General features: G+C 37.6%; 1 protein-coding gene and 1 long non-coding RNA gene across 13 annotated transcripts; one reads left to right on the forward strand and one right to left on the reverse strand.

Annotated features, from left to right (window-relative positions):
- Positions 1-2,270: 2,270 nt before the first annotated feature.
- On the reverse strand, positions 2,271-11,786 carry LOC129426086 (uncharacterized). Its single transcript, XR_008638295.2, has 3 exons — positions 11,651-11,786; positions 2,827-2,996; positions 2,271-2,612 (listed from the first exon to the last, which is right to left on the reverse strand). It is a non-coding gene; the product is annotated as an uncharacterized lncRNA (long non-coding RNA).
- Positions 11,787-11,816: 30 nt separating this feature from the next.
- eya1 (EYA transcriptional coactivator and phosphatase 1) lies at positions 11,817-112,625 on the forward strand. Of its 12 annotated transcripts, XM_055182237.2 has the most exons (20): positions 11,817-11,952; positions 12,724-12,836; positions 20,886-21,038; positions 73,989-74,116; positions 74,647-74,712; positions 76,056-76,133; positions 78,352-78,418; positions 78,779-78,924; positions 81,511-81,648; positions 88,090-88,172; positions 88,565-88,751; positions 89,003-89,145; positions 90,213-90,296; positions 96,753-96,842; positions 106,042-106,100; positions 106,197-106,357; positions 106,523-106,637; positions 106,834-106,955; positions 107,575-107,675; positions 110,637-112,625. In XM_055182237.2, the coding sequence occupies exons 4-20, from the start codon at positions 73,993-73,995 to the stop codon at positions 110,715-110,717; spliced, it is 1,845 nt and encodes a 614-aa protein (XP_055038212.1). In that variant the 5' UTR covers positions 11,817-11,952; positions 12,724-12,836; positions 20,886-21,038; positions 73,989-73,992; the 3' UTR covers positions 110,718-112,625. The 12 variants fall into 12 exon arrangements, with proteins under 12 accessions (XP_055038212.1, XP_073719738.1, XP_055038211.1 ...); XM_073863637.1 differs by lacking the exons at positions 11,817-11,952; positions 12,724-12,836; positions 20,886-21,038 and adding an exon at positions 56,716-56,924; XM_055182236.2 differs by lacking the exons at positions 11,817-11,952; positions 12,724-12,836; positions 20,886-21,038 and adding an exon at positions 66,845-67,136.
- Positions 112,626-113,090: the final 465 nt, after the last annotated feature.

The raw sequence follows: 113,090 nt of genomic DNA on the forward strand, positions 1-113,090 counted from the left end.
CAAACAAACAAAATGGGGAAATTATATTCATTATATATTTACTTTTTCTACTTAATTTAACCACTGAAATATGGATATTTCTCTTCAAAAATACAACATTTTTAGCAAAAAGCTTAAAAAAATTGCGTTTTTGTAAAGGAATTTATGTTAGAGATCAGACTCAGAATCACTATCAAACATAAAGGCAGTTAAAATAAATCATTAAATCTTTTTAACTTCAGTTTTTGATAAATTCGGTTTGGCGCCATCTGTTGGATAAAAGCGGTATTACACTTTCACTTTGAAATTCGTCCAGAAAGGCATATTTATTAATTAAATATGAACTCATAAATGACGAGATAACTCGTCGTCAATGGCGGTGACTGAGTTAAAAACTTTTTATATAAATTCATGCTGAGTGACGCGAAAAAGACATTCGTGCTTATGGCACGAAAAAAGTAAAAAATCGTGTTCTGAACATGAATAAATTAATCAAATATTTCGTGACTATAACGCAATTTGCCGTGAGATAGGGTAGCAAATAGATGCTACACTCGGCAGTACGGATACATAACTGCTAATTTCGGTTTAAAAACAATGCATATGTGTGTAATCTTTTAGCGCTGACTTTAACAGGTGTGAGCATCACAGAAATAGAGCTGAAGCAGCCATGCTGCAATAGTTTCAGCACCGAGTGTATGCGGCATCCTTACATAATATCTATGACTCAAACGGTGACTTCTTTTTCGAGGGTGCACGATGCGAAGCTCGTCACCTCATGTATGTAGCCCGTCATGTGTGTGGCTCGTCATTTCAAAATATGTTTTCGGTGCGTCATGTAACCTTATGTGCATCACATGGGACGTCAAAATACGAGCTTGCTGTAGACGCGTCTAAAGGGGTTATGATAAAAGAGACGCTCGCGTTTGCCGAATACTCGCTTCATGTGTAATCAGAGTTTAGTTTTAAATTAGTGTCTTGCGGGATTTTGTAAACTGCGAACACGTATTTTGAGATCGCACCCCTCGGAAGAGAAGTCACCGTCATCCAGGCATTCAACCGCATTGTAAAAAATATTAGTTGATTTTGCTTTAAAAAAACGTTGCATTAAAAAAAGGTAAGCATTTTACATACTGTTAAGGATCCTCTCATACGTAAGGTTGTTTTGACGTATGTTGTTGCATATGTTTACCAGAGGATAATTAGAACAGTATGGAAATTGCTTACTTAATTGTTTAACGCAACAGGTTTCCTCAATTTTTTTAAGTAAAGTCAACTAATCATTTTTAGATGGAAAGTTAAAGGCGGAGTCCATGATGTTAGAAAGCCAATGTTGATATTTGAAATCACCTAGACAAACACGCCCCTACCCCAATAGAATCTGGACCTTCTGTTGATAGACCCGCCCCACACATACGCAACCCGGCATTTGATTTGATTTGATTGGCTATAAGTGTGTTTTGGTAGTCGGCCCGTCTCCTTTTCCAAAGCGTTTTTCAAACATCGTGGACTCCGCCTTTAATTGTTATTGCCGATGTTAATTTATGGTTTGTTAAGTTGGAAACCAAGGATTTTAATCGTGCCAATGGTGTTGAATGATGAATTTGCACATGGTTTGTCTTAAAGTAGCTATATTAACAACACGACATAGAAATATAAACAACAACAAAAACCTGATTTTCGCCACAGGGGACTTAAATGGGGCATGCAAACCAAACGCGAGTTCAACGATTTGCGCGAGTAGATTACATACAAAGTCAATGCCAAGACGAGATCAGAAGCGTTCTTGCGCGGGGCGATGCGAATGACGTCATATGGGCGCCGCGTTTGCCACTAAAACACGTGCTATTTGCCTCAAACGTGTCTTTGCCCAGGTTAAAAATATTTAACTCGAGCGAAAAATTTGCCTGACAAGAAGTTAAATCCCGCAAGTAATCTAGAGCGAGTAACGCGATGCCCCGCGTTTGGTGTGTATAGCATAAGAGTGTACCATTACCAAATTTTCCAGTAATCTATTTATTTGCATGTATCATTCACTTTTCATTGATTAATGTTTGTGAACAATTTGATCGTTTAATTTTTTAATTATTTGATTGTTTTGATTTAATTTAATTTTATTTGGTTTTTCTTTTGGGAGATGTATTTGACACCAAAGTAGAAAAACAATGTCACTCATTACTTTATTGGTGAAATTTAATGTAAACTATATCAAATAAAAAAGAAAGTTCATACATTTACCTTAATTTTTATTCAAAATGTTATTAAGTACGTAAAGTACCATCAGCTAAACTCAAAACAGCATTTTATAAGAGAGAAATTTGTTTGATTAAAAAAATAGTAAGAGTAAATAGACAAACCTACAGTGCCACAAAACAAGATAAGCATGATTAGTGTTTCAAAATCCTAAACACTATTTGTGTTAAGAGAAGCAATGTGACCAGAGGAATTTGCTAACCACAACATTATATTGTCCCTGCAGGGCTCTTCCATACCTTTATCTAATAGATGGGGCCACTGGAATATATTGTCATATGTAGATTACATTGGGCTATTATTCACAGTGGAGCCCATCTGTGAGTCAGCCATGAATCATTGGTGACAACCAAAGTCATCTATCTTCATCAGTAAAACACCTGGAATAGGACAAATCAATCAAATACACATCTTTTGTGTGAGAGGGGAAGGTGTATATTAGCTGTGTGTTTTAATCTGTGTCCGTTCAAATGGTGAGTGTGGGTGTGTATGTGTGATACTGAGAGTGTGTTTTAACAGTAGCTGTGGTGTTGTTTGCATGGCGTAATGCGTGTAACCGCGGTGTCAAGGGCAGGATGGACAGAGGCCCCTGACCTCCTCTCTGGCTTGGGACCTCAGGGGCTCTTAGGGGTCCTCAAGGGCCAACAGATCAAAGCTAAGGCTGGGGATGAGTGAGTAGAGATGAGGGCTGACTGTTTGCACAGCAACTGGTGCAGAAAGAGGCAAACAACAAGGTCCAAGGCTTCCTCAGAACCTGCTCCGTGCTAATCCAGAGAAAACCAGCAAGGCCATGCATGACAAAGAGAGAGAGATTGCTTTAAGCCACAAGAACAGATTTTTCTTTAGCAGCTACTTCGTTGACAGGGTTTTCTGACACGAGGGCTTATGTATTAGCAGTTGATCACTATAGCTTTAATTCTTTGGATAATGTAATCTTTTTCTGGGTTTAGGTCTTTCTTGTTAATCTGTTTTGAAGCAATGAAGCATAGTAAAAACAACACTGTAAAAATGATGCTGTAATTATGCAGCTGGTTGCCAGTAACATACTTTAGATAAAGACTGAAAATTATTCATGTTTCATGTTTAACTTTGGTCAAACTTTTGCCAGTAAATAACATAAATGTAAAATCTACAATAAGTTACTGGCAGCTAGTTGCCAGTAATACCTAGTAATACTATAATTTCTACAGAATTTTTTTTACAGTGAATGCCATATAAATAAATGGTTAACACTTTACAATAAGGTTGTGTTGGTTAACATAATGCAAACATGAACTAACAATAAACAATACTTCTACAGCATTTATCAATATTAGTTTATTTTAATTTCAGCATTTACTAACACATTATTAAAATAAAAAGTTGTAACTGTTAACATTAGTTAATGCAACATGAAGTTACAAACTACTAAAAAAAATCAATAACTCACTTTCAACAAAAAAAGAAAGTTACCGCCTTTTGCCTTTGAAGGGAATTACTGTAACTTGAACTATTGTACTGGCGTTAACAAACATTAATGTTAATAAACTTTAATGTTCATTGATTGTTCATGTTAGCTAATGTATTAACTAATGTCAACAAATACAACCTTATTAGGGGCCAAGCCCAAAGGGCTGTGGCACCTATTGTTTCTGTTAATATTATTATTATTCTCGTCTCATGGAAGTCTATGGCAGCCCTATGAACATAAGTAGGATAATGATGAAATTTGTAGAGGTGGTCCTAAATAGTCATGTGACCAAAATATAGCGCCACCAGCAGTTCAAAAATTCAATATTCATAACTGGAGATTATTTTGATCTATGAAAATTCTACTTAGTACACGTGATTGCTCTTGTCATGCTTTTTGCTTTTAATACCTTACAGTAAGACTCCACCCATTACAGTAGCGGCCATTTTGAAATGTACAGCATTCCATTTTTCGCTAATTTTGCCACTCGGTTGCCACTTACAAATTTTGCCACTCGTATATTTTGCCATTCCCTTGCCACTTGTATATTTTGCTACTCACATATTAGGCCACTCACAAATTTTGCCACTCGCATATTATGCCACTCACAAATTTTGCCACTCGGATATACAAATTTTGCCACAAATTTTGCCATATTTTGCCACTCACAAATTTTGCCACTCACATATTTTGCCAGTCACAAATTTTGCCACTCACATATTTTGCCACTCACATTTCTTGCCATTTCCTCGCCACTTGCATATTTTGCCACCTAATATTTGGCCACTCGCATATTTTGCCACTCACAAATTTTGCCACTCTCATTTTTTGACACTCACAAATTTTGCCACTCGCATATTTTGCCATTCCCTCGCCACTTGCATATTTTGCCACTTGCAAATTTTGCCACTCACAAACTTTGCCACTCACAAACTTTGCCACTCGCATATTTTGCCACTCGCTTATTATGCCACTCGCATATTATGCCACTCACAAATTTTGCTACTTGTTCGCCATTTGCATATTTTGCCACTCACATATTTTGCCACATATGTGGACCATGAACTGGGGGTCCATGACAAATTTGAGGACAGCACCACCATGGGTCATGAGATATGATAAAAGGCTATTTTTGCTCATAACTACTAAAGATCTTGGGGTCTATGGATTCCTTGGCTCATGCCGAATCTGTCTATGTATTATGCCGGGTTTGACCAAACCGCCTGTCTGCCATTTTGAAATGTGTCATAAATTGCTATATGTTTTGAAGTATTGGACATATTGGTGCAAAAATCGGTAGGGAGCTTCAGCATGATGTCCTGAAGGTACCTGGGAAGTCTGAGTACAGTGCCACCGAGGGGTTATAAACTATAACTGTTCTTATAGAACTGCTTATAACTTCTGAATACTTTGTCTGATATTTATTTTCTTTGTGAAATTGTATTCACCTCGTTTGTCATTTTCCAACATTCTGTTCATGAGATCTGTTCATGCGTTACAAATTTTCTCTATTTTATGCCAGGTTCCTGTCATATTATCTTTGGAGCAATTGACACAGAAATGACAGAACAGATTTTTGTGCTATCGAGCAAATTTTTTAGTAATAGCTCTGTAAAGTTGACTCTGCCGGTGATGCTGTCTCTTTGTAATATTAAAACAAATCTGACAATATTTGCATGTGTTGTGAATTACTATACAAAATGTTCTTCTTGACTTTGTCATTAAAGCTATCTGATTTTCAAATACATTGCAACTTTGTTATTCTGCTCTGTCATTTCTGCACCTTCTGTGATTGGCATATGTCAATTCTGAGGCCTCAGGTTTGATTTCTGTATAAGGAGCGTTTTTCTGGGTTTGCTTTTCATCTGGTACAACTTTAGATGACCATGCAGTGTTCTGTAATTTGGAGTTAATTCCTGCAGTTATACCTTTAACAACTCATATAGATATCTGTGTACAAGTGACATGCTGTATTCAAATGGCTAAAGCTTTGAAGGTTTTCTAGTAATTCACTGTGTAGCAAGTGTTTAACTATGGGAATTGTGCAATGTTTCCAAATTTTGCCACTCGGTCACCACTCACAAATTTTGCCACTCACGTATTTTGCCACTCGGTTGCCACTGGCATATTTTGCCACTCGCATACTATGCCACTCACAAATTTTGCCACCCGCATATCTTGCCACTCACTCGCCACTTTTTGCCTTGCCACTTGCATATTTTGCCACTCACAAATTTTGCTACTCGCATATACTAGCATATTTTGCCACTCACAAATTTTGCTACTCGCATATTTTGTCACTAGCATATTTTGCCATTCACTCCCCACTCGCATATTTTGCCACTCGCAAATTTTGCCACTCGCATATTTTGCCACTCACAAATTTAGTTATCTGATTTTCAAATACATTGCAACTCTGTTATTTCTGCTCTGTCATTTCTGCACCTTCTGTGATTGGCACATGTCGATTCTGGGGCCTCAGGTTCGATTCCTGTGTAAGGAGCGTTTTTCTGGGTTTGCTTCCCATCTGGTACAACTTTATATGACTGTGCAGTGTTCTGTAATTGGAAGTTAATTTCTTACACCTTTAACAACTCAAACAGATATCTGTGAACAAGTGACATGCTGCATTCAAATGGCTAAAGCTTTGAAGGTTTTCTAGTAATTCACTGTGTAGCAAGTGTTTAACTATGGGAATTGTGCAATGTTTAAAAAGTTTCAAAATTAAATTCAAATCAGTCAGAAATGGCCATAAGGGGCTTGGCCCGGGAATCGCCGCATGCAGCTATATTTGTAAAGTGTTTGTTACTTGATTAATATTAATAATTTTATTGGCATATGATACCGTTATTCCTTTATAGATCAACTAATACCATGTAGACCTAGAAACACAAAGGTTATGGGTTTAAATCACTGATCTAAATAAATGACTGGATTGCGCCTGACATCACAATTGTGAAGCCACCATAGTGGTATGCCCAAACATTCTAATAAATCAATGGACATGATCAGATTTTAATGATAAAACACTACTTTATCATTCTCCGTTTTTATATCTGAAGTTTCACTGTACATTATTACAACACAAACGTCCTAATCATGTACATAGTTATTTACTGAAAGTTGTACATTTTGCTTTTTAAACAGTAAGTTACTATACATTCATCTTCATTACAGTATCAGATCAGCAGACAGACCGCAGCATATTTATGATTAATGACAAACGTGCTCATTCTGAAATCTAAATAAATAATCATACTTTGTACCGTATGTGCAGGCAATAGTTTGCTGGTTTATGTTATCTAAACTTACAAGTTACCTAAACTTATTTAGAGAAATAACGCTGACCGTGTAGCTGAATGTCAAAAAAAACTTTATTTATACCCGTGTCATTAACAGAGCGCAGCAGACACACTCACCTTAACGGTTTTTTATAAATCCATTTTCCTGCCCGATTAAAGCATAAACATTCCAAATAACATCAGAATTAACAGTTAATTTACGTACACATATCCTAAAAATAATCTTGCATGACTGATACGCTGTAAAGGGGGTAATATTAGATCATGATTTTGAATGGAAGTCAATGACGCCGTCTGCCGGTTGGGTATACCAAGATGGCGGCTCGCACTCTGCGCTGGCTTCACGTCACGCTGTTACGTTAAGCGTTCTATGCGCAATCCAGTCATTTATATAGATCAGTGGTTTAAATCCCACCGAACATACAAACTGATAATATGCCAACAATTGCCAAATGTACACAATGTAAATATACAAGTAAAAATAATTTAAATATAGCACCTTTAGCACCAAGCTAATTTCGCTTTAAGTACATTTCAGCAAACAATACGCAATAACACAATCACACAATGGCCACCGCGGCAGTAATGCCACAGCCATCACTGTCTATATGCTAACCTCCATTCTAAATGAGACTGAAATATACATTATGATTTATGTGATGCAAGATGGGTACAGTTTCTTTGTACATAACAAAAAATAAAACAACAGCAACAAAAGACAGCTCATGTGAGAAGCTACATCCGTGAGAAAATGCAGGCTTGATAAGACAAGACGTTAAAATCATTAAAAATCTGTTCCTATTCAATCAATTTCCTATCACAGCATGGTTCCCATGGACAAAATCTTCCCATGAATGCAGAACAACTGTGTTATACCACAAACACTTTTTCAAATGTATTTTAAAAGATTTATGCTTATAATATATGGGAGCTTAAAACCTTCATTTCATACCTCACAATTTATCAATTCCCCAGACCCACTGACCAGCACACTGCTATACATATCACTGCTTCCTTCAACGGCCTTTATTTCTCTGACGACTGACAAAAAGATCCTATATTCCACCATGATTCATGACAGCTTACTTTCCTCTCTCCACTTTACAAGGTGACAAACCTTTACCAGTATCTCATTGTGGCAGGTATCTCTGTGAGTTGTGTCTCCCTATAGATCTATATGAAGTGTTCATATGCACTCTTCTGAGGTCTCCGCAGTCTCTATGTCTTTTCCACATGTCCGATGTGGGCTTAATTACTTCGCTCAGCTGTGCTTTACGCCTACGACTGTCTGCGTCTGTGTGGGAAAAGAAAGCCTTTGCTCCTGGCTGTGCCGAAACCTTCCGGGCTAACAGCCATGGGGCATAACTCTCCGTTTCGCTATGTAATTGCTGTTTATGAAATTAATATGATTGATTGTAAATCTTAGACGTCTAGTTGCTCCGTTTCACCCACGTACGTATTAAGCGCATGCTATTTGTCATGTGCAGGCCGGAACGCGTGTTGTCGTAATACAATTAAAAAAATAGACGACTCAGGCATGCCTCTTGTCCAAAAAACATTCAGCGTTAACCGAAGATGATTGAAACCTAAAGCAATCACACCAATATATCTGCAACGCCAGGGCCAACCATCGGAAAGTCGCAAAATTGGAAACGCAACACTCTTTGTGCATCTAATATGCCGACAAGGTTGCTGAAGTTTGACAGGCTCTCTCACTCGGGATTGTGGGAGAGAGGTGAGATAAGATCGGTCCATGACCTTTTTCTTCTGATTGGACGCACACACATGTGCCCTTCCTATTGGCACGTTCAGCACTGGGTGGCACTCAAGAGCCAAGCATAACGGGTATTGGGTTGCACACGAACTGACATGGCTCACATGTTTTTGCAATTTCCTCTGCCTTCCGTGAAATTATGCAAATATTTTAGTCCCGTTTCCTTGAGTCTGGAACTGCAATTAAGACTGTCTGTTTCACTTTATGAAGTCACTTGCAGACAGCTTTCACTGGATGTGAGGATTTATGCCAGTAATGTCACAAAGGTGAAACCTATTTCAGACTGGAGGTTCAATAGGTGAGAAACGGCGAGTATCTGCGCTGTGTGATAAACTTCACAGCTCATGTAGAGTTACAAAACAGTTGACCCATATGGATTTCTTGGACTAGTGTCTGAATAAAGCACAATCGCAATGTGATTTTCAGCTGCTGTCAATTCTGATGTCATGATAATTGGAAAATTTTGAGGGCTGAACACAGCTAAAATCCAGACAATAGAATATGCGAGAGAAATAATAGTAAGTCCTTTGGAAAACTGCTTGGCTGCCTGGTACATCAGTTAAAGGGTCTAATCTGCTCCAGAGGTCTTTAAAGTCAATGCAATATGGGTTAAGTTCAGCTCATATACTTGATGGCTATGAAAGAAAGGGCTATTTTCCTTTTCCACTTCTCCGAATGGGCTTCCTTCCTATAAATTTGGTTGGCCCGAAAATGATCACACAAAAAACGTGGTGCTGAGATTCTGTTTTTTTTTTTTTTGACGGGTGTCTGTGGAATTTCTGAGTAAAATCGATGGAGGTCAGAGAATAAATATATGTCTATCAGTTCAAAGGTAGATCCAGAAGTAGCCCTCCATTTCAAATTCATCTTGATCAGACCGGGACCCTTCAGAAAGCAAGCATGTAATTAGATTAGTGAGCGTAACAACTCCATTAATTATTGCACAATATTGATCTAAGCAGTGGTGAAAAGGGGTCAACGGTGAAACATCATTATGAAATTTAACCTGTAACTACCAAACTAGTGGGCAGTGAGAACTGGATGGGTGATACTAAAACAAACATCTAATTTCACTTTGGATTACGATTTTTTTGCATTTATTGGACGTCAACATCATCTAAGCAATTGCACAAAACAAAACAAAAAAAAACTCGAAATAGGTTAAGTCACAGCAATGCACCCCTAATAGACATAAACATTATGGTCAAATGAAACAAAGCATTTTGGCCAGAATAAAGCAGGCTCTTTTGGATTACGATTATCTGTATTTTCTTTGATGTCAACCTCATTTTAACAATTGCACAACACTAAAAAACCTCAAAATAACTTCGACATAGCCATAGACGTATTGGTCAAAGAAAACAAAGCATTCAGACCAAAAGACTAAGCTGGGTTGGAACTACCCCCTAAGCCGAAAGTTCAAAGGGGAGCCACCTATTTCTCTCTCTCCATCTCTTTCTTTTCTCCAGGTGGTCTATAGCCACCTGTGTTTTCTTTGTGTGCTTGTCATCTGTCTTTGAAAGGCTCTGTTACGTTGCCAGAGTGAGGACAAGTCCAGTGTGGTTATGATGATGGACCTTCTGTCCCTCTGTCCTGCCCCTCACAGGGAAACCAGTGTTATAACCATGAGATTGCCATGCAGTCAGCCCCCCACAATCCTTATCAAGAGCCTGGGAAACTATTTTGTGCTGTTAAAGTTCAGCTACTAGTGTTATGCTTAATTTTCTTTAAATGTATGGCTAAAATGGGTACCATCGGTTATAGAATGCTGGTTAATATAAGTCTAATGATGATGCGAATAGGAAATTATATTTTATTTACCTAACTGCTTTTGCCATCCAAAATGATTTAAACACGGCATACATCCTAGAAAACAGAATGAAAATAGAAAGTAACAGTGAACGCTGAAAGTGAGCAGGTGCAATTTGTGCCACCGCTGTAAATGATGTCTTGGAGGCATGTGTCTAAATGCATAATGTGCGTGACTCCACATACACATTCAGACACCAGCAAATGTGTGTATAAGTGTCTGTGCACTGGGAGGTGTCCAAGAGTGTAACCTGACTAAGACTATTGTCTTAGCCCCTGAGAGAGTCATCACTCATACACTCGCGCACTACACTGATGAGCCACTCCTAACCACGGCCATTTTAGGAGCTGGAGGTATGAACATGAAAGAGCTCATAGTGTTGATGAGTTCTTAAAGGTTGCTCAGGGCAATGCAGGTTTGACAAATAGAGATAGCTGAACAGCAGGCTAGCAGGTAATAAACGAGAGAAACAGGTGTAAGTTATAAACATGAAAAACATAAAAATATTTACGTTGAATTTGTAAGTAAATATATTTAAATACTTTTTGTTACGTTTAATATTTTAATATTTAGTTGTAAACCTAATGATTTATTTACTTAATTATTCACATTTCTAAATTATTTTTACTGTTACTAAAAATTAAATATTAAAAGAAACAGGGTAAAAGTAATATCCAAGTAGCCTACCAAAACTTCAGCTGGTTTAAGCATCAACTAACCACCAAAGTAATCTATTCAAGCTGTTAATATTGCTTTTAGTCAGCATAGATATAATTTAAAATGTTTATCATATCACTTAATTGTTTAATTATGTTGCTTGTCTAGCATTAAACATTACAAAGCATCTGCGCATCCAAGCAAAACACAGCGCAGCCTCGAGTCACGTTGTATTCTCTCGCGATATTTTGATGTCATAAGCAGATATATCTGCGCAGCGCCAGTCGAGCAAAGGTACTTTCCCGCCTCTTAACTCTATCGGAACATTGCGCAACAAATAAAGCAGTATATAACTACATTACGACCTCTTCGGTTCGCTTAACATCATAAGCCTCAGCTACCCCCATATCCCCAATGTTATTTACCCCGCATCCGGAGTTAGAGCGCGTTGATAAATGACGAGAGGGCGTCCAGGGACTCCGTCCGTTAAGCACTGGGTCGCGCGATTTATGATGGCGCGCTCGCAGACTTCACCATGATTAATATGGCTCCTCCGTCCACTGCAGCTGATCGGGCGCAGTCTGGTTGTTTGGACAGACAGATAACATCAAAGCGGCCTGCTGCTAGTGTTAAGAAAATACTGCTTCGTGGGTCAGCGCAAATGAATCCACGAGGAGCCCGAAACTGCTTTAATGACTGTCCCGTCTATATATTATCACGTGCGCAGGTCTGTTAATATCATCTGCAAATGTCTTTGTCCTCTGCTCGCGTTGAAATGATTATGATTTCAGTTTAGGTTTATGGATGTGGTGTGAACTCCGGGTGGAGACATATCTGCCTTATTTAAAAAGCTATTTATTGTCTTGTATTGAAATAATAATACTCTTGAGTAGATCATGCTGATGATTCTTTATAGTTCTATTTGCACTAAAATTATTCCTTTAGTTTTTCCTCAGTAAACCTATTGTTTATCAGGTTTATTACAAACCAGTGATTACAGGTCTACTTAGTTTAAATAAGTAATACAGTAGGCCTAACGTCATATAAAATTTATATTTTGCATGAAATGGAAATGATAATTTAAACTTTTTTAAAAGGCTTAATTTCCAGTTGATCCAATGATGAAGGAAGTCAAACAAGGACAGTCATTTACAATTATGCATTTGGCAATGCTTTTATGCAAAGTAAGTTTACAAGGTATGCATTTTGTATCTTCCTGGGATCAAACCCATGACCTTTCGTGCTGCTAGCGCAGTTCCCTCCCAGTTAAGCCACAAGAACTGAAGCCAAAAATCTGTGTATCTCACTCCATTAATAATATTAGATGAGTAGTAAGTTTGTTTATTTAAAAAATGTTAAAAAAGTTATGTATACATATAAATGTATATGAATATCTGTCATATATTCCTTTTTATTTATACTGGCAAGACTGCAGGTGAGCAGGCTTTAAAAAATGTATGCCCACATTCACACCTGTCCTATTGATCACTTGTGACAGGTATGGCCAGAGGTGATAGAACCTGTGATTGATCTCACCATGTTGGTCTGGAGAGCCGCTATAGACTGAGGCCATGCTGTCAATAATGCAGAAGAGAATGCAGCTCCTCTCAGGTAAGAACATTACAGGCCACTGCATTATCCACCATAATCATTATAGACCCTATGAGATTTTTGACAAGAGTAACTGGTTCCGCTCCACCCACATCAGAATTCAGTACTGTCGGGTGGGCTAACAAGGAAACTTAGAACATAGAGCTGGCAAAAAATTGCCTGCGATTCCCATGCGTGTTTTATCAGTAAAGCCGGTTCTGTGATTAGTAGTAAATCGGCATCACCTGCCTTCAGATGGAGCAGCACATACTACACAGAGCCGCACCCCACCAAGAAGCTAGGCAAAATCGCGTTCACAATCAAAGACGATCTTCCACGATTATGAACGCGATTTTGCCTAGCTTTCTGTAAATACGGCTCTGTGCAGTAAATGCAGCTCCATCTGAAAGCAGGTGATAGCGGTTTACTACTAATCACCAAACCGGCTTTGCTGATGAGACGCGCATGAGAATCAGAGAATCGCAGATGATTTTTTTCGCCAGCTCTATTAGAACATGTTTTCTGGTGTCAGTCGGTAGTGTGCGTCTTGTCAGTGTATTTCCTGGGAAAACAGGAAAACTCTGTCCCGTTAGAGAAACTCTATAAATTTATAAATATGAAGAGTCTGGTTCCAAAACGAGATAACTTTAAATTTTTAACAATAATTAAAATTAATTAAAATTTTCTTGTCAAAACATGCTTATTATTATGTTATCATGTTTTTATTGTGCTACTTAGCTGTATTTTTTAGTTATGAAGGCTTAAATCATAACAAACCAACAGCTCAGTTCTTTTCTTCGCTCTGTTTACAAGTTGCTGTCGGCATGTTTACCTTGTCTGTGCGGTTCGTGACTCGTGCCAGGGCTAGCATCGCTAATCATAGCTTACATCAACTTTTACTAGCAGTGATTTTAAATGGATTTCTCCAAATAGCATGACAAAATGTACCTTTCCAGTAGAAACTTCGTGTGGGAAGCCCAACCTGTCCTAGCTCACGCCAGCGGCCAGCGTGTGAAATAGTCCCCCATAAACACTCTGGTCTTGTTTCTTTCTTTATAGTCCTTTCTCTTCTTGTCATACAATTCGTAGACACTTTTTCTCTTGCGACCCTCAGACATTTTGAAAAAAAAAACACAGTGAGAACGCGACCTTCAATGAATGGTTGAAACCGTAGCACAACACACATACACGTGAAAGTGCGCATGTGCAGAAAGCGAACCTAGTGGCGAGCACGTACGATGGTTATACGTCAACATATAATCAGAATGATTGACATCTGGGATGACCAATAAGAGATGTGATCCACCTGGAAAACGAAAATCCTCAAAAGCTTTGATTTAACCCTTTCCTTGCCAGCGTTTTTTTTTACTTGCCCGCCAGCATTTTCATAAAAGTTTAACAAAATGCCTTCCAGAAAATGTTCTTCTATAAATATATAAACATACAATATATAAAATAAAAGAACAGATTCAGAACGATCAAAACATACAATGTTTTCTATAACCTCATTTACAAAGCACTTTGGTCCCAGAAAATACCTGTAAAATTGCCAGACAAGCCTCTGCGTGAACGCAAACACTTCCCGTGAGTGTTCTGGGATCGCTTCCGGAAAGAGGACCTAGTAAGATACCTGGAAAACCCTCTGTGTGATGCCGTAATAGGCGTAATGCTGTAAGGGCCGTGCCGTAGTGGGGACGCACGTCTCATGGCACCATGAAGTTATGGTTCAACTCTTTCAAATTAGGGATTTACATGCAGATCAACATGCACAACGAGAAATGTCAGCAAGCTGGACTGAAGCCGATATCAGGTAAGTTAGCTCGTCACTTACTGCGCTGAAGTGGAGATCATTCAGCAGCATTTAAGAATATGGCGTTATAATAAACAAAAATGCCTGTGCATGATCCCAACAAGATATATCGTTCAGCTCCTCAAAACGGGGGTTTTGCACATTAACAATCACGATGAGAAATGTCTGCAAACTGGATTAAAGCAGAGATCATGGAATTTTCAAATATCCAGTCTGAAGCTAAAATCATTCACCAGCATAGAACGGCGCGTCACATGTTTCAAAAATGCATGCGAGTGGTTTCTGGAGAGAGAAATAATAAATAATAAGCAAAACTTCAGACACTGTAGAGAAGAAAGTCCAGGACTTATCTGCGTGAAGGCACACACAGATTCCGGCAAATCATTGGCAGTGTGAATGAACAAAAAACAAACGATCCCGGAAAAATCCCTGGTGCATTTTCTGTGTATTTTCCGGAATGTCTGTGTGAAAAGGGCTTTAATTAGTTGATGCTTCAGGTTTTTTCAGAAAAGGGGTGGGAGTCTAATGCATGCTTTCACACAAGCTCTGGTATGTCATAGGGCAACACACACTTCCTAAACTTACTGATGGGCGACTTCTCTTTATCCTCTTTCTTCCTCTTCCCACTACTTATAGCCTCTACTTAAGTATGCCAATTTAGCTGAATTCATGAAATCAATGGCTCACTGTTATCTGCCCATTGATGTAGAACTATGGCGGTGACTGCCCTTTCCCATGCTTCCATTCCGGGACCTCTGCTGCCCACAAACAGAGGGAACACCTGTTTCCAGCTTGCCTGGTCCCCCAGCACCTGAAATCTTAGCAATGGCTCAGGCTATTGAGAGGCAGCCTCACGATAAGCCCGCCCCAGAGATGGATGGAGGAAACTCGATAATGAAAGGGGATGCCTAATAGATGAATCTGGTGCAATTTGCCAAAACACGCCCTGCCTTTCTCAGGAAAATTATCCACACTTGCCATAGGAAGGCCATTGTCTTGGGAGAGTTTGTGCTTTATCTGTGTATTCATTATCTGTGTTACAAGAGCATAATGGGACAGTGGCTGCAGAGGAAGGCGTGTGGATGTATGGATGGGGGTGGAGGCATTGATCTAAAATTAAAAGTACTTTTGCTGTCATTGACATGAATCAGTGTTGTTGTACTGGTGGGAAACCCCAGGTTAGTGATTGACAGCCACACTCACCATTAGGTTTTATTATATTTTAAGAAAATTCTTTAAAATATTATTATGTTTCACAGGAACAAGGTCATTTGGGATTAACACCACATAAAAAATAGCAACAATAGAAAATAAAAAAGCTGCAATGGGCTACCACTCAATCATTTGGTGTATTCAGTATATAAATGACATTCTAGGTCTATTTGCTCACATTTACATTTACATTTATGCATATAGCACATGCCTTTTATCCAAATCGACTTACAAATGAGAGGGCATTCTGTCAATGTGCCAACTACCTGTATAAGCATAGCCTACAAAGCTTGTAGATAGGGGCACATACACTATATTCAGACTATTTAAAAATATGGTATACAGTAACTTTATGTGTAGTACACATACTGTTGATTTAGAGTTAGGAGGACCTTGCTGCTTGACAAGAAACCCAAATAGTTGCTCCTTAGAGAACCTTACATCATCTCTGTCTTTTTCTTTATTGGTCATATTTCACTTACCCCCTCCTGAGGGTGAGTAACCTTCCTCATACCGCCTTTGATGTCTACGGGATGTTGAAGCACTATTTGTAATCATCGCTGAGACAACCCCTATATGTTCAGGCTCATACAGGGCTGCAGCGGCAAATTGAAAGTCAGATCTTGAGGGCGACCTTTACGGCATCCATTATTGTAACGTCTAAAGGGGAGGCGTCTTTGATGAAGCGTAAATTGCAGTTTAAAAACATTTTTGTCTTAATGATCACTCCTCTTTCACCCTCAGTAGTGTGTGTTTAGGAAGAAATGGCTGCTGTGGGGCTCATCACTCATAGATAAGTTGTAGTTATTCACAGACATAGTTAAGATTTAAAAGTCTTTCTGCACTGTGTAAACCACTGCTTAGGAGAATGTTGTTGTGGTTAATTTGTTTACCAAATGCTGTAAATGTTCAGTATAAAACAACTGCAACAGACTGATTTGGGAGTAGGGGTGGGCGGAATGACCAAAAATCTATTTCACAGAATGAGTCATTTTATTTCACGGTCAGGGCTCCAGACTAACTTTTTTCATTAGGAGCACAGTGGCCCCCAACTGAAAATTTTAGGGGCGCAACCAAAAAATTTAGGGGCACACACCGTAAATCAACATGCTAACCAAATAATCACATTTCTAGTAATTTCCACTGTACGACTAATAAATACTTTGATGATAGATGCAGAAAGTACAATGTGCTGTTTCAAATTCAGTGTCACATCACAAAAAAAGGTCATATTTACTGGTCGCAAATGTGCGACTGGATATAAAATTCAGTGTCACACTCTCAGATTTTGGTAGCAAAATGCCACCATTTGGTGGCAGTCTGGGTCCCTGACGGTAACGGTATATTTCACGGTATTCATGTTTTTCAGTTTACATTGTTTTTTATTATAAAAATGTACAGAAATTTGCCACTCACTCTAGCTTTTAACTAAATGCCCACCGCAGTTTTAAATTATGAGCAAATTAAAGTTTATAATGTTAAAAGTGAAAATGCCCAGAAGATAACAACAAATTAAGTCTTGATAAGACAGAATCTTGTTTATAATTGAGTTATTAATTTTTATAGATTATTGAAGCTATAGTATGCCTTCATTGTATTTTGTATTTATGCATACATTACATTAAAAATAGGCAATATGTAAAATGAACAGGTATAAATATATGCAAAAACCTACAGGCAGGATAAATACCTGTATATGAGAAATGAAGCTCTAGATATAGATATTATAAATATGACAGATGTTATGATGATCATGAAGTATGTTTTAAGGTCTTGACGCCCTTTACTTTCCATTAGACCTTACATTTTTACTTAACATTTGCGTCTCTTTCTCGTCTTTCCGATCAAATATGTTTGTACTATAAGCAAATGGCGCGTCAAACTTTACGATTATTAGCATTATGTGTGAGAGACCAGCTGCTGCATGAGCACAGAGAGAGAGAAAGACCGAGCGAGAGTCTCGCTGCGAGACTCGCGGTGGATTCACTGGCACTTATTTTAAAAAGTACACAAATAACTCATTCATTTTTTATGAGTGAATTATTTTACATGATTCTCCATCACACTCATTATAACATGTGGGAGGGCAGAGTTAGCCACGCCCACTTATTTGCATTCCCCGGAATAGACGGAATAGAAAAATCTGTTACGTCTGACATTTTATTCCTCGGTAACAGAATATACCCTCATACCGTCCGGCACGTACGTTTCATGAAAATGAAAATATTTTTATTAAAAACATTCAAAACCACGTCTTTCTCTCATTTCGGCCATGTGGCACGCGTGCACGCTCCCGGTGTGAAGCGCGTCTGCGCTATTCTCCGAGATACACTTGACGGCCTTTTGTGCAGCGAATTTTAGTTTATTTTTTTGGATGACTTAGTTAAGGCAATAGGGTTTCCCAGCTTAGACGGGCCGCCCGAACTGCAAAGTGCTGCGGCAAACCCTGCTTATTTTAAACAGCTTAGACAGGCCGCCCGAACTGCAAAGTGCTGCGGCAAACCCTGCTTATTTTAAAGGGTACTGCCCCAGTGACAGCTTTTGTAGAAATTAATTTTACTATAGTATGACAGATACAAAAAGATAAATGTTAAAAAGCTTTTAATGAAATAAAGCAATAGCAGTGTATAAAGCTAAACTTTACTCACGAAGCGCTGAGTGAGAGCCTTTATCGCTGTGTTATTTAGGTGACAGCTTAATGTTATCCTCTAATTTATTCTCCATCTCCTTTAAAACTATTAGTCTCTTTGCTTTTGTGGGGAATTGGGATCCTGAGGGGGGATCTTGTTGAAGACATCCCGTTAAACTGTCTTCACCTTTCCACATGGTCTGTGCTCTGGGGCAAAGACTTTTGTTTCCTCGCTTGTTGGACTGACTTGTGGATGTGCTGCATGTGTCGATGTGTTGAAGGGGAGCTTTAAGGGCACATTCTGAGACGTATTGATCTAGAGAATCAATCAGAAAGAGAGAGAGGCAGAGAGACATTATCTTTTAACACCGCAGACATATAGTCGAGATGGGCACTCATCAGGAGTAAAGCAGCAACGTCAAATACATTAACTTGAGAAGACTGAACAGCTTCCCTCCCATTCTCTATCTCCTTCCCCTTTCCTACCCCTAGTCCCAGGGGCTCAGTTAGGGATGCTATCGCTCTATACAGATCCCTCCATCAAATGTTGCCACCCCATTTATCTTTCACACTCGCACACACTTCTTAGCTCTTCTTTATACCTCTCTAAGAGCACATTAAAGGCACACCACTCCTTGGCAAATACATTGGAAATGCTGGGCAGCTACTTTTATTCTGATGAACAGCATGGTAATGCTAGACCACACTCAGTATAACCTAGCCTTGAATAGCCTGAAAACTTAGGGTGGTCTAAACAGATCTTTAAAGAAGGGATCTTACTGGTTTCCAAATTCGGGGGTTGGCTCACACAATCTACACTCATTAGAATTCAGCAGATGTTGCTTAATTTCCCACCAAAATTGGTATGCTGGACATTTATAACTTTATAACCCCACTGGGCTTTATGCACTTGTTTGTTATTTCGGCTAATTTGATCAAACTGAGTAGCAAGTACTTTAAGCTCTGTTTAATGCATTTAACCATATTAAAATCAAATTGGCAATGCTGCAGATTTCCCCCCAAAATCTGTGCAAAAAATAAAGGTTTTTGAAAAGAACAGCACCTGCGTGTCCAACAAATGCCACCGGTCCAATTTAAATCTGAACGCAACCCACTGTTCACAAGCAGACTATGATGCACAAGTGTCTCGAGACAGCTTGAGTGGATAACCATATGCTGTCACAGAAGACCAGCAGAGCCTTGTATTGAGTGCTGAGCTGGGACTTGTGTGGGAGTCGGGGAGTGGGTGGAAGGGGAGAGATGAGGGACGGCTGGGGTGTGGGAGGGCTTGTCGAGGTTTTTCTGGAAGGTTACAAATCAAGGATTTCTGAACCCTGCTTTCTTCTCGGATTCAGACGTTTGTGTGTGTGTGTGTGAGATGAGACTGTGTTAACCGGTCTGGCCGGCTCTTTATAGGAGTGCTAGTTAAATCAATGGCATATGTTGAGGGTGACTGCCTCGCAGGGCTGTCAGAATCTATGCTGCGCCTTCTTCAACTGGCACCGGTCCATCCAGCCACACTCCATCCACAACCACAACCAGCGATGGGGTAAACAAACTCGCCCCCGCAAATGTCAGAGATGTCGAGGGATAAAAAGATGTGGGCTGCTCGCTGATCATAAGAGATTATGATTTAGGCAGACGAGGACATATAGTGGATTTTAATTGTTTCTTGTATGCTGTCGAACTTTGAAATAGTTTGTAGTAATTATAAAACCCTTGTGATTTGTCTACATGTGTGTGTAATGGAGGATCGCAGTTGTTGCAACCACAAAACAAGGCAGTAAATTCCACATGGCATTGCTACACGAGAATGGGGTTTTCATTTATTCATTATACAATTTTAAGACTTTGATTATGAAACTGTCAGTCTAAGCATTAACATTTTAGGCGCCAATGAACAATACGAGATTCTGAGACATCCCATCTGAAATGCAATGTAATCCATTTTTCACTGTAGATGAAGCACTTACTGTAATTATGATGATTTGTACTTTTGGTTTGCCAATTTATGTCCCAATGGATTGATTGTCGTTTTGGGAGATAGCCGTATGAATCTAAACTTGTTTATGGAAAGACAGATTACATTTTTTCATTTTTCTTCAATTTATGATTAGATCTCACTGAAATGCAGCCCTTGATTTTTTTGCTTCTTACGACTATGATTTCTTTAATAGCATAAAAGTTGATTTTCGTGTGCGCTCCATATTTGGAACCGGGAGTCTTAATGGTGTTCAATTAGTTCCACAAGGCCCTCTCCGATGGATAGGCCTTCAGTGTGATTACATTGAACGGAGGGTATTTCCTGTGTTTAAACCACATATGGATTTAGTAAGGCATTGGCTGTGAGGCTACTGTTTCTCTTCACTACATCTTAATTTCGGGTTTAAAAATGATTCTGCTTTTTCTCTTTTACCAGGTCTGCTTTCCAAATGCCGAGGGGGATTTCAGATGCCATGGTTCAGCCAATGCAAATTTTCTTTGAAAGACAAGTGTGACTAAATATATTTTATTTCCCATGGTTCCTTACTGTATGGGTTTTAGGCCACGCCTGCTGACCCATGGCTTAAAGGTAAGCGATTATTTGTATGTTCAGTTTCATATTCTGCTTTGAAAAAATGTATGTGACAAATGAAAATGATCTGTTTGAAATCACCCTCGTGCACCCAGAAGCGTCACAATCAAGTTTGTTCCACAGTGTGTGCTGGTGTTGGGTTTTATGACTGGACTTATTTCATCTCCATTAAGCCAAGTACAGTGTCTATCCCATGAGTCTGTAGTCTAGGAACAGCCCGCCATGATATTGGCTGGATCCACATCTAGCTTATAGGGGTGGCACGGTTCACAAAACCCTCGGTTCGGTTCGTATCACGGTTTTATGGCCTTGGTTCAGTACGGTTCTTGTTGGTATTTTTTCTTTTGATTTTTTAACACTCCAGAAATGTATTATCTTATTAATGTATTAATTAGCCATATTTTAGGATACAGTATTAAAAAGTTATATCATGTAATCATACACAAACTGAATTCCATCTCTGAGGAAAGCCAGGCGAGATTTTGATACAGCAAGAGAGAAGACATTGATAATTTCAACATGCTTATCATTTATTTGGCAAAAAATAGACTGTGTATTGCCATCTACATGAACTTATGTGCCTTTTTAACACACAAAGATAACTTGCATTTATCAAACTGCCAACTTCAGTGTAGCTCTTAGATTTATCACTGAGAGTCTGCTTAAATACTGCAGAGAGTATATGTAGACGAGAGAGAAACGTAACGTTTACAATTGTAATATTTAAATCCGTCTCTCTTGTCCACTTTTGACCACGTCCTGATTACTTTGAGGGGCAATTTATGAAACAAGATCGCGCAATCTTTACATGCTAGCAAAATGAAACTACGCGGAAATCAGCCACTTTAGTTTTATCAAGAAAGGCTAAAAATAGCGCTGTTCACCGTGTGTTTGCGGCAGAAGGCAGAAGTCAGAAAAGACAATTGTGTTCAGTACCTCAGATTAGATAAATGGGCGGAGAAGGCTGTCGCGTGTGGCTGTTCGAACACATTCAGCCCATAGACTACAGTTCTATCTATTGTTTTATTTCCGCTGTCATCATAGGTAACATGAAATAAAAAATGTTTCCACACACCAAACTTATAAGACGCTGACGCATCCTCCAACTCCGGGCAGACTTCCTTCCCACTTGCCATTTCTACACGTAACATGACCTGCAGCATTCACTCTCCACACCAGTCACCTCTTCTTTTGCCCGATTCGCTAAAGGGAAACACGCTATCTGAGGTTACATACAGGGCACGAGGCTACATACATTGTGCAAAGAAATTTGTAAGCATGACGTGTGTGGTAACACTTCGGCCACAATTCACCTGTAGGTTTTGTGATTCTAGGTGTATCATATTTACATTGCTTTTCCTAAGTTGTACACACATGATGCAAATGGCCTGGCAGAGTAAAATGAGAGCTCATGGGTGTGTGGTGGTGCCAATTTGGTAGCATATATATCCATAAATTCATTGGGAAGTTAAAATGATTTGCACGCTCTGTTTCCTTGTTTTAAATGCACGCTGATATTACACAATATGAATTTCATTGTTGATATGATCAAAATATTACTGAGCTTTCAATATTTGATAATTATAGTTGGAGGTGCAATGTGGGACATTTAGAAGAATTTCTTGACAGAAATGGTATATATTATACATAACTATGTTAACAGTGGTGTATAAAGACCTTACATAATGAACTGTATTGTTTTTATTACCTTATACTGGGCTTTTTTTATCTACATAAACATAAACATGCCCTAAACAAGCCCTAAACATACTGTTTTACAGAGCACGTTTTGTCCCGTCTCAGACGACGACATGTTTGTCCTGTGGCAGCTATTGTAGCTTCTCTATGCGTTTCGAAATTACTGAGCTGTTGGATAAAATTTGCAATCTCACCACTAGATGCCGCAAAAAAAAAACACACTGAACCTTTAAATATTAGGTATGCTCCGATCGATCGTCCGCAGATTGGTATCGGTATATCATCACATTAAACGACTCGATCTGTAGGCTACTCGCCAAATTTGCAGATCTTATGAACCAATCTTTCTATTTACGTTTTTGATCATAGGGTTCATGAATGCGGCCCCAATTTGAGACCTGCAAATTTCGGATTTCTCTCAGTTTTTACAGAGATATGTGCATTTTCTATCAGGGCGCCCCGGTACTAACAGCCGCAAAGCGTCTTCACATCCTGATCAAACGGCATATACAACACTTATCTATCGTGGACAATTGCATCTTCATGCCGAAAGTTAATTATTTGCATGTGTTTAAAAGTTTTGATAGTTTAAACTTTCATTTAACTTGCAGCTGCTCTTTGTGTTTTGTTTTTATTTGATTCTCTATTAAAACAAAAATATTGTCGTTGTCCGATGAAAACCACGTATGTCCATTTTGCCGATTTCGGGATTTTTTCGACGGATTGAATATATACAGTATGCTTCTCATATCTAAATGGCCAATGAAAAGTTGTGAAATCATGTCATCTGATTTTCACGTATATACATTTTGTGTCAAAGCTGTCAATCACGCTGTGTATCTCCCGCCCGGTGGAAGCATCTCGCCGGTCTCGTGAAGTTTCATCGAAGCTCAGCACTGGATAGCCAAATAAACATAGCCTGGTGAGACAATGACTTTCCTTCATCGAGGTAAACATTTCCACCCTGACGCCAGACGTACGTCTAGGAGTGACAAAATTACGGTAAGACTGTGCAAACAAATGATCTGTCTAGCATTACCATGTCAGTGTATTAATTCATTGTCCCTTCATAGTTTGGAAGAGACATTTAATAAATGTATAATTAATCTTAAAAAAACTAAGCGTATTTAATAAACGAAGACGTAGGATATTTAATAAACTGAGCGTATTCATCTGTCAATATGAAACGCGACTTGGCCATTCTAATTAATGATCGGAAGAACGCGTATCGCCCACCGTTACTGTAAAATATGCACGTATGTCCATTTAAACCTAATTTAGGTCAAATGTGGATTATATCACACTGGCAAGAATATGGTTACATGTAAAGATGCCGTACCAAGTATGAAAACGCTACATTCAACTGCTTTTGAAATACAGTGTTTTTTTCACTTCCTGAAAAGTAACCGTTTTGGACATACGTGAGTTTCATTGGGCAGCGACAATATACTATTACCAAATTTCTGCAAATAATATTACAAAGGCAACATCTGTGGTATAACTTTATCTAGAAAAAGATTAACAGTTACAGTCATCAAAGAGATTGCATATCAGCTTGAAGAATTAGTATCGGGCATTGGTATCGGCCGATCATGACGACAAGAAATTGATACTTGGTATCGGCTGGAAAAATCCTGATCGGAGCTCCCTATTAAACATTTAGGGCTCTATTTTAACGATCTAAGCGCATTGTCTAAAGCGCACAGCGCAACGTCTAAATGGGCGTGTCCGAATCCACTTTTGCTAATTTAACGACGGGAAAAATTGTTTTTGCGCCGAGCGCATGGTCGAAAAGGGTAGGTCCTTTTGTAATGGGAGTATTTTGGGCGTAACGTGCAGTAAATCAATGAGAGTCACAGCTCTCATTCCCTTTAAAAGCAAGTTGCGCTGGCGCTATGTCTAATCCCTATTTAGATGACGGACTTTGTAAACTGAAAAACTAAGCGGAGGTAGAAGATCCCCAGTTTAAGATTAATGTTAAATAATTGTGTTGTTTTTCCCTTATATTGAAATAGTTATTTTATTATTAAAACCTTTAAAACCCGTTTTCTTTTAGTCATGGAAGTAAAAAGCAGGCTTGTAATTGCTTTAAATGTATGGCTATCCAATATCATCAAAACATAATTTACAAGTATGTAAGATAAGGTTTGTACTCTAAAAATACTTTATTTGTAACAAACAGGAGATAAAGAAATTACAAACGGCTCTCCTCACATTTCAGCACTTTGGACAGCGGTTTTTTTAGCAAAGAGTTTTTTTAAGCATTACTTACAAATGTTTCTCATCTCGCCATATCCACAGGTACATCATATACAATAAATCCGTGAGGTAGCATTAAAAAAAACACATTTAAAAACAGACGCATTTGTTTAAAGCAAAGCATTTATTTATTTATCAGGCTGCAGGTAAAGCAGCTCTTTGCGCCTTCTAACGTCTCATAATCAGTCCTCATTTATAAATATGTCCAAGAGACTCAATAATAATAATAAATAATAAATGTAATAATTTAATAATAAATTCAATCCTTTAATCTTTCATATTTAAAAGCATTTTTGTGCTGCTGCGCATTTATGTACTTTGTGATAAGCAAACCCGCGTTGTCCTCCCGTTTATAGGCGCATATTACTAATGCGCTCTTTAAATAACATAAAACACCTTGCGCCATTGTCTTTAGACTTTAGACCAGGTTTTTGTTGGTCAATGGCGTAGTCTATTTTAGTTGCCTCAAAATAGCAATGCGCCAACAATGCGCCTGAACACACCTCGTTTTTCAGACCAGAACGCCCATGGGCGCAAAGGGGGCGCAAATGCATTTGCTATTTAAACAACGCGGCGCTAAACGTGAAAATTAGGGTGGAAACTAGCGAAAGACACTTGCGTCGCGCATTGCGCTGCATTGCGCCGGGTGTAAGATAGAGCCCATAGTAACATCATTTCTTTTTTTTATGGATCACCCAGTGACAACCAACCACTTCCTTTAACTTTTATTTTAAATTATTAAAACATATTATTTACATACATTTTTATAATATAGTACTCAATATATAGTATATCCTCTATAGGATCAGCTATGTCTGGCTCTCTTTCAAGGGCTTTTCCCATAGAGTTTTTCAACCCCTTGGGAGTCCGCTGAGATTTGCTTAACTTAAAATTACATTATGTTATACGTTGCAATATTACACCGCTCACTAGTACGAATTAATTTTAGCTACTGTACTTTCAACTTTGTTGTCCTATAATTTCTCTGTTTTCTCAAATTTTTATTAATGTAAAGCTGCTTTGGAACAATTAAACAATTGTGAAAAGTGCTATATAAATAAAATTGAATTGAACAATTGGATTAATGAGCTATATTACTTGGAGGAGGAATTCTTTTACTTATCTATTAATAGTTAAATAATAATTAATTATGATTAAAATAAAATCTCTTTACCTTTTTGCTTGAAAGTGTAGAGAAATCTGTTATAGTCTTTGTTAGATTAATATTATGTTCTCGCTACGTCAGTGTGGTTTGAACATCACAGTTTCTGTGTGGTGTCACCTGTGTTATCAAAAACAGACTGTGTTTGCTGAGGGTTGAGTTTGTGAATATTAGCAGTCAACGCCTGGCTGATTTTTTTTTATCACTTTATTGTGATAAACAGTAACAAAGGTAAGGGTCAAACATAGTTCACTGCTGACTAGACAAAACTTTGTGTAGTAGAGCTGAAGATTATGTTGTTTTCTGTTGTGTAATCATAATTTTGTATCTTTTGTATTGTGTTATTGCTTTAGACATAGGACATGTACATGTAATACCAAACATGTAAACACTGTTAACAATTTCTGTAGAAATTACAGTATTACTGACAGCTGTTTGTCGATTTAAATGTATGTTAAATGCAACAGTTTGTTCAAAATTAAATGAACATTAAACATTAACATTAACATACAGTCTTTATCTTTATAGAAAAAAACTAAAATAGCACCCTCATGCAAAGCATTCTGGGAACCAAAATCTGAAGGAAAAAAAGGATTTCTGGTACCCAGAATGCTTTGCATGAGGCTTTTATTTTATAGTTTTTTCTGTAAAGATATAGACTTGTTAAAGTTCATTTAACTTTGAACAAACTGTTGACAGTAAATAACATTTACATTAAGTTACTGGCAAACAGCTGCATAACTACAGCAAATTTTTTTAACAGTGGAGTTTATTATTTTAAAAAATGTAAATGCAAGTGATGTCAAAGTGAAAACACATTTTACTGTTTTTAGGATTTTTTCAAAGGAGGGGTTTACAAAAATAAAGGAGGGATTTCTCCTCCCAGATTTAAAGTCATTAACATTTTTAATTTTTGTGCGTTTTTATTTTATTTACTGCAGAGTTGATGTTCGGTTAGGGTTGCAGTTAATTATTCCCCAGTATATGAACTATAAATGAGGTCTGAATTAAAGCAAGTTTTGTCTGTGCTTTTCTCCTACCTGTGAAAGTGTTTTCTTTGGCTCCCAACCCTTACACCACATCTCAAAACCCAAACTAACAGAGTATTTGGATAGGCAAAGCAGCTTATTAACATTCTCAGTGACCTCAACCGTCCAAATCTTCAGTGGTACCTTTTTTGAGCGAATACCTAACACAGAAATAACATGCTCAGGAAATGTGCAACATCTAAAATTGAAGGTACCACAATGCAGTAATACACGATTTTTGATTTTCAGATATTTATTTATTTTTTGTTGTCTCTATTTTTGGCCTCGCTTCAGTTGCAAAGAGAGATAACTTTGACACTAAATATCACCTGCATACCATAACAAGACAAATTGGCTTGTTTTTCTGTCTTTCTCTGCCAATAACTCGCATCCCATCTTGTTAAAGCATAACCACAAGGTGTGCGAGCCTTCATACGCTTGTTTTACATTGCCAAGTATCCTTGTACAATAAATGTGCATGTTTAATGAAACGAAAAGACGGAAACTGAAGATGAAATGACAAGGAGCAATGAAATGACAACCTAATTACTAAAGAAGTTTATTTTCTCCTTTTTGTGCATGGAAAAAAACATATACTCCTTGCCAGGTGCGTGTTACTTTATACGTACCGAAATACGATAGGATACTACAGTAATTCAAAACATGCTTTGAAAGCGATATACAGCACACAAAATTATAACTGTGTTGTCTATGGTTATGGTAATTGCTCTATTTAGCCACAATAACGCAGGACTCTGTGGTGCAGATGCAAACAAAGTCACAAAAAACAGATGTTGCCTCAGATCCCAAAATGAAAACTGCATGTTAGAAAGAAAGGTATATCCAGTACTGGGCCCGCCTGTTGAAAAAATAAAATAAACAGCTATAACGTTGTTACAGTTTTACAATTTGGTATAAATCAAAAGTTATAGACATGCTGAGACTAGAAGTGTTCAGCCCGTCGAGTCGTTATTTAAATAGCGGTCAGAGCATTTGGACCTCCTCTGATATTCGTACTTCCTGCTGGTCTCCTTCCATAGAAGTGACCTGATACAGCTGCAGGAAACTGCCGGTAAGAGGCCTGTCAGAACAACAAGGGCGATGGTACAGGCACGAAATTCTCTCTGCCTCTCTTTTTGGCTTTGACGCGCCTGTATATCAACACACCGCAGTAGCATATAGGAGTGTTGTGGACTCTGAGGTCCATAAGCGATTTAAACGCAGCAGATCAGTCATCTAACACTAAGAGGATGGTCTGCAACTGGATCCCTGAACATCCCCGGGAACATGAAAACATGCCCGGTGATCACATCAATAACAAAGTTATTGATCACAGGGTTCAGACTAATCAAATCGAGCCCTGGTTTGTTTGAAGTTAAATAAGGGCTGCAGCGCAGTTGATCTGTTCCGCTTTTGGACTTTCGCGCTGGCTGTCCACTCAAACGTACATTGAGGGAAAGTGTTATTTGTATTGTTAGATTTACATTAAGCCCATTTTAATTGCATCAGCTGCTAAACAGATCTCGCAATAATGGCCCTAACCGAGAAAATTGCGATCATCTGTGGAAGGGCCTGCAGTATAATGGACAAACCCAATTAATCTAATCTTGTTGTGTTCCATTATGGCTGCACTTTATCATTTCAACAGATGGAGCATGAAGAAATTAAGAATGTGCTCCTGCCAAACGGTGCTTACTCGCAGACACATTTCTCTCTCTGATGGTACTGCGTTTGTGCACGAGCCTGTCTTTATGCGCTCAGAAGTGATCCGCTTACAGATGAAAAATGCTATCTTAACTGAGTCGAGACAAGAGATTAATTGAAGAAAACTTTTAGTTGGATCAGACAATTGAGATTGATTAACAGTTTAAATCTTAGATAAGGATAACTGGAATTGTGGGGGTTAATGACGGGTCATCCAAGCGGCATAATTTCTAAAGCTGAGGAGTCGTAATGTTCACATCTAAAAATAAACAGCTATTATTGGTCTGTGCTTTGACATTGACACAAAACATGAATGATACGTGTGGATTAAGTTTAGCTTTTGGACTGGATTTTTGTTTTCTTTGACTGAACATTTTATTTATTTTCTGGTGGTTAAACAAAAATGTGAATGAAAAGAAACCTCTTCAAACATAAAATAGGTCAATTGTGAGACTAGAGAGGTGTTTTGAAGAAACTTCCTCTAGGGGGCATATTACATTTAATATACAAGAAAATGTACACCAAGAGGTAATTTTGCTATAATGTGCTGCTATTTCATAGCCTGGAGCCGATACTATCTACCAGCAATTAATGTCTGTTTTTGCAGTTATTTGCAATTAACTCTTTAATGCCATAGCTGTTGAGATTAAATTATTTATCATTTAAAATAAATATTACAAATAATATAAATTATTATTAAACTACACTTAGTGTATAAATATATTATATTGGTTATACTTTACAATAAGATTGTATTTGTTAATGCATAAGCTAACATGAACTAACAATGAGCAATATAGTTTTTGAGCATTTATTAATCTTAGTTAATTATAGTTAATGCTATCACTTGTTTTTATTAGTTTAATATGCATTAACTAATGTTAAAAGTATTAGGATGAACTAAGATGAATAAATATTTTAGAAGTATTGTTCATTGTTAGCTAAGCATTAACTAATGTTAACAAATACAACCTATTGTTAAGTTTTACCATTATACGCTGTAAAAAATTTGCTGTATTTTTGTCAAATCAACACATATTTTTATGTTACTTTAACTTAACTTAAATAAATTCAAGTTGAAATAGTTTATGTCAACTTTTTTAAGCCAAATGTTAAAATAGTAAGTTGAATTGACTTGCAAAACCAAGTTGTTTTAACTTGCTGCATTTTTATTTACAGTGTATTATTTTGCTGTAATAAGGTAGGGTAGCCTTTTCTTTTCAAATCTGCAAACTTTTACGCGGAGGAAATTGGTGCATTTAATTTATACAAAAATTCAAAAGCATCAAAATTACTGTAGGATAAGCAGAGTAACGCCTATTGAAATAAAATAAATAAATAAAATTATAAAATTGTTCCTGTTGATTCCAGTTGGTAGAGCATTGCACAAAAATTGCGAGTTCGATTCCCGGGGAACACACATACATTTTTGAGTAAAGGGCCAAATCCATATATATATACGTATTTGCGTGATATAGGATTGATATATATATATATATTTCAATATATATATATATATCAATGGTAATGGATAGTCGTATAAAGCCTGTATCAACATGCTTAATGAATAATTAAGGAATAGTTTTAAGCATTCTCCTTAAAGCATCAAGTCAACATTACAAATTATGAATTGCTAACCCTGTTTAGAAGTGTAAATAATTCACAAGTAACATAAGTTTTTACCCACTAACGGAAAAAGCAATAAATATGATTAGTTTAACTTATTTAAAACACCAGTGTACCTAACAATAGATTCACTTCTTTCCATAAATTTGCTACTGTTAATCCAGTAACTGTGCAAGAATATTTGACTTTTCTTAGATTAACATGGCATAGGAAGATTGTATTCATTTAAGCATGGTATCAGTTTAACCGAACATGTTTTGGCCCACTGTAACAGTGGTCATTGGGTTTGGTCTCACTGCAGCTTGTGTGGTTGACATACTAGCCCTCCGTCTGGTTAGTTATGTAGCGTCATCAAGGGTATGTGGTCTCATTAGCCCAGTGGTGTCATTACATGGAGTTCAAGGTTGTGCTGCAGCAGAAGTGGATTTGTGTAATAATTCATATGCAACGGCTTGGTTTTCTACTTGATTAAACTCAATACGTTTCTGTCATTTTACTGTTTTGTGGGCTTCACACTTTCCATTGGAAAAATAAGTGTAAGTCTACATATGCAAGTGGATAACTATTGTCAATGTCTATTTTAGTGTATGTGCATTAACATTATTGTTGCAACTGATGTATTTTCAGACTATTTCTTATGTAATGTACTGTATATTATTTCATGCATAATTTTAGATTTAGTTTAAATTTGGATAAAATGAGCTTTTAAGCCATTTATTTGTATTACGGACCATTACGTTACATTATCATTAAGGGAAATATATGATGTTATGGGTGTGTAGTTTTGTGTTGTGAAGTGGATACGTTAAGCGCCCAAAGTGGTAACTGCATCAATTCCAAGACCCACAAAGCATTTCATCAAATGAATTATCCCAAATCAAAATGTGTTTTGGTACCACTTTGAAGTTTCTTTTTTTCGCTTTTACTGGCTTGCTAAGTTCTCTCTTTCAGGACTGTGTCCTTGGGCAGCCTTTCATGTACTGTGAAAATACCATGCTCCATTTATCTTGAATTGTCTTCATGTGTTGGCTGAGGTCTGGGCCTCCACTCTTAAAGACCTCTGCTTTGCACCGCTCTACCTCAAGTTTGTGGCTTAGCTTCGGAGTCAGTGTTATAGCCAATTTTATCAAGAATTGATACAGTTTAGAGTTTTACATAAAATCACAGATGCAAGCAGTCTGTTTGTGGCACGTTGACACGATGCCCAGAGTTGTGGATTAGTCTGTTATATTTTTTTCCTGAAACGTGCAGCCCGCGAGAGGTTTACGGCAATTTAACCTACATATGATGTTTTCTGCTTTTGTGGCCGAGGTCGAGTGTTTGCGCAGGGCAAGGGAAGCTCGGTATCCATTACACGTCATGGTTTTATTCTAACACCCATGTGATCGTCTGTAATTGCTTCAAACTACTATTATGATGTTCAATATGGAAAGAAATGCACGGCCAACTCCAGATGTACGATTCAATATTTCAATCTCGATTCGGCTTATTGTCCGTGCCACCTTTTTTCGCTGGTGTTTCCTTTCAGACTTAAAAGTCTCTGTTGTTTCAGTGAGACTAATTTGCTGTCAGACAAGCGGTGCTTTTGCAAAAGCAGGCAGACTCCAGAAATTAATTTATCCAAATAACCAACCCCTCCTGGGCCATTGAGTCGGGGACACTGAAATGGCCTAAGAAGGCAAAGCCCTCTTTTGAAGTCGGGAATGTTTTGACTGACTTAAAGCAGGCGACTGGAATGAACAGATCATTTTCCCTGACCCATGGGATTTTTAACCATTTTCATACATTACGGACAAAACAAAGAGCGAGGGCCTTGAGTGATATGTGTGGAGTTAGAAATCAGTAGACAATGAGAACAATGTGAAATTGATTTCAACTGGAGAGTTGGAAAATGTTGTGGCTTTTGTTAAACAAATGGGATTTAAAAACTGGAAATAAAACATTTTGTATGTGGGTGATGATGTTCAGGAATGCTTGCATTTGCTTAAACTCTAGTTGTAGATTAAATGTGCAGATTTTAAATTAAATGCTTCAATTTTTAGGTCAAGTCAAGTTTGCTTTTATTGTGATTTAACCATTTACAGCTAGTACACAGTACAATATTAGTAAAAGAGGTCAGAACATCTACAGTAAATGGGACGGACTAAATTTGCTATTTTAAGAGTAATTGTAAGTAAGATAATTTCTAGGGATGCTTTTGCAGCCGATACCGATTACTGATTTGTTATCTTGGTGATCGGATAAATTCCGATACAGATTTTTTTTAAAGCTGATATGCAAGCTCTTTGATGACTGTAACTGTTAATTTTTTTTTTTAGATAAAGTAATACCACAGATGTTGCTTTTGTTATATTACTTGCAGTAATTAGGTATATATTGTTATAATAGAGAATCAAATAAATAAGCACAGCAAATATTTCTTCTGCAAAGAGAAATTGAATATCTCTTTAAAAAGGTTTATGTCTCTTAAAAGTAATGAAAAATAAAACACTTCACAGTCTTTACTGTATGAGTTAATATACACACATTCATATGAAGTATAACATTTCTTTAGTAAAAAGCAGAGAGTGAATGAGAGATGAATTAGGATACTGTAGCTTTAAGACGTGAGAGAAATCGCTTTGTTCATGTGATTGGTTCACGAGATCTGCAAATTTAGCGCATACCGATTGAGTCATTTAATGCCATTATCGTCCGATACCGATCGGCGGCCGATTGTTTGGAGCATCCCTAATAATTTACATTTACAATTAAAATCCTGATATTTGTGTCCCTGATTCTTCAGCATTCTTCTTAAGTCCCTATTCACTATTGATGAAAAGTACCTTGTTAGAGAATGGTCATGCTTTAAAAATGAACATATAGCAATTCACCAAAACTTGTTGCCAAATTTTGTATTTTTGAAGTGTAAATGAAAATCATGAAAGTGCAAGTAAACCGCAGAACTGCAGGATTGTAATGCTTTTTAAACACATAATGGACAAGAGATTGGAGTGTCATGACATTACAACCACATATACCTGATTATATATAAATATATGTGACGTATATAAACCTGACTGACAATATAACATGACAATAAATGAATAGGGTAGCAGCATTTATCAAAGTGTAGGTGGTTCATAAAATGTTGGGGTATGAGTGCATGTATGTGTATGTTACTTATAAAAAATTATATTATAACAACTGGATCAAAAAGTTATAAGCACAATTTCCGGTTAACTTTAGAATGAAAAAATGTACATGCATTGTATAAGTGCTTAATGTTTTATATGTACCGTAATCTCTTCAATTCAATGACAGCATATTAGCTTGCATCTTTTTTTATCAAATTCCTTGATCATTGCATGATTTGATCTTTTTAGGTGTATTGACAACTATATTTACTGTGTATGTACTGTATGTAGTATAGTGCAATTGCTGCCAAATTTAATTTGTTGACTTAAAGTAGGGGTGGGCGATAAACCGGTACAGGGTTTCACGCAGAAATTTTGTTAGCTAAGGTGGTAGGGTTTGGCGGGTGGGCAGGTCCAAGGGCGTGGCATCATGACGTATGCGTCATGGTGAAAATTAAAATATTTTAATAAAATAAATAAATAAAATATTTATTTTTAAAACACACAAATAAAACTTAATTTTGAAGAAACTATGACAGAAACTGAACACATACTAGATTATTAATGAATTAAATGTTTTTACCTTTTAACGGGAATAGCTGCGTGATGAAGTGAAACTAAAGGGTTAATAAACACAAACTAAAGCAGATGATGTAGAACGTCTGATGAACGATGATATATAGCGCAAAAATTGTAAAAACTGATTATTTCCCACTATTAATTACATTATCTTAAAGGAATGTAAATAATTGTAGCATGTAAATAATGCACATAAATAAAGTGAGCAAGAGCGCTCAACAATTATATCTAATCAACAGGCACGTGAAACTCTAGCAGGTTGCTCAAACAACAAAATCACCAGCTAACTTACTTTCAATTTGCAAGAACTAGACTAATACAATAACAGGCTGAAATAAACCTAAAACATAAGTCCACTTACGGTTCTCACGAACACGCGTTTTATCAACTGGCTATCCTCCAGACATGACGGACCACGTCTTATCTCATTTCGGCCATGTGGTGTGCGTGCACGCTCGCGGTGTGAAGCACGTCTGCGCTATTCTCTGAGATGTTTTATCAACTGGCTAGTTATCCTCCAGAAAGGGACGGTCCGGACCACATCTTTCTCATTTCGGCCGTGTGGCACGCGTCCCCGCTCGCGGCAGCAGAATTTTTTTTCCCTTGACAACCTAGTTAAGGCGGTAGGGTTTCCAAGCTTAGGCGGGCCGCCTTAACTGATATATGCTGCGGGGAACCCTGCGGTAGACATGATTAACCGGTAGAAGATTTTGGACTATCGTCTCTATCGAAAAATTGTTGTTTAAGAGTGCATATTTTTTATTTTTCTTGTCAAAAATGACAATCGTTTCGCTAGATAAGACCCTTATGCCTATTTTGGGATCGTTTATAGTCCTTTGAAACTCCGTTGAAAAAACTGTTAAGTGTTGAGTTAAGTATTAACTCAAGCATTATGTTGGTGTCTATTAAAGTCCATTAAAATGAGAAAAATCCTGCAATGTTTTCCTCAAAAAACATAATTTCTTCTCGACTGAATAAAGAAAGACATCAACATTTTGGATGACATGGTGGTGAGTAAATTATCTGGATTTTTCTTTTAAGAAAATGGACTTTTCCTTTAAGCTTGTGAGCATTTTCCCGCTTTATTGGCCTTAAATACATATATGTGTCAAAATTCCCGTCTTTGCAAGTATCCTCATAAACACGACCATTTAGGGCTTAAGAGAAACAGCTAAAAGACAAAACGCATGTGTAACATACAGTAGGGTGCGGACTTTGGTCTTAAAGGGGAAGTTACCAAAAGAAAATCTCTCACTGCTCTTTACCAAATCACTTTTCTTCCTTAAATAAAAAATATATATTCATAGTATACATAATTATGTATTATCATTCCTTTATCATTGACTGTTTATCTTCAGAGAGCTTGAGTTTTGTTTGTTTTTATCTTCATTTTATGCTTTTTTTAGGTTTTTGTAAAAATTATGAACGTTCAATGGTATTAATATTTTAATAACCGAAAAAAAACTTATTAAAACATAAAAAAGCTACCGTGATACATATCGTTATCATGATATAAAATGAATCCAATCGTGAAAGAAGATTTTGGTAATATCGGCCACTTAAAGTTAACTTAACCTAACTAATCTGTCAGGCTGCTAATAATGCGGTATAAATGTCATAAAACCCTTATGTAGTATCTTATTGTCTGTACAGCTGCTATGGTAAAAATGCATCTGCCAAGAACATAATGTTTTGCACTCATTAATAAAAAGAGTGATTTAATAGCGCATTTATTTTTGGTTATATTTATACTCATCTCTCAATATTCATCATGTTCAGCAACTTTTAGGCATATTTTCAAAATGCATTCATTTGTTATTGTCGTTAAACAAAATCGTTTGGCAGAAATCAAATGGCAAGGAAAGTCACGCTAATAAATCATCCTTATTAAAACTTGCAAACGTGACAATTATTGGCAGCGCAGTTTAAACAAGCTTGAAGAGAAAAAATAACACTCCGAAAAACAGGCGGCCTTGAGTTTGGGCACTTAAGTTTCCACCTTAATAAATAATTCACTACGCTACTGTCATGAGTTGCAGTGGGTTGAAATCCCTAATGACAGCTTTTTTTAACCTATGACTCAGCTAGCCATTACACTCCTGACATCTCAACACAGACCACATCCCTTTATCGAAATCACCGTTCTCTCATAAAGCTCCTGATTCTGGAGTGCATCTACTGTATGAATTAACCAAACACTTCGCTCTCTATGAACTGAGTGTTGCAAGCGCTTTGGCCATTAATGCAGCGAATGATTAAGATAGATGTTTGCAGGTTATAAGTGCTCTGGCTTTTATTTCTGGACCGAAACCTGGGATTTTTAAAAACTGATTGTACTATATAAGTCTCTTGTTTTAATCTGCAACAAAGAGCCAAACGCTTAGCCTGGAGATTAATTTTTCTTCGTGCAGTGCGAAAACAAACTGAACGCTGAAATTAACCGCAAATTTAACTCATTGTGAACAAGTTGTCATCTGCAATTGCTCTCTTTGTCTCACCTACAGGTTTGTAAGATCTCAATTCTCTACTAAAATGCAGCGAGGTAAAGCTACATTACATCTTTTAATAGATTAGCGTCTATCTTGTCTCTGCTTTATATTTTGCTATAATTTCTTTTATTCCCCCACAGTCTTAATTCTGCTCAAGGCATATCAGACTAAACAAAGCACAGTGATAAATGCGCTAACCTGATTTTGGCACATTGCTGTGAGTTATCAAAAGTTGCCCCTTCTATACATAGTGAAGTAATTGACTATAAAAAGAACAAATAACTCTGAGCTTTATTGAGTCATTCCCATGAGTTAACCCTGGAATATAAATCTGGTGGTGGTGATTAAGGATTTGACAATAGAGTTAGCGCAGTGTAGCAGACAAGGGCAAGTTGGACTGCAAAGTAATTTACTCTGTACAGTTTGCAGGTGTGGCCTCCTGCTGCGTGCGAGACCACCGTAAGAACTGACGAATGTATTTGCTAGCAAAACACTTTCTACGGTCATTATAATCACGGCTACTGTGCCTATATATCCCTCAGGCAATCACAGATTTGTTCATTTCAAAATGATTATGAATTATTTTAAAAGAGAGATTGATTACTATTTTGTCAACTTTTTATGGTTGACCTTTTTACGTCACCGTGGACCTCGTTCCCTCACCGCAAACTATTAATTATGAAATACTGTAGGTCTCGCTCATTTCGTTTTACAATGTCTTCCTGTTAAACTTGGTGTGAATGACTGCTGTTTTTTAATAGGTGTGTAAAGTCAATGTGGATGTAATGCCCTCAGCCCCCAATCTCTTGACTATTATGTCATGTGGGGGTGTTAAAAAAACATTACGCTCATGTAGTTTTAGTGTTTACTTGCACTTCCACAATTTCAATTTACAATTAAAAAAGTGGATAGAATTTGCCAAGTTTCGGCTTTATCTTTTGTCAGGTGCTTTTTTTGAAATAGGATCATATTTTTTATTCTCTTATACTGCATTTTTAATCAGTATTGGGAAAAGGGACTTATTTAAGAAGAATGGACACACATACTGGGATCTTACATGCATTTATACTGCTATGAAATACCTTAAAATAAATTTTAAATTAAATAATTTTAGTTTGTCCTATTTGGAGGTTTTGACCTATACTCGATTGTTAACAATTGAGGGGCTTAGATGTAAAAGCCGCTAAAGGCCACCTCCGTCAAAAGCGAGATAACAAGATTGACTTAAGGAGGCTCTCGGCACGTATTATGCGTTTATCAAATACTTTTGCATCAAATCTGATTAATCGCAGCCTTAAGCCATTCAGAAATACCGCTTTGTTGGCAAAATTAAGAAATAATAAAAATTCTCATTTACAAGAAAACATGTTAGACACACTTGCATCTGAGCTCTTTAGTTATAATTTGAATTCCTATTGTACTGTAATAGAAAAAAAGAAAAAGTCTGTCTGTCTGTATTTACAACCCAATCTCACAGAAATTCGAGTTATAGTCACAAAAAAATTTGATTAATTTTTTTGTGTTATTGATACGATTTTCGCCTGTTTTTTGTGCCGCTGGAGCACGAATGTCTTTTTCGTGCCACTCAGCACAAATTTGGGTGATTCTCACGAAATCCAGTGTCCATTCTCACAAAATCCGTCTCCAGCATCCGATTTAGAAAAAAAACTTGAAGCCAATTTTTTTTGTACATATAAGATTAAGGTCTGAACTTACTATAACCATTATTTTAAGAACATTTAAAGCATATTTCCTATAGAATTATTTACTTTTTTAGATTATCATTATTAAAAATTATCATTACCGCAACATGATATTACATTAAATATATGCATTTACAAACTCATGTTTCGGTAATGAGAACTAAAAAGTTTTCTAGGTACTATGAGAAACACAATTTCATTTTCAACTGCTTACGTGGTAGCCATCTTGAGTGGTAATGAAAATGTTCCCCTTAAATGTGGAAAAAACCACAAAATTGGTTTGTATGATGTCATTTGAAATCATGTTCAAAATAGCATGTGAATAGATTTTTGTAACTGTATGTTTCTTATTTTGATACTCTTACTTTGCATTTACTTTTTTATCAAAATGTTTCATGACACCTCTTAAGTCTAATTTTGCGAGAATCACTCATTTCTTTAAATTGTTTTTTTGTGTCATTTTATATTTGGCTTTCTCATCGTTTTTTTCTATTTCTTTACCATTGTCTCTTGGGGTTTGGGTTAGAATCACTTTCTGTGACTTCCTAACCCCAACTCTAACCCCAACTAAAGGCGAGAATAGTTTTAAAAGCAGATAAAAACGAGTAGAAACCAATGCATAAAATAACATGCTAATGCAAACCCCGAATCTAACCCTAATCCCATGACAATGATTTAAAAATAAGAAAAAAACGATGAGAAAACAATACATAAAATGACATGATAAAGAACCGACACGAAAAACCATTTATAGAAATTTGTGCTGGGTGGCACGAAAAGACATTCGTGCTCCAGAGGCTCGAAAAACAGTGGAAAATCATGTCATGTCAATAACACGAAAACATTGCCGTGAGATAGGGAAGGTATTTACATTTAACAGTAACTTCAGAGCAACATTTGGTCCCAAGCTAGCTGGCCCACACTGAGTAATTGTTTGGTTTAATCTAAATTTACAACTCTCATTACCTCATTAAGCTAATAATCGACGTAATCTAAAGTTTTATTTACCATTTAATGAAAATGCATGATTTAAGGTCCTGTTTGCATTATACCAGTTAAAATAATCTACATTATACCCAACACATTTGTCAGTGAGCACACTTCCCCCTTCTGCTGGGTCTCAGTCCGCATCCGTTCACGAAGCCATTCACAACGGATGAATATATTGCTAGAGGTATAGCAGGGATTGTTTCCCGGTATGTCACTGGCTTATCGGCTTCTTGTTTGGGTCACATCATTTGCTATCCTGCCGAGACCTCTGGAATAACTTACACTGCCCTGATCCCTACTGTCATCACCTTACTCAAAGTGTGAAGTGATTTCACCACCGACTCTCTCGGCTAGAAACCTCCATGTTTCTCTTTACATTTACTGTTTTAAACAGGAGCTTGCCCAAAATAATAAATGTCACTTCCACCTACTGAGTCGCAGAGAAAGTTTTCAGCAAACTGTGGACAAACAAGTTGCGGGTAGGGTGAAGTCAGCAGCTGGGCAGGGAGTGAACGAGTGCGTGTTACTTTGCTGTTAGCACGTTTGGTTGAAAATAAAAAAGTCATGTGGATATGAAGCATTGCACTTGTTAAGTTTCAGCTGTACAACACTGTGTGCGCAGCTTGTGTGGAATTGTAAGGGGATTTTTTAAATTAAATTTGCACAGATGTTTTATGGAAGCAGTTTTTTTAACGAGAGAAATACTGAGAAAACTCAGAGTTAAGCCTGAAGTATGGTTCAGTTTTTACGCGTACGTGAGGGTTCGTGTACAGTACATGATGCAAATTTTAATATCAGAATAGTATGCGTGTACTGTACGTGCGTACTGAGTATATAGGCCAGGAAAGTCAAGCGTCTGTGAATGCATACCAGTCAAATAAATTATGCTTTGCTGGGATGTGCATTCGATTGTCCTGTACTCCAGGATTAAGACAAGAAAAGGTCCTTTGCAACAATGCCATAAAGAGAAGCATTTTTGTTCTATTAGCCACGGGTTCTTAAAATAAATCACTACAACGCAACTTTGTAATACATTGTAAAAAATGAAAAGTTTGATCAACTTAAAAAATACTTCAATTGGTAACACCTAAAAAAAGTAACATTTTAACTCAAAGTGTTTGTATATGAAGAGTTTGGTTTCAAAATGCAATAAATCCATTTTGACTCATTTCGGTAAAAACGTGTTTTCTATAGACGGTTTCAGCAGTAACAACATAAACAAGCGGCTGTCGCGATCCGCACGTAACTTCCGGTCAAATACGCTAAGAATAAATAACAACAAAGTTCTTTATTTATATAACAAGCACAAAAAACAACACATAGATTACATAGGAAACAAAAACATTCGTTATTTTCGACGAGGCATTTGTTCAAGAGATCAGTTTAGCAACTAGTCAGACCATTAAAAAAAGGAAACCGGAAGTAAGGTTCGGATCCAGACGTGTATCACGTGCGTCCGAATGAAACCGTCTATACCAAGAAAGTGACAGAATGAAAACCACTATTTTCTGTTACAAAATTTCACATAGCATCTTTATGTTATGAAAACATGAAAAAATTAAATTAATAATTTATAAAAACTGATTATTTTTTGACAAAATGCAAATAAATCCATTACAAGTTTTTTTTTCAAAATACTATAAATCTATTGAATCAATATTAAAATGTGTATTAATCTTTGCCATGTTATATTCATTTAGTTGACTAGTGGTATACACTGATTAAAAAATAATCAAACCACTTACTTTGTCATATTAACTCTTTCACCGCCAGCATTTTTAAAAAAAGTTGCCAGTCAGCGCCAGCATTTTTCATGATTTTCATAAAAGTTTAATGCCTTCCAGAAAATGTTCTTCTTCAAATATATAAACATACAATATACCAAATGAAAGAACAGACCCTCTGCTTTCAAACAAAAAAAACGTTTCATCCTACCTTCAGTAGTTGTTTTGTAATCAGCTTTTGAATATGGGTAGGTTTCTGCAAAAACACCACATTTTGAGCAAAAAGCAGAGATAATTTCATTTTTGTGATGGACTTTTCATAGAGATCCCATTCAGAGTGATCTTTAAAACAGACACGGACATGCAGCAGCTTGTCATAGGGCAATACTTCCGGTTTTAAAAAGACGGAAATACTCGTCATTGGCGGGGAAGCGTTTTCTCTTGATTGACGAGATATCTCGTCAATGGCGGGGAAAGAGTTAAGAACGCTGTCAGTGCTGCTGTCATCCTTGGGACGTCATCGCTGAACTTTTCTGACAGCGATCAGCTGTAAAATGGTTTGGTCCTGCTCGATTTTTTAGTTGGCTTCGAGTAAAATAATGGAAAGTTTTTCATAAGATCAGCTGGGGTCAATGTGTTAGCATGACAGAAGCTTCATGCTGTCAGGAGAACAAGCAACAGCCGGCCTCTTGCGTAAATTATTAGATTTTGATGGCTTACATTTATTTCCTGCCACAGAAAAACACTACAGGTTTATAAGTGCCATTAAAGTATTATTTTGTTTTTGTTTGTTTGTTGATCACGAATTACAAAGTAGATGAGGAAAACTAGGATTCTGCACTGTAAAAAAAATCCGTAGAAATTGCAGCTGGGTTGCCGGTAACTTACCATAGATTTAAATTTATGTTTTTACTGGCAACATTTTGTTCAAAGTTAAATGAACATTAAACATTTACAAGTCTTTGTCTTTACAGAGTAAAACAAAAAAAGCATCAAGCAAAACATTCTGGGAAACAAAATCTGAAGCAAAAAACAGGAAAAGGTTGATGATGATTTCTGGTTCCCAGGCTGTTATTGTATAGATTTATTATGTAAAGATAAAGACTTGTTAATATTTAAAATGTATTGAACTTTGAACAAACTCTTGCCAGTAAATAAAATACATTTAAAAATTACGGTAAATTACCGGCAACCCAGCTGCAATAACATTGTAATTTCTACAGAATTTTTTTACAATGTGTGTGTATTCAACGCGCTGCCATTGTTGTTTACAGTGCGTGGAATGGTGCTCTGTGATTGGTTGAGAGGATTTATTGCATTCTGCAGAGGAGGAGGGCTGGCGTTTATTGCGTTTTGGGGAAAAAAGGGAGAAAAGATGACAGAATAACACAGCAGGTATGGGAGGTTGCGTACAATTAAGAATTTACTTTTAATACTGACCTGATACAATACTGATTTTGGGGGTAACTCTATTTTATTTAAATGGCGTTTATCGCGTTTTGGAACCAAGCTCTACATATATAGTTAAAATAACTTAATTTTTTGTTACCAATTTAAGTGATTGATTCAACTTCAAATCAACTTTAAGTTGATTCAACTTTGTGGTGTGCCGTAGATATGATGCATTTTTGTAGGCCAACGCCAAAGTTAGCGGGACACTGATTCTCTCGCCATAAAGCCCATTAATTTTTCCCATAAACTTTTGGATTATTGCAAAAAAATAAGCTCAGTGTTTAACAAGTTTATAACAATACACATTTTGTCCAACAAGTTAATCTTCACAGATGAACACAACGTTTATGATTTTTGAAGTCTAAATGCATTTACTAGAAAAAGTTGAGTTCATCTGAAAATTATCTTGTTGGACAAATCATGTAAGTGTCATAAACCTTTGTTAAATACAGAGCTTATTTTTTTTTGCGATTATCCAAAAGTCTATGGGACAAATAAATGGGCTTTTCTAGCGAGGGACCCCAGTGTCCCGCTAACTTTAGGGGTTGACCTACAAAAATACATCTCTACGGCACTCTATAGAGTTAATAGAGTTAAAGGTTTTTTATGGGCCCATACATCCTAACAAAGAACCTTTTTAGGAACCTTCATTTAAGAGTGTGTAGTGTGTCGTCTTATAGGCACTACATGAACCAGAGAAAACCCCCAAAACTGTGGAAAAATATAGCGCACAGCACTTGTGTGGCTTATTTGTATAAGAATGGCTACAAAAGCAATACAAGACACCATGTTTAAATAAAGTCACATTTATTAATATAAATGATAAAACTCTGCCAATAAATTGAACTTATTGACCTAACTATATGCTGTTTATTGTTGCCATAACACCATGGCAGTTCGGTGCCCTGATATTGAATGTGTGGTCACAGGTGTGCAACAGAAATGATCTGTTTTGCATATTAACTATGAACTTTTAAGCTCTCATTTGCACCTAAATCGGACATGTTACTGAAAGTCTCCACCACACCATGATGTTGACTGACGTGTTGAGTCCATTTTTCCTTAATGTAACCCCTCTGACCACACTCACTAACTTTGTGGCTGTTGCTGCTTGCTAACTCACAAATTAAGAACCAAAGGCAGCGGTTCAGAGGTTCACTTTTTTGGAAGCCGGCCGGAACCGCTCAAAGGTGATGACGTATCCCGGGAACAGGTGCTGCAAGTGACATAATTTTGGCCTAGGATTTGGATCCTGAGATGTTACACCATCACATTGCCAGAAATGTTAACATCGTGTCAATATGAGATGTTATTAGAACGGTTGCTAATGCAGGCTTTCAAAGTGAGAACAAAAAGCTTCTCTTTAGCCATTATTAGCTGGTTTATTTCCAATGCCGGACGTCCTCCATTAAAGATGCGACTTAGTCTTGAAAATGCTTTGGCTGAGAAAACTATTTATGATCGTACACTGTTAACTACTGGCACATACACTTTGGACTGGAATGCCATTCAGAATGCAGAAAATATATTTAGTTCTCACCAACAGACAGCAAAAGGCACCAGTGGGTCTAGCTCAACACGAGTACAGTTATTTTTACCGCAGTATGGACTTTCAATTATGGTAATGTGTTTTCTAGCTCCTTTAAGAACACTTGGTGCAATTAATGTGTCTCCATTTGCTGAAATGAAATATGACTGAAAATATTCTGACAGATGGAATCGATTGAATAGGACCATGCTGTGAATCACACTTAGTAAAATATAAATGAAAATGGCACCAGTGTAAATATATTTTTGTGTTATATAAATGTCCAGTGATGTGCATTTACTTACTGTGTTTACTCTATAAAAATCTGTATGAATGGCATTTCTGAACAAGCAAACTTTTTCATGACAGATTTTCATGGATCATTGATGTAGGTTGTGATATATGAAATAGAAATGGAAACAAAGTAAAACAAAACCCAGGTGCTGGTAATTCATATAATTAAAATATCATCAAAAATGTATTTATTTCACTAATTCCATTCAAAAAGTGAAAATTGTATATTATATTCACTCATTACACACAGACTGATATATTTTAAATGTTTATTTGTTTTAATTTTGATGATTATAAATGACAACTAGGGAAAAATCGAAGTTCAGTATCTCAGAAAATTTGAATATTGTAAAAAATGTTTAATATTAAAGACACCTGGTGCCACACAGCTTATCACCTTATTAATTCAAAACACCTGCAAAGGCCTTTAAATTGTCTCTCAGTCTAGTTCTGTAGGCTACACAATCATGGGGAAGACTGCTTACTTGACATTTGTCCAAAAGACGACCATTGACACCTTGCACAAGGAGGGCAAGACGCAGAAGGTCATTGCAAAAGAGGCTGGCTGTTCACAGAGCTCTGTGTCCAGGCACATTAATAGAGAGGCGAAGGGAAGAAAAAGATGTGGTAAAAAAAGCAATAGGGATAACTGCACCCTGTATAGCCGGTGCATTTACTGCCTGCCACCTCAAGGTGCCAATGTCTGATGCCAGTTTTGCTAGTTGATAAATGTTGTTATTTTTAACTCTTTCAGCGCCATTGACGAGATATCTCGTCAATTAAGAGAAAACGCTTCCCCGCCAATGACGAGATTTTCCGTTTTTCTGCAATACCGCTATTATCCACCAGGTGGCGCAACTTATACAACCCGGAAGTAGCGTCTCACGTGAAAGAGAAAGAACTCCTTGTTTGTTTTAAAGATCGCTCTGCATCTGATCTCTATCAAAAGTCCTTCACAAAAATGGAATTATCTCAGCTTTTTGCTCAAAATTGGGTGTTTTTGAAGAAACCTACACATATTTGAGAGGTGATTACAAGAGAAGTAATGAAGGTAGGATTTTTTGTTTGAAAGCAGAGCATCTGTTCTTATATCTGATATATTGTTTGTTTATATATTTAAAGAAGAACATTTTCTGGAAGGCATTAAACTTTTGTAAAAATCATGAAAAATGCTGGCGCTGGCTGGCAACTTTTTTAAAAACGCTGGCGGGGAAAGAGTTAATAAAAGATTTCAGATCTCTAAATCCTTGCCGGATAAGCTGTGTTTGTAGTAAAATGTGATAAATGCACCTTGTGACCAGACATAATACACTCTCAGAAAAAAGCTACAAAATGTGTCACAGAGGTGGTACTCTACCAAAAAGTTCACCTTTGTTCTTAAAGGTTGCATATTAGTGCATCAAAGTTACATATTATTACCTAATGTATACATATCTGTACTTATATGGTACAAATAAAAAACTTATAAAAAGGAACCGTCCCAATAACAGCTTTTTTGACAGTGTATAACGGTGGCCCTAATTTTTCTTCAGAGGGGCGTGACCTCAAAATATGTGTTTGTATGGTCATGTGTGTTGCTCGTCATGTCAAAATATGTGTTTGTTGCTGGGGTGGTATCCTAAGGTCAGTTGAATGTACTAGTACAGTTGAAGGTTTTGTTCCCCAAATTTTTAACTAGTACAAAAATGGTCCTCCAAGGTACATTATAGTCCTTAGGGTATAATATTGTACCCCAAAAAGTACAATATTTCAATGTATATACCCATAAAGGTACAAAAATGAACCTATAGATACCCCAGCGAGGTAAAGTTTTGTCCTTTTTTGTGTTGCTTGTTTCAGAAAATGTATATTCTGTTATTATTTATTACTATTAATTATATTTATTGAATATTGGATCATACACTTGTACACAAATGGTGCTAAATAGCACTAAAAGTGGTTCTTGGCTCGTAATCATAGGAACCATTCTAAGTGCCATATAGCACAGATGAAGTACCTGTGTAGCACCTGTGTAGAACCATATTGTGCTATGTAGAACCGTATGTGGTGCTTTATGACCCCCGCATGGTTCTCCACAGGTGCTATAGCACCAAAAATGGCTCCTCTATGATTACGAGCCAAGAACCACTTTTAGTGCTATTTAGCACCGTTTGTTTACATTGGTATTTCTCTACTGTGATTTTACTGTGGTTGTTTGGGTACCCAAATTCATGTCATTTGCTGTATGTTTTGGCTTTAGTCTTACCTGGTTTAGGTCAGGATTTAAACCCTTTTGCACGTTAAACAAACACTATACATTGTCTATTTTTTGTTGTACTTCCCATCTAGCCGCATTACGCACCTGCCCCTTACCTGGCAAGTCACTATATCGCACAACCTCTCGTGGTTTATTGCTTTATTCTCTTTCTGTCTTTTTTCTCCTTCCGTCTGTAATTTTTATTTCACTTCTTTCTTCTTATTGTCAGTGAATTGGCAGCGTATGCGTACACCAAGAAAACAATACAACAAATCCTCGCCTATTTTACCAGCACCTGTAAGAGTGTTTTGACTCCCCTGCGTTCTTTTCTTCAGCAGGGCTTAGCGCGTTCACCAGGTCAAACAGGGATATAATGTGAACAATACACAGAATTAACCTGAATGGCAGGAACACTAGAGCGGTTAGGTGTACCTAAGCAACTGAAATCCCTGTGTTTGTATTGAGTCACACTCTGCCGTTCTTCAAACGTCATTCATTCTGTTTATTTGCTGTAGTAATTGCTGAAGGCTTGTCATATCGGCCTGTTTGGTTTATGTCAGTGTTGTAGTGAGAGGGGGCATGAAGGAAACAGATTCGGAGTTCAGCTTACAACAGTTTAGACATTTTTCATTTTAATGTTGTTAAGAAGAAGTATAATTAAAGGGACACTCTACTTTTTTTGAAAATAGGCTCGTTTTACAGCTCCCCTAGAGTTAAACATTTGATTTTTACCATTTTGGAATCCATTCAGCCGATCTACGGGTCTGGCGCTACCACTTTTAGCTTAGCTTAGCATAATCCATTGAATTTGATTAGACCATTAGCATCACGCTCAAAAATAACCAAAGAATTTTGATATTTTTTCTATTTAAAACTTGACTCTTCTGAAGTTAAACGTGTACTAAGACCGACGGAAAATTAAAAGTTGCGATTTTCCAGGCAGTGCGTAATATCATTGCCTTTGCTGCAGCCATGTTACGGCAGCAAAATCCATGATTATTACGCCAAAATGAGAGTATAGTTCCTAGCCATATCTGCCTAGAAATCACAACTTTTAATTTTCCGTCAGTCTTAGTACACAATGTAACTACAGAAGAGTCTAATCAGATTCAATGGATTATGGTAAGCTATGCTAAAAGTGGTAGCGCCAGACCCGGAGATCAGCTGAATGGATTCCAAAACTGTAAAAATCAAATGTTTAACTCTAGGGGAGCTGGAAAATGGGCCCTTTAATTTAAATACATCTGTCATTTAACATATATGAGTGCCATTAGTTTTTTTGTAAGGTATGTTTATAAAAACTACTTAAATGCCCCAAAATAACTAAGGCCATGTCCTGGATTAATCTAAACCCTGTCCGGGAAACTGCCCCTGTCTGTGAAATCCAGACTAAAGTCTCATAATGTCATTATGAAATTAGGAGCATCACAGTTTGATTTTACTCATTGATTTCAATCATTGACATGACCTTAGTCAGTATTGGTGAATTATGGTCACCATTAAGTTGTTTCACAGAACAAAGAAAGTCATACAGTTTGTGAAAAACACAAGTGATGATTTTCTTTCAAAGCTGTCACAAACAAAATGTATCTTAAATCTAAGCAGAATTTTAGATCAAGTGCTTTTGGAAATGCCAAGGCAACGCAACACTGTCACAACATGATACAATCGGATGTCTAGCAAACATGTTGAGAAGTCAAACTGCCCCAAGGATTATCAAACCCAAATTTTCAGTTTAAATATAAGCTTCCTGCAAGTAAGTTGCATATCCTCTGATTTATTTTCAAGTTTTAATTGTCTTTGAGGAGCCTCCTTATTAGAGTTCCAAGCCCATTGAGATAATGAAACCTTTACCCTCCAGGCAGGCATCTTTTTTCCAATGACAGTAATTTACATATGATTTATTTAGAGAACAAGAGGCTCGGCTAATTTTATTTGGAGATTTTCCTTTGTTTTAAGAGTCATTAGCAGCTCAGCCTAATCTAATTTGGACAATTTCATCAGGCCATTTTGGAAAACCTCTCCGAGCTCATCAGAAAGATGCATTTATTGCTAAGTGTGCTCTATTGCATTAGCACACAATAAAGCGACCAGGGACTGCTACAGACGTTTGACTGGAATCCAGTTAACACTCTGCCAATTCGTTTTTTATTGGGACGCAATCAATTTTTATTCATTTTAAAACCAAAAGCCCTTCTTGCATTGTATGCCATCTCCAGCTTATTATGAGGCTAAACAAATTACCCAGTTGTTTGCACAAAATGCTAATGTTTATAGTCATGATTTCCTCTTTTAAATTGAAGCATATGACTGAATATACATTATGCTAAAATGAGATTCAAAGGCATATTGTCCTCTGCCTCGCATTATTGAAGGATATGAATAATAATAAAACACTGTGTATATGATATGATACATTTATTCAAATATATAAATTCAAACTATAATTTTACGTTAATAATATAATATTATAATAAACAGGAAGCATGATATACAGTATAGTAGACCATTTTTCATAGTTGAAATTTAAACATTACCTGTAACATTATACAGGTATATTGTAATGCGTCACAGCGTGGCATTTTCAAACAGTCACGCGTGACTCATTCAAGCATTCCTTCGCTATGCAAGCAACATGCACTACTGCGACTTAAACCCACATGCGTTATGATACAATTTCATTTTGGTGAGCGTGCCTGTGAGTGTGTGAAACTTTAACACTTGATATCCGGATGGCACAAAATGGCTTTAGCCGGAACATTACCTAGATGTGTATCACCAGCCCGAAGGAATTCCTGCTTCTTAAGTGCTCCTAAGACAAGACACACAAAAAACTCGCCACAAAGAATGCTTCCTAATGGCTCCCACAAGACTGTGATATCATTTATTTTTGGGATCAGGTGTACGAGCTGTACCCTTCGTAATTTGGACAGAGGAACGTTTGACCTCAGCGGGAAAGTTGTTCCCCCATGTCAGACTTTTTGTTCTTGTCCGCATAACTGCACATTTAGCCTTAATGCATAGGTGTATCATTTCAAAGCCAAGGCGTATTTAAATGTTTTAAATGACGGACAGATGACGTAGTTTGGGTCCCTGTGGACTTTTAGAAAATAAACTCACTCTCTCACTACAGTACTTCTCTATTAGTGATGTAGTACAGGACAAAACAATACATACATTTTAGGTGGGTTTTTTTTATACCCTAAAAATGACCAAATTGAAGAAGCCATTGCCAGGCTGTTAAACTGTATCTCTTAAATATATTCAACACATTGATAAGTTGACAACTTCTTATTGATTTGTTCTTACTTAGAAGAAGCTATGAATAATGTATGTGCTTGTGCTTATAACCTCCCACTCTTGTGTCCCATTCCCATCCCATTAACCGATGCTGGAAGCACAAGTCTCAGACCATTGAGGTCTTTCATTTAATTAAATTATCTCATAATGAAATCTCCTGTAATGAGATTAATTTTAATTATTCATCAAGGGCTGATTTAAGTGAGATACGAGGTAAATAATTGATCAGGCTGCTAAACATTTTTCAATTCATCACCTTTTGTTGAAAGTTCAATTTATTAAGGAGACAACAGCTGGCATGTCGAGGGTCTGAGATGGTTTGTGCAGGTGAGACAGGGTTGGTCAATTCACAAACTATGTTTTTTGTTTGTGTATGACAGCTATGGCCATGCATCGAGTTAGGCTTTGTTTTTGTGAGGTGGCATGGCTGAGTAATCTTTAATTCAGTGTTTATCATTTTGTTTTGCCATCTATCCTTTTGAGTTAGCGTTCTTTTATGACAAATGTTTACTGAGCGTCCCATCTAAAAAATGGGAAAAGTTTGTGTTTATGTGTCTGCGTTGCGTTGTTTACGGTATGTCATAAATATGCTGGTTTGTGCTGATCGTGTTACTCCGTGCGGCAGGGAGCTTTAACAGTTGGGCGTGTTTCCTTAGCATGACAGATTGCGGCATGGTAACCTAATCTTGTATTTCGAATTCTGCTCTCCTAGAGGGATAAAAATAAGAAACAACATTTGCACTCTTCTGCCTAATCAGCCCTTTCCTTTATGTATTAGAGATTATACGGTGGCTGTGGACAAGAACGTTGACTGCAAAGCAGGCTGCCTCCTTGTATTAGAGCTTTTCAATATCTGATCAATTATTCAGGCCCAGAGCAGACGTTCTGTGGGACCGAATTTCAACTAGCTTGTAATTTTGTAAGTAGCATAGTCATCATGTGATGGGTCATTCCTCATGGCGGTAAATGCAGAAAAACCTCTGGAGACGGATGAATTTATTAATCAATTGGGGACGGTATTTTATAGAAAAACAATGTTTTAGTTTTTTTTACTATTTTAAGTTTATTTTAACCAGGTTATAAGTGTATTGAAACGGTGATGCACATTTAAATTGTCATTTTTATTCTTTGTTGTTGATCATGGCAACAGGAACTTATCAAATGATGATCCAGTGATAAAGATGAGCATGATAATTAAACTAGCCATAATACATTATATGCCATTTTAATAAGCAGATTAATGTCCCTGAATTAAAGTGGGCCCAGTAAACAGCTAGCAATAGCCGTCCAAACATAACACCAGAAATGCAGGCTTAAACAAAGCAAAATTTGGTCTGTTTGTTGAGAATCTTATTGACGTAAAACCTTAGCCCAAAAATGAATGGAATAAAATAGAGATGCACCGATACAAAATTACTCTACCGATAACCGATTATTACAGGTGATATCTGTCGATACCGATTATTAGAAGTGATGTCTGCCGCTACCAATAACCGATTATTAGAAGTGATATCTGCCGATACCGATAACCAATTATTAGAGATGATATCTGCCGATACCGATTATAGAGGTGATATCTGCCGATACCGGTAACTGATTATTAGATGTGATATCTGCTGATACCAATTATTAGAAGTGATATCTGCCGCTACCGATAACCGATTTTTAAGGGTGATATCTGCCGATACGATAACCGATTATTAGAGGTGATATCTGCCGATATCGATAACAAATTATTAGAGGTGAAATCTGCTGATAACCGATTATTAGAAGTGATATCTGGCGATATCGATACCTGATTATTAGAGGTGATATCTGCCGATACCGATACAAAGTAACTGGTCTTAATAATAATAAACAATAAGTAATAAAGAAACCTGTAACTGGTCTTAGTAATAAACAAACCTGTTAGTCAAATTAACATTCTTAACTCACATTAACTTAATTCTGAATAAATAAAATACTATTTCTTATTTTTTTTAATTCAATAATATTCATTTAAAGCAACACTATGTAGTTTTTTTTACCTTTAAATAATGTCTCTAAAATTATTTCAGTTATAGAACAACTTTTAACTGGACAAATTGTACTGTTGCTGCAACCTGAGCAGACTCCTAGCTGCTACAAGCACACTCTGAAAGTGGCGGTGGAGGGTAGAGCACACAGCCCCGCCCCTCCCCCTGCCTGCAGAAGAGTGTCTGATACCAGGCACTGTTGCGCTTTTCAACCACATGGGGGAACTGTAAGTAATTTTTACATGGAAACTACATAGTGTTGCTTTAATTACTATCAACACTAAAAATCAAGCTTATGATGTTTCTTAACACTTTTTTACACACATCACAGTTAAATACACATCCTGCCCTTACCTGACAAGAATAATCAGATGATAATTTCTCAACTATTAGCCAATGGCCGATGGCCGAAAAATAGCTTTTATCGGCCGATACAGATTATTGGCCGATATATCGGTGCATCTCTAGAATAAATAAAATAAATAAATGAAACCAAAACACATTGTTAACACTGTTGACTTTTCTCATACATCTCTCAATTTATCTTGGCAAAAACAACATATTACCAAATGTTTATTTTTATTTAAAAATATTTAAATATTTAATATAAATTTATTTTCCAATCTCGAAACGGGCCTTACCTGACTAATCCACTTTTCTGATATGCTTCTAAACACAGAAATGACAGCTGTCTATGCTGAGTACCCATTAAAATTGAAGCTGCGTGTCATTTCCATTCTTCTAGATAGTCTAAGCCAGGTGCGGCCAAACGAGAGAACAATTCCTTCCCCGGTAAACGAACAACCCCCCAATTACAATGAATGTTCCTCTGCTAGCTTTCTTTCAAGCAAATGGTTCATCTAATTGGCCTGACCAGTCCTACCTGTTTCACATCCAAGTCCTGGGCTGTTCTTGTGCATTGTATCCACGGCAACAGGAAGTTTTTGAGGCCTATTAAAAGTTTCGAGTCGTGTAACTGAGACATGTGTTACCATGGTACGCTCCTCTATTTATAGGTCAATCTAGCTGTGAGCACCGAGTCGTACCCCTCAGACGCTTTGATTTCTTGTTTATTCAACATTCATCCAAAAAACTGCTTTACACTGATGTTAAGGATCAGACAATGCTAATGCAATACAGCATTAAAAGACTGCGTTTAGAGTAAGATGACTCAGTTTATTTAACCAATTTACTGGTCTTGTTTTTAAAGAATATAAAATAAATGACAAATCAATTTTCTCCATATGCCTTGTAAGGCTTTATAGGTGGCAGCGAGCCTTGCGCTCTTGGCAAAACTGCATCATATGCTAACCATCTGAGCCCAAATTTCATCGTCCTTTTTTTAGTTTATCTTCATTCATGATGAAAGCCAAACACTCAGCATGCGGACAGCCTGCTAATTTTATTGGATGCAGAGGATCTTCAAACTCAAAGACATTCAAGAGCATTACGATTATTCTCATTTTATTTTCACAAAATAAAAAATGTGACTCAGCGTCTCATATAAACATTTTACTCACAAGAAATTAAATGAAAAGCATTGCAGATGCTTGGAGCCCATACTTTGTTTTTTGGTGTATTGCAATGGAAGTTTCAACAGTTTCACTCACAATAGTGCTGAACAATAATTCATACATCTGGTTTAAACCTTGATTCTTGGTTCCTAAAAGCATATTTTACCTAGAACTGTCCTTATCATTATTGTCCTATCAGCATTTTGTTTTATAAGGAACTCAGATGCAAGTGGGCCTGACATGTTTTCTTGTAAATAAGCATTTTTTATCAGGCTCTAGATTCAGTAAATTTTACCTTAATGGCAATGAAAATTATTAGTTATTATTATTATTACTTATCAAATGTCACTTTAGCATTTCATTGGCATTCAACCAATTTTGCTGCAAAACCCTCCAAATATATGCAAAAATCTTACTTTTTACTGTCCTTTCTGAATAAAATGCTAAAAAACTAATATTTTTGATAAACCTCCTTTAATCGGGTAAAAAACATGATGTACACATGTCGTCGTTCATTCAGTTTTTCTACTGTGCACTCAGAGGACTTTGCTGTAAAATTATTGTGGCGTTTAGCAAATTCTGCCAACAAACTGGTATTTCTGAATGGCCTGAAGCCGGGATTTTGCGGATTTGTGTGTTAAAGTATTAGTCAATTTTCTTAAAAAAAAATCCAGATAATTTACTCACCACCATGTCATGCAAAATGTTGATGTTTTTCTTTGTTCAGTCCAGAAGAAATTATGTTTTTTGAGGAAAACATTCCAGGATTTTTCTCATTTTAATGGACTTTAATGGACCCCAACACGTAACAGTTTAAAATTGCAGTTTTAACGGAGTTTTAAGGGACTCTAAACAATCCCAAACGAGGCATAAGGGTCTTATCTAAGGAAACCATTGTCATTTTTGACAAGAAAAATAAAAAATATGCACTTTAAACTACAACTTCTCGTCTATCTCCGGTCCTGTGACGCGCCAGCGCAACTTTAAGTAATTGCCGTTGAAAGGTCACGTGTTACATATATGAAACGCACATTTGCGCACCATTTTAAACAATAAACTGACAAAGACATTAATTAGTATCATTCGACATGCAACAACGTCGGAACGGTTCTTTTTCTCCACACTTGTAAACACTTTCGCATACGTCATCCGCGACCTTTCGGCGTGATGACGTATTACGTGAGGTCGCGCTGGCACGTCACAGGACCGGAGATAGACGAGAAGTTGTAGTTTAAAAGTACATATTTTTTATTTTTGTTGTCGAATATGACAATCGTTTCGCTAGATAAGGCCCTTATGCCTTGTTTGGGATCGTTTTGAGTTTTTTTTAAACTCCGTTGAAGTGCAATTTTAAACTGCATTAAAACTGTTACGTGTTGGGGTCTATTAAAGTCACATTAAAATAAGAAAAATCCTGGAGTGTTTTCCTCAAAAAACATAATTTCTTCTCGACTGATCAAAGAAAGACATCAACATTTTGGATGATATAGTGGTGAGTAAATTATCTGGATTTTTTTTTTTTTTTAGAAAATTGACTAATCCTTTAAGTATTTGATGAACGTATTATTTATACTGAGAACATAATTATCTAATTTTTAACAGAGGTGGTACTTAGCAGCTTTTGCATCTGAGCTCTTCATATTCTTAATATTTCTAATGGCTGTCAATCATGTGACAGTAGGCAAAGTCTAGTGAAAGGTCAGTAGGTCCTGTGAAGATGATATGCCATCAGGTGAACTTCAAATACTGTTTTGAAACAACTTTTCCTCTCCAGCGTATCCATTACTTGGAATCCACCCTGCACATCCCATTCAGACGCTGCGATCTGATACACTCCAATGAAGTCATGGAGCAAGTATACTACAGTACATGCAGCAGAGCAATAAAAACCTTTCCCTGCGGTCTAGGCACTCAGAAATAAATCTATCATGATCGCGTGTTTGTAAAGAACTTTTTTGATACATACATCTGGATAATGAATAAAATCTCTTTGTTATAAATGCTTTACTTTTAAGTTTGTTACACCTCAGAGTATGTCCGCTGTGTAGGAGTGGGATTTCAGCCATCTTGTCAGTTATCAAGAGGCCTGCGTGTATGGTCCAACATATTTTTGAGTTCAAAGATTATTGGCCTGAAATCCCACAAGGCAATTTCCATTTCCTTTTGAAGGAAATCACCTTCTGAGCACTGCTGCAGCTATACGCCGAACACGTAAAGAGGAAATAAACATGGAAAAGTTGGCAAGTCGAGACGAGATCTTCCATAAAACTGCAGTATTTTGATGCGCGTGTTTGGTGCACTTGCCCTTGAAACGTCTGCTGCGAGTACTTGCGGTGATAGTTTTTTTTTTATTTAAACCAAAGGCAGCTGTCCTTGTAAATTTTGCCAATTAAGAAGACGAGACCCAGAGCTGTGTACGGAGTCACGGAGAGTTAGGCCGCATTGGGGAATGCTATTAGCATGTGTTTTAGCTCTCTCATGCATAGTCCTAAACTGTTATTAACCTTTGGTTATTTTTGAACTTCTGGTCATGCTTCAAGTCACTTTCTATGACGCCAACATGATGGGAGGCGACTACTGGCCAGTTAGGCTGCTAATAATTCACACACTTCAGGGGCCACTGCAGCATCTTCCCTGTCCTATAAAGTGAACGGCATTCCATATACAAATAATCCAAGTGTTATTTTAAATGCATATACATGAGGAGAAGGAAGTTCAGCTGTTAAATGTCTAAGCCAGAGTTAAAAATGATCCGAAATCTGCCTTCCGATAGCAACACGCCCTGCCATTATATATGGTAAACGGCACTGACTGATTTAATTATACTTCCTAAATAGCTTCCTGAAGAGCAAGTGTGGAAATATATTTAGTACAGATGATAATTTAGGCCTTAAACAGGCGTAATGAACTCAACAATAGGCCTTTCTTTGCTTTCGCAATGTCTGTGTTTCTTTAACCTATAATGTTTTCATATCAACGAGGCTGCACTTTTCTGAGCCGTGCTATCATCTAGCACATTTGCACAACCCGCTGAGACGCATATCCAGTTCTCTCTTACACCGAGACACGGTCGTATCCCCCTTTTCGCATTCCTTCCATGCGCCTGCCCCTTTCCCCGGAACTGCCCACCGCCATTGTGCCGAACGGCCGTGTCCCAATCAAAGTGGCTTTCATCTGGCCAATTTAAACAGACAACCCCAAGCAGACATTTGCCTAATGTGTTTTTGTTATGTGGGCTCCCCGCTTCACAAATGTCAGCCGGCTGGAAGGAAGCAGTGGCTCTAACCTCTGTACTTTCAGGGCTCTTCCCCCACTGGGAGTTCTGCTGGGCTGAAACTAATCCCTCCGCCTGAGAGCCAAAGTGTCCACTCCGCAGGGGAGAGACCATTCCGGGGGCCGCGGAGGCAGCGGTCTGGCTGCGCCACTTCTGCTGACCTGGACCCAATTGGGGGAGGCAGCTGTGAAGGTTGGGAATGCCATATTTCTGACCATGTCCAGTGAAGAGAACGAGACAGTCGGGCCTGCGCTGACAAATGTTCCTGCGGACGCACGGCATGCTCATGCGGAGTCATTCGAAAGCGGCCTGAAAATTTATTACGAAACATATTGGTATTTTAGGGCGCAGCTGATTTAAATTTAGTAGTAGGAGTCCAACAGCCTTTCTTATACAGGAATGTAAGATTCCAGTTATGTTATACCCATGCTTAAAGGGGTTTAAAAGGTTCCTTTACTGGAAAAGAAATCAATCAATTATTCACTTTAATGCCTGCCCTATGCTCAATACGTAATTCAAGGGAGTCAACAGGTTAACTGTATTTACAGACTATAAAGGCTTACTGTGTTCCACATTACATTACCATGCGTATGACTTGATGTAGGTTTATTTTATTAGGGTTATACAGTAAACGTGTGTCTATATTGGTGGTGGAAATAATATATAAAAAATATATATTTTGAAATATTCTGTACTCCAAATCCAGTTATGTTGTGCACTCTTTAAGTCTTTAGTTGAAGACACGGCTTGGTTTCTACACTGATGTCTTGATGAGTTTCGCATGACTACAACACCTGCAGCTCATTTGGTAGTTTAGTTTGTCGACATCAACACATCCAAAACAGTGGAAATACCCCCAGTTTAATGTAACTGTATGAATTAACTTTTAAATGTTTTGTTTTGAACAATAAATAAATAAACTAAACTAAACAATTTAACATTTTCTCATCTCTAACAACAGCCCCTAGCTTCAGTCCACTGTTTGAACAAACACCAGTAGGGAGTTTGTCCTGCATATTATTGAGATCCTCTGTGATGTCTCATTTTGAGTAATAGATCCCTGTAGTTTGCTTGGTTTGGTGCTTTTTCAGATTCCTGGAGGGTCATAAACTGTCTTGTAGAGGATCAGAGGAGCCTCATAGGCCTTCACCAGGTGTGTCTGAATGCTCATAAAGTGGTGCACTCTTGAGCAGAAGTGTCTTTGGTGCTTCTCTTAAACAAACACGGTTATTCTGATGGACTTGAGCAATTCCACGTGTCACAATTTAAAGGGGTAGTTCACCGAAAAATGAAATTTCTTTCATTTACTCCCCCTGTATGAGTTTCTTTATTTTGTTGAACACAAGAGCAGATATTTTGATAAATAATGATAACCACAGTTGATGGCACCCATTGACTTCTATTGTAGGAAAGCAAGTACTATGGAAGTCAAAGGGTAACGTCAGCTCTGTGATTACCATCATTTATAAAAATATATTTTTCTGTACTCAACAGAATAAAAAGGTTCAACATGAGGGTGAGTAAATGATGACAGAATTTCCAGTTTTGGGTGAACTTTTGTTTTAATAAAGCTTTTTGTTTTGGATAAATGTAATGTAAACATCAAAGCAATTTACAGTGCATTACAACGTTACTACTTTAATATTTTATTTACATGTCTGATCTCTGGGTTTGAACCCATGAACTTTTGCGCTGCTGATACGATGCTTTACCACTGAGCTTTACCAGTGGCTTCTCCAGGTACATGTACTATGGGGCGGTTTCCCAGACAGGGATTACTGTGGGTTCACACCAGACGCGTTTGAGGCGTCAAATTCGCGTCTACCGCGCGTAGTTGGATGCTTGAACATTTTGAGTGTACTCGCTTCATTCGCGCATGAAATTTTAGTCATCAAAACATTCATGCGGAAATTTGCTTCATGGGAGGGGCTTCTGCGACTCCGCTCGCTTCCTGTAAACACGTCATTACTAGAGCAAGCTCCTGATTGGTTAATGCGGCATGTTTTTCCGCCAAAGTTCAGATTTTTCAACTCGCACGTTTCCCCGCAGCAACTCTCAATTTTGCGCTAGTTCTACCGCGTCACGCTAAACACTAGAGGCCGACCGATAAAGGATTTTGAAGGCCGATACCGATACAATTGTTTGTTGGTTTTAAAATCATATATATATATATATATATATATTTTTTTTTTTCAGAAACGCGCAACAAAACATTAACAGATTTCACTAACATTAGTTATTTGTAGTTATTTATGAGTTTTAACTCAAATAATATGATAATGCATTTTAAAAAAGAAACTCGTGACCAACTCACCATGAACTCACTTAACTGTTGTTCTCTCTGCCCGACTCTGGCTGGATCAGCTGGTTGCAGGATGTGAGTGTTGCCAACAGGGAGGTTGTAAAGTGCCCTCTGGTGGACAAACTATACAATGGCAACACTCATGATGACATGGTTGAAGGCTGTTTCGTCCGTTTTTTTAAATTTATATTCATTTATCGGCCATTATGAATGCCGATACCGATAGTTTGGAAAATGCCTAATATCGGCCGATAATATCGGCCTGCCGATATATCGGTCGGGCTCTACTAAACGCCTCATTCGCACCGTGAGACCTCCAGACGCGCATCAACGCGTCTTTACATTGACTTAACATTATAATCACTTGCACTTGACGCCTCAACCGCAGCTGGTGTGAACGCAGCATTAGACGAGTCCTAGACTAAAATAAATGTAAGGGCTGTCCAAACTGAAAACAACTTGCATTGACATATCTTAAAACATATCAGTGCCCTTTGTTTTGCCTCGAAATGCACACACATAATGTTTTTATTAAGGCAGGTTTGTTAAAACTAGCTATATTTCTTAATTAAACTAAGGCCTAGTCCTGGCTTAAGCTAATCTCTGTCTGGGAAATCACCCCATAGTGTCAGAAATTGTTTAATCCTGAATTAATTCTGAACAGTGCAGATGTTTAATTAATATGGATGATATAATGTACTCGGATAATTTCAAGTTTAAACTTTTTATTTTTGGGATCTGAGCACAGTTTGAGACATTGTTGAGATCTTTGAAAAAAACTCTTGAAAATACATATGAGATTATTACGGTTTTTAAATCAGAGAACAAATGAAAAAGGGTCTCTGATTGCTCTCTATTTGATCTCATTGCTGTTTAGAAATAACGATTAAGGTTCATTTGGATGACTGATTTGAAAATAGCAGACGTTTTGCTTAAATAAATGATGAATTCTAGACTCGCAAAACATCACTGTAGTTTAAAATTCATCCTCATGAATGTACACAAAGAAAAGTAACTCACTTAACACAAAACATATGTATCATCTTTTGGAAATCTCCCTGTTTGTCTTGCCTGTGATTGCAAATTTTGAATTATTCAGCGTCCTTTTGTGGTTAACCGGCTGAATTATTCTGATGAGGAGAAATCAAGCTGTGTTTCTGAGGAATAAGTATGAAAATACTTTCATCAACCCTACCATGGAAGACAGACAAACCTGACAGACAAACATGTTTGTTTATAAAGAAATGGGTCTTTGCTGCAGTTTTTGTTCACCACTTGAAAGCACTTCGTTTTTCTAGTAATTTACCTTAGGGTGCTTTCAAATGATCTGTCTGTGCTGTTGAAATCTTTCTTGTGGTAGCAACCTGTCATCATCATCAGAGATTGCCCTGGAGTCAAATAAAGACAGTATTTGAATAGTGGGTATGGTGCTCTTCCGAACAGATTTCATCTGATTGGCTTTCCTTTCTTCCCATGAAATTAAGCACTGCAGGTTGGATCCAGCAAATGGAGTTTGGGAGATTGATGGTGCAGGCTGTGAGATCAGACAGGGGGAGAGAAAACACCCACTGATGAGGCCGTCTAATCCATAAACCTTCTTGTACGTCGTGTTCGAATTTAGCATCGCCCATTACTTACGAGTGCAATGGTAGAGGATTGAGTTTTTCAGATTACGAATTTGAATCCTTTTTATTTGTCATACCCAGCCTGATAGGGAACTGATTTAGATACAGTTTGGTATCTACTCGAAGAATTTGGTTTGTGAATGCGATATGATACTGCTTGGTAACACGGGATGTGCAGATAGTCGGCAGTGCAAGTGCTATAACCTCACCGTAGAGCTAAACTTAGAGGCAGTGTATGCACAATAGACAATGTTTGGTACAGTGCAAATCAATTATAATGTACATATAATTTATAACACATGGTGCATATTGGCTACATTAGATGTAACCTGATTTTTTTGACTTGAATAAAACAATTCAACCCCAAGAAAAATATTTGTATTTTTATAATTTCTCACTGTGTGCTACATTGCACCATCAGGGGGGCCCCAGTTTTATGACATTTTATAAAATACATTAATTTATCATAAATTCTATGTAATGAAACCTCGGAAAAATAAGGCTACTTACCAACAGCAATACGTTGTATAATTTAATATGTTTTGTTTAATTAAATTAAAGTTTTAGAATGTTTTATGTCATACATTTTCTTTTGGGTGGCCGCGAAAGGATGCATCATACCCAAGGGGTGGGGGGGGGGGCGCATGCCAAAAAAGTTTGAGAACCACTGCTGTAAATAACCAACGATATCTCATGCCAATTCGTACATATTTATAAGGTGGCTAATTCGTACGACCACATTCATACATTTTTGTACACCTTGCTTTGGCCCCTGTGACATTGTTTGTTTATGATAATTGTATGTTTTTGTAGGATTCACTTTTCGTACAAATTTATATGTATTAGCCAACTCGTAAAATACGTACAATACTTGTGAGATCAGGGCTGGGTTTCCCGATAACAATCTACTTAACGATTATTCTTTGTTCATTTATGTGCGTTTCCCAAAGATGCATGTAAAACGATCGCTCACAGCTGGGTTTTAAGTGCTACTTATGAGTTGCTATCCGTTTGTGCTGATATGTCACCTATAGAATGACTCGAATTTGTAGCAGAAGCTTGTTTAGGCTAATTATCTTCAACCGATGTGCACTAATATTTTTTATATTATTATTCATAATTGTTCAATGGCTTTTTAAATGTTTTAATAATTTGTGCATAATGAAATATTCTTTTCTGTATTTAGTTAGGACTCATCCCACTGCAAAATGCCTTCTGCATTTTATATTATAGTTTAGATTATTATTATTATTTGTTTTTATTATCTATGTTTATTTATTATTATGGATTATTGCATTGTACCGTAAATATTTATTTGGTTTCTTTAATTAGATGCCATTTCCCTTCAAAACAATTTTGAGATGAATTATAGCAGCAATCGTTAGGAACCATTACAAACTTTTACCAAAATACAAAAAAAAAACTTTTACCAACTTCGTACCAAATACGTTTTCCTTCTTTATTCATTTATGTTTAGTCATTTAAATTTGACTTCTCATTTGAATTTTAAATATATAATATTATATATTTAATATAAAATAAACAAAGAAGAACCCAATAAATTAAAACATTACATTATCGTCATTGCAGGAGTGCAATTTGCTGGTTGTCCTGCAGGTGACCTTGTAACTCTGTTGTTTTACGATGCACTTCGTAGATACACTCGTAGATCTACGATGATTTTCAAGTGCTACTTAAGTCACGAAGCTTTTTGGAAACGGCCCGTAAATCTAAGATGATTCTACGATAATTTTTACGATCTAGCCTTACGATGCTTTTGAGAAACCCAGCCAAGGTTGAAATAACAGTTTCTTACCAATAATGTATCTGAATTTTTTGCTCATTTGTACGTGTTAATTTAAGAATCGCAAGTGTTTATCACATGATGAATCTGGTTAAGTGTTCTCACATTACACCAGTTTGTCTTTCCTGCGCAGTTGGGAATAAATCTGCCACTCAAGGGATATATTTGTACCGTGCTTTTTCAAAACAGAAAATATAAGCGTTTTACAAAGAATGAAGAAAAATTGAATATCAACTTTGTGAAAAACGCACCAATCAGCAGTGCTTCCTGTTCTATATATAGTCCGTGTCAGGTATACGAGCAAAAACAGTTTTTGGTCTCCTTTCTCAGCAGAAAAATACTCCACCTGGTATTTCTTTTTTTAGTTTGAAGTGTTAAATGTTGTTTTTATTAAAGACCAGGTTCAAGTTTCATATCTTGGGGGTGGGGTGGAGAGGTGGCTTTAAAGAGTTACGTATTAAAACAAATGACGAATGAACTCCCACAATGTGATTCATGATTATTACATGATCTCTCACAAAATAATCTTTTTCAAAATAGTCATATTTTGTCATATTTCTATCAGCATTCTTTATGCAGATATTGCCTGTAGTATAAATGCATCCTCGTATGAAATCCTGCTATACAATAGCAATAATGGCATTCCATCAGGGCACCCATTTATTGTCTTTCATCCGAATTACTTTAGCGAGTAATGAGCTCAACTCCAGGCTGTTGGTTTTAGTGGCTCAGCTGTGGGCCGTGCATGAATCATAGCATAATTGTGCATTTGTGACATAATTTCTTGATAACCTCTATGCAGCGCAGGACACAGTAGATCCACCATGTGTCTAAATTTCAAGCAGGCATCTCTGCAGCCTCCCAGTTAGACTGCAGGGTCCCATCAAGATAATCCTTAATAAAGAACGGCTTCACTTTTAATCTTACCCACTTCTCATATTTCTAGCTTGATATAGTTTTTGGCAAGTAATGTTTTAGCACTGATGTCAGTCTAGGACTATCAATGCATCTTTGTTAAGTCCACCATAGGCACATAATAAGAACATTGCATGGCTGATTGTCTAATTCTTAAAGGCCATATTAGTGGTGAAAATAATTTAGCTTTTTTAATATTTATATTTAATATTGAGTGCATGTATATCATTTTATTATAAGCAAAAAATCATTTAGTTTGAATTTAGTTGTTATTTACGACCATTCACATTTTAATGGGTAGTACATCTGTCAGAATTTTAATCTCAGTCTTACTGAATATTGTGAGAAATCCTTCACCTCTATTGTGCTATTTATAGTTTTATGGTACAGTAATGCGAAACATACTTTTAAAAACCTCTCCGCTGATGAAGACTTGAGGGAAAACGAAAGCGTTCGCTTTGGAGACGTAAACAACTTGGGGTAATTATGCCGTGCAATTTTGAAATAACTGCGAAATTACATTGAAAGTTAATTTTATATGATAGAGAGAGAGAGGGTTATAACTCGATTGGTGTATACACCCCTCAGCTATGACGAGTAGTTACTTGAGATCCCCTTTGCATTTATCACTCTATTGAGTTATCAAGAGCCTTTTCAAAATGCAATATATTTAATTTTCAGAGGCTGAAATGTGAAACGCTGGGTTTTACCTGTAGGCACATCTGTAGCGTAAACGGCTCTGCATTTGCATGTCAACTGCTCTAGTAGCACAGCGCATCTAAGTGAGGACAAGTCAAGCTTGGCTCTATTTATACTATTTGCTCGTGTTGACCTGCTGTTCCATATATGGGTGCTGAGTCCACTGCAGCGCACTGACGCATTAAGGTGTGTGAGTGTCTTTTTAGCCAACGTGTTTCCCATTAACACCTGCTGTTTTGTTAACCAGTTACATTTGAACATTATGAGAGAGAGAGAGAGAGAGAGAGAGAGAGAGAGAGAGAGAGAGTATATATTCAGTCAAATTTTTTGTGCTTTTACATTTAATCAGTATTAAATACTTTATGTTTTCTGTTAATTGAACCCATGACCTTTGTTAACGGAATGTGATATACATAATATTTCCCGGACAGGGTTTTAAATAATCCTGAAGTTATAGTAGGACATTTAAGCAGTTTTACAAACATACCATAGAAAAACAACACTGGTGTGCATCTTGAGACAAAACAATGCCACTGATGTATGTTAAAGGATTAGAAAAAAAAACAGATAATTTACTCACCACCATGTCATCCAAAATGTTGATGGCTTTATTTGTTCAGTCGAGAAGAAATTATGTTTTTTTGAGGAAAACATTCCAGGATTTTTCTCATTTTAATGGACCCCAACACGTAACAGTTTTAATGCAGTTTAAAATTGCAGTTTCAACGGAGTTTCAAAGACTCTAAACAATCCCAAACGAGGCATAAGGGTCTTATCTAGCGAAATGATTGTCATTTTTGACAAGAAAAATAAAAAATATGCACTTTTAAACCACAACTTCTCGTCTATCTCCGGTCATGTGATGTGCCCGCGCGACCTCATACAATATGTCAACACGTCGAGAGGCCACGGATGACGAATGCGAAACTATGCCGTGGAATGATACTAATTAATGTCTTTGTGTCAGTTTATTGTTTAAAATGGTCCGCAAATGTGTGTTTCATATATGTAACAGGTGACCTTTCCACGGCATTACGCAATTACGTGAGGTCGCACTGGCGCGTCACAGGACCGGAGATAGACGAGAAGTTGTGGTTTAAAAGTGCAAAAAATAATTTCCTGTCAAAAATGACAATCGTTTCGCTAGATAAGACCTGTATGCCTTGTTTGGGATCGTTTAGAGTCCTTTGAAACTGCATTAAAACTGTTAAGTGTTGAGGTCCATTAAAGTCCATTAAAATTAGAAAAATCCTGGAATGTTTTCCTCAAAAACATAATTTCTTCTCGACTGAACAAAGAAAGACATTAACATTTTGGATGACATGGTGATGAGTAAATTATCTGGATTTTTTTTTAAGAAAATGGCCTAATCCTTTAAGATAAGAATAAAACTGACACAAAGACATTAATAAGTATCATTCCACGGCGCAGTTTCGCATTCGTGACCTCTTGACGTGTTGAGGTATTACGTGAGGTCGTGCTGGCGCATCACAGGACCGGAGATAGACGAGAAGTTGTGGTTTAAAAGTGCATATTTTTATTTTTCTTGTCAAAAATGACAATCGTTTCGCTAAGACCCCTATGCCTTGTTTGGGATTGTTTAGAGTCTTTGAAACTCTGTTGAAACTGCAATTTTAAACTGCATTAAAACTGTTAAGTGTTGGGGTCCATTAAAATTAGAAAAACCCTGGAATGTTTTCCTCAAAAAACATAATTTCATCTCGACTGAACAAAGAAAGACATCAACATTTTGGAAAACATGGTGGTGAGTAAATTATCTGGACTTTCTTTAAGAAAATGGACTAATCCTCTAAGACATGTCGGGGCTAAGTGTTTCCTTAAATTAAGACAGCTCAAACATGCATTTTAGTCTGGGACTAGGATAAGCCCTATCCCGGAAACAGCCTCGTAAAGTTTATATTAAACTATAGTTTATATGTCATTTATTATTTTCTCTTAATTTATTTATTTTTAAAATGCTTTATTGCTATTATAAAAAAAGCTTTCTTATATATTATATATACTATTTTGTTTATTCATTCATTTTATTCTATTTTCATTTAAATTTTAAGTTTTGCATCTGCAATCCTGGATTAGAGCAATATAAATCCCCAGCTCGTTCTCAGTAGGAATGCCTGTCCTATAGAATGTGATAGATTGCATTTGGTAGTCTTCCATTGTGAGGGAGTAGAGAAGGTAAACTTTGAAAACAAATGAAGTAATAAGCTGGAGCAGACAGACACCACTCATTACCTTACAAACAGCAGTGAGCGCTCGACTTGTTGATGGAGGGTTTCGGACAAGCGAGTTTGCTCCAGTAAAATAAACTATATTTATTTACACGTATCCACTAAGATCCTTTGTCGGGAAACAAAATCAGGCACAAAAAAGAACTGCGTTGTGGGAAAGGAGAAAATAAAAATAAATGGAAGAGGAAAAAAAGCTTTGCCTTGGGGCTACGTGTGTGTGATCGCTGAGCCGCGGGATCCTACAGACTAGAAAAAAAGATGCATAAAGCCTCTGCAGTTTCATTGTCTTAAGATCGCTGATACAATCTAGCGAAGGGCTATATTGCTTAAAGCTGTGAGTGAATGACATATGGAGGACTGGTGTGAAAAAAACTCCCCTGTGCCTCCTCCAAACTAAAGTCTTCCTGTTCGAGAGAAGCAAGCAACTTATTGCGCTTTCAAACTGCAAGCTCCCTCCCTCTCTCACTCGCTCGCTCACTCTCTCTCGACTGTCTCTCTCTCTCTCTTACTCTTTTTTTTTCTTTCTCAGACACTAGCTGGTCACTGCCTGCAGCAGTAATCGGACAACTCTCGTTCTTGCTCGGAGTCTGTCTCTTGAGATCTAGCATGGGACTCCACGGCTTTCCACCCTTAAAATGAAAAAGAAAAAAGTTGTCTTTTATCGGTAATCTGTGCGTTTCAATCGAACCAAGTGAAAGTTTTTTTTTTTAAGAAGTTCTTTATTGCTCTGGAACGGACAGACTGTCAACAGAACATTGCAAAAATAGGAGGAATACAAGAAATAAATACAAGGATTCTACCATAATTGTAGTAAGTACTAATTTGGTTATACGTGAACAGTCAGTTTTCTTCTGTATTTGGCATTTTGGCATTTTTTTGTTTTACTTTTAAACTTTCTCTGTCAGTTGTAAACTTTGCACGTTTGTAAATCTAGCTAAATACAACCAGAATACTGTTGAATTGAGACATTTTGAAAAAACATTTTCTGATATTTTAAAATGTTGGTGTTTAGATTGACTAAATGCCATGGATTTTAAATCCCTGACAATTTGTTTCAGAAATGAATAAAATTGGATAAAACTATAAACAATTTTTAAATCTGTTTTATAAAATTCATATATAGGAAGAAACTCTGTATTATTAACTACATATTGGAAAGATTGTAAACAATATAATATAAATTATTTTATGACAGCACTGTCAACAACACTATTGTCAAAAAATAATTAATAAAACTAAACAACCAAAATTGCTTTAGTGTTAGATTATTTTTAAAACACGTTTATTTGTTAATAAAAGTATTTTAAAACAAAAATATTTTACAGCATTTAGAGCATTTCACTTTATACATTTCTCAAAATATTTTGATCAAGTATGCATATATTTTATTTAATTCACAATACATGACATACAGCCTTTATAGTTTTAAATTAATTTTAAGATTGTAAGAAAGCCATCATATCATTGGCACCATTTGCCGCTCAAATTTAAATCCCCAGTGACTCTCTCTCTCTCACCTGAGATCTTACACCTGATTCATACCTTTTTTTGGAAATTAATCTTTTCCCCCTCTCCTTATTCCCGAGGTGAGGAAAACTTTTCTAATACCTCATAACAGGTGTATTGAAATAAGAGATAAGAATGTAAATAATGGCTCCGTTTTCGGTCTGGGATATCCTTCTGCTCAGTGACTTGCCATTTTCCATCCAGCTAGTAAAATACAGCAGACTCTCCACAAAAGATCCTATACAGCTGGCAGAATAAACAAAACCATTTCAGTATAGCAGTTGACATCCAATGCCATCTGCTGCGGGCGGGAATGCTTTAGGGTGGACGGATCGGCGGGCCGAGTGCGGATCGGGGTCTTGTGGGACATCGACAGGCGGCCACCGGCAGCACTGTGCGGGGTTTTGTTTTTTTGTTCGGGGCATCAGGACGGTACATTTTACAAGGACTTAAATTTTGTGTGTTGTCCGGTGAATTGTGTAAATAATACATCTTAGAGCTGTTTTGTTGTGTAATTTTTATAGCTTGTTTTTTTTATTTTTTAAATGCACTTTTATTGTAGAACAACTCCGGCAGCTGTTGTTTGAATTGCATTGTTTTTGCAGGATTGTGTTAATAATCCTCTACACAATAACCCTGTTTATCTAATTACCTCATAATGGTTCGCTTGATTTGAATTGTTTACGCACCGTGTTTGTTTTAATAAAGTATACGTTTGACTGCATTAAGCTCTTCCTGATAAGCCCCCATGCGCTCAGACCCACGGCGTGCCGTTGTTTGCCGAGGGCCCAATGCGTTCCGTATGTGCGCGGCCGAAGTCTGTTTCCGAGTTGGAAATGGTGTGTGGTGAAAGACACAGGGTTAATTGAAACTGCTGCGCTCTACTGTTTATGAGATAGAGACGGCGGAAACCATTTGTGGCGATTAGCTGTTTACTAAATACAGTAGAGTGTTATTTTGTTAACATGCCACTGTTTGTCTCAGGAAAACGTAGCTGAGGGAGCAGGAAATAAGGGCTGAGAGGCTCAATTGATCACGGCTCTTCAACATTCAGAAATCCCTTTGTGTTTGTTTACATGTAATCAAGGAGTTTGTTTGCTTAAGAAGGGTAGCGGAGGATGAGCTAAACCTGGGGATAGTTTTTTTATTTTGCTTGTCGAATGTAGTGAAAGAGAACAGAAAGATTTTTTTTCAAAATGTAAATTTAGCTTTTTTATTTTTTCCACCTGCTTTGTCATCAGCACTAAAGGTTTATTATTTAACTAAATTTGTTTTTTTTTTAGTCTGCAGAAGTAAAAATAAGTTACTGCTGCAATAAAATTTCAAATTTGATCAATCCCATATACAGTGTTTGCTGTAAAATAAGATTTTTTTGGTGAAACTGGAGAATGCGATCAGATGTGTGGCGTAAATCTCCTATGATGGACACTGAAAGCGGATGGACTTCTGGAAATAATTTAGTGGGTTGAAGAGCTCAGAATTAACAGATTTAATGTAGCTATGCTGTCCATCGCTTGAGCTTCATGTCAGATTGAGCAAAATGGAAGAGACAAATTGTTCATCAACAAACCGCAAGACATGTGCTCAGAATTAACATTTTAATTACGCAAAATTTCAAAATTTTAGGTTGTCTCTTTAAATTGAAATTTATAAACTTAACTGAGATCATATTTCTGTGGGTGCGTCAAAGTTTGCTTTTGTACATAAATGTGTAAGTTAGCTTTGGTAGTTGTTTGATATGTATGTTTACGCATGCCTTTTTATTGGCCACGTGTATATATATATATATATATATATATATATATATATATATATATATATATATATATATATATATATATATATATATATATATGTATCAATATATATTGTTGGATTTTTTTTGTTTCATAATTTAATAAATCATATTGCTAGCATTTTAGAGTATTCACAATTTTAAATGTATTATTGAGTTGTAGTCAGAAAAAAAATGTATCCTCCATACCTGCAGTGGAATGATTCCGGCACACATTTTCCAATTTTTTCCTGAAATGCCTATATATTTTTTTGGTGGCACTGTATTGTTGACAGGGCATTTCTTTTCTCTATGCTCATAGAGTCAGGTGGAATGTGGCATTTTATGGGCTGTGTCTGATTCTCATCGCGTCTGTGTTCAATTGTTGTCTACATCGACGTTCTTTGCAGGTGGATTTGTTTTTCCTGGGCCACCATGTGGATTCAGCTGACCAGCTTAAGTTGGGATTAGTTGTTGTAAAGTTATTTTGATTAAAGCATTGTTTTATAAAATTAATAACTTACAGCACATGTTTTGCATGTTTATAAAATTCAAAATTGAATATTTATTGATCTCTATAAAATTAAACTCTCATAAAATGTGGCACAAAGGAAAAGCAACAAATGCGCAAAACTATTGTTGTAATTTTTTTATAAAAACAAAATTTTAGTTGTTTACTACTAATATGAATAGCAGAACTAAATTTAGTTTTCCACTGTAAAGTGCTTTCAAATGATAAATAACAAATATTTCAGTCCTGCTTGTTATTGACATCAGAATTAAAGCATGCAGGTGAATTTTCTCTGCGAGCTCAGACAGCCCGCGTGCACTATAATGATCAATGTTAAAAGCCTGGCGGTGTTTGCAGATGGAAACGCAGTGCTTGAAATAAGCAAAGCGAAACAAAAAGCCGTGCAAACAGTCGTGAGTGAAGCATGTTTGGTTTTTTGATGACACTTCCAGCAACTCTTTGTTCTGAGAGCATCAAAGGCTGCTCAGTTCAGGTTGAATTAAAAGAACATCAAAGATGCTGAATGCAGACCTCTTTTTGTTTAAACAATAAATATTTAGCAGCACGGGAGAATGGCTTGTTTTTGCTTTTAAAAGCCCACCAGCCCCTCCCCTTCCCGTTCACCTGGTGAAAATCACCTGTCGGATAAGGGGCTTTGCTGCGAGACCAGCATGAGTAACGCTTCATAAGCCTTGAGCGCTGGAGTCTCCTTTATTTGACCGCCTTTTTATGCTTCATTTATTTCTTTATCTCTCTTTCCTGCAATGCAAAAAACTTTTATGCAGCGTCTAAGCTTTGGATTAAGTTAGGAATGAGTTGAGAATATTAAAATGCGTTAGACGTGATAAAAAAAGAAAGCATGGTTGATCAGGGAGAATTTCTAAAACTTTACCATTATTCATTATGGCTCGGGCATTGGGGGAAGAAAAGGGAAGGGGGTCGAAAAACACCAAGACCAAACAGCTCAGGTTACTACACAGTCCAGCATTAAAAATTCATGCATTTTTTTTTTTTTACTTTATTTAACATTTTTGGTGGAAAGGTACAATAACCGTAATCCAGATCCGGTTTGGTCCTGGCTTCAAATTGGGTTATAGTGCCACAGGTATACTATGCTTTTCTAATCCACATTGTTGTGGACAGCAGAATCTAATTGTCAACCTAAAAGAGTAATAGCACCATTTGAAGTATAGGAAACATATGCAGGCCCATATGTTCCTCTTATTATCTATTCTATACCTTTGCCTTTTTGCAAGAGATGCACTCAGTATCTGTAGTGGTCTACTGTCCCCCCCAAAAGCCTTGGGCAAAGTCATCATCAACCCCCCCTCCTTGACCATCATTAGGAACTGTCAGTGTGCTTGGAGAGGGAGTGGAGATAAATTTCAGATAGCGTCAATTGCAGATGATAGATCTTCAGAAGATGCTAGGGGTGTCATGCTTGACTAGCTTCTGTTCAACAAACTCCCATTTCTCTCAACTTCCACCCCCCCACACACACACTTCCAGAGGCAACAGCGGCAGCGACCTCAAGCAGGCGCCCCCAGCTCACTCACCCAAAGCCCCCCAAGCCCCCCTTTCCTGCTTACCTTGGCTAAGCCGCTTTGCATGTTGATTGGGGGAGGACTAATCCAGTTTGCAGCTGTCGTTGACCAATGATGAATCACCTTTCTGTCATTCGGCTGCTCTCTCTCTCTCTCTCTCTCTTTTTGAGGGAGGGAAGACTTAGGAGGAGGAAACAACAGCGGAGGGGCTGAGCCTACAGACAATGTGCCTCTCTGTTTCACCAGCTCCTCTCTTCTCATTCTGCGCGAGAATAACAAAAATGTTTTCTTAGACAACGTCTATTGTGTCACGGATGGCTCTTCACAGTGGAACCGAGCTGAAATAACAAGGAATGAGATTGTTTTTAGGGTCAGGGTAGGTGGAAAAATTATAGGGAGGGATAAAAAGAGAAAGACTGAAAAAGATGATATATGACACAGATGGTTAAGGCCCATCCAGTTGCAGGTAAGAGGAGAGCTGATTGGCTGTCAGCAGCATCAGTGCAAAGGAGTTACTTGTTTAGCAAAGTTAGATGTGGTTTTGAAGACACAAACAGACATACAACTTGTGCTGAAATGCTAAGGACTTAAGAAGTAGGTGTCTGGATATTTTGGGAAACTGTGGAAGAATTAAAATAGTAGAGGTGTCAGAACATCAGGATTGATGAAGTGTATGTTGGAGAATTGTAGGTACAAATTTAGATGTTATATTTGACACATTGATTCTCTAACATTATTTTGAAAGCAAGTTTCGTGGCATGGATTACTTTTCACTTCTTTTAACTGCTACCATCTGTAATGGATATTTTATAACAGACCAAGAACAACTACTAAAAGAGGTATGATAATCTATGCTAAAATAATGTTTGTTTTCTCTTTGTAGTTTAAATGTTTGTTAATGCACATGAGCATTTTAATTGACTGAATAATGCATTTGCGTTGTAACCTAATTTAGGTTTGTAAAAGCATTTTTTTTTTTTTATTTACAACGGATACAAACATCCATAACATGCATCTGACCACAAACACACACACACACTGGCCTGGCCTTCCATTTGCTATGCATAATAAAGTCCCGTGAGTGTAAAACAGAGCCTGTAGAATAATGTTTTTAGTGGCGTGGCCCTCGGTATATAAACAAAGAAACAATTAAGATGCGTGCCAGAGCAAACAGCACGCTTTAGTGAACTCTTCATTCACTCTCATTGAGGTTTAGGGCCCTCGAAATCACACAGCTCGGCTGTTACTGCTTCAAACCAGCGGTCGCCGGAGGAAACCATCGTATGAAAATTGAAGTGCGCTCTGCGGGGCCGGTCATGGTTAATTTTTAATGCTTAAAATGCGAAAGTAAATCAATCATCAGTTGTCTCATTAATTGTTAAATTTGTGTCGAATGTCATTTGATGTGTCTCAGGGGAATGCCCTTGTTAAGTGTATTTGTCTGGAGAACTGCTGGAATGCTCTTGTTTAATATAGTTTACGTTTTTAACAATGCCTAGTTTTATTATTATTTATTTATTTTTTTGTTATTGATCAATTATTACATATACAGTAATTTGCAATCGTGTTTATGTGTTGTTCTTTTTGGGAATATTATTTAAGTGATAAGTTAGTGACAGTTTTTTTGTATTTAATTAATTTTTTGTATTGGTATTTTGATTTTAAGTATTTTGAAATTGTTGCTGCACAATAAAGTGTATTATTATTGAATACATGTGGGATCCAAAGTCTAAAATTGTATAAAAAATATATGTTTCCAAATTGAATTTTAATCTGTAAATAGCTTTTATTTAGAAATTACTGTATAACATGATAAGATTAACTGATGAAAATTGCACAATTCTAGGTCACAAATCAAATAAGAAAATATTTTTTCTTAAATGTCCCTTGCACAAAAGGTCAGATTTCATTGCTTTCATTAAAGCACACAAGATGCCCTTTGGAGCATTTTCAGATCATGCTGGGATAACATGGATCATCAGGTTTTGCACAAACCTGTGGAGTTCATGCCAACTCAAGTGCATGCTGTCATTACAGCAAAAAATAACAAGAAACAGTCAAATTCATGTGAATTTTTGAATTAAACCTTATGCTTAAATTATTATGGTGCTAAAACAATTATAATAAAAAACAAAATAGTACGAAATTATAAAATGCAAAATAATAGTAATTGTCAGACGTATGTTTACATACGTTTTATTTTTTTAAATAACATTTATATTTCCAAAGAACTTAAATTAATAATTATAGGTTGTATTTACATTCATTTACAGTTCTACTAATGTGCACGTTGTCTTACTTCTAATGTCTGTGTCTCTATCTCTCAGGTCTATGGAAATGCAGGATCTAGCTAGTCCACACAGCCGAGTAAGTGGAAGCAGTGAGTCCCCCAATGGTCCCAACATCGACAACTCGCATATAAATAACAATTCCATGACACCAAATGGCACTGAAGGTGCGTCTTTACTGTCTCACTTGGGCCATTTACTGACATTACTGTGGATTTATAAGTGCACACGGCTTTGTCCCTAGTGATGCTTTTTAACTTATGCCCTAATAACATACAATGTTTAGTCCCTGTTAAACATATCTAAATTGTGCCATATGATGTGCTTTCTACGTCAAGGGGATTTTTTTTACATTTTGACCAATGCATTTTTTTAGCTGCATTAAATTAATATTGAAATAAAAGTATGTATTAACATGCCCTGCATATAAATAAATTATTTTACTTTAACATATTAAAAAAAATGTAATTCTTACAATTTATCCGCCAATGAACTTAAATGCATTTGTGCTGTATGCGCAGACTATATAAATAATATACCTTTGGCTATGACTCGTGTTACAGCCCATACGTTTGTAATCAGCTCATATAAAATAGTTTATATGAAGTAATCTTAACGGTGGTTTTCTTCACTGATAAGCCCCAACCTGTGACAGTGCATATTGTCATGTGTCCTATCCCGTTCTTTCTCCCTATAGGTGATAACATCACTATGCTTACCACAGCTGACTGGTTGTTAAGTTCTAGTTCACAGTCCGCTGCAGGTTTGTGCAGTTCTGGTGATAAAATCAATGAAAGGACAATACTTGGTGTTTAAATCTAAAATTATACTTTGATTGGCAAACCAAATTATATTAGTTTATTTTCACGATTGTGAAAACGCACGCTTCAACTATTGTGCCTTTCATTAGGATTGTTTGGCATTTTGTGTTGTGTTCTGGTGAATCTGTTGAAAGCATGGTTTGAGACTTTTGGCTTTGATTCCACACTGTCAATGAATGGTGAAGCTGTGGGCACGCGTAATGTGCATTTTATTTGATGTTCCGCAGGACGGTTTTATGGTTATGTGTGGTATGTGATAAGACTTGACTGCTCTAGTTTCTGCATGCTCCTTGCCGCTATTCTCCCATATCCCTCCAAAAAAGATGGGGGGGGTATATTCAGACCGCTCCCTATCGACATATGTTCCTTTGAGAGACAACCATAGCAGCAACATGTTTAACATGACAAGCTGATGGCTACCTCAGCCATGAGGGATTTCAGTGGGCATGACTCCGTACCCACATAGTGAATTTTGTTTTCCTAAAAGTAAACCTCTACCCAACCCCCTCCTGAGACAGAGATGGATTCATTTCAAAGATCCGGGCCTGTCTAAACGCTGTGAAATTGTCTCCCGGTTGCCCTCATTGTAGTGTGGAGCGGTCGGGTCAAATACATTTTATACGCCATGCATTGCCTTGACATATCAATTATACTGCACGTCCATGCATTCCAAAGCTTATTTGTGCCATTAAATTTCACCTTTTTGCCTGTGTGCAACTTTTGGTAAGACATCAAGAAACCAACAGCACAATATTATATTAGCAGGTAATTTTTCAGCTGATATATATAATATATATATATTTATCCCACACATTCAGTTCTTCTTTATTTGTCTGACAATTAGCTTTTTAAAACATGTCAGTCAAATTCAGCAATACATTGGTTTATGCATTTAAATGAGCGCCTTATGTATGGCCATTGTACTTAAATCAACAGAACGGTTTGTGTGTTTTGGAGGGGAAGTGTCCTCCTTTTATTTGTACTACAGATTAGCATTTAATTGTTGGCCTGTCCTGTGGGCTGGCCAGGACTGAACTGCGGAAACCTGAAAGCTCCATTATCTCAATAGCAGCTTTACCTCATTACACCAACCGCTTAATGAATGCCGCGATCCCGCCACACCGCCCGCCAACGAAACCACTTGGATGAGCGCTTTTGCCATGTTTAAAATTTCCACATTTCCCGAAATAAAGTGTATTGGCTTTACGAGCCTGTGTGATTATTGAGCGATAACAGGCTCGGCTTGTGCTGCGTCACAAACATTTTGGTTTCCTTATGTTTGCAGTTAAAACAGAGCCAATGAGCAGCGCTGAAATCACCACCTCTGTAGCAGACGGCTCCCTAGACAGCTTCTCAGGATCAGGTACGACACAGACACACACACCATAGTTTGAGAGATGATCCGTGTCTGATAAGAAACTCAGGAAGTGAACCAAACCGCATAAACTTTAGAGTTACTGTAGTGTTAACTTAATGTGGGCTTTATTCTGCCATCAAAAAATGGCAAATCTGTATATAGAGAGGCATGCAAAGTGTTAATTTACTGAAATTAAATGCCTTTTTGTTTTGACTTTTTGTGCCGCAAAAACAGCTCATTGCATAAAACGTTATCCTCTCAATGGTATATTTTAAAACTAGCGCATACAAATTTAGGTAGGTCTACTCCATGTTATAGGCCGCTCACATTACTTGCTAAGCAAATGCCAGCGAATGCGAAAGAACTCTTTATGGAGTATTACATTCCTGCTAATTTGTCTTATTTCCCTACCTATTTGACTAAGTACCCGATACCTTTATGTTAGACCTATATAAATCACGGCTCGGACTTCTATCTCTGACAATATAAATGAAATGTAGTCATTTGAGATCGTTTTATACTCGAGGGATGCCGCCGTGCCGAGGTTCAGTGTTTGTCCAGGCCAGGTGCTGAAGTGTGGGGAAAAGCTCCCGGTTTTCATGGTGTAGAGAATACGGTTGCACAAAGCGGGATCTCCTTAACTTAACTTTTACTTTGGATGTCACAGCCAATTATATCCACAAAGCATAACCATCAAAATTTTAGAAAAGCCCAGTGATATCTCATGCTACAGAGAGACATCCTACTAATGCTAATGCATAAAATCTTTTATATCGGCAATTCTAAAAACTGCAATGCCCAGTATGATGAACAACGAATTAATAATTAATTATAATAATAATAATTATAAAGATTACGCGATAAACTGCTAACAACAATAATAATAAATATTATATTTTTATTGATAAAACATTTTTAATAAATATAACATTTTATTATATTATTATATATTATACCACGGGTCTGTTGAATGCTGTATTCTGATAAGACATGTTCTGTGGGTATGCATTAATTTCTGATAACCGCACACCTAACTTGTCAAATGTCTTAAAAATAGGCTCCAGAGCAATGTTTGTGGTAACCGTGGTATAAGAGGCATAATTGACTCTGGTCCTTTGAATTATTTGAAAATAATGCACACCCGCGGTGTAACGGCACTCTGCTTCGCGAATTATTTTCTTATAATTCAATTGCCCATCGTCAATTATTCCTTACATATTAGTATGTAGTATTTTATCTAATTCGTTTGTATTTTACGAGGTGGCTAATTTGTATTAATTCGTACGACCACATTTGTACATTTTGGGACAATTAGCTTTCGCCCCTTTGACAGTGGGGTTAATGGTGGGATTTCATTATTCTTTATTTTAAGTTATACCACGAGGCTGTTTAATGCTTTATTCTGATTGGTTGAGAAATGTTCTATGGGTGTTGATTATTTTTCAATAACCGCACACCTAACCTTCAAAATGTCTTAAAAATAGGCACCAGAGTAATATTTTTGGTAATCATGGTATAAGCGAAATAATTGACTCCGGTCCTTTGAATTATTTGAAAATAATCCGCTTCGCGTCGTGGCGCATTACCACCTTGGGTGTGAATTATTTTCTTATAATTAAACGGCCCATCGTCAATTATTCCTTACATAGTCAAATTTCGTACAAATTTAATCCATCTCGAAAAATACGTACACATTCTTGTGAGCTCATCTTCAGGCCATACTTGAGCTCTCCATTCAACTGCACATCAAAAGATCTTATGTTGCTCTCCAGTGTTTGCGCGAGTTAACTGAATGGCCCTTCACGTCACCATTAAGGGCTTGGAACTATAGAGCCGGTTTATATCTAATGAAGGCCACTTGTGTAATACTGACCTGTAATCAGGCCTACCGATTTCTCATTGTACAGCGCACTTCAAGCCCTTCACTGACCAATGCTATACATCATTCTCTGATCTGTTTGCGTGTATGTGGACACTGGCCCTTCCATTCACTGTTGGTTTTATGTATACAGTCAGCAGAAAAGCCTCGCATATTACCTGATTATTTTCCTTGGTTATTGCTCTTCATTTTTCAACCTAAAATAAGGTTAGGGAAATAAATAGTGTAACACCATGCAATTACAGTTGCCTTGGATTCCAGAAGTTCTGTTGGCAAAGAATAATATTTACCTTATTTTTTAATGTCGAATATGTGCTTGACTCTTTTCTTTCGGACTCTCCGCAGCCATTGGAAGCAGTGGCTTCAGCCCAAGACAAACTCACCAGTTCTCTCCCCAGATTTACCCTTCCAAGTAAGGCTTCTTTTATTTTTCTTTAAAAAAATAAGCAGCATCCAGCTTCATTTGGAGCTTTAATTAGATCCTTCTGCCAGATCTTGGACTCTGTGGCTGCTTTGTTTGCGTTGATCTCCACAGCTTGCGCACTCCAAAATCTGTTATAATTATTATCTTGCAACGATTTCCCCGGTGATTTGTTTTTCTTTCGCAATGTATATCAGCTGCTTAATGGCAGATTTTTTTCTGTTTCACAGCTTGCCCAAATATTTATGATTAAGTAGCAGAATCGGCACAGGCTATGTGAGCGAATTTTACAATGTGTCCTTGCGGGTAAAAACTATGTCTTTCTCTGTTCTTGCTTTTGCTCCCAAATAGCAGACCTTATCCACACATTCTTCCGACTCCTTCCGCCCAAAATATGGCAGCGTACGGACAGACGCAATACACCACAGGAATGCAGCAAGCTGCTGCCTATGGCTCGTACCCTCAGCCAGGCCAACCCTATGGAATCCCAGCCTATGGTAACTGCAGCATTGCTATTTCTTTTCTTTAAGTCTCAGGTTCACAGGTTCAATATTAAAGGGACACTTTAAAAAAAAAAATGCTAATTTTCCAGCTCCCCTAGAGTTAAACATTTAATTTTTACCATTTTGAAATCCATTCAGCTGATCTCCAGGTCTGGCGCTAGCACTTTTAGCATAGCTTAGCATAATCCATTGAATCTGATTAGACCATTAGCATCACGCTAAACAAATAACCAAAGAATTTCAATATTTTTCCTATTTAAAACTTGACTCTTCTGTAGTTACATCGTGTACTAAGGCCGACAGAAAATTTTAAGTTGTCATTTTCTAGGCAGATATGGCTAGGAACTATACTCTCATTCTGCCGTAATAATCAAGGACTTTGCTGCCGTAACATGGCTTTAGCAGGCGCATTATATTATGCATTGCCTGAAAAAAGTCCCCTACTATTGAAAGTATCAAGGGGACTATTTTCAGGCAGTGCGTAATATCAGTACGCCTGTAATTGAAACTGAAGCTTTGCGCTTAGCACTGTTAGCATCTGACCAATCTACGGTAAAACTTATAAAACCTAACAACGTGCCGATCCCTGGGGTTATACAAACAATAGGCCTTTGTAGCTTCACTTTCAACCTAAACTAAAAAGTATGCTAACCTTTCATTTATTTCTGCAGATTCAGAGAATCATCCACATACATATTTTATTTTATGCTAATTTTGCAGACACTGAATCATTCAGTTTCAAACCAGACATTCACAGTGTTGTTACCCTCTGAAAGCCTAAACTATAAATGTCCTTTACTTGTTCAAGGAATTGAACGTTCTGAAACCTTTGGCGAAAATATGCGCACGTTGTTTAGGTAGAAAATCTTAGTTACGCTTCAGATGTTTGTTTGAGTGGATGCAAATTGCAAATCTGCATTGGGCCTGATTCAATCTAATCAAACAGGTTTGTTTTAACTCTAATTTTGCACAGTAATTGAATGCATTCAGATACCATCAGTGTCTGAAGTGGGTCGGTACCTACCGATAAGAAATACTGCCACATCAATGCGAATTACGCTAATTATTTTTGCATAGAGACAGCTCTCATACACCACCTGTACTCTCTCTATACTTGATAAGACAGTCTCTACTGTTGTTAGTTTCGTTTTTAACATAAGCGTTTCATTTGTTGCATATTGTAGAATAATTTAAGGACCATTCGGTCGTCTGACAGATTTTACACTGTGTTTACATTTGTACCTTTTTATTTGTCGCAAACGAAATGTACTTGTGAATTTCTAAATGTGTCTTTTCCACTTAGTTTCCGCTGAAGCAAAGAAACGAAATGTAATCAAAATGTTTAAAAATCATTTTTTTTTACCGAAATGAACAACTGCGTTTACTGCTTTAATTTACACAAACTATATGTTAAGTAAATGAAGCCGGTTGTTACCGCAGAAATAAGCTTATTTTGTGATAACAACCGTCTGCCTTTCCATATCTCGCTATTTACCTCAAAAGTAATGTAAGGAACATTAAATATTGATTTAAAGTATTTTATTTGGTCATTATTAATAAATGCAAAACTTCAGCGAGGAAACATGTTTACTTTGGGTTTTAAGATAAGATGTTCAAATGTCACTATTTGGTTTAATTGTTTGTAAATATGTCATGTTATATAAAAATATATATCTATTTAATTTTGTGTAATATTAAACTGTACCTGTCAAAATTATTTGCAGTATCCAGGTTACCATATGTTATTAGTTTTGAGCAGTTATTATCTAGGATTAAAAAATCTCGAATGTCGCAACTGTCCAATCAGAATCAAGCAATTTCAATGAGCCATGTAATAATGTTTATTATTATATAGTAAAGTAACCATTCTATATGTATATATATGTACTGTGCAAAAGTCTTAGGAGCTTTTAGGTTTTAGCAAAGCTTTAATGTCCATCCATATTTATTTTTCACTCTTTTTTAAGATACAAACAGAAAATACAGGAAATATGCACACAAAATTAAAAACAAAACAATTTTCAGAACTAAATGTCTTCTTCAGGCATCGGTCAGTATTTAGTGTGACCTCTCTTGGCACGAAACACATCTTGAGCTTTTTTGAGGAGATTGAAATCCTGAAGTCATTTGATTAGATTTAGAAATTAAGATTTAATGTCATTTAGGTTTAAGAGATCCTGCAGCTGCCTGCTATTGCCCAAGTGGAAGAGGAGTTTACCCTAAATACTTGACACTTCAGCTTATACTTTTATACAGTTTTTAATACTATATACACATTTCCTGTAAATTCTGGTTGTATTCTTATAAAGAGACTGATAAATAATTATATATGATCACTATACAATTGCAAAAACAACAAATCTAATAGTACCATGGTGGGCCTTTTGCACAGTACTGTATATTTAATACCAGCACAATTCATCCACTTTGTGCACTGGGTACCATTCTTGCCTCTTATACCTGTGTCATAGCTTGAATCACTTTGCAGTGAGAAACAGCAATCTTTTGTCTTGCTTGACATGGAGGGAGTAACACTCTGGACTGTGCATCATATTACTCTGCTGTCACTAACTGATTTAGGTCCATTGTGGGCAGGCATCAAGACAGAGAGTGGACTGACCCAGGCCCAGTCTCCAGGCCAGAGCGGCTTCCTCAGCTACAGCTCCAGTTTCTCCACACCTCAGACGGGACAAGCGCCCTACAGTTACCAGATGCAAGGTCAGGATCTCACCTCTTTTCCTTTTCTGGTCTTCAGTGGAGTGGCAAAATAGAGCCATGGTTCCTTCCCCCTCCCTTCAAAAGAGACACAATTAATGGCAGACACAGACCAAATCATAACATCCCAGAGCAGATGGTTGTATTGGGTTGTTGTTAGACACAGTCTTTTTTGCATTAGGCCTTAAGAGAAAAAGGACAGATGGGAAAAAAATAGATGGTTTTTTTTCCCATTATAAGACCAATCTTTTTCTCCATGTTTTGGCTCCGTGCTCGGCCATGTATGTTCTTAAGTATGTTTGCTTAAGAGGGAACACCCGGGACTCTTGTCTTTGAGGTCAGTTCATAGAAGTCAGATTTGTACAGAAGTGCACCAGGCGAACTGTCTGCCACCCAGCGTTTTTGAGGTATATTGCCAAAAAATTTCTCTCGCTCTCTTACTCTCTTCGTCCCTGCCGTGTTTTTCTGCGAGTTTTCAACAGTTAGTGCCGTTTTGAGCTCTCTAATCTCCAAATAATGTGTGACAGTAGAAACTTCTCCAGGTTTTTGAAAGGGCTCCAGAGTATCTTACAGTAAATAACTTGACATATGCGGTCCATGGAAGCTTCTTTTCCATGCCTCATCAGTAAAAACTGCTGATGGTGATCACGCTTCAACACCAGGCCTGTAAATGTTACTCTGACCCGGCCGCTGCGGTCTTCACACGGCTTTATGCACCAACTTCATTCACCTGGAGTCTATTGCTGAATTTTCTCAGAATGCAAAATGTTATATTCTGTATATTTTAATATTAAGCAATGGATCATTGCAGTACAGTATTATAAACTCACGTTTAGTGTAAATGTTGAACATGAATTGTTTCCTTTAAATTTAAAGAGTAATTCACCTCAAAATTCAGCTCATTATTTACTTACCAAGTTTTTGAAGAATCACGAATAATACACAGCTTTTTGTCATGAACCCACTTCAGATATTATTTTTGTGGCTATAAGAGCTATAAATTATGTTTACAGGATATTCCTTTTCGGGTTATAGTGTCATCCCACAACGACTTTGCTCAAAGTATATATTATCCGCCGAGACTGAGGTGCCTTCAGTCTGCCATGCATAGCCCACACAGCAATAAACACATTAGCCACTAACTGCAACAGCAGATGACAGATGACCATTAACCAGGCCAGTCTGTCCCTATCGGCTTCCCCTCGATGCCTCATCGATTGGGCAGGTCTAAACCCATAGGAGGAGACTGAACATAGTGAACACCCCCCTCTATACGAAACCAACTGCTGTCCTATTACCCCGGTACAGACCTCCTGCACCCAGCTGTCAAAGGGAATACAATTAAATTAATGTTTTTACCCAGCTCTTTAATGTATAATGGAACGACGCTTGGTTTCTGAGATCAAGGTCCAGAAGAGTAGCACAGAGGGACCTTCCTGGTTTAAAACGGTCATGAGTGATGCGAAGGGGAGACCGGGGCTAGTTGTCTAATTTTATACTCAGACAAAGATTGATCAGGGTAGGTTTATTTATTAAAGTTTAAAGAAAATAGCTGTATTAATTGGCTTTTATCAAAAAATTTAAAAAAAATATCAAACTATTGTCTTTAACATTTTATATAAAGTAAGTGTCAAACTTTTCGTTAAAATCTGCATTTGCCAGTGTGTGTTTTTTGCCAAAATAGTTTGCAAAAATAGTAAAATACTAAGGGCCAGATTTACTAAACAGGGCAAATTAGCGCAAAAACGCAATTCCAAAAAGTGGCGATGGGAATGTTATTATCTACAGGTTATTTACTAAAAAGACGCAAATTAAATAACACAGGCGCAACAGCTGATTTCCATAATGACCAACACAATCTACAAAAACGCAGCGCAAAATAGTTTGGGTTGCAAATAAGCAGAGCTGATGAGGTGCGGGTGATCTACTAACACCTGATGTGCTTGAGTTCAGCACCGCGGATATCGCAGCTGAAAATGCTGGTTGTGAAATCCCAGCTAACAAAGCCATATTGCATTGAAAAGAACCGGAGGGGGACATAAAATTAAGATTTACAAGAAGTTTTGAAACACCTGGTATTGTGTGACTTTTCCAAGTGACTCCTTTTTTAGTTTCTACAGCAAATAAAACAATAACATGGCTTGACAACAATATTTTTAAATAATATGTTACTCTGGCATTCCATGTTAAAATCCCAGCCCAGTCTCACGAAATTTCGTTATATAGTCACATATTTTTTTTATTCTTTTTTCGTGCTATTATCAAGAATTTCTGCGTTTTTTCGTGATCGTATAGCGAATTCCTGTTTTCGTGTGATTGTCACGTATTGGTTGCTCAGCTGTTTTGTCCTATTTTCTTACCATTGTCACTTCGGTTTAGGGTTCGATTTACATAAAATGACATCCCTACCCAAACCCAACTCTAACCCTAACGCCAGGCGACATATAAAAAAATCAGAAAAAAATAGTATGAATCAATACATAAAGTGACATTCTAATGCAAGCACCAAATCTAACCCTAAACCGAAGCGACAATGGTTTAAAAATAGGAAAAAGCAGTTGAGTAACCAATACGTGGTGGTCACACGAGGACAGGATTTCGTTATACGATCGCGAAAAAACACGAAAATTTTTGATAATATCACAAAATAAGAATTAAAAAATATGTGACTATATCACAAAACTTTGTGAGACTAGGTAGTAAAATCCTCTGCCTTGTAGCACATGCTCTCAGATCTCTGACAGCAACAATTGCTGCTATTTTAAGTGCAAAATGATTTAAGACATGCTTTTTACGGTGTTAAATAATAGCACAAATACCAGAAATATCACATGCGCAAGCATAAGTAAATCGCGTTGCATGAATCATTTAAATAATCTCCTCCCATAAATTTTGAGTCTGAAAGTAAAACTCATAGAAATTCAATAAGGTCAGTCGCAAAAATAACTAGACCAAACCTTTTCAGCGCTAATTATCCAATGCGTCGTTAATTAACACCAAAATGATGGTTTGTGCTGGCACTATATACTGCGCTAAATCTGGCCCTATATATTAAAATTTACTAAAATGCGATGCTTTTTAAATACATAAAAATCCATTGCTTGAGAAAAATATAGTAAACCTCACAAGGTAGAAATATAACTACATTAGAAAGTTAAATATGTAAACTTAGTTACTGAGACATAACAGATAATAATTGTATATACTGAGATAAAGCCCCTATAACTTGTGACTACTAGCCCTCATCTCTACACGACAAAATAAAGATGGACTATCATAATTTTTACTGGCACTTTTTCAGAAATGCCATTTAACTGGTCAATAGTTTTCTTTCAATTAGTGAAGATTTGCTACATGCCAATGAATTTCATTCCAAGTATAAATTAGGAATTAATTTGATATTTTCACACCTGTTTGAGCTTTGCTTCCTTTTCCGTAAGCTTATAGGCTATGCAGGACAAGAGAAAGAAAGAGAGAGAGAGATATGGGTTTCTCTGACTGATAATTACAGCAACAATTGTGCCTGCCTCCATTCAGCGCACAGTGTGAGAGAAGCGGCAGACTGCTTTTTAAAGAAGCCCATCTGGACTTGATCGCCAGCTCCCCAGAGAGGCCTACAAAACCTCTGCTACAAATATTGTGCACTGATGATAGACATAGCCCATGGCTAGAGGACTGATCAAGCAAAGCAAATGGACTCCCAATTGCAGAGGCCATAAGGAGAGCCAGTGTCTCTTCTTAACTGAACTAACTGGAGCAAGACAGAGAGGGTGGGGGGAGGAACGGGGGGTTTTGCCCCTGGGAACAACCAGGCCTCTCCCCAGCATGGAGTCATTCTTTCGGGACCGGAGGGGGTCTTGCTTGCCTTTTATGTGGCTCCGTACTTAACTGCTATCCCATAAGTCCTGGCTTTTATGACTTTTTGAACTGTGGATTTAGCTAATTTGTTGTGCGACGGGAGTTTGATGACTTTCACTTTATGTGACATGAGTGGGTCTGCGTCCGGAGAGTAAAAACAACGGTATCTGAATGAATAAAGGAGGGAGAGAGATACAAAAAAGAATGAGAAAGAAATTAATAAACTAAAATTGGACATTTAAAGTTTTATTTGACATTTGAGCATGCACAGATAATACAAGTACATAGGAATTGTTAAGAAAAGCTCTTAGAGTCAGCAGTAAAAAGATATCAAACTAAAGTAATAAATGTAAAGAGTAGCATTCCAGTAGTAAAGGATTGCAACAAAAATCCCATAGGTCCGATTCCAGGGAACAAATACGTTACTGATAAAATGCACTGTAAGTCACTTTAGACATAATTGTCTGTCAAATGCGTGAAATTTAAATAATAAAAGTAAAGATAACTGTACACGATGATTAAATGCATAAGGGGTACAATAAAATATATAGCCTCCAATAAGACTGACATGAGAATTTCACATTGGGAATGCTTGAAAACAACGTGGAGTGCAGCTGTCCATTAGCTTAAAGTCTGGGAAAATACTTTGAGCAAACATCACTGTGTTAGGGTTGAGAAAACCTCTGATCAGGGCTTGATGAGGACTTTGAGGCCAAAAGAAGCTTTTAGAAAAGCAATGAAGATTCCATATACCTTCATTCCCTAAAACTCACGTATGTTATTAAGTCATCAGATGCCATCTCTCCATCAAGAGACTTAATTACACAAAAGTTGGGCAGACATATATGCATATTCATTGAGGCAGGATGTTAGGTAAAAAGACCACCTCACCCCTCCCGTTCCCCGCAGCTGAGTGGATAACACACAACAGTGCCACTGTTTCTGTTATTGTAAAGGTAGCAGTGGATGAAATAATATATCCGGCCCCCTTTCGACCATCAGCCGAGATTCAATCACTGATATAGAGAAAAGAGAGCTAGAGGAAAAGCCACTGTCACATACCATCAGCACACACACACACACACACACATTCTGGTTTCCATGTTTTGTGGGGATATTCCATAGACGTAATGCATTTTATACCATACACACTGTATATTCTATTCCCCTTACCTAACCCCTACCATCACAGAAACCCTTCTCCTACTTCACATTTTCAAGAAACATCATTGTGTTTTATTTATAAGCTTGTTTCCTCATTGGGACATCAATGATAACACAAGGTCATTTTGGACAATTGGTCCCCACAATGTGATAATTACCAGGTACACACACACACACACATTCACAAGCCCTCATGCCCCTATAATACCTACAAGGTTTTGTTTTAAATGTCTTCGAGCTGGTTCAGGCCTTGCTTGGATTAGCCCCCATGCAACGATTTAAAAACGTCATTCATTTTATAGGTAATACAATGGGTTTGCTGATAACACTTTATAGTAAGGTTGTATTTGTTAACATTAGTAAATGCATTGGGTAATGTGAACAATAAATGAGCAATATAGTTTATAACCATTTATGATTTTTTGTTAATGTTAGTTAATGCAAAATATTAGTTTATGACCGTTATTTGTGCTTTAATGGGACACTCCATTTTTTATTTTGTTTTTTGTAAATATGCTCATTTTCCAGCTTCACTAGAGCTAAAAGTTTTTACCGTTTTGAAATCCATTCAGCTGATCTCCATGTCTGGCGCTAGCACTTTTAGCGTAGCTTAGCACAATCCATTGAATCTGATTAGACTATTAGCATCGCGCTAAAAAAGAACCAAAGAGTTTCGATATTTTTCCTATTTAAAACTTTACTCTTCTGTAGTTACATTGTGTACTAAGACCGACAGAAAATTAAAAGTTGCGATTTTCTAGGCAGATATGGCTAGGAACTACTCTCAAAATAATCAAGGATTTTGCTGCTGTAACATGGCTTTGCTGCTGTAACATATCATTGCGCCTCCTGCAGCCATGTTACAGCAGCAAAGTCCTTGAGTCAAACTCTTTGGTTATTTTTGAGCGTGATGCTAATGGTCTAATCAGATTCAATGGATTATGCTAAGCTATCCTAAAAGTGTTACCGCCAGACCTGGAGATCACCTGAATGGATTCCAAAAAGGTAAAAATCAAATGTTTAACTCTACGGGAGCTGGAAAATGAGCATATTTTCAAAAAAAGTGGAAAGTCGCATTAACTAATTACAAAGTTACAACTTTTGATTTTAAAAGCATATTAAATGCAGAAATTAACATAAACTTAGATTAATAAATGCCGTAGAATTATTGTTCATTGTTAGTTCATGTTTTCTAATTCATTAACTAACGTTAACAAATACAACCTGTTTGTAAAGTGTTACTGTTTTCTTTTTTTCTAACCCTTTAAAATTATGGCTTTTTTGCAATTTCACAGTTTTATTTTTGTCTTTTGCGCAACAGATATGCATCAGTTGAAAGTAATGCTTTGATACCCATCACATCTGATTAGATTGGATTATGCATGTGTAGATAACTCACTGTTATGTCTCTTGCACTCGTAGGAGGCAGTTTTACAACAACTTCAGGGCTTTACGCTGGCAGCAATTCCCTCACAAACTCAACTGGATTCAACAGTACACAACAGGTAGCTATTATTAAGTTTTCTATCTCCGACTATATAGTTGAAATTGTATTTCCTCCGTGTCCGGCCATAGCCTGTCGCCTTCTGGCATACGCATGCAGTTTTTCTCCTGCCTCCTGGAAGCCTTTATTGAACATGTGTACACTTGCATATTACTCACATGATATGAATCACTTTAAATGTTCCGACCACTGTACGCAAGGATTACCTCTTGCTCTCCGCGCGTATGAATTATGCCACAAGCAGAGGGAAAAGAAAAAAGCGAAGACAGATCACTGTCCAGATGTAGCACACGGCAGACATATGGTCACGTTTACGTTTTGGAATCTGCGCTGTAAAGTAGCAGCGTTGCTGTGCGCCTATCTCACGTTACTTTCCTGATGTCTTTTTTGCAGGACTACCCCTCCTACCCCGCTTTTGGGCAGAGTCAGTACGCGCAGTATTACAACAGTAGCCCTTATACCTCGCCCTACATGACCAGTAACAACACCAGCCCAACAACGCCCTCCACCACGGCTACCTACACCTTACAGGAACCTCCATCAGCTATCACCAGCCAGGCCCTTACAGAGCAACCTGCAGGTAAGAGAAATTATGTAATAGAAAATATCAGCAGAAATTGTGTAATTTAAGCTTTAACATTATCATAAACACCCTTGCAGTGCCATTAATATAGCGTAAATGGTATCAGGGGCATAAACCGATCAGTATCAGAACATGTGGGCAGCAGCTACTGCCCTGAGCATTGGATGATGTAAATGGATCCAGCCACAATGTTCGGTTGCTTTTTTATTTTCCTCCTCTGATATACTTTTTTCCTTCTTTTCCTGCAGCAGAGTACAGTACAATCCACAGTCCATCAACCCCCATTAAAGATTCAGAATCGGATCGATTGCGTCGGGCCTCGGATGGAAAGTCACGTGGCCGGGGGAGAAGGAACAACAACCCATCCCCTCCTCCTGACTCTGACCTTGAGGTATTGGACCTCTGCCGCCCTGTCAGTTTTTCATACGAGCAGGAATCGGAGAGTTAGAATAAATTATTACCATGAAACTTTTCATTATATGGAAATATGTTTCGTTCACTGCTTCAAATAAAGAAAAACGTTCATTGACGTACAGTGGGGTCCAAGCATCTGGGAGGGTTGGTGAACATACTTACATTTTACAATGTTTCGAATCATTTAACGGAAATTAGAGTACCAGCATAACATTTTAAGTGAAAAGTTGAAAATGTTTGACATGAATTGGAGAATTATATTCCATTATATCTAATTATAAATATAATATGCTCTTTGTGCTTTAATTACATAATACAGTAAGTATATAAGTGTATTATGCAAAATATAATGACTCATGTTACCCCAGCATGTCTTGCGAATATTCAGAATATTCATGCATGCTTGAATAGAAGCAAAGAAGTCCAACATTTGACACGTAAAGTCTTAAAGTCTTATTAATGTTACATTATTTATATTAATGTGCTTGGTAGATGGTTTACAATACAGTGCCTTACAGGCTATACATTTTTTTCTTTATTTCAAACCCATGACCTTTTGCATAATCCCAAAACAAGAATCCCAAAAAACAGATTTTGAATTCCAGATAATTTGTGTGAACTCAGACTTTTGTACTTCACTGTATACCAAAGAGTAACATCGGATAAAAAATAAGCAGGTGACAAAGTTCAATACTCAGTCTGCATCATTCATTTATCTTTGTCATATTTGACCTGTACAGTTCAAAACGTGTCTTTTGATTAACATAACCTGACCTATCTTGGGAAGGTTTCACCCCCATTAGCAAACTGACATCATGACATGTTAACAAATCTAGGTAATTAGTTTGTTGGTATTGATTGTGTTAATGCATTGGGGGAAGGAGTTGGATGGTGGCTCTTCCCGCAGTTGCGGGGCGCTATGGTGACCATGAGTGGTGAATATCTCAAGATCCCAGGGCACACGAATCCATGCACCCTTCTTATTGACAATCAGATCATCTTGCATGCTGAGTGAGCCATTGATTTTGCTCTTTCTTTTCTCAGCGCGTGTTCATTTGGGATTTGGATGAAACAATCATCGTTTTCCATTCCTTGCTCACAGGATCTTACGCCAACAGATTTGGAAGGGTGAGTATCTGTGGATGCAGACAAATATAATTGCAGCAACATTTAAAACATTGTTGAGAGGGACTGTTTGGGTACACGGTTCGGTTTTGAGGAACTTGGAGATCGGGTAATTGTTTCTTTTTTTGATAAGTTCAGCGAGGCCTCGCAGGCATTTAGCTTGGACCGCAGCTGTCTGAGTTATTTGGCTGATACAGGCGTGGATTACAAGCCAGTTGCACAGAGAATGTCCATTGACACTTCCTAAGAGTTTTTAGTACTTCAGTAATCTTTGATTGTTGGTTTAATTGAGTATTTATTTTAACTGCCATTTAAAGAGGAAAGACAGGTATAGAATAGCAAGAATGGGTCACTTGATTGTGGTTTGAAGAGGAAAAAAATTGCTTTGATTTTTGTTATAACACTGTCAAGTTATCAAAAATGGACTTAAAGGAAAACACCACCGGTTTTTAATATTTTACTATGTTCTTACCTCAACTTAGATGAATTAATACATACCTATCTTTTTTCAATGTGTGCACTTAATCTTTGTATAGCGCGTCGTGAATGTGTTAGCATTTAGCCTAGCTCCATTCATTCCTTAGGATCCAAACAGGGATAAATTACATAAGTAGTTACACGAGTAAGTATGGTGGAACAAAATAAAACGTGGCGATTTTCTTTTAAGTGGATAAAAAATTAGCACTTCGTTTGCGGCACTTCGACCTCGGCGCGCAGTAACATCGTCACTCCACTACTACTCCCTCTCTCGCTCAAACTTCTGTCAATATTACTGCGCCCGAGGTCGAAATTACTCTGTAACTACTCATGTAACAGTTTTTAAATAGGGAAAACATGGAAGTATTTTGTGGCTTCTAAATTCATCCCTGTTTGGATCCTAAGGAATGAATGGGGCTAGGCTAAATGCTAACACATACACAGTACGCTCTACAATGATTAAGTGCACGGATTGAAATAAGATAGGGATGTATTAATTCGTCTAAGTTAAGGTTGGAACATAGTAAAATTTTGAAAAACAGTGGTGTTGTCCTTTAAAGAGATAGATTCTGGCATCATTTACTCACCCTTAAGTTCAAGTTATTCCAAACTTTCTTTGTTCTGCTGAACACAAATGAAGATATTTTCAGGAATGTTTGTAAATAAGCATATATGGGGCACCATTGATTTCCATGGTAGGAAAAATAATACGATGGAAGTGAATAGTGCCCCAGTTTTGTTAACAAAAAAAATTCAAATTATCTTTATTTTTTGTTCAGCAAAGCAAAGAAATGTATATAGGTTTGCAATAACCGAAATTTAAATTTTTTCGTGATCTACCTCTTAAGTCATACCACCAAATTTAGCAGGTTTAATAGGGTTTTGAATACGTAATAAAAACTAGTTAACTTCTGCAGTCATTGTATTTATTTTACATAAACCATTGTAGCTATATTTGAACCTTAAATACAAACAATTTGGGAAATATAGCAATCTCAGATTCTCATGCTTTTGCAATGATCTCATTGCTTTATTTGACTTGGACGATTGCTTACTAAATTCACCAGATTATAATTTTACACACACATATACACAAACACACAAAAGCATGAATTTAATATGCATGCATTCTTGTTGTTTCTAAAACCATGTAAAAATCAGCTTCCTAGTTCAAGGGGAATAAATCACAAAAGTGGCATATTTTGGCTCTTGAAGGGTTTTCTTTGTGGTGAGTATAGATGACAGCAGCGCTCGTATGTCAGTGGAACGGGCCCGGCGGCTGGTTTGTTCTCTTTGTTCCTCAGACAGGGTGTTTGATGGGGGTGTTGTTTTGTTTTAAGGGTGAGGGAGCTCTGGCCCTCGACCCTGCTCTGTTTATTTACTTTTCCTCGGCTGAGCATGCTGGGTAAAGAAGCGAAACACTGTGCCTCAACATGAAATGTGTTGGCGTCGCCTCTTACACACTCACATCTAAGGACACACAAACTGCATATGAGCCATCAGTGCACCCCTCTGATTTTAGGGCCCCTTTTTCATTTATAATGTCACAGCTTTCTTTCTTTCTTTCTTCGTTGTCTCGACTTAATGTTAATGCAAAAGTCCTTTTTATTTATGTATCTTATTTTTTGCTATTGTGATAACTTGTCTTATGAATAATACTTTGGCAATTGTAACTAAGCACATACATGCCAATATAGTCTCTCTTTCTGGTCTTATAATCTGATTACACATTGCCCTCCCACCAGAAATATGCTTAGCCGATCAACTCCGCAACATCACAAACCACATAATGCTCTCTTAAACCATATCAGCATACGCATCTCAACCCCTTTACATTAAAAACCAAGGTGCTTCACATTTTTCAAGATATGAACCCCAAACATAAACAGTAAGAAAACGCACCAAAATGTATTTCCTTCAGGCAGGCTGTTGAGGAAGAGCCCTATAAATAGAGCCATGCCGGAGAGCTCACCGCTGTGGTTATCAGTTATCCTAATTGGCATCAGAGCAGCTCACTCCCATAAAGCTGATGGCTCGGGCCAGCTGTGTGGCCGTCAGCCTGAAGGGGAGAGAGGGGGATTTTAGAGGGGAGGACCTGGCGCCCTTTGCCGAGGCACTGATGTGTGGGGACAGGTGGCGACGGCAGCAGAAGACCCTCTGGCACTCTGGCCTGCTTGTATTCTTAACTCTCTTGCTGAATGATTGTTTAGATTTAATTGGAGAGGATTCGCCGGGACGGAGAAGTGCACTTTGCATACCTCTCACCACCAAACCTGCTTTTATTAACTGTCAGATACACACGCAGGTGTTTATATAAAGTTGACTGTGTGGGAGGCTCAAAATAGACGGGAGGGGAGGAATATTCAAACGTGTTGTTTGCTTTAAGAATTACCACCCATAGTGCTATTTAGTGAGAACTATTTTAGGATATACTGTAGATCTTAGTTCATTGGTAAATAATTCTTATGCATGAAGTATTAACTTATTAAAGAAATCTACATGGAGTCTTGATTAATAATAAAGTTTACTGTATGTCCATGAGAAGTACATAAGACATATTTAGGATCATATGGGGACAAAATATTACAGTTAATAATCATTTTAAAGTATTAATGCTTTTGTAATCTTGTAAAATGTTCAGATTCAAAACTCGCTAAGTGCGTCTGACATGTTTTTTTTGTATGTAAATGAGCATTTTTTATCAGGATCCAAATAGATTCTGCCCAACCCTGTATCATGAAATTAAGTACCTATCAGTGATGTGGGGATTGATCCGAAAAGAGCCGGTGCCTGCTGTTACCCGCGGTTACGAGTCATCCAAAAATATTTTTGATTATATTCGGGTCACGGTCGGTCGGGCGTTTGAAATAAAGATGGCAATAACTATTTTAAACCATTACTACTTTTAAAAAATGCTGGCCAGGGAGCGGGTCGGGTACAATATTTATATGTAATTTACAATTTACTATTGTACCTACACTCTGAGAAATAAAGGTACAAAAGTTGTCACTGGGACAGTACCATTTCAAAAAGGTACACCTTTGTACCCAAAGACTGCATATTGGTACTTTGAACTCCCAATATGTACCTTTAAAGGTACATATTTGTACCTAAATGGTACATATTAGGACCTTTTTAAAGGGTACTGCCCCAGTGACAGCTTTGTACCTTTATTTTTGACAGTGTATAGTCATGTAAATTTGTGAGTCTTTTCTGTGACACTGACACGTTTTTCCACCATTTTGCGTGAACGTGTCATGCATTTTTGTTTACGTGTCACTGTCACGTATTTGTTACTCAACTGTTTTGTCCTATTTTCAAACCATTGACGCTCCGGTTTAGATTTGGTGTTTGCGTTAGGTTGTCACTTTAAGTATTGGTTTATACCTTTTTCATGATTTTTTTTTATATTTTATGATTCTTAAACTATTGTCGCCTGGCATTAGGGTTAGAGTTGGGTTTGGGTAAGGATGTCATTTTATGTAAATCTAACCCTAAACCAAAGCGACAATGGTAGGAAAATAGGACAAAACAGTTGAGTAATAAATACGTGACAGTGACACGTAAACAGAAATGCGTGCGCTAAAAGGCGGAAAAAACGTGTCAGTGTCACGGAAAAGACTCACAAATTTAAGTGACTATAGGTACGTAATTTCGTGATACTGGGTTGTTCTGCCTAAGGCCAGGATTAAGCAGATTTGAAGTGAAAGTATTTCATAAAATACGTATAAATAATACGTACTGAGAGCATTTGGTTATATCATTATCTCATTTTTGATGGAGGTGGCGTTTAGCTGCTCTTGCATCTGAGCTTTTCAATTATTGCTTTTTAATCTTAACAGGTTGAGGTAAAATCAGGTAGATATTTGTGTAGCATCAATAATGTTACAAAAATGGCTCTTCTGTAGCACCTTTAATTTTTAACAGTGTAGATGTACACAGATTATCTCCTAGATCCAAAAGCATAAAACCGTCAGTTGTGACTCTGGCGTTCTCGTCTACTTGTGTGGTTTTCCCTCCCACTGTCCGCACTTAAAACATTTTCATTGCGAGCGTGGATGTAATCAGTTAAAAGCTCAGCCGTTTCTTCAGGTGGCTTTAAGCTTTAATCCCGGCAGCAGAGCTTTCTGACTCAGCACAGCCGCACAGACACCGAAATAAATCCCCTCCTTCATTTCATCTCTGCTGTCCTCACTCTATCCTCTTAATGAAGAACCACAGAGCATCCACTGATTAGAGAAATAAGCCAGCGTGGAATGAAGATTAAAAAGCCCAATGCATAAATGCTCATTTAATAAGGTTGCTCTTAGTTTGTGCTACAGTGTTTCTTTGTCTTAATAGCACAGTATTTACACCGAATGCATTGACTCCAAACTGTTTGCAGACAATATATGAAATGTGAGCGCTTTGTGTGCGCAGGTTCATTTTGCAATAAGAGAGAAAAATCCACTGTATCTGATGTATTAACTGTGTACAGAGCAGTCACTTCCATCTTTGTATCAACTCGAACCCAACCGCTAAGATCACCATTACTGCCAGTATTGCATTACGGTGGAAACCGAATACATTTTAAAAAAAGAGTCCATTACATTTTGAGAGAGTAATCCATTTTGATTACTGCCAGTGCATAGGTTTATACATTACCTGGTAACGCTATTTTGTGAAGGAAAAATGTGCATCTTCCTGTTTCTATTAAATTGCCAACTTAAACCTTTTAGAAATAGTTGGAAAAATACTTTATCTGACGTGAGATCAGATTGTGTAGGGGAGTGGGGTGAGATGCATCAGTAGTAAAGTGAAGAAAGATGATCTACAGAGGTATATGAGCAGCTATGTATTTATGATGGCACTTCGACCTCAAGTTCCTTTTAACGCATCAAAGACCAATTTTTAATGTCTACAGAGTGGGAAAATTAAGCTGTGCCTCCTTTTAGAGGTCTTGAAGTATTTTAAACTAATTTTATATTAAAGCCATTGAGATGCCAAGTTTATTTTTTTATCTCTATAGTCGGTTTCAACGGACGCACGTGCGGTGACGCGATACGCGTCTGGTCTGAACTTTACTTCCGGTTTCAGTTTTTTAATGGTCTGACTAGTTGCTAAACTGAACTATTGAACAAATGTCTTGTCAAATATTTACTTTGGAAAAATTTTATATATATATATATATATATATATATATATATATATATATTATTTTTTTATTTTATTTTATTTTTCAAAGTAATCTACGTGTTTATTTTGCTTGTTATATAAATAAACTACGTTTAAAGTAGGGATGCACCAATACCGGTATCGGGTATCGACCTCGATACCACCTTTTCTAAAGTGCTCGTACTTGTTAAATGTCCCCCGATACCGGTGATCGCTACCACGGTCTGAGAAATGTCTATGTTTGAGGGGCATGTAAGGGGTTGATGCCTCGTGTTGCCAAAGAGGCAGAGTTTACAACAAACTGAAAAAAAATACTTGAGTTGCACTGTCACTGTTTACATTTTTTTGTTTATTATTCATTCTGTAATATGTTGCATACAACATGCTTTTTGTTTTAAATAAATGTTCTCAATTCCAAACTAGTCTCTTGTTTTTTTGTTAAATTATATGACTAAAGCTGTTACCTGTAAATTTAAATCATGTTTTTTATTAAGTACTCGGTATCGGTAGTACTGAAATGCAAGTACTCGTACTCATATTCCAAAAAAGTGGTATCGGTGCATCCCTAGTTTAAAGTACTTTGTTGTCTTTTGTTCCTAGCGGAGTTTACCGGAAGTTACGTGTTGACAACGAAAGCCGCTTGTTTATGTTGTTACTGCTGAAACCATCTATACCATTCTGTTACTTATCATATGCTTTTATTTAAAGCCACTCTAACACTAAAATAATAAATGTTGTGTTTTTGTAGATATCTACCTAAATGTCCTCATATTTAGGATTATTTAGTCATCAGGCTAGAATTGATTTCGGGTATGTTTTTTTTTTCAGGATCCTCCGACGTCGGTTTCATTGGGACTAAGAATGGAAGAGATGATCTTCAACTTGGCCGACACGCATTTCTTCTTCAACGACTTAGAAGTAAGTCCAGCACGTTTTGTCACTTCGGGGGTTTCCTGCGCCTCACGGGAGTTCATCCCCCGTGAAGACTTTCTAATACTGTGATTACTTCTCCAGCCTGCTTTCTTTGGGGCAATATTTAAAACCCAGGCCCAAGATGTGGATAAGTCACAACAGAGTGTATACATTACATTATGAGCAAAAGAGCAGTCCATTAAACTTTAAGCCATAGCATCAACAACCATTTAATAGCGGGGTGCCTATTTCTCGCTAACGTCCCTCAACGGATGAAGTATTACCTCCGAGCCCATGGGACACTATGAATTTTACATGCGCTTGTCAGTCTCACTGGTCTGCGCCCACTGTCGCCCCTCCTCCCCGTGCCGCACAGGCCAATTTGTCAGCTTCTAATATTTCTGAACAGGCTCTGACTGTCTGCATGTCACGCTGTGTGCTCGGTGTCTCTGTCCGCCCGGCCGCAGTCACGGTCTGAAAACTGTTCCTCAGCCCGCACCGCCTGATTCATGTTGGATCAGTGTAAAATTTGCCCCTGGGGGCTGTTACTGAGAGGGTATATAGGTGTCTTTCTGCCCCTCCTTGTGAGATCGGTGGGGTCATTTCTACCCATGATTGGCGGAGATCCATTTGTTCATAACTTGACCCGATCTGGTGTTCTTCAAGCTACTGTGGCACATTATTCAGAAAATTTAAAATATTAGCAATGTGGGAGAAAAGTATGGACTGTGATGAACCGAAAAAATGTCCAAACCCTTAAAGGAACAGTTCGTTCTTCTTTGAAACTTAAAGCTTTAGTACTCATTCATTGCAATTGCAATAAAAAAATCAAAATTTCAGAAACTTTGATCTAACTAAGCTCTCCCTCTTCCCCCAAACCCGACTCAGCTATCCCATTGATTGTCCTGCTTGTGCTTGACCTTGCAGAGGAGGAGATGTTTTGTTTGATAGTTAAGTGTGAGGAGACTTGTTGCGAGTCTGCCAGGTCTCATTAGTCAGCGGCCTTGCTCTGCTTTTACTGCCACCAGCGAGAAAGAAAATGTTTGTGCTGCCCGAGACAGAAGAATGACGGCGAGATTGCAATCGCGCTCATCTTGATCAAAGTTAATTGGCGGCAATTGGCCGTTAAATATTTCCGTATGTTTGGCTACGTCGATTTGCACGCCGCATTTTGTATAATAGATGTGCTGTTTTGAAAAAGAAATGACAGTTTTGTGACAAAGCTTAAATGTGGCTTTTTCACAACATCTGTCCCGTATTTTGATTTCGTTTCATGTGTTTAGACCACTCGGGTATGAATTGGCGGTTCAGGCATCTTGTAAAACGATCGAATTGTGCAATGCGCAGTTTTTCCTTTCTGCTACGTCTCAGCGATGGAATTATTACATTTCGTTCTGACACTTTAAAGCTAAGGACCTTCTCTTAAAACTACAATTGCATGCAATACCAGAACACTTCGCTTTCTGTACTTCAAACCGCAACAGAATGTTTGATATGAACTAAACAGAGTATTAAGATGGGATAAAGGCAGAATTGGAGGAAGATTTCCAAACTGTAAATAATACAACAGTGGATACCTTGAAGAAGTGCATATGCTCGGTGTAATTTCGTTTTTCCCCTTGGCTTTGCACATACAAGTCCACCGTAACACCAGACTGTCATGTGCGTAACGTGTACACAAATGTGCAACGGTCCTGAAATACACCATCAGCCTGATTGACACATTCTTGTCTTCTTTAGCCTTTGGTTTGTGCCGTGCTGCTTCAATTCGCATTTGTGGGAATAAAACACTATGATGCGAGTAAATTTGCTTTGGTTTGTGATCAACACGGATATGTTTCCTCGTGGTCACATCCTGTTTGATTGAAGCTTCGCTCTGTCTTGGTGAAGTGCGGGGTCATGTTGCGTTGTGTCGTGTTACACCATTCTGTGCTGCTGACGGCTTGTTTCTTATTTGCTTATTTGTTTGTTGCCGGCTTTTTTTGTGTATGTGCATGATTGGAGTTTGATCAATGCTGATTACTGATGAAAAGTAATGAAAAGATATGGGACTAGTAGGGCACACACACACAGAGACTGATCTGACCAGCACGAAATCTCGTGATAAAGCACCGAACATGAGAAACAAAGTGGCCGAGATCTTTTGGAAAAGGAGACAGTCTTGTTTTTTTTGCTCACTTAATTATTGATATTGTACAATGGCAGAATATATTTCATGCTTGTCAGCAATACGATACTTGTATTGATCGCTGTATATTGATTCATGGGAGGATTTTAGCGGTTATTTTCAGGAAAAGTTTCATTCAAAAATAGAGAGAGAAAGTGTGCACAATGTCAGGAGATGATTTTGCAAATAATATATAATTGTTTATTTAAATACAGTATGTTAATGCTCTTTCTATTGTAACATATTTCCCTCCAAAATTAACATGATTTGTATTGTTATACTTTTACATAAAAAATGAATAATAAATAAATAATACTTTATAATAAGGTTGTATTTATTAACATAAATTAATGCATTCGCTAACAATGAACAAACAATAAACAATTAATCTAAAATATTTATTTATTTTATTTTAGTTTATGTTAATTTTAGCATTTACTAATACATTTTTAAAACAAATCATTGTTATTGTGTGCTAACAAAAATAATCGTATTAACACTAATGTTTATTAAAGCTAAAAACCAAACTGTTTATTGTTTATTAATGTTCGCTAATGCATTTAGTAATGTTAACTTCAACTTTATTGTAAAGAAAAAAAAAACAATTATGTAAATGTATAGATGTGGCATGTTCACTTCAAAAAGTAAATTTTGTACTTAATATTATCCTGTCTAATTGTAAATGTAAACAAATAAAGGTAACACTTTACAATAAGGTCCATTAGTTAACATTAGTTAATGTATTAACTAACATGAACAAACCATGAGCAATACATTTGTTACAGTCTTTATTAATCTTTGTTAATGTAAATAAAGCTGTTTTAACATTGTTTGTTCATGTTAGTTAACAGTGCATTAACTAACATTAACAAGATTGTAATAAATTATTAGTAATTGTTGAAATTAAGTGCAGTTCATTATTAGTTTATGTTAACTAATGAACCTTATTGTAACGTGTTACCCAAATAACTAATACATGAATTATTTATTTATTTAGTCTATATTAGAATAATTAGAATAAATAATAATATATAATATAATATGTAATTTATAAATCTAATAAATTCTTAGACTTATTTTTGTCATTTTCACTTTGAAAAAATTAGTTTTTTTATTATTATTTTTCAAATAATTACATCAGTACAGTGTTTTCACTTTATACATTTTTATAGATTAAAAATGTTCTCTATATTCCAAGATCTATTTTCACAGAATAAAACATTGTTTTCTAACCTACATATAACAATAAATTAAAAATTGTGCATTAGTAAAAAAACAAAGGTTATAACACTCTTTGGATATAACACAACAACTGGTTGTACATGCAATAACTTCTAGCTCTTGTTATATTCTGTGTCCAGTACCTGAGTGTAGGGACACGACAGGGATGAAAGCATTCTTGTGTGTTGGGCGAGAGCTGGAGTGCGGGTTAGTGTGTGGGAATGTGCGTCTCTGGAGGACCGGCCGTGCTCCCTCTCAGCGGGGAAGGGCCACGGCTCGCCGGGAGAGAAAACAACACAGGGCCGTGTGCAGGACAGAGTTCTTCTCCTTGGCTTAGAGCTCTGCTTTGCTCTGCGGTGGGAACGGTTTCAATTAACCTTGCTGTACCTCCGCCGATGCATACCTGAGCCAACCCGGTGACTTTACAAAGAGGACATGGGGCGTTTTAAGCACCCCAGGATAGAAGGACTTTACTTATATTACAATTTGGGTCATATAAGTGGTGTAAGGTTCATTTATAAATTTACTTTTTGCAAACGTTCATGAATTGCTATGTTTGACATCCTTCCGTTTTGCTGTTGGTTATTTAGGGGATAGCTTTGTTATTTAATATACTTTATTTCTGGCCAATACCACAAGCAAATGTTCCATTAAAATTCCTAGAGCGCTTTGGACCAAACCAAAATAGAGGAGTGACTCTTTTGAAAGTGAAATAAGTCATTATCATAACTTTCCCTACGCGTGTTGTGTGTTCGGGAACAGGATTTGACTCTGTGGATTCAATGTGTTTTTATGTCTAGACGCAGGTAGTATCTGTTGGCTGTCAGAGCTCTAAAGGTCCCAAGGCAGGAGCCCTGATGTGTTTTGGAATGACTAAAGAGAAAATGTAAAGCTTTTAAAGTTGGCCTGTCTATCTTCTCTCAGCATCGGGCCCCTCTTACCCAGCAGCCCACAGTATAGCAGCCTTAAAGCAATAAGGGTTGTGCGTCTATGGAAAACCTTGTGCTAGAAACATTGTGATGACAAGTGATGGTTTGCTCATCCTCATACTGTATATACTAAAATGTGTGCATAGCAGTTTTTCAAATGCACAAAAGTTTAAAGGCATCTGAGATTTACAATAAGAGCGATGTATAATTTGATATGTCGATCCCTCACATTGTCAGAGGATTAATAAGGGCAAGTTTCAGCTTGTCTTTATGTTTGGACTGACTTCTGTTTTAACTGGCAACGCACCCATAAGGTAGAAATGCAATAATGTGCAGTGGAATATTTGGCATTGAGAAAACTTGTGGCTAGATGTCTTGTAGCATTTTGTCCAACTCGCTTGGCTTGGCTTGACTAGAATATCTGCTCGTTTCTGTCCTAACATGAAAGTGTGAAAAGCCTCCATTTTAGGAAACCTACGGTTCCAGAGAGCTTTGTTTCACTCGTCTGTTTGAATTCCATGACTGTTCAAGCACAAACTGTGGATTGGTATGAAGTGGGTCTGAAGAAGTCTCTTTGTTCTCCATATCCTGTGTCCGACCCACAGGTAAGCTGCACCCTCCCTATCTCTCTCTACCTCTCTCACCCTTGCGTGGGCCAACTGTGGTGGGAAAGTGAAGGGGGGGAAACACCGGGGGTCATGAACCCCCCTCACAGACGGGGGGATGACAGACCTTGCCAATGGAGTGGCAGCATTGAGAACCTGCGAACCATGGATTGGGTCTTTTCACATGGACTTAGCTTGTAGGCTTGGAGGAATGTTGTGATGATGGCTGTAATCACTCATACTGTGCCTTTGTTACCTGGGCTGCTCACCTGCGTAGGGAGTCGGTTCCTCTCCAGGCCGAGTTTAAGATCTGGCTCAAGGAAAAAAGCCCATTACCTCCTGTTCTAATAGGAAAAAAGAGAGTAGAAACAGAGGTAGCCAGGAAGGGTAATGCAATACGGATGTTTCCAGCTTGAACGGCAGGAACGAAAGGGAAAGTGAGGTTTGTAGTTTTAAATAATCATTTTCATTTTGACATTCTGCAGCTTGCTCCCGAGCAGTCGGCAGCAAAGCCCTTCCTCTGGCCAACAGGAAGAATCAAGCGGTCCGGCCTGATTGCTTAATGACAGATGCCAGCGAACAAAGGAGGCTCTGATAGCTCGCATAAATGAAAAGGTTTTTCTAGGCCCGGATAGTCAGAGCAGGAACTGAAAAGAAAATGAGTGCGAGAGAATGAAAACAGAGAAGAGCTGATTTGAACGTGTTTATTTTGTAGTTTGTTAGGCCCCTCTCGGAGTTTCCCACAGTTGTACACAGTAGCCCTTTATGAATATTGTTTTCCTTCTTGAAGCGTGACCTTTAGAACTGATGCAAAATTTGATGAATTAAACAAAGTGAGAGACAAAGTGTTTGTGTAAGACGTAATTACGTATGAATTGCGTGGAGGATCTTTACACAGCCTACAGTAGGAACATCTGGACTTGGTTAAGAGTGATTGTAGGGGTTTTTAAAACCACTACTTCGTGAACAAGGGATAGAGGACTAGAATGAAGCAAGGTCAGACCTGTTTACACTGGATCGCGCTTGCTCCCATTCCCCCAATTGAATTCTCACCACCACTCTTCAATTAACCTACTTGGCGCTATACTCCTTTTATAGCATTGCATCCATTCAAGAGAAAGGTATTTCTTGAAGATACCTTCAGCCACCCTTAAAGATCAACCACATGCTGTACTTAACCACTTAAAGCTGGCCCATCCTCGATCATTAGGCTTAACGGTGTTTACGAGTGCTTAAGAAGCTGTCCTAATGAGTCTCATGAGTTACTGTAAGACATTAGGACCGCTCGGCTCCATTAGCGTCTGGGTGCAGCTACCAGAGTGGCAGTCAAGTGGTTTATGTGAGCCCCAGCTGTGTGCAGTAATTGCTGGAGGTTGTGCATTCTTTCTCTCGCCCTAACTTTCATCCCGGAGGTCTAGAAGCCTGTGAACTGTTAATTGCGTGTTGTAATAACCACTGAATTAAAAGGCGATGTAAACATGCGGTGACTTCAACAAAGTTGCTGTGGCAAGAGAAGTGGTAATATCAAGAGATTTAAGCAGCTGCCATCACTCAATCAATACACTTAAGCAGTATTTCAGTATGGGTTTGTAGTTGATTAAATAGTTAGATATTTTACTAGCGGTTTTATGAATTTATTAAAGCTGCAATTTGTAACTTTTTGGGGTTGAAAATGAACAAAAATCAGAGTACATAATAAAGAAGTGTTGAATATTTTCTCGATGAGCTTATAAACAGTGTTGGGTTAACGCATTACATGTAACGTGCATTATGTAATAATATTACTTTTCTGCAGTAACAAGTACAGTAACGCATAACTTTATAAATTTACACATTAATATTTGAGTAACTTTTTTGAAAAAGTAATGCAAGTTACTTTTCAGTTTAATTAATTTGATAAAAAATAATGTATTGAATTAAACTGAACATAGTCATGTAAAATTACGCACTCTATGCATACGTGCCTGAGCGGGAACAGTTTGAGTCAGAAACTGAGATGGCAGGCCAGAGCTTGACATTTTTGTGACGGAAAATGCAATTTCTTAGTGCAGAACTTCTGAGTCACAGTAAACGCCTGTAAGGCCTGAAAGAGATCAAGCCTCAGCCAAGTAAGAAAAAGTAACGCAAAAGTAACGCAAGTATTACTTTCCATGAAAAGTAACTAAGTAACGCAATTAGCTACTTTTTGGGGGAGTAACCTAATATTGTAATGCATTACTTTTAAAAGTAACTTTCCCCAACACTGCTAATAATAATGATTGTATGTAAAAAGTAGGTCAAGTAACCTGCAATTTTATGTGTTAAACAGAGATGGCGATAGAGAGGCAAAATTACAAATTGCAGCTTTAAATTTTAAATACTGCAGTAGGCAACATTTTTTATCACTTTTACATTACATTTATTGATTTAGCTGCTGCTTTTATCCAAAGTAACTGGCAAACGAAAGAGCATTTACATTTTTCGTGCATTTTTCGTGCACTTTATTTTATTCATTACTTGAGTCGGGATTAAACATTGTATGGGATGACCCAGTTTTCTGTAACAATTCTGGCCTGTCCAAAGGTTCTCTTAAAAAAAGGTACTTCACAAGTATTATGGACCCACTGCTGCCTATCTAGAAACATATTACACAAATAGCTCGAGGTGTTCCTGAGCTGCGGCCACAATTGGCAGTCCATCGCTTGGACCCACAACACTTCAAGTTCTCCATGTGAGGTCACCCCAAACCCCCCAGCACCAAAACCGCCGTTCCCCCTCCCCCTTATCTGAGCCTGTGGAGCCCTGCAGAGGAGGAGCAGGGCACCGGGTCAAAGTCTTTTCCTCTTTGGATCTCGAAGCTTGCTGGGAGAGGCTTGGCGAGAGAATGGCTGCATTAGAGCAGAGGTTGAGGGTCAAGATTTTAATTCTGTTAAAGAACAGCTGGTTTGAGTTTCTCCTCACGTCGGTCTCCCCTCCCTCTCCCCGCAAATCCAGAGAGATGAAAAATTTGTTCAGAGGGGAACCAGTAAAATAAAAAAGGTTTACGGTCTAAAGCCCTTACCCCTGCCCTGCCGTAGCATTAGACAGGAATGCAATAACGTCAGCATTTGGCCAGGTTCAGATTGAGTTAAAACAAGGAAGTCCTTTTTGTGTTTTTGGTGTCTTAGCAGGCCGTTGAAACTTAATTAAAAGGCTTAATGTTATGGAAGGGAAATTTTTCAATGAAAGCTAAAAGGAAATGCTTCGTTTTAACACTGGACTACTAAGTGTTAGGTGGAACTTGAAATATGAGTGCTGGTTTAACAAAACAAACACTTATGCAATGATTTGGTGGTGTTTTTGCAGCTCAGTTGGTAGATCAAAGTTAGCTGTGCCAAGGTGCTATGGGTTCGCACAATGCATGAATGTAAATGTAAGGGATGCTATATTATAGACAAGTATAACTATTTCCATTTTGATGTTCCACAATGCCTTGTGCAGACAGTTTTTGTAATGCACAAGCCACCACCTCTGTCTTTCCATTTGAGATTTGATTTGAATGCTCAGACGCAGCTTGCTAACATCCATGGCTCTTGCATGGGGAGGGGAGGAGGTGGACTATAAATGGAAAACTAATAACAGATTTTCAGTCTGCTTTCTCCAAAAAGCTGGCCTCAGGCTGTGTTGGTGTGTGGCTCGGCAGCAATCAGAGGTCATAATTTCATTGGCGGTTAGCATCAGGTTCAATTTTTCTAGTACGTTACATTTACCAGAAAGTCTGGTTCGTGTTACTGTGTGTGCACTGGCTGAATCAGCTCTTGAGCTGAAGAATCTTCCAGGCTCTCCAAGACCCCAGAGATCCTGAAGGGGGCTCAGATGCTCTCATTATCCCACAGCTATCTCCTTGTTGCAGTCCGTGAACCGGCACACCTAACACGGAGAGGCCATCTCTACCATACCAGAGTCCGTGGTGATAGCTGATGTAGTCCCGGTTGATCTTATGGACTTGCAGATGTGAATATCGAGGGATCCCCCTAGTGGTGGACGCCAAATGGGTTGGGCCCCCAGTCCCCTGATGATGGTGTTTATTTTTATTAAGATTTAGCAGGTGGGGGGTTCAGGCTGGAAGTGGTTGAGCCCTGATTTGAGCTTTCGGGAGAGAGCTTAGGCTTCAAATGGGAATTCCACAGTTGTTGACATTATTCGCTTCGTGGACTCGAGCTGCCAAATCGCACCCAATTTTGCACATGAAAACCATTAATCAAATAGGTGTATTTTAATTCAGACTGTCTGACCGTGTCTATCCGTTGTTTTTCTTTTCGCAGGAGTGCGATCAGGTTCATATTGACGATGTGTCGTCGGACGACAACGGCCAGGATTTGAGGTATGGTTGGTGTCATGTACTGTAGGATCATTGGTTTTGGATCATTTAAGCAGTTGGTCAATATGTATCCTTTCTTTCTCTCTCTTATATGTTCAGTACGTATAATTTTAGCACGGATGGATTCCACGCCGCTGCTACTAGTGCCAACCTGTGCCTGGCCACTGGCGTAAGAGGAGGTGTGGACTGGATGAGAAAGCTTGCGTTCCGCTACAGACGAGTAAAAGAAATTTACACCACCTATAAAAATAACGTCGGAGGTAATCCCCCAATAAACTGCTTTGCTAAAATTGCTAGGGAAGGGGATGGTGTGTCGACAAAAGCACTTTTTCAAATAACCCCTTGTGCAGAGCCACTTGGTTAGAGTAAATTTGAAAGTATTTCGAAGGATGGTCCAACTCAAACAATGTTTCTGTTCATCACAGGTCTGCTCGGCCCAGCCAAAAGGGAAGCCTGGTTGCAATTGCGAGCAGAAATTGAAGCCTTGACGGACTCCTGGTTAACACTGGCACTGAAAGCACTAACATTAATTCACTCGAGGTATGCAAATTATATAGAGACCATCTCTGTTATTCATAAATCAACACAAGGTCAGTACTGGTGAGCTTTATTCCCCAGTACACTAAAATGCTTATCTGGACCTTTTAGGGAGATCATTGCGAATGCTGGCGACTAGGCTGTATTTTGGATTACAAATGCTTTGGATTAGATTGACATAATTTCCTTTTAATTCTAGGTCGAACTGCGTGAACATCTTGGTGACCACAACACAGCTCATACCTGCTCTCGCAAAGGTTCTCCTCTATGGCCTCGGAGTCGTGTTTCCAATCGAAAACATCTACAGCGCCACAAAAATAGGTAAGCGTTGTTCGGCAGCAGTACCTGTGTTTGTATGAGAGTGGACTTTTTATTGGAGCGGCCATAATTACTGGGATATTACGTGTAAACAGCACAAGACACATGGCGTGTGATTGGCTTAGACTGCAGAAGTGGCGGACACATGAGAGGGTTGATGTTCAGGAAGAGGTCTAATCAGGCTGGGATTATTTTCTTGGAGCTCAGCCTAAACTGGGCCTCTTTTCAGGTCTACATATGAAACCACTTCTCCAAATTTATGTCATTCCACTTGGACATTTTTTTCCTCTCTCCCTTTTCCAACGCAAAATAAACACCGACCTTCACTTCTGGGCCATTGTCAAGTAGATCCGCGCTGAATCCCGTGGTTGCTCTGTGCCATTCACATGTGAGGCTGATTTAGCTTGTTAAAGTCCATTTGTCCCATATTCTGGTAGAAATAAGACACACTTAATGCTTTTCAGACCGCTTTTATCTGGGCATCGATCTTATCGAATCTCTGAGCCAAGGCAAAGTGTTTACGCTGCATAATTTTGTGTAACTTATTGCGTATTTAAAGAGCCCTCACATGAGCTGGGTCTTGGATGCAGCAACGCTAAACCTGTTTCTCTTCTCTTTTCAGGAAAAGAGAGCTGCTTTGAAAGGGTGATTCAGAGATTCGGGAGGAAAGTTGTTTATGTGGTGGTGGGCGACGGCGTGGAGGAGGAACAAGGATCGAAAAAGGTACCCCCAGAACTCTATACGTTCGGTTTTGTTTTGTTTTGGTTTAAACCTTTAATTTCTTCAGCCTGTTCCCTGAAAGTGCCATTGGCTGAGAGAATGAGTCTTAACATTGTAATCGGCCCAATTCATCTGACAGCTCAAATGTAAAGGGACGAGATGACATAATTACACGTCCCTGCCATTGCGCCATGAAGTCCGTTCAGGCATGTTGGGTTCATAGATATAACATGCGTTTAAGAGGCTTAAATCATTGTTAGATAAGTTTAAGATAATCGGCGCAATGACAAGCATTGACGAATAAAGAACGGGGACGTTCGGATTGTCAGAAGTTTTTGATGCATTGTGGGACGCGGCCAGGCAGCCGAACACCTGAATGTTGTTTTTCCTGCCTCCTGTTGTTCAAACTCGAAGATTTATGTTACCTGCAGCCTGTTGACAAGAACTGTGAATTCAAAATGCCTGCCAAGTTTTCGCGTAAACCCTTTAAACCACAAAACCCAAAATTAGTCATTATGTAATTAATTACCAGGGAAAACCGGTGTGTTGTTCAGACAGGTTTCGAAGCAAGTGTTGACGTGATTCTTTATTAAATTGTGCCAAGTGATTAGTTCAATGTTGTCAATTAATCATGCAAGGAATGCGAATAAAGGAAGTCAGTTTTAAATGTCAGTCCCCATTTCCTCCAAGACCAAGCCTATAGTGTTTGGAGATTTTAATAAGTCCCGGGCACTTTATAGGGTGGAATGCAGAGAAAGCCTGGCCGCAAATAAAATAGCACAGTTTTGTCAGATACAAGACGAATGTGAAGGGCGACTTCCAGCAAAGGAAAGTCGAACCTTTGTATATTTTCGTTTTTTCGGCATCTTCTTGAAAGTATCCCTGAAACAATTCCTCTCTAGTTAATAACTCGAGCGAGGCCGGGGGAGATACCATCTCCCTGGCTTTCAAAGTTAAAAGCAAAGACAATTTACAAAACAAAAGAAAAGAGTCTTTTAAGGGTCACTGCAGGCTTCTCTAAGCGGAACATATGCCTGAGAGACGGCGTACCTTTGATAAGACTCGGTAATGGTTTGAGTGTCGAAGACTCTGAACTGACAAGCTTCTGGGAGAATCATATTTCTCCCTGGCCTCTCCCAGGGACAATGCCTCATTTGCACTGTTATCTCCAGCAACATTTGTGCAGAGGTGCTGTATATATGGTGCATTTAATAGTTATTTCCCACCAGGCCTTCGTATGATATCGAGAGGAGTAGTAAAACACTCAGCAGATTCGTTTTTCTAATACATCTCTTTTTTTAAAAGTTTCTCTGTCATTAAAAATGTCAATGTAGTGGCCCTGCCAATGAACACCCAGCTAAAGTCATTTTATTTTGAGAATTCAACATAAAATCATTCTATGAAAAACATAACCTTGATATCTTATATTGACTGAGTAAAAGATTGAAATAAAAGTGAAATCAATGATTTAAATCTAACTTTGATGCTCCAAATCTCATATTCAGATTATCACTTTAGACAGGGTCACATTTTCTTCTACGTAAGCAATGCTAAGGTCATGCGTTCGAGTCGTAGGTCAAACACAAATAGGCTTTATGCCCAGCTGCACTACTTCCTGAACTTCAGCCAGCTCCTTGTTTCCTGTCTGCCATTATTGGACAAACTGATTAATCCAGGTGTGTCTGATTATTGTTGTTGTGACTACTGAGGTCAGGCACACCTGGATTAATAAGTTTGTCCAATAATGGCAGACAGGAAACAAGGAGCTGGCTGAAGTTCAGGAAGTAGTGCATCTGGGCATAAAGCCTATTGATCAAATCTAACCCAGCCAAATGCATAAATCTAATGAAAGTACTCAATATTTTTATCTGACATCTTAAATGGACATTTCACAAGAATTTTTTAAGATGTCAAATTAATCTTTAGTGTCCACAGAGTACGTATGTGAAGTTTTAGCTCAAAATATCATATAGATAATTTATTATAGCCAGTGTTGGGTTAAAAGTAATGCATTACAATATTAAGTTACTCCCTAAAAAAGTAACTAATTGCGTTACTTAGTTACTTTTCATGGAAAGTAATGCTTACGTTACTTTTAGGTTACTTTTGCGTTACTTTTTCTTACTTGGCTGAGGCTTGATCTCTTTTCAGGCCTTGCAGGTGTTTTTCATGATCGCAAAAATGTCAAGCTCTGGCCTGCCATCTCTGTTTTGACTCAAACTGTTCCCGCTTCTATTTTAATATGTTCAGTTTAATTTGGTACATTATTTTATTTTTTATTAATAAATTGAATTGATTCAACTGAAAAGTAACTCGCATTACTTTAAAAAAAAAAACTTAAATATTAATGTGTACATTTATAAAGTAATGCGTTACTTTACTCGTTACTTCAAAAAAGTAATATTATTACGTAATGCGTGTTACTTGTAATGCGTTACCCCAACACTGATTATATCACGTTAAAATTGCCACTTTGTGGGTGTGAGCAAAAATGTGTCGTTTTGGGTGTGTCCTTTTAAATGCGCATGAGTTGATTTCTGCGCTAAATGGCAGTGCTGTGGTTGGATAGTGCGGATTAAGGGGCTGTATAATCCCCTTCTGACATCACAAGGGGAGCCAAATTTTAATGAGCTATTTTTTCACATGCTTGCAAAGAATGGTTTACCAAAACTAAGTTACTTTGTTGATCTTTTTCACATTTGGTTGTTTGATAGAAGCACTGGGGACCCAATTATAGCACTTAAACATCGAAAAGTCAGATTTTTATGATATGTCCCCTTTAACATCTCTTTGCAAATCGCTCTTCTTTAAAAGCCTTGTGTAGTGAAGTAACGGGTCATTGAGGATGTTTAGACACTCATGTGGCGGGCGTGATTGTTTTTCCAAGTGAAGTTTTCATTGGAGAGTTTGTTTTATTTTCGTTTTCTCTTCACCTTCAAACACTCTTCCTCTCTGTTTTCCCAGCACAATATGCCTTTCTGGAGGATATCTAGTCACTCTGACCTCATGGCCCTGCACCACGCTCTCGACCTGGAGTACTTGTAGCATCCTGACGTTCTGTACCAGGCTGCGCACGGGCCCCAACACCATCATCAGCATCGCCAGCCTTCTGCGTCGCCCGAGTGTCTGCGTTCCCCCCCAAAAAAATGCTTCATACACATAACACAGAAAGAGCAGAACCCGAGCGACACGCTCTGCGTGTCGACACATGGCCGGAATTCGTCTTAACCCTAAACCTTTTTCGAAGCAGAGGAGAGTGAATTTATGGCGCTGCAGCTGCTGGCCCTGGTTACTGTGAATTGGCTTTTTTTTCGAAAGCCATCAAAATGTTTTACAGCCCTGTCTGTGCGGGGCACTCGGCAAGGGTTCACACCTGTGACGAAACTGAGCTACCGATGCCTTTGGAACATAGCAGGACTCCGCTCCCACCGCAACATGGTGTAATCTTCCTCCCTGTTTGTTTCCGTACGCCTCCGTCTATTTCAACGGTACAAAGACAATAGGGCGTGGCCTCCTGGTTTCCAGGCTTGATAACCGTTCGTCTGGATGTCCTGCGCTTCTTATTTATGATCTGAAACTTTGTGGAGTGGCACCGGCTTCGTGCCTTTTCGCATCGCAACGTACTTTGGTTCCACTATACCAATGGATTTTCTAGTAATTTAAGGAAAAATTTAACGAAACGTTATTTACATTGCAGAGACAATCGTGTACAGACAATTTTTGTGTGTAAATTTGTAATCACTGGACTATTCCTTCCTATATTGATTATGGTACATGCTGTGGAAAGGTGGCAATGTTTTTTCATGGAAGTACATAAAGGCGTCCGCGCACGGTAATTTGCGCGAAAGCCGAAAAGTGTTGACGTGTTTAAGATTTTGTTCAATAAATAAATGTAGATATAAGGATTTTTTGTGATAATTGTTTTGTCATGACCAAAAGCATGGATGTCAAGTGTCAATGATTTCGTATTTCCTTCATTGATGTTTATTTTCTTTGTACGCTTCCGCTCTTCGAAGTTGTGCTGAGATACAGACTCGAGGATTGAAATGTGACACTTTTGTTCATAAAGGGGCGCTTTTCTAGAATGTCTGGGAAGAATTGTTTAACTCCCAGGGGTATCCCAAACAAAACTTCATCACGGATCGCATAAGCAGCATATTAATAATAACTTGTTAAGAACTTAATCCTCTGAATGTCAAACTAAATGTAAATGTCTGTTTTCCACTGCTTACCCCTGCCTGACGCTGGACCTCCGTGTCCACAACAGGCCTTCAAAATTGGGTTTGTTATCTTTTGTACCAGCGCTGAAATGCAAACTCTTGTACAGCAAGTGTAATTTTGTATGAAGTAGTGTTTTTATTTGACTAAGAAAAGTCTTCTGTGTCCACTTGAAAATCACTGTAGTCGGATTTTCAATATGCATATTGATAGTTGTTAGGTACCTATGGACTGATAAACTCTTAGCTGTTGGACTTTAAGAAAGCCACTGCTCACTCACACGGGCACACATATGCACCTATACACACGCTCACGATGGAGTTGAGAACATACATGTGCTATCGACTGTGAATTTCCCCAGCTAACTCAATCTGTTTTTAATTTTCCCTCCCAGCACATGATGTTGCTTGGCTCCTGCAGGTGAGGTCTTCTGTTAGCCGAGTTTTTTTTCTCTCACCACATTTACAATTTCACCCGCAACCCTGCCACCCCCCATATCGGGGAATCACATTTTGCTGCTAGATCACGGTAAACGTAGACATGGTTTTGTAGAGTAAACACGGCAAGATTTTTTTTGTATGTTGCAATCATAATGCAAACTGGAAATAATTTACAATACGTGGGCCTCATTGTGAAACGCAGTTTGTTGTGTCTGCAAAAAAGATGTGTACAGATGTTTTTGACATTATTATTTGATTGTTTAAATTAATAAAAACTGATTTGTGAACTGTTACACATATTTTTCCCGTTTTGAAAGTGATTGAAATGGTGGCTGTGCAAGAATTTTCAGAAGTTTTTATTTATTGAGTGTTTGACCCTGTGATCAAATGCAGTGTTGTGAATGACGGCTATTTGTGGCCTTTACCTACAGCCGCTGTTTTTAAAATCGTTATATTTTGCACACACACCGACAGAAATACAGGTTTTATAAATTCAGTTTATTGGATGGAAATGTATATTTTTGTGGCCACTTTTGTAGTTAGGTGCTCTACAATTACGTTTTTGTTTTGACAGATGCTCAGACAACACATCATGCATAGCACTTTTGGTTAAAATATGATTAAAGCATTACAGCTGATGTAATGCAATATACATACCATGTAAGCGCTCTTCTCTCTGTAACTATAGGATAACAGTATGAGGTTTTTAAAAGTAAATGTACCATTTAAACAGGGTGCATTTTTGGATTATCTTGACTCT

Source organism: Misgurnus anguillicaudatus, chromosome 25, assembly GCF_027580225.2.
Source record: "Misgurnus anguillicaudatus chromosome 25, ASM2758022v2, whole genome shotgun sequence".
Taxonomy (NCBI): domain Eukaryota; kingdom Metazoa; phylum Chordata; class Actinopteri; order Cypriniformes; family Cobitidae; genus Misgurnus; species Misgurnus anguillicaudatus.

Excerpts from the sequence above, each read along its gene's own strand:
- eya1 (XM_055182237.2), top strand. The coding sequence starts at position 73,993 with ATGGAAATGCAGGATCTAGCTAGTCCACACAGCCGAGTAAGTGGAAGC. Across the intron at positions 74,117-74,646 it reads GACACCAAATGGCACTGAAG|GTGATAACATCACTATGCTT; the intron begins GTGCGTCTTTAC and ends TTCTCCCTATAG. Across the intron at positions 81,649-88,089 it reads CTACAGTTACCAGATGCAAG|GAGGCAGTTTTACAACAACT; the intron begins GTCAGGATCTCA and ends TTGCACTCGTAG.